We start from the raw sequence: 144,179 nt of genomic DNA, 5'->3' as shown, positions 1-144,179 counted from the left end.
ATAACGTCACTAAGTGTAAACAGAGTGATAATAACCCCGTAATTAAGCCTAGTTTACACGACGACACTGGGTTGCGCTATTCGTTGCGTGGAATGAGTTGCACGCAGATGGTTTCATATTTGACTGTAGACACGGCGAAACCAGTATACACTTTAGTTTCGTCGCTTTGTGGGTTCCTGAGTCGAGTCTCAAATGAAAGTTTTGGCAGCGAAAAGTCGCATGAGTTGTGATGGAGTTAAAGCTTGTTGCGTGGAAACTTGACTGAATGAAGAGAAGACGTCAGCTTGGTTGTTCAGCATCCTTGCTGAAATAATTTATAACGGTAGATCCAAGAAGTTCTTTTACTGGTCTTAGAATGTCACCAGAACCGTTACCGTTTCTTCTGAATAGAGTTAATTATGCGATAAGGAATAAAGATTTTGTAATACATGAAGCACTGTCGCCAGAATTGAAATTACATATCACATTGCATGCATTAAAATCGAGGACACTCGGCACGCTGTAAGATGTGGTTTTAGTTGGTGGTGACGCTTTTTCATTAACACCAACATTTATTAACAGTAATAATTATTAACATTAACAGCATTAATTATTCGAAGCAGGCCGCATTATGAAGAGAATGGTTTGCAAATCACTCTCTTGAATATATATCTGTACAGTGGCAATATTTCAAAATTCTAACATACGTTGTGAATGGGGAGCACTGCAGCAACGTTGATGAATAAAGAATGCAGCTTCTTGAATTTGTACAGCCTCCCCTCATGTCAACAATATTCCTTAACAAAGATTTGGCGAACTCGAACGATGGGATTTTAGTCTTGTAGACGAGGGCATTGCCACAGCTAGGATTACACTTATTTGTATTTTTCTTAATTCAGTTGTATATGTGCTCCTAACCCAATAAATTTTGCCCTGCAGCTCAGATATTGTCAAACCATCTATGTCATGATCGCATATGACGGTCTCAGCGGCAGCAATACGTTGCTAATTTTTGTAATTAGCGTCACTGAAATCCCACAAACACCTATGCAAAGCATAGGAAGCATAGATATATAAAAAGCGTACGTTATTCTCCGCTCCCCATTTCATATTTCAATTTATCTACACTCTACCAATACACATAACCTCAAAGAACATGCAACTAGTGTTGCCAAAGTTGGAACACGCCGAAAGTGTTTACTTTCACCAACGAGTTGCGCAGACGCGCGGCGCCCATGCTCAGTGGCCGACAGCGCAGTTGCATGCAACCTAGTGTCGTCGTGTAAACTAGGCTTTAGAGAAAGCTCGAAGGAGAATATTGGGTTTGGCGGCCGTTGTTATACCGCTCCAGCACTGTATTTCTTTAAGAACTATGCAAACTGCTCCGAGATCAGTTGCAAATTGAATAACAGCATCGTGTCGCTCATCCCATTTCGTCTGACAATGTGTCTGCAGCGAGTGTTTTAGGTGACTTCAATGTTGCGAATCGCTTGCTAGATACTGTAAAGAACGATAGTACCAAATGAGTTTCTCACACTTGTAACTTCACAACTGCGAGAAACAGCGAAGTTGAGCTGATGACTTCCACACGGTGTTACTTGCACGTTGATAGTTTCTTTTTTATTGTAGCGCCGGCCGAAGTAGCTGAGCGGTTCTAGGCGCTACAGTCTGGAACCGCGCGACCGCTGCGGTCGCAGGTTCGAATCCTACCTTGGGCATGGATGCGTGTGATGTCCTTAGGTTAGTTAGGTTTAAGTAGTTCTAAGTTCTAGGGGACTGATGACCTCAGAACTTAAGTCCCATAGTGTTCAGAGCCATTTTTTTTTATTGTAGCCACAGTTCCTTTCAGTTCTGACATATTAACTGAGCAACCATCACAGCCTATACCCACACAGTTCCCAGTGACAGAGAAAGGCTTTCCATTCTCCTTAGAATCGTAGTACCTAATACTTCATTAGTAACGCTGTGCTCTATATCTTGACTCTCTTGAGGTTCATTGTCAATGTTTCCACAAAACTCAAAAATCTTTCGTGTAATTTGCCGTCACCTTCAACATGTCTTGTAGCTAAACACAGTTGGGCGATGTGCACAATGTCCCTAGTCTTATCAGTATGCGATTAGCAGGGGGCGATTCCCCCCCCCCCCCCCTCACCACTGCATCAGACCATCCCCTCCTCTGGTTTTAGTTTATGCATCCCGACCTGGAGTAAAACTTAACATATAATATAAATTTGTGGAGCCAAACACTGAAAGTTTTTAATAAGTATTACTATTAATGCTATTAATATATTTCAGTTTTCTATCGTCAGAATAAGTACAGATTTTCACAAATGTGCCTCTACTTTTTGAATTCCCTTCGTATACCTGTATGTAGATGATTTTGTAAATAAGCTTTACCTATAATGCACTTTTAAAGATATAACAAGGGATGGCTTTTCTGATAGTGCATATGCGTGAATAGTGAGTTTCGGCATTAACATCTATTTATAAATAGTTGTTTAACCATGCGTAACGCCATAGTCCAAGCTAGTAACATGTATAATTCTACTAACCCCTAAGACATCCCCCCCCCCCCCCCCCACTGGTAAAAGCACAAATCGCACCCAGAAGATTATAATGTAGTAACGAGAATCTTTGATTTCCTCCAGTACTCTCACTCTTTCACAGCATGAAATAAGTTCGTTACACATTGTTTTACTTATGTAAGTGGCGTTCGCTGTAATGGTCTCAAGGTGATCTATAGTTGCAAGTTTTCAATGTCAGTTCTAAATCTTAGAAGAGCTCTAAAATTCCCCTCGTTACTCACTATACTTTCACGATCATTTTCGTTTTCTAATAGGCTTCCATCATCGCTATGCCATCGCAGACAAATATTTTGCTTTCCATGAAATATGATTGTTTTTATTACAGGTACAAGACGGTTTCTGTTTTTCCTGCTGTTTTTCATTCTCTGTCTTGAGAACTGATTTATGACCTGAAGTTCGCGGTTGTCTCGTGTCGCCAAAATTAATTTTGCATCTGTTGCCGCTTCAACGTGGTACTTGAGCAGAGAGTGGGACTCAAGGGCACCATCTTTACCACAAAAGTTTGGCAAATTTTGTTAGTGGTTCAGTCACAAGTTTCTTGGCGATAACGGATTTCTTTCCTCCAACCATTTTATTGTCATAAAAATTGAACAGTTAATGCAAAGAAGTCCCTTTTTAACTTGTGAGAACACCAGCCATGGATACTGTTCAGAGTGATTATCGTGCATTTATCTGCGTTTAACCTGTCCCCTCTCGTTGCGCTCGGAAGTAGGAAAGATATAACCTTTTTCAGATTTCCTTGGAGCTGTGAGAAGCTTGTGTTTTATATCATCACTAATATTTCCTGACGCTAATATATCCAAATAATTACCAATATCCGTGGGATTAAAGGAATCAGTCGATGAATTTTGTTGTGGAAGTTTCGACGAAGTGCTGGGCTGTGCCCATGGGCGTACCCAGTGAGGGGCCGCAGTTTTTCACTAAACTACTGTTTTATTTCATAAGAAATGCTGATGTTTTCTCGGATTGTACAAGTGCATTCTTGTATTTAAAATGTTTATTAAAAGCAGTTTTTCACTGGTTTATTGATTTATTTAATAAGAAGTGCTGTATGTTGTCTCGAGTCCTTGTTTCCTGATACTAGTATGACCTGCCCCCCCCCCCCCCCCCCCCAGGTTCAGATATTGGGTGCGCCCTTGGCTCTGCCTGTACGTGGTGCCCCGAATCTTCAGATATTTCTACTTTTCTTATTAAATATTGACCCATTTTGTTATACTGTTACGACATAGGTAAATTAGATGCCAACACTAATACATGTAGCACTAAAACACACATGGCCACACTCCGCGTATTTCTAATATCACTAAGGACAACACTGACTGAAGTCTGTGGTAACAGCCAATAATCGCAGTTGTTCACTTTTTATCACTTCCAAGTTATCGCGACAATTGTAGCTTTCTAACTGACTACCAGGCAGCGACTCTCGTTCCCTTATACATTTGGTTCGGGTCTTTCGAGAACATTCGCTGCCAGAATGTTCGCTTCCAGATTTTTATGGAGTGTGAAAAAATATCTACTGTGAAAGCGACAAGCTAATATGTACTTTACGACATTTGATATAAGGGCGAGTTTCCAATGATGACGTCATCCGGCAATTTATATGTCTGGAACTTATGTAATCGATTCCGTTCCCTTCTAGTACATTCGATCGAGGGCCTATGCGTTTTTAGGAATCTTCTCGAAAGTCACTAATTTCGAAGATATATGCATCAATAGTTTCCCATACCTAACTCATATTACGAGTTGACTATGGTAAACTATTGTTACATTATTAGTAATACTATGAATTACTATTACTAATACTTCACAATCAACATATCACTCTCACTCGTGACTAATCTTCACACTTGCACCTGCCACAACTAGGACTTTTCACTTATTCATTCTTTCAGTCTTAATATTTCAGCTTCTCGGCAAAGCAGTGGAGCGGACGCGAAGGAAATTGTGAATTACTTAATATCCGATTTTAAGAATACTATTCGATGAAAAAATTTGATTCTTCCGCATCTTATAACTAATATCTTTCAAAGATAAAGGTCTGAATTTATTTTCGTTATTCGTCATAGTTACTGTGCTGCACGAAATTGAGAACATGGCTGCACGAAATTTTTAAGAACTTGCAGAGGTAAAATCACATTGCGTAGACTTTCCGTATAGTTCATATGAGGCCATACACTATTGCTTATGAAATGTAACCAATATATCTTAATTGTATTTAAAGTTGAGATCTGAATGATATCTCTTTTCATTCTTGAGATATTGGTTGTTATATCCGCGGACGCGTCGCTAGCGGCGCGTCCGAAATCTTCCTGCGCTTCGGGACTCAAGTGTTCGTAAAAATCGTCCTATCTTATAAACAGTTCCAGATACCGAAACGACGATTTTTGGAACTGACAGCACGCAGAAAGGACTATTTTAACATATGATTAACACTCGATACGTTTTTGAAAATGCGTGAGCAGAGCGAAAACAAGACTCCCTATAAATTACACCATGAGATTCTGTCCAAATTTTCATAGCGAAACAAAGGGAGAGAAACGGGGTAACAAAGTAACCAGTATGAGTACTAGTTGAAAGTAATCAGGGTAATTAACGAAAACTTAATTAATAAGCTGAGGAAAAATTGAAATATTTCAAAAATGGTTCAAATGGCTCTGAGCACTATGGGACTTAACAAAAAAAATGGTTCAAATGGCTCTGAGCACTATGGGACTCAACTGCTGTGGTCATTAGTCCCCTAGAACTTAGAACTACTTAAACCTAACTAACCTAAGGACATAACACACATCCATGCCTGAGGCAGGATTCGAACCTGGGACTTAACAGCTGAGGTCATCAGTCTCCTAGAACTTAGAACTATTTAAACCTACCTAAACTAAGGACATCACACACACCCATGCCCGAGGCAGGATTCTAACTTGCGTCCATAGCACTCACGCGGTTCTGGACTGAGCGCCTAGAACCGCTAGACCACCGCGGCTGGCCTGAAAGATTTCACGAAAAGCTGCTGCCAAGCTATGTAAATGAGATGTCAAAAATTTCATCTGTTCAAGACCTAGCTATTTTGCTCATAAAAAGATACATTGGTGCCGTATTTAAATGTCAAAGAGAATTCCTTCGAATCAAGTTCATTAGGAAGACAAACGAGGAGTCAGTAAGGTCATGCTTTCTGAATAAAACTTGAAATTAACAAATGAAAGAAATGAGTCAATTATTTTATGAAACGATTTGTCAACGAGGTATAAGTAGGTCAGAAAAACGTTCTATGTGCCTTTGAATGATGCTTGAAATCATGAACAGAAAATGAAGTGGACCAAACGTTTCCCTGATATTTTTTATTTCATACTTTTAGACAAATCATTACACAAAAAGTTTGAATTAGTTTTCAAAAATTTTGCATTCTCTACTTTTACAGACTATTTATTAGGTACAACTTTGCTTTCGCTGTTTTGTTTCAAATGACTCTAAGCACTATGGGACTTAACATCTAAGGTCATCAGTCCCCTACAATTATAACTAATTAAACTTAACTAACATAAGGACATCACACACATCCATGATCGAGGCAGGATTCGAACATGCGACCGTAGAAGCCGCGCGGTTCTGGACTGAAGCGTCTAGAACCGCTCGGGCACAGCGGCCGGCTCCACCGTTTTGCAGTAGACAGCAGTAACGGCAAGTGGGGTTCGGGTGGTTGGCGATAGGTGTAATACAATAAGCTTAGACATTTGTAAACATAATGCCATAAAAATATTAGTCGATTTGTGATTGCATCATAAGGTTATTCTCGATTAAGTACGTCAACTTACGTACCCATTTCTCGCCATTTGCGAGAAGTTTTAATTTTCTGCTTGAACATGAAGAAATCTGCGGCTGTGGCTCTTTAAATGATGTCGAAGATCGGCATGGCGGTGGAAGACAGGCCGTTTTCGTAGTTACTGAAACAAGCGAAGACAGTCACAGGACATCATTATCGAAAGCAATTGATGTGTTCGAGCTCAGTACTGAAACGGATCACAATACAGCGATAGACACGTAAAAGTGACTTTGCAGCAGGTCAGTGTTCGACCCCACATCGCAAAGCCCGTCAAAATATACATGGAAACGTTGAACTGAGAAGTCCTATCCCTCCCGCCGTATTCTCAATACGTTGCTGTCTCTGACTACCACCTCTTTTGATCAGTGGCATACAGTCTGGCTGGCCAGCACTTCCGATCATATGAACAAATGCCAAATTGGTTCGATTCATGGATTCCCACAAAAGGTGCCCAGTTCTTACGCGACGAGATTTGTATGCTATCCGAAAGATGGGAGAATGTAGTGGCCAGCGATGGGAAATAGTATGAAGCATAATTTTTTTGTAAGTTTTCCCCAATAAAGCCCTGAACCGAAAAAAAACCGGCGGAAGCAAAGTTGTAGACCTAGTAGATTACTTGAAACACTTGACATTAACATTGACTGCTGATGAATTACATTCGCAACATCAAATATCTGTGAAATTTCATGGTTCACTGTAATTTATTATGATTTAAATGTGTGTGATATTCTGGGATAGGTATGAAGATAGAGGTCTTTGACAAGATCTTAAAATATACTTAGCGATGCAGTTTAAACAGTTTACATAAAACTTAGTATACAGAACTATAACTGAGTCAGTAAAAATATAAAAATGTCCTGGAATCGTACCAAGGACCTTTTCGTGACACGTAATCACGAACTGTAATGCTAACACTACACCACACCCAGCTGTTATTTCCTGTTATCTGGCTGTGTACTGATGTCTGTATTTAGCGTTTTTAGCCATGTAGTAGCCATTCTTCCGCTTTTATTGGCTGTTAAAAGTTCTTGATCATGTAAAAAACATTAGTATTTAATTTATTGATGAGATAGTCGAATGCTCCTCTGCTCACTCACGTGTATTCGAAGATTTTGTCTTGTGATCTTCGTAGTTGATGATATTTATGAAATTCTCCATGGAGATTCATTCCTCACTTCGTAAATTTCTTGCACAGCATTCCTTTTCGCTTTATTTTCTCAAGTAAACGTAATTTTGTAGCCTTTCTCTCCAGTTACAGTATTCTACAGGTTAAGGACGCCGTTTTATAGAAACAGTTGGTTGACTGTATGCAGCCATCTTGTAGCGCGACATGGTCGATCGCACGCAGGACACCCAAGTTTTTCGCTCTATGCTGTTGCTTATCTCTGGAGTGTCGTGTATCCAGACGTCGATAGTTGTCAGTCTCTTCTGTCGCTCGCGTAGGACACGGCCTAAGGCATTCAGCCTGATCAGCTTGCCTCCAAATATGTCTCCAACGATTGTCTGGTTGAAGGCATATGCGACACTTATCAGTGAAGAGAATATGATGCCCATCCTGAGCGGTCCATTCGGCATGTTGTGGGGCCCATCCGTACTGCACTGCATGGTGTCGTGCTTGCAAAGATGGACCTCGCCATGGACGTCGGGACTGCACACAGTTTGAGTCGTAATACGACGTCCTGTGGCTGCACAAACATGGTGGTGTTGCTGTCAGGCTTCCTCTAAGCCATAATCCGTAGGTAATGGTCATCCACTGCAGCAGTAGCCCTTGGGTGGCCTGAGCGAGGCATGTCATCGACAGTTCCTGTCTCTCTGTATCTCCTCCCTGTCTGAACAACATCGCTTTGGTTCCCTCCGAGACACCTGGACACTTCCCTTGTTGAGAGCCCTTCCTGGCACAAAGTAACAATGTGGACACGATCGAACCACAGTACTGACCGTCTAGGAATGGTTGAATTACAGACAACACGAGCCGTGTACATCCTTCCTGGTCGAATGACTGAGACTGACTGGCTGTCGGACCGCCTCCGTCTAATAGGCGCTGCTCATACGTGATTGTTTACGTCTTAGGGTGGGTTTAGTGACATATCTGAAGAGTCAAAAGGACTGTGTTGGTTCAAATGGCTCTGAGCACTATGGGACTTAACATCTGAGATCATCAGTCCCCTAGAACTTAGAACGACTTAAACCTAACTAACCTAAGAACATTACACATATCCATGCCCGAAGCAGGATTCGAACCTGCAACTATAGCGGTCGTGCAGTTCCAGACTGAAGTGCCTAGAACCGTTCGGCCACACCGGCCGGCAAAGGGACTGTCTCTGTGATACAATATCCACAGTCAAGCTCTATCTTCAGGAGTTCTGGGAACCAGAGTGATGCAAAACTTTTTTTTGATGTGTGTATTATCATTATCAATTTTTTTTTTCAGACCAGAAAAGCCGATAAAGTAAAAGCTACAAGGACTGTAGTGAAACAAGAAACAGGAATTGTGAAGCAGATGTACAAACACACAAATCAAGAACAAGGAAAACTTAGCAAGTAACCCTAAAGAATTAGCAAATTATGTGAATATCGACCTTAGCAGCATTGCAACAAAGTTACAGAAAGATTTCCCAAAAAGTGTTATCAATCATCACAGAAACATATAGCTAACTTAATGGTATTGCTTCCAGCTACTGCAGAGGAAGTATGGAATGTTGTAAGGCAATTAAAGAACAAAAACTCAGCAGGTTTAGATGAAATGCGTGTGCTGAAAAAATGTATAAATGGTATCAAAGGTCCAATAACAGAAATCATAAAGAATTTTTGAAACTGATTGTTCCCTTACTATCTGAAGCATGCAAAATTTTACCAGTTCACAAGAAAGGTGATGTAGAAAATATTGAGAACTACAGACCAATAGCCCTTTTGTCATTCTTTTCCAAAGTGATAGAGATAATAATGAAAAATAGTCTTATGAGGTATCCAAGCAAATTCAACCTCCTCTCCAATGACCAGTACTGTTTCAGGCCTGTCAGAGGCACAGAATCCACAATAGCAAAATTCAAAAAAGAGTTTTAGAAGCACTAGATGAGAATAACTATGTAACTAGCCTAGACCTGTCTAAGGCATTTGATACAGCTGACCACCAGAAACTGTTGCATACATTAAAGTCACTGAGTAAGGGGAAAGATTAACAATTGGCTTCGTTCATATCTAAAAAAACACAGTACACTCAATAGAGACAAAACGTTATTTTATTTCATTGGGAGTTCCATTGATTCTGATACCAATGGACTTGCAAGGAAAAACAATGAGTCAGTATTTTTACAATGTCAACAACACAGCAGTACACAATATGGTTAATTCATGACAAAACTCATTGTAACAACATGGGACACTAGAAGAAGTAAAAAATGTGACATACATAAGAATTAACACTTATATATACACATTCAGATTAAAAATAACGAAGTATTTGAACAACAATATAACATTACAGCAATGAATAGTTTCATTTATGCTTACATTGCATGGCTATCTCGATTGTATAATCAAAACTTGATCCTATGTACTAAAAATTTTACTGAATGAATAGAATGACTTTTGTATTAGGTTTCCTTCAGTCTGCTCCTGATCTTTGGTGTTTCAGGAGCAAGACTTTTGATGACACTGGGTAGAGTTTTCTAAATTTTGATGCCTGTATAGTTTACTCTTTTCTGTACAAAGGTATACTTCGACTGGTTACTATGAAAGTCCGCTTTCGACCTTGTTTTGTGACCATGATATTCACTATTCGTTTTGAAGAGAGAGTGGTTTTTATTAATGAAACATACAAGGGAGCATATGTACTGAGATATCATTGTAAACACCTGTAGTTTCCTAAACAGATTCCTAAATGAGTGCCTTGGTTGCACACCACTCATGATATGTATAGCTCTCTTCAGAACATTAAAAACTTTTTTGCCAAGGGCTGGTTGCCCCAAAAGAAAATTCTATAAGCCAAAAGTGCATGGAAATATCGGAAATAAGAAGCTCTTATGGCCTCCTTGTGTGTAGTTGATGCAATTATGATTAAGGCAAATGTTGCAGAATGTAGCCTTTTTTGTAGATCTAGGATATGGTTGGACGAATTTAGCTTGAAGTCTATGTACACTCCCAGGAACTTTGCTGAATTGACTTGCTTTATTTATTGTCCATTACATTCTATATTTATATCCTATTGTTCTTTATGTACCATGTGAACTGTACATAATTAGTTTTTTGATATTTAGAGAGAGGCCATTACAGTTAATCCATTTCAGAAAGTCCTCAAATGTATTGTTCACAGATGTTTCCCAGATGTCCCCTGTTGCTTTGTCAACTAGAACAGAAGTATCATTAGCGAATAGGGTGAACTTGCTCACTGACGTGGTGCATTGTGGGAGTTCATTTATAAATATAAGAAACAGTAAGGGTCCCAGTACCGAGCCATGAGGCACTCCAGTGTTGACTGTGCCCCACTTGGATAAAACTGGGATTCCACTACTGTCAGTATTTATTTCCCTTAGTTTCCTATATGTAAGGTAGGATTTAATCCATGTTCCTATTATTCCACTTAGCCCATACTAGTCTGCCTTATTTAGCAAAATTTCATGGTTGACACAGTCAAAACCTTTGGATAGGTCACATAGGATTCCAAATGGTAGCAGCTCTCTGTTAAGAGATTCGAGAATTTCATTGGTGAAAGAGAAAATAGCATCATCTATTGATAGGCCTTGTCACTGATTGAGAATGTTATGGTGGTTCAAGTGATTAACAATTCTCCTGTATACCAATTTCTCGAGGATCTTTGAAAAACTTGTTATCAGGGATATTGGGCGGTAGTTTGTTACATCAGTTTTTTCAGGTTTCTTGAAAAGTGGTTTCACATAGGCATATTTTAATGTAAACGGTACAATACCTTGTTTTAGGGATTTATTTAAAAATGCGACACAAGACTGCATTTATATAGCCATGACAATGCTTGATTATCTTAGATGAAATATTATCAGCCCCACAAGGGCTTTTTGCCTTCATCTCTCTGATTGTCTTATTGATCTCACTAATTGTTATGGGGGTTATCTGCATCTGGCAAATTCCGACATGTTTACAGTGGATCTATGTACATTGAGAAACATATATCAGATACATAATATATCAATATTGGACTCGCTAAAGGAAGTGTATGGGCCTGGTATAGATTCAGATATATATAAATGATTACTCACACCATATAAGCCGTGGAGAGACGGTATTGTTTGCTGATGACACAAACATATTAATCACCAGTAAGACATCAGCACAAATGCTCGAAAATTCTACTGAAGTTCTGCGGGATGTTGACAGATGGTCACAGGAAAACGAAGTAACCCTCAACAGAAAGAAAACAGTACGACATGTTTTAGAATGAATAGGAAGCAGAATCCCTTAAATTTAAAACTAGATAACATATACAACTAAATTCTTAGGGTTGCAAATTGACAGCTGAATGAAGTGGAAAGAACATGCTATGAAACTCTCGAAAAAGATATACACAACATGTTATGCACTTAGAGTCCTTGCATCTTCATTCAGTGATGAGTGTATGAGAGCTATATACTTCAGTTATATTCATTCAGTCATCAGTTATGGTATAATTTTCTGGGGAAACATTGCTCAGAATTACAAAATCATACTTAAAATGCAAAAGAGAGCAGTAAGAATTATAGCGAAAAGCAGTAAGTGGACCCACTGCAGAGAACTATTCTAACTGTTCCTTATGAATTTATATTCTACACTATAGTATATATCAAGAAAAATATATAAAATTATATTACATATAGTAGTTTTTACAGCTATAGTATAAGAACAAGTCACTGTCTTCACATAGCAAAAATAAACATAAGACTCAAAACAGTGTCTTGTAGGATGGTGTAAAATTATATTATAAACTGCTGCAGAAAATAAAAAAGAAAAAACATGTAATCCTTTAGAAGTAAACTGTCTTAGCAGTAACATTGTTTTTACATTATATGTGAATCCCGTAGTTAAAATGATTGTAAATAACTTTTGTCTCCCAATGTTTAATTACATGTAATTAAAAACTGTATAAATTTATGAATGTACACAAACTGACAATGTCCACACATTTTAAATGTCTACAGATGGCTAAATAAATAAATAAATTTGTGCGTACTTGTCACGTCATTGGTCAAAGCAAACAAGTTGTATTCTATTCTTCAACATTCCCCTCTCTTGCACTTACAGTCTTGGCCGGCCCCGTGAGATAATAAACGCAGTGTCTTCGTTACCACAAACATTCTGTCATAGCTTATTCTCTTCTTAGAAGACTTCTTGGTGTTGAATACAATTCGAGTGTCATCTATGTCATCTTCCACACTTTCCATATTGTCGTCTTGCCAATACACATACAGAATAAAAGAAACACGCGGGAATGACAATCATCATTTTTCCCTACACTATAAGTGACATCAGTCCAATGAAAATAATAAACCTGACATAAACATACACAAACTCGATGATTGGTCAGAAACCGTAGTACACATGCACTGGTGTTGTTGTGCTCTTGGAATTAGGCCCTACTTATATATTAGTTATATCGCCACTAAGTTGCCTTAAATGAAACTTTGAGATCTTCAGATGCCATCAATGTTTTACTTAATCATGCTTTGGCTACGTAGTTTTTATTTCAAAGATCGAGTACATTCATAGCCTCTGCAGTATTGTGTTCTGATTGTCGCGCTGTTAATGCACAGTATGAAAATGGCAGAGGCTGCTTCCGTACTGGAACACGGTTAAAAAGTGCCGAGAAATAGGTTGTTCTTAGTGTTTTTCATAAAGTTACAGAGATCATTGTCTTTGATGCACAGATATATATAGTATGTGAAGTGGAATCGGTAGCGTAACAGATTGGTAATCAAATGCAGTTCATGGTTCACTGGTTCATAACTCACCTGAATCTTTTGTTTTTCTCGTTCAATCTGAGATATATACATCTTGTAATTGTAAAATTAACCACTGTTTATGAATAATACACGTCTTCCTGTTTCTAATTAAATATTGCACGCGAAATTACTGTTTTCATTTCAAATACAAATTCTCAGTTATCGATATTTTATGAAAGACAGTTAATAAAAGTTGCTTAAATTAAGAAAACATAACAATTTAATTTTTCAGGCAAAAATTTAAAACCAAATACTGTTTATTTGTCCACCGTTTTATACCACAGATATATGTATGTAAGTATCGTAGAAACATGAAAATCAATTACCTTTGTAGCATCGAGTACACTTTGCAAATGCTGCATTTTTACATTTGCCACTGTAACATTAAAATATGACCCCAACAGAACTGATCTGAAGCCAAGTTACGGTATTTGGAACGAGAAGTAACAAAACTATTAAGCTGCCAGACGTACTGGAACTAACGCACGCAGCTTTTTCACGTGTCACTGCCGAACGCCGGCGGGATATAGAACGGCTCGTCATAAAAGAAGAGGAGAAAATGTGGCGCCTGATTGGCTTCGTGGGTTCTGTTGTTGACAGGCTCATTATCTGCGTAGCAAGTGACACTTCCAGAACTGAAATGAATTTCTCAGATTCGGATAAGGAAGGAGCTAAGAGATTACCAGACGAATGACCGTAATTAATACCTTCAGTGACTTCCACTATTCAACAGCATGGTTAAATCCCTGCTGTATGATTTCGAATTACACACAGCTCGCTCAGAAAAATTATTCTATGTTTAACTTAGAAATTTTCATAGCTCTTGTCTGTAATTAGAATACTATGTCACGTGAGAACAAGAGTATTTTAAGCTTTCCATCTGGTCACCAAAGAAGTGTGCGGTAGGTCTGGAGTTTTTCCGAATATTATTTCATTCTCTTTAAAAATTAAATGACACTCGAAGCTACATTGTTTCTTTGCTTCTCTCTTTTTACATCTGAAGTGCAACTGCTCATACAATTGCAGGTTAGTTGGAACGCTGGCTGGCCAGTGCTGTCCTAGTTTAATGATCCGGAAAAGCTGTTGACTATTTGCATGTAACACAGAATAAAACATATCCTATAATCGTACTTCAATGTACTGGTCACAGCTTAGCTTCCACTCCACGTGAAACGAAATCCAATGAGATCCAAGCAAACGCAGAAGAATACATGGTGTAATGCTTACATCGGGTTTATTCTTATAATGAACAAGTATAGCATTATTTCCGTTCATAGGTAATTTTCAGATCATTACTACACAACGACTATCAGTGTTCTTGCCATATACCACTGAGGCGTATCCTACATCTCTTCAACTATGCACTGCCACTCCCAATTCGCTTTCGACAAAAATCTGACACATCTATCATTTTCTCCCTTGCCTCTTCAAATGATGCAACATTGTACGAGAGACAACAAGCAAGCACAGTAGAAATTTGCTAGCAGGACAGTGAACTCGGCGCATGTGCCAAGACAAAACTAATCCAACACGCTACTTAACTCCCAGACTTAATCCTTTCGAACCTAACAGGACATATATGTCCCACAAGAAGTCCCAAGTAGACTATTGGGATGAAGGCGTCCCAATTTAACAATGAATTTCACGTTACAGTCTTTTAAACTTCCCTCCTTATGTCTGAACTGTTGGAAGCACTTGTGAAACTGTCATGGTGGCATAGTTGTGAGTAAATCACATGTTTGTGGTGATATTTGCGTCGTTTCTTGAAGAAAATCATTGAAATAGAGCTAAGAAAACGTGAGTGTCATATATAAGTATTATCTACACCCTTTTATGTTGTTTTGATTTATAATTCGCATGATTGTGAAAGTTTATCGTATGAAAAAAAAATCCAGGATTAGTGTTTTTGCGACTTGGGATGTATATGTCCCAGTAGTTATTTTTCTTGGGACATCATTGTCCCACCGGTTCTCAACATAAAGGAAACGCACTCTAATAGTTTTTATATTTTTTATTATTTCAGAAACACTGTGATGTAGGACTTAACCAAGAATGGCTTCCGATATGGATAAACGTATCTTGCAGTGGCTTGATGAAGACAATTTGACTGTGTTGATGATCCTAATTTCTCTTGCAGTTCTAAATCACATGATAGCAGTGCTTCTAACACGAGTGATTCTGATGAAGTGACCGAGACAACAATGAAGTTTCGTAAGTCGGAGGTTCAACTAACAATGTAGTGTTGTGGTCAAAGGTAGATGCAATGTTCAGACCTCGAAAGAGTATGCCAAACATGGTAATTCCAGTTGCATTAGCAAAATTGGATAGGAGTGCTTCAGGACTAGATGTCTTTAGAAAATATTTCCTCCCAGTCTTTTTCTATTTATCTCTCAGTGTACAAATCAGAGACTAAAAATGATAAAGAAAACCACAGTTCAGAGCACAGATCCTGGATAAATTAGGTTGGTACTTGGTGTTATGCTTGTAATGTGTTACAATACAGTGCCCTCATTTTCGGACTATTGGTCACACAATACTTCAACGGGAAATGTTGCTATAAAAAGAGCAATTTCGAGAGATAGGTGCAAAGGGTTACTTTCTAAACTGTACTTCAAATTTCCTGAGAAACCAGACACAGCTGGTAAGCTTTACTACCTAGAGCCAATAGTCGCTTGTCTGAAAAACACTTTTCAGAAAGCGAGGTCGAAAAGTACAGCACAGGGCATTGATGAGTCTATGGTAAAGTTCAAAGGAAGATCAGCCTTGAACCAATACCTTCCTATCAAGCCAGTGGAGCGCAGGATAAAGATATGGATGAGGAGTGCTTCTGTAACAGGCTACACATATGACTTCAATATATATTGTGGAAAGGATCCAAATAATCAGGATCGCACATTGGGTGAGCGTGTAGTTCTGCAGCTCTCAAAAACAATTAGAGACATTAATGTAATGTTGTCATTTGATAGATTTCTTACATCAATTCGTTTGATGGATACCTTGTCGTTTGCAGCTGTTGGTACATGTATGGCTAACAGGAAAAATGAGACAAAGTCAACAAAGAAACTTGCTGGGGGGGAATGTGAGTTCCTTTGCAATTCGTCTGGTACGTTGGTGGTGGTGTAAATAGCAGGACACCAAAGAAGTAATGTTGGTCACTAACTGTCATTCTAATTATGTATGTACATTGAACAGAAAAGCAAAAGATGGATCTAAATTGGTTGTAGACTGTCCAGTGGCACTGAAAACTTATAACGACTATATTGGTGGCGTGGACTTGGCTGATCGGATGAGTACACTGTAAGATTTAGACAGAAAATTTGATAAACGGTGGAAGAAAGTGTTCTACAAACTGTTGTTAACTAGTGTTGTAAATGCCTGGATTTTACAAAAGGAAATTCAACACAAGACAGTGCCACTAAAACATTTTCTAGTCAACCTAGCAGAGCAGATGATTGGCAAGGGACAAAAGACTGCCAATGTACAGCGGAAATCCTCAACTGGGCGCCCTTCTAAGAGAACAAGAGTTATGCGGAATGTGGGGCTACACCGCCCTGAAGAAGGACCTACAAGTAGAAGGTGTGTTTTGTGTTCCAGCAAGAGCAAAATCTATATGCAAAATGTGCCAGCATCCATTATGCAAAAAGTGCTTTGCAACATTTCATACGTAATTATAATAAATCAGACATGTGTAATTCTTTGATAGTGAATGTGTTCTACAAATTGTTACAAACTAGTGTAATAAAAAACTGATTGTATACATCTTGTTTTCTATATATATTTTAGTAACCGCTATTGCTGTTGGGACTATGTTTGTCCCACTCGGCAGGCCTAGTGGGACACCTGTTTCCCGCTCAATATGGGTACTGAGACACCAGTGTCCCAAGGCCTAATTGCAGGAAGTGAGTTCAGAATTGACAAAAATGTATTCTTAATATTATCAAGACTAATAAAACACTATGTGGTCAAAAGAAGAATTTTCTATGTAAAATTTAAAAAATCCATCTCGAAAGGGTTAACATACAAGGTACTTACTTCAATTTTTTTATTTATGCATCTAGTTCCATAGGACCAAATTGAGAAGCAAATCTCAAAGGTCATGGAATGCATCAGTACATGTAATTATAGTATAAAAGTAATAACAGATATAATAAAATGTTTATGAACCCAAAAAAGCCAAGCCATAATTTTAATAAATGCAGTCAACAATATAACATAAGAATTCGCTTAATTTTTCAAGGAACTGCTCAACAGAACTCTTCAGTTTCGATTTGAAATGGCATGAATTACTGCTAAGATATTTGAATTCTTGCAGTAGCTTATTGAAAGAGGATGCAGCAGTATACTGCACACCATTTTTCACAAGAGTTAAAGAAGTGCGATCCAAATGCAGACCAATCTGCTGAGTATTAACTAAGTGAAAGCTGCTAATTCTTCAGAATAAGCTGATATTGTTAACAAGAAATGACAGTAAAGAATACATATATTGAGAGACCAATGTCAAAATACCCAGGCTAGTGAACAGGGGTCGACAAGAGGTTTGCAAACTTACACAACTTATTGCCTGAACTGCCTGTTTCTGAGCCAAAAATATCCTTTTAGAATGGGAAGAGTTACCCCAAAATATAATATCATATGACGTAGGTGCATAAAAATAAGCAAAATAGACTAATTTTCGTCTTGAATGATCACTTACTTCAGATGCTGTTAGAATAGTAAATATGTCAGCATTAACTCTTTAAACAAGATCCTGAGTGTGGGCTTTGCATGAAGGTTTACTATCTATCTGAACACCTAGAGATTTGAACTGTTCAGTTTCACTAATCCTATGCCCATTCTGTGAAACTGAAACGTTGGGTTTTGTTGAATGTGTGTTAGAAACTGTAAAAATTGAATCTTACAGTGATTTGGCACTGGTTTATTTTCTACAAGCCATGAACTTATGTCATGAATTGCACTATTTGAAACCGAGCCAATGTTGCTCATAACATCCTTTACTACCAAGCTAATGTCATCAGCAAACAGAAGTACTTTAGAATTACCCATAATACTAGAGGGCATGTCATTTATATAAATAAGGAACAGGAGTGGCCCCTACACTGAACCCTGGGGCACCATCCATTTGACCCTACCCCGCTCAGGCCCTACATCACAGCCATTCTCAACACTGTGAATAATGAATTTGCTGTCTGTTGTTAAAGTAACAGGTGAACCAATTGTGAGCTACTCCCTGTATTCCATAATTATCCAACTTCTGGAGCATTATCTTGTGACCAACACAATCAAATGCCTTATTTAAATAAAAAAATATGCCAAGCGCTCGAAACCTTTCATTTTATGCATCCATTACCTCCAGAGAAAAGAGAATATAGCCTCATCAGTTAGTAAACGACTTCTAAAGCCGAACTGTACACTTGATCGCAAATTATGTGATCAATTGTGCTTATATATACAGCCTTTTCAATACCTTTAGCAAACACTGATGGCATAGAAAAAGGTCTAAAATTGTCTACATTATCCTTTTCTCCCTTTTTACGAAGCAGCTTTACTACTGAGCACTTTAATCGTTCAGGAAACTGACCATTCTTAAAGGAAAAATTACAAATATAGCTAAGTACAGGGCTAACATGGGCAGCACAGTACTTAAATTATTCTGCTAGGCACTCCCATCATACGCACGAGAGTCCTTAGTCTTCAATGATTTAATTATTGACTCAATCTCCCGATTGTCAGATCACAGAGGAGTATTTCAGGCATCAATCACAGAAGGGCATTTTACAAATATTTTATTTAACTCACCAGCAATGCTTAGAAAATGTTGATTAAACACTGCATATGTATCTGACTTACCAGTAACAGAAATATTTTTACTACAAACTGACTTTATCATGTGCTACTGAGCAGGCACTTCCTTCACAACTGACCATATGGTTTCAATTTTAACCCAGGAATTACCTATTCTATTTGCATACCACATACTCTTTGCCTTCCTAATAACATTTTTAAGCACCTTAAAATACTGTTTGTAAGGGGCCACTGTATCTTGGTTGTGACTACTTCTGACTTTTTGTTATAATTCACACTTCGTTCTACATGATACCCTTATCCCACTAGTCAGCCACCAATGGCGCCTTTTACTGCTAGTATGCCGTTTAGAACATTCTAATTGAAAGCAACTCTCAAAGAGCATGAGAACTGTGTTAGCATTTTATTTGTCATGTATGTTATCAGCACTAAAAACATCCTGCCGTTCTAGTTCCTTAATGTACTTTAAAAAACTCTCTATTGCCGTTGGATAAGCTTTCCTATATATTTTGTAATCATATGTGACATTTGCTTGAGTAAAAAAGCCTTTTAGTGATAAAATTTGTGCATGATAGTCTGAAAAGCCATTCATGCTTTTACTGTCTATGGCTGTGCTACTGTTCACCTGCACCATAGCTGAAAAAAGACATTCTGCATCAGATCATATGAGTCTAGAAGATCTACCAACATCCTTTTTCTTAATCATATACAAAATTAATGTTGAAGTCACCACATATAACGAGTTTTTGGTACTTCATATAAAGTAAACCAAATGTTATATTTGTCGCTTTGTACACCAAAATAATATACCTGAAAGATTATGAATATAAATTGATTACTAATATAAATACCAAAGTCTACACTATAATAGTAAAATTAATATAAGAAAAGAGAACTCAGATAAGGTAATATTTACATAGAAGAAAAGAAAATGAATTGTCTCATACTAGGTTACTGTTTACACTTTATATACGAAAATCTACATTACGGTCATATACAAAATAAACCAAGCACTATAGTATAGGAAATCTGTATATAATTCGAAGGAATGAATAATTCTTGGGATGTGCTCACTCTGTGAAAGCTACGAGATTGAGTAACAGCACCATCCCTTGTCTTGGAAGGTACCTGTTAGTTTCACGTGCACTCATTGTATCAATATGGAAGCGATGGAAAGGGTAAGTCGAAGCAGTAGACATGCTCTTAATATTTGTTCTCTCACAAAAAAAGGATTGAATTCTGAGAATTAATGACAAAATAATGAACTAAAAACATTTGCATACTGAATGAAAAGATGTGAATGATACGTTGGTTAGCCTTCCAGCAACAACGTACCTAGTTGATGGGAATGTTGCGTGAACACATCTTAGAAATGATAGTGAATGTCCCCGTTGGAGGAGAATGAGCAGATGATTTTGAATTTTTCTTATAGTTCTTCTTATTTTCCCAATGTTTCTTCATTTTCTCCTGAAGGCGTTCTTTCTTTATTTGGCCCACTTTGGTTGGTATGATTTTGGTTCCATCTCTGGAATAAATATCCACTTATCAATTTTGCTTCTGAATGTATCCCCATCAGATGTGTTTGTTACATCATTTTTTTGCTTGTGTCAAATTCTTCTTAACTTCATTTACCTAAGATATTGATCCTTTAAGGGATGTCACATAGTCCAATAGATGTTTAGTTAGTCTGTTTCCAGGTAATCTGTCTAGGTGACCATAGAACTTCATTTGTCTGTCTCTGATGTTAGTTTCCATACTTTTTCTGTTGTCTCACTGGTTTGCTGTCTGTATCTGTCTTGTGTGCATCGTGGTCCCGGAATTTTTCTAATAATCTTTCCCTCTGCTTTCTTAATTTCTTGTAAATCTAGTTTTCGATTCAGTGAGAGGGTTTCACTTGCAGATGTTTCACTTGCATGCATTCAATGAGAGTGTTTCACTTCCAGTTTGATTGCTGTGTTGTAGTGTTTGATTTTAGTGTCTTTTGACAGGCATTTTTTGTAATACATATTTGAAACAAGTCTGGACTCTGTCTTGATTTTCTGAAGTCTGTTAGTTTTGTGCTATTTTTTCAAGTTCTGATGGTTCAATAATTTCATGGAAGTACTTAACGTGTTTGACTCTGTTGATTTCACTATAATATGTATTAAGTTTCGGAATATCTAACTTGGAACACATGAATTCAGTCTTCTCAAACGAGAGTTGTAGGCCAACCTTTTCTGCACATTGTTTGAGGGTCTTGATTTGTTTTACTGCCGTTTCTTCACTATCAATTAGAATCAGTAAGTCATCTGCAAACAGTAAGTATGGAACATTCAATTTTCCTTGACCTCTTCCTAGTTCAGTTCGCTTCCAAAAGTTTTATTTTCTTTGTTCCATTTCCTATTCTTTAATTACTTTGTTAATATTGTTTTGAATAATAGTCGTGAGATTTTCTTAGACGATTTGAGTGATCTCTTTTAAGGAATTAGGGCATGGTTCTTCAGTAGTTCAGCTACTATTCCATCTTCTCCCAAAGGCTTATTATTTTTGAGCTTTATAGTGTGCCTACAAATTTCTTCTTGAGTAGGCGGAAGTGACATTTCATTCATGTGTTCTGGTTGCAATCTGGAGAATCTCGTACTTGGTTGTGAGCAACTTAGAAGTTGTGAGGAATATCTGCCTAATTCTTGACAATTTTCTTTTTTAGTTAGTGCCAGTTTTCCATTTTGTTTCCTGAAGTGGATCGTTGGATTAGATTTGCGAACATTTTGTAAAAGTCATGTGTTTTGTGGTTCCTAAAGGCTTAGTCGTTCATAAAGATACTTTCTTCTAGTTTGTCTAAGTATTTTAGAGCTATTTGTTTTCTGACTCCAAAAAATTTCTCTTGTGTGCTTTCTGATTTCTTTCAATTCTAGTTTAAAAATCTCATTGTGTCTCTTCTACTGCATTATCACAATTCGAATTCCATCATCGGTGCTTCGATTTTTTCTTTAATGGGATCAGTTCTCTTGCTTCCCGTATTTTTTTGTTTGGAAATCTTTCCAGTTGTTTGTAGGTTGTTTTTCCGGTACATCTGTAATTTCTGATTCTTGATTTTTTTTCAAAACAAATTTGGGAATTAGTGGTGTTTTCTTTCTGGTGTGAATTTAATTTTGACTCTGGTAAGACACTGATTACAATTTATATTTGCCACTCTGCGGACTTGAATGCCATGTTTCTGTTTTTGGAAATCATAGGAGATCGCAACATGGTCTATTTGAAACACACCTAGCTCAAGGATTGGGGATCGTCACGTTTTTTGTTTCTTAGGTTTCTTTCGGAGTGATGTTGACACGATTTTTAGATTGTTTAGTTGCCACAACGCAATAAGCCTGACGTCCTTCTTGTTCATGATTTTGTGTGCATGGTAATTGCCGATTGCTTTTTATATTTTCTCTCGTTGCCAAAGAATTTTTACATCCTCCTTCAGAATTTTGCACATTTCAGTTTCAAGTTTTTCCCAAAACGTTTCTGTCTTCTCTTGTTCTTTTTTCTTGTCAGTTTTGTTATTAGGTGCGTGAAAATTAGTAATTTTATATGTTTTGTTGGTGTGCTTAATTCATATGGTCATTAGTCTGTTGCTGATTTGATTTACATCTGTAACAGAGTCAAGGATGTCCTTATTCACAATAAATGCGAAGGCTAATAATGCACTCCTTTGAATATTTTCTTGTCTGTTTTGCCTTTAGAGATATGGTGGTTGTTGTTTCCGAATCGTCGACCTAGCCTCATGATATGCAAGGACCTGAATTTTCTGTCTGTTGAATTATATTGTAAGATTTGGTGACTTGCCAGTCTGAATAAATGTTTGGATGTTGAAAGTGCCAGTATATGCGTCAGATTTTCGTGGAAATTTACCAGAGAACCCCAACTTTCTCTGTCGTACTAGCCCAAGCTCCCCAGAATCCTATTGCTTGGTTGTCGCCACAGTGCAAGTGAATTGGCCACTGGGGGTAACGTATTATTCAGCTTGTAATTAGGTTCCAGCTAATACTGCTTGAATAGAACTAAGGATTGTTAGTTCCTGGAGCTCAGTGTTCAGCCGCACCTCACATTTTGAACATACGCTGGCCAGAGTACCAGTAGTTACCACAAAGACGTGTCCGGACTTCTAAATATGCTTTATCTTCTTTATAAAGCTTACCTCTTCCGCCGGTTCAACAGTTCCGATGGTCTGCATCTCTGCTTTCACTACCGTTGAAGTCTTCGCCGTTATCCTGGCAAGGAACCCTTATAAGGTCAGGTGAACCAAAGTTTTTTAACGAGGTATTCCTCCTCCTTTTTCGACCGGGCTTGGGACCAGTTTAGGCAGAGGTGTGAATGTTGCGTGAGAATATAAAGAAGTTACAGTATATGAAATGTAATGAAGTCGAGGTCCTGTACTATCAAAGTATAAAAATAAGGTGTTGGACCATACATTGAAGAATGCAAGTAACAGATATAAACACCGTATATAAGTGTTCAGGACACAATTCCACTTGATCACGGCTTATCTGAATGTCCTCCCACGAATATTTCTTTTGACATAACCTACGGGTCGAAGTAGTTACAATATACATATTATAGTACATAGGAGCTGTATCCCGGAGAGTATAAATGAAGTGTAATCATTATAGATACTTTCAAGCAAATGACATTGATAAACTTGTTGCGTATTTATGTTTGCTTGTAGTGGATACGTAACAGTGAAGAAACGCTGGAATTAAACGAAGTGATGGTAGTAGTCCATGCATATCATCAGACATGCAGTTCGTCGCCTTCTACCAAGTTATCGATCCGAGGCTGAACTGCCGTAGTTACACCGATGTTACTGCAAGGCACCTGCGAAACGAACCAACGCCACCTGTTCCTAGGTGGCGTTGAACGAACGCCGTTTAACTTTGTGCCCGCAAAGATTACGGGTGGCAGTTACAGTTCTGTGGCAGTTACAACTCAGTAATTCAACCGTGCCCTTTTCGGTCATGATGTCTTATAAACTGAATTTTTGAATTTTTGTAAAGTTCGTGTAGATTAATTTAACATAAATAAAGCTGACACGTGCAGGGGATGAATAAGATGTAAACTTGGTCACAAGTAAAGGGATTTGATCCCCAGCCAGGCCAAAAAGTACCGTGGTTTGAGTCGTATTTTCATGTGAAATTTGATTATTTATGATATTTATGTTTGTAAAAGGTGCCATTACTGTATACTGCCGTCCAGAAATCATGGACAACGCCAGTGTACAAGAAGGGGGCGTTTTGTCAATCGATCTTATTTTGATTTATGCATAAAGAAAATGTTTTTTTTTTTAATTGTTGGAACACTATGCAGGACAAAGATGCAATATAAACATGACCACAGTGAAAGTAGATAAATACGAAAAAAAGACCAGTCCAGTGTTTCTTTAGGCCGATATCAAATTTTTCACTCTTCTGTCTTTTCCCGTCCGTGATTCTGTATGGTCGTGTGACTTGAGTGAGCCCTGTGTGTCTGTGCTAAATTTTTTACCATGTATCTTCTGGAAAAGGAGGCAGTTGCTTTCATTTCTAAAATATTCCTCCTGGAAACTATACATTAAAGCACAAGAACGTGCAGTCTTCTAGAAAAACGGCGACCTCAGTTGTGACTGTATTTTTTTGCGTTCTTTATCAGGGCGATGGACGATGTTTCCTTGTCTTCAAGAAAGAAGAGGTTAATATCATTGTGTTAATAGGAGAAGTAATATTCTAGTCAATTAGACTGTTTCAGTGATAATCGCAGTGAGGGACTGTGGAGTTGTGAACTTAGATGCGTAAATTTTTACTGGTCAAAATATCAGTCGGCCATACGCCCCGAAATAATCCACGTTATTCTCACTTCTCTTACGTCGCCAGTGCTCAAGTAACTACTTTACTTCCCAACCATATATTACACAGGATGAGGACTAGAACAAAAGGAATATTCTACACACAACATACAATCAATAGTGCAATAAGGCAAAGAAATCAAAGTCCTCCAGTTTTTCCAGAGACAGTGTACACGTTCCCCACATTATGTACTTTAATGAATTTTCATTAGATTTTCGATGTTATATCTGTCTCCCAGATTCATCTATTTCCTGGATGAGTATGTGTTTTCATTTTCTACTTCCTACACAGTGCTTACCGGTTCCCGTTGGATCACCGAAGCTAAGCACTGTCAGGCTCGGCTAGCACTTGGATGGGTGACCATCCGGTCTGCCTAGCGCTGTTGGCAAGCGGGATGCACTCAGCCCTTGTGAGGCAAACTGAGGAGCTACTTGATGGAGAAGAAGCGGCTCCAATCCCTTAAACAGACATATGGCCGGGAAAACTGTGTGCAGACCATATGCTTCCATATCGGCGTACAGTGACTCCTGTGGGTTGAGGATGACACGGCGACCAGTCGGTACCGTTTGGCCTTCCAAGCTCTGAGTTTAGTTCAGTTTAATTTTACACAGTGCTTAAGTCAACGCAAAAAATCATTTGTCTGCTTTGGTAGACATTCCCACTAGTGTCAAAATACTTTGTGTCAGCTTCTGCAAAAGTGGTGTTGAATTTGGTAGACTTTGTTGATAGGTCTGCATGCTTCTTTGACAAACCTGAGGATAGGAAATAACGAATTTGACAAACAAGTCTGAAGCACTGAATGTGGCTGCAGTGACCACAGAGTTAATAACCATGTTTTATAGGGTACGAGCCACCAGCAGTTGAAATGGTACCTGTGTTTGTTGACTGTTGATGAATAGAAGAACCGTGATTCTTCAGATTCTCCCGACGTATTGGTTGCTCGAACAGTCCACGGGTATACTTCCGGTTCATAGTGTCCAACGGGTACCATATTTCGACGATCAGATATGTCGCCATCGTCAGGTGCGCTGACAAACTGAGCTCCTGAGGGCGGGCGCCCGATTTAAATCCTCTCCTCCCGCGGGCCGCTCTCTTCGCCGTCCGCGCCCGTGCGCCGGCGTTCGCGAAGGCTTGGGTGTCGGAATCTGTCATAGCGTCGATGTGCTTGCTACGTCAGCCCTGGTCGCCAGTTCGTACTTCTTGCTGAGAGTCTTCTTAATTATATTCAACACCAGGTCGCAAGCCTTGCTGAGATTGTAGCCGCAATCTCGGTTGATAAGATCTTCCCTGGTGCGAATTTCGATAGCCTCCCTTATAACGCTGTCCCAGTATTTAGAGGTCTGAGCCAGGATCTTGGTACGCTCATAATCCATCTCGTGTTTCTCGGACAAACAGTGCTCTGCTACCGCCGACTTATTTGGATATTTCAGTCGAGTGTGCCTTTGATGTTCTCGGCAACGATCTTCGATGGTGCGTACTGTCTGTCCGATGTAAGTCTTCCCACACTCACAGGGAATTTAGTATATGCCGGCCTTCCTGAAACCGAGGTCATCTTTCACACTTCCCAGTAATGCCCGTGTTTTATTGGGCGAGCAAAAGACGGTTTTAACTCGGTGTTTCTTTAACATATGACCGAATTTCCCCGATAGTGCGTCATTGTACGGAATAAAGGCAGTGGCCACCTCTCCTTCTGTGACTTCATCCGTCTCCACAGGTTGTGCTGTGGTGGTGGGACGGAGAGTGCGTCTAATCTGCCATTCCGAGTACCCATTTCTTCGGAACACGGTTTTGAGGTGTTCCAGTTCCTGGGGCAGATTCTCTGCGTCTGAGATGCTGTGCACCCTGTGCACTAGTGTTTTCAGTACTCCATTCCTCTGAGAAGTCTGGTGGCAGCTGTGTGCATGCAGGTACTGGTCAGTGTGCGTTTTCTTCCTGTACACACCGTGGCTCAGGCTACCATCAGCTCTTCTTTTGACCGTGATGTCCAGGAATGGTAATCTTCCTTCTGCTTCGGTCTCCATAGTGAATTTGATGTTTGGATGTATGGAGTTTAGGTGTGTAAGGAAATCCAGGAGCGTGTCCCTACCATGGGGCCAGATGACAAACGTGGCCTCGACATAACGGAAGAAACAAGTAGGTTTCCAATTGGATGACGCCAAGGCTTCCTCCTCGAAGTACTCCATGTACAAATTCGCGACCACTGACGAGAGTGGGCTGCCCGTTGCGACTCCATCCGTTTGCTTGTAGTGTTCCCCATTATACAGAAAATATGTTGAGGTCAGGACATGCCTAAAGTGTTCGGCGGTCTTCTCGTCAAATTTCTGCCCAATAAGCTCAACTGACTCTTGTAGAGGCACCCTGGTGAATAATGAAATCACGTCGAAGCTCACTAGGATATCAGTGTCTTTCAGTCTGAAGTTGTCAAGACGTTTAACGAAATCCATGGAATTATGTATATGGTGAGGGCATTTACCTACATAGGGGCTAAGTAATTAGGTGCCCTAATGTTGCTGACAATCGGGCACAAATGTACCCCCTCTTTGTGGAACTTAGGGAATCCATAAAGTCTCGGTGGTACAGGTCCTTGAGGTGACAATTGCTTGGCGTCAACCTCTGGTAGATCCGCTTCCTTGAGTAGAGCCCTGGTCTTGTTCTCCACCTTCTTCGTGGGTTCAGCATTGATCTTCCTATAGGAGTCGTCATCTAGCATGCGCCGCATCTTCTCAATGTAGTCCTTACGGGAACGAACAGCAGTGGTATTGCCTTTGTCAGAAGGTAAGATAACAATCTCAGAGCACTCTCATACGTCCAGAATGGCCGCCCTCTCTCTACTGGTAATGTTAGTCTTTGTAGGTTTAGTTCTGGTCAGAGCCCGGCAGGTTTCCCGACGCACTTCTTCTGCTGCTTCAGGTGGTAATCACGCTGCAACCTGTTCCACTGCACTGACAGATCTCCACAACCGGCATGAACCTAGGGGTGGGAGCAAAGTTGAGTCCCTTTTCCAGAACCGAAACCGCCTCATGAGACAGCTGCATGTCTGTGAGATTGATGATCGGCTTGCATGGTGCCTCCAGCGATGGTTTATCCGAGAGACATGAGAATTTTGAAATCTGACGTCCAATGGCCTTGTTATGTGCAGAATCGGCTGTCGTCCAGGTAAACACCATCCACCCAGACCCAGGTTCACGAATTAAACTGATTGGCCAGTTTAAGATGAAGTTCAAATAGTTCATGGGAAATGTATTCAAGGCTGTGGCGAGTAAATTGTACCCTCTCACGTACCAAGGCAAGGCTGGCCCGTCTCTTAATTCTTTTGGCTGCTGCAAAATCGTGTGATGCGTGACCTTAGCAAAGTTCCGCACAATCTGATTGGTACGACATCTCTTCAGGAATGAAAGAGCACCAAGCAAACGGCATCTTTGGTGGCGCAGCTTGCCGAGTTTCTTCATGCTGCGATACATCTCCTCCCCGTAAAGGTATACTATGTGATTCTTCAGTTTCTCCCGGTGTATTTGTTGTTCAAACAGTCCACGGGTATACTGCCGGTTCACAGTGTCCAACGGGCGCAATATTTCGGCGATCAGACATGTCGCCATCGTCAGGTGCGATGACGAACTGAGCTCCTGAGGGTGGGAGGCCGATTTAAATTGACGCCCACCTCTTCGCGACCGCCGGTGCGCGGGCGCGGACGACGAAGAGAGCGGCACGCGGGGGGAGGGAGTGGCCACTGCCTTTATTCCGTACAATGGCGCACTATCGGGGAAAATAGGCCGTATGTTAAAGAAACACCGAGTTAAAACCGTCGTTTGCCCGTCCAATAAAACACGGGCGTTACTGGGAAGTGTGAAAGATGACCTCGGTTTCAGGAAGACCGGCATATACCAAATTCCCTGTGAGTGTGGGAAGACTTATATTGGACAAACAGTACGCACCATCGAAGATCGTTGCCGAGAACATTAAAGGCACACACGACTGAAATATCCAAATAAGTCAGTGGTAGCAGAGCACTGTTGGTCCGAGAAACACGAGATGGATTATGAGCGTACCAAGTTCCTGGCTCAGACCTATAAATATTGGGACAGCGTGATAAGGGAGGCTATCGAAATTCGCACCGAGATTGCGGCTACAATCTCTGCATGGCTTGGGACCCAGCATTGAATGTAATTAAGAAGACTCTCAGCAAGAAGTACGAACTGGCGACCGGAGCAGAAGTAGCAAGCACATCGACGCTATGACAGATTCTGACGCCCAAGCCTTTGCGCCCACTGGTGTGCGGGCGCGGACGGCGAAGAGAGCGGCCCGTGGCGAGAGGGGATTAAAATTAGCTGCCCGCCCTCAGGAGCTCAGTTCATCAGCGCACCTGACGATGGCAGCATGTCTGATCGCCGGAATATTATGCCCATTGGACACTATATACCGGCAGTATACCCGTGGACTGTTCAAGCTATAGAAGAACTGTTTGACTGTGACCATAATCACAAAGCATTCGTGGGCACTGTCAAGTTCTACCATCTCAGAGACTATTTAAATTGAATATATCATACATGACCAATCATGACGCAGCATAAATGCAGTCACTTTTCTTACAATGTGAGGCATAAACTTTAGTGCATTAGCATCATGTGAGCTGCAAAATCAGAAATAGCACAGTAGTGGAACTTAGATTGCATGCAATGAGCTCTTGTGTTAGTGTCATATTACTTGTGGTATAAACAAAAATTAATGAATATGGGTAGGGACTGCACTTGTGTACAGATGCTGGTGGAATTGGCCACTGTCCATAAAGAGCTGGATGCGCATCGACCACGGTCAACAGGCTTCAGGCCACTGTCCTAGATTGTGGTGGCACAGGAGCCCTTAGACAAATGCTTTGGCGTCACAGGAGCCTATTGTGTTTCAGCGGATCCCTGATGCCCCAATGTCTCCCAATTCACACATCCCGGCTCGTTGACACTTACCTGATGGTCACTGGCAAACAGTGGTGGGTTGCAAATCACTAGGCCAATGGCAAAAGTATGTATTATGCATAATATCACAAAGAAAACTGGAGGAACAACATAGCTCGCAACAGTTTACAGATTATCAACAATAATCTCTACAATATCTTCGTTTCTAACAGGAAGATTGGTGATGGCTTGAATGGTGTTGTGCAGTACCTTTTCTAGCAGACTTCACAGTCCGTGGACAGATGTGACAGCCTGCTGTCTGCTAAATTTTGGTGTGTGGACTAGAGAGCATAATGCAAGCCACTAGCCTGGTGCAGTGCAGTGCTGGTTACCTAGGTCATGCTCCCTAGGGCTCTCTATATGACTGGAGGTGGCACCTTGTCAAAACAGGAGTGGGGCAAGCAAGGATAGATGATGGTGATTCCAGCCTAACAGTATCTGTCACTGACTACAGCCCACATCACAAATGCCTTCACACCAGCTGTTGACCCGATGTGTGTCATTCAGTCTCATCTACAACTGTCCGCTGCCTCTGCTAGTCACTGGTCTATGGGCCACAATGAGGACCATTGCTGCTGTGGTCTGAACTGACACTACATGGCTGGGTCCTCATGCAGGCTGATACCAAGGGGATGTCTACCAAGGGGGCCCTCGGTTCACAGTCCATGCCTAGGTGCCTCCTGCACATGATGTACTGCCGGACACTGACACTGCACTCTTCACCAAGTTTCCTGGTTTGGGACACTGTGTCCCACATCCTTACATTGTCAAATAATGCTATGGGCCACACCTGCTAGTATCTGTCACTGCTGGTTGGTGTGTCCAGTGCCAAACCGGTCATGTTGTATCAGCACCAGATGCAGCCTCATTGGGATACAGTTACAGCCCAAGGCCACCTCAGCACTGTGCTTTGTTGAGTGTAGCAGCTACACCAGTGCCACATGCTGCTGCTTGTTTCCTGGGTCAGGCATTGCCCCCAGGTTCAACAACATCCATAGGAGATGTATGATTCCTACTTTGTAAAAATGTTGTTGATAACCTGCTCTTATGATTCCATGACAGCCAAGAAACTGGTTAGATTAGATTAGATTAGATTAACTTTCATTCCAATCGATCCGTAGTGTGGAGGTCCTCCAGGATCTGGAACATGTCGGAAAAACAACAATACACGACAAATATTTACAACTAAAACAAATAAACTAATGTACCATTCCACAGGCCCCAAGTGAAATGATCATCAGTATTTGATGAACACTATATGAAAGTGTCACTTTACAAATACTAATGCACTGAATTTAAAATTAAAAAGTTTATTTATTTATTTATAAGGTAATAAACATGTAATACAACTACTATAATACTTATTTACAATGAACATTTTACTGCACTAAAATGGTGCAGAAGTTAGATTGTACTTACACACACACACACACACACACACACACACACACACACACACACACATGTACATATTTACAATGAACACATTACTGCACTGAAATTGTGCAGAATATATATATTGTGTATATACACAAATCAGTTGGTTTTACAGAGGAATTCATCAATGGAGTAGAAGGAGTTGGCCACAAATAAACCCTTCAGGCTTCTCTTAAAGTGAATTTCATTGGTTGTTAAGCTTTTTATGGCTGCTGGCAAGTTATTGAAAATGTGTGTTCCTGAATAATGCACATCTTTTTATACAATACTAAGTGACTTTAAATCCTCGTGAAGATTATTCTTATTTCTAGTATTGACTCCATGAATTGAGCTGTTGTTTTGAAAAAGTGATATATTTTTAATGACAAATTTAATTAAGGAATAAATATATTGGGAAGCAGTAGTTAGTATCCTTAGTTCCCTAAATAGGCAGTTTCCCTAGTTTCCTAAACAGTTCTTCACACCTGCCACTCTGCCAACCATCTTGAGATAACTTCTTGATGTTTTATGGTGCCAATAATGCTTGGACCAACCTGACATCATAATAACTGGTCAGAAGTGACTAGTGACATCAAACAACGACATAGATCCACATTCCACTCCATCAGTCCAGAACGGTGATTGGAAATAAACTGTCATTTCTGGTTGTGCTTCCTTCAAGTATTGCACATGTCAGGTCAATCAGAAGTGTGAACTGTGTTTAAACTGAAATTCATAAAGGTTGATGCAGCAGCAGACGTGAGGGTGTTCAATGGTAATACAAGAGGTACTTATACTAGTATGCAGCGTGTCCAGCATATGCAATGTATTTTACTGGGTCATTGTCCTTCCTGTTTTCAGTCATCACCTGTAATTTGTCTTAAGTGTAGATGGTGTGGCTGGCTGTACATTGACAACAATGCCCCCCATCACTGCGATTTGTAAATCAAAAAATAATTTTAATTGATGTATACAAATGACCAAATTATGTTTAACATGAGATGCAATGACATGTACTGTGAGGACTTCAGAAAGGCATGAATATTTGAATCACAAAGGAACAACTTGGTACAAATGTATAGAAGGCAGAATAGTTGTAGGTATTATTGGAAGCAGTTAAATGGTATGTCACAGAAACAAGATGAATCTATCAAAAGTTTTATGGGTAGAATAAGAAAACTCACTGAACATTAATACCTATGAATCAAAGGCCAATGAGAACACAAATAGTGCCCATCTGCAAGAAGCAGAGTTGAGTGCATTAAAACTCATTTTTACAGGGATTAACACTTGATGTATCAAGGAAAGTATGCATGGAATTTCTGAAGGACTTAATTGGTGCCATAGGTACAACAACACCTTTAGATGAGAGAGAAGTGCTAAGTCGAGATTGTAATAGGAGAAGTATTTTTTCTACTGAGGTCCATTGTGGATGTTCGGGCCACACATGGTGAGATTGTCTTCAGCCACAATGTAGGAAATATGAGAAAGTTGGACATCAATAATGGGACTGTGGACGAAGTTAAGGGCATAAACATATGGGCAGTTTGGTAATAACCAGCCATCAAATGGCAATGGGAGCTCGAAGGCTGCCGAACAGTGCTCCCAGTGATTTTTAATGCAACAGAAACCTATGAAGAAGTAGAGCTCTGCTTGATTGGCGTAACAGGTGGAAGGGAAAATTGTAATGTGTTGTGGCAAGTTTGCGCCTCATAGGAAAGAGATGTTTAAAAACTTCACAATATATGTTACATGAAGCTGGGGGAGATGTACATCCACAAGATTCAGCGATATTAAGTTTTCAGGTGTGGCAATAAATTTCTCGGAATGTATATAAGTTTTGCCTCATACAGGAGACAGTAACAACCTGTTCTTGGGGTTATATTTCCTTTATCAGCATAACCCCAAAATACACCTTGGACAACATGTAGAAAAACTTGGTGGGACTTTGTTCCATATGGGATAAAACTGTTGTGAGTGAAACACTGTCGCAAGTTTCAGCTTCCTATAAGGATAAAACAATTACACTATGTGCAAAAACACCGAGGATCAATTACTGTGGCACATTACCACAAGGCAGGGTGAAACTTCTATGGGTGAAGGTTTCTACCTGTAAACATGTTGTGTGTAGCTGAACCAGTGGGAGAAAATGATGAGTTAAGATAAAGCATGGTTTTTGTGTACATGAGTATTGAACATGTATGTGAGATGGACAGTGAGTGAATGGTGCCTGTCAGTAATGATAATTTTGGGACTGAAGAAATGGATTTGTATACAGGGTTGTTGGTTGACAATTTAGATGTTCTAAACAAAGATAATTCACTTAGGACAAATTCAAACTCTAGCCATAAGCAACCCATGAGTGTAATTGAGTTAGTTGAGAATGTGAATCATTTAAAATTAATGGAGAAAGTAGCAATGGAAGAGTTGTTATCAGAGCTTGGGGACGTGTTTCATCCTCGTAGATCTTTACCACTGACCCTATTGACGTAACACAGAATCTGGACTGGGACTGAATCACAGGAGTATCATAAGCTATATTCGGTGTCCAATCTCATACACCCGGTGAAGAAGGAAATCGTTAACCAACAATTGCATGATGGCAATTGTACCACTAGTGGGGTGTACTGATGGTGGTTTGTGCCAAGAAAGAGCTTGGGCAGAATGAAGAAAAATCAGTTTTGCTCTGACTACAGATAGTTCAATAACTATATGATTAAGGATGTATACACAGTCCTGAACATAATGGAAACCCTGCACTATTTGGGGCAGTGCAGGTATTTTTCCACAACGGATCTACAGAGCAGCTATCATCAGCTAGAGGTAGCGTAGGACGACTGGCCAAAGTCAGTATTTAAGGTTTCTCGGAGTCACTACTAGTATTGGCAAATGCCATTTCGATTGAAGAATCCACTGGCCACATTTCAACAGTTGTTGGACAGAGTGTTGAGAGGATGAATACCAAAGCAGTGTATGATGCATTTGGATGATATCACTGTGCTAGCGGATACATGAAAGAGCATGTGAGACATTTGAGGGAGGTACTGAAGAGTTTACGCATAGAACATCTAACTCTTAATTTTAAAAAGTGTCACTCTGCACTGTAGTTATTAAATTATGTGGGACATGCAATTAGCCATAATGGGGTACAGATAGGTTCTAGATTGGCGATCACCACACAAAGCTATCCAATGCCTTGGACAGGGACTTAATTGCTGTTGTTTTTAGAGTTAGTAAATTATTATGGAAAATCTACCCTGGGATTTACAGAAATAGCATGACCTCTCAGACAATTATTGACAAAACTTGTGAAGTTCTATTGGAAGTGTGAATGTGCATTATCGCAAGCTGAAAGAATTACAGTCAACTACTGCAGTATTGGTGCTTCTGAACTACAAAAATGAGTTTATATTATTGTGTGGTTTTAGTATTCATGCACTGAGATGTGTTAGGTCAAGAAGAGGGGAGAAGGAACATCTTGTTCATCCATGCGTCATGACAACTGAACAAAGTGTAGAGGAACTATTCTACCACAGAGGACACATACGTGACATGAAATACTTCCACTATTTGTATGGTAAAAAGTTTAAGGGAGTAACAGATTACACAGCATTGAAATGGTTATTGGGATTAAATAATCCATCTAATAGGCTAATGTATTGAGTGCTGAAACTGAACAAATCTGATTTCAAAATAGTCCACCTGGTAGAAATCATGGAACTGAAGATGGCCTAAGGAGGAAAATTGGTGTATTATGGACTGTAGGTTGTACCATTATGGAATGGTAAAAAGTGTAACCTATCATGTGACAGTATCATGTTGCTATTTTTCAACACAATAATGCTTGTCCCTTTGTTGCACATATCTCTATGAACCGTCTGCATAATAGTGAGGTACTTCCATGGCCAACAAGATCCCCCTATAGAATACATTAGGGACCATCTCTGACATCATCCCCACCCCAGAGCCAGTATCCAGGACACCAACACGTGTTACAACGGTTGCGGGCCACCTTGCCTCAGGTGAGGAAACAATGGCTTTATGGCACTCTTCCCCACCAAATCAGTGCGTGCATACCAGTCACAGTGGTTGTGATGTCATATTGATAAGTGGGCTCATACTGTCAAGTTATTTGCAGATGTGACTCATTTTGTAATAACTGCAATTACTTTGTGTTTCCTTCTGACCTGTGAAAATTAATTTTGTTCTTCTTACCCTTCTGGGTGCATCACTTTCTTTGTCACACAGTGTATATTGTAAGCCCCACAGAACCATATGCCAATTTTAAGATTCTTAAAAATAATGTAATTATATGGCCATTGATCAAATACTTTAGTACTAAAGTACTAGTTAATCTGCAACTACACTTACAAGCAATTTTTGGCTGTAATAAAACCCAGTAAGTATTAGATGAGAAATTCTTTTCATTATTAAGAAGTTGTTAAATGTATTCTTTGGAAAATGTACAGGATGTCCATGGAGGAACGGCCAGTATTCAGAGATATGACCTTTATATTACATATGCCCTATTCTGAACAGTTTCCTAGATAGAACACAACAATTAATGTACATTTGTTTTTGGATTAGTGGTGTGCATGTGTCTTACCCATTCAACCTCCTGGACATTTTGTTCTAGCCAAACCTACCTTGTTGAAGCAGCACATCTACACTAATGAAGGGTATGCTGGTATGATATATGTTTATGGAATGGCAGTGCTCCTGCTGCTGTTGAACAATACCATTGATGCTTCCAGACATGTCAAATTCCTGATTGTAGAGTCTTCACCATAGTTTTCAGCACATTGCATAAAACAGTTATTTTCCAAGTTCTCTTTTTTCCTTCTGAACATGTAGTTCAATAACCTGTGCGGGGAGAGCAAAATGTTGCTGGATTGGTGCATTGTAGTCCTACTACCCGCACATCGACTTTCTGTACATATTAATGTCCCATGAACAAGTGTGTGCCAACCAATGAATCCTTTGTAAAACACATTTTAACTTTTACTTTGAAGTGTAGTATGTGAGAAAACCTGACAATGTATCAAGTAATAAAGAAACCATTCGGAACAGGATATGTACTCATATGATGTTTTTTGCTTTAAATTATCATTGCTGTCATATCCATGAATGCTGATGATAATGCAAGAGTACCTTACTAGCCGCTCCTATAGTTTATAAAAATATTGGGACTCAAGGAAGTCAATTCAGCTGGAACTCTAAATGTCCGTATTAAATAGGTTTTGACTTTGCCAGTATATAGATAGCTGATAAGTGTTTTGTATAACATTAAGTAAATTTTTTGTCTGAAATATTAGAGGAAGACAGCAGCTAGTGCATGAAGAGCTACTGTTTTCATGTATAGAATCTAGAAATCTTTCCTATGGTTTCTAATGAGACTAGATTAGCACATCTCATGATCTGTTACAGTGGTTGCTTCCTACAGTTAATGCATAACTTGAATCATATCACATCACTGAATGCTCTCCTTGATGATGGTATTTAAAATATGACACACGAATAAAGGACAGAACGACACGACTTGCCTTTGGGAGTCCATTGTACCTAAGCACAAGACTGTGTTGATGCACTACATTAATTAATTCACAGGTGATTTCCATGACATCCTCAAATTTATTTTAAATGAGTCACAGTCATCTTTTTGTGTAAAAGGCAAAATTTGAGATGGACTATTTTGACAGACATTGCCAACAGACCATGGGAACAGGGTGCAGGGGAGGGCAGTGAGGACATGGAGCATGGAGTGGGGGGGGGGGGGAGAGAAGGCAGTTAGCCATGGTCAGTAAGCGAGATAAATGATGAAGTCAGTCAGTCAGTCAGTCTCTCTCTCTCTCTCTCTCTCTCTCTCTCTCTCTCTCTCTCTCTCTCTCTCTCTCTCTCTTTATGCAGTATGAATAGAAATCACCAATGCCAATGTTATATGACATCTGATGGCTGGATGGAATAATTGCCCCAAAGTAACATCACTGTCAAAGCAAATACATAATCCAAAATGAATTTTTCACTCTGCAGCAGAGCTTTCACTTCCTGGCAAATTAAAACTGTGTGTTGGACCCCGACTTGAACTCAGGACCTCTGCAAGGTAACAAGTTGAATTTTGACTGTGGCAAAAAGTTTTAATCTGCCAGGAAGTTTCAGAACTACACTGATGAGCCAAACTATTAGGAACATTGCCCAACACGAGATTGCAAGCTGTGGCATTTCAGGCATGTGACACAGTAAGGGAAGTGTATAAGTAGAGTAGAGATGAATGGGGATTTATTCTAGCTGAGACATGGGACACAAAGGGAAAAATTCGCTGACATAAATGACTTTGACAAAGGGCACATTGTTTTCACCTGGCACTTGGGAAGTAGCATCTCAAAATCATTGAAGCTGGTGGCTCTTTGCATGCTACCCTTGTGAGCATCTATGGAACATGGTTGACGGTGAAACTAGATTCAGGCAAAACGTGTTGGTGTTGGACGTCCATGCCTCATCACAGAATGTGGAGATCAGAGGCCTGTCCACTCTGTATTGCAGGACAACCAGTGATCTGACGACAGGATACAATGTTAGCACAGTCACAATTGTTTTCCAGAACAGTATCAGAATACTGTTGAACACAAAGCTCCACAATAGATGACCTCTGCATGTTCTCATATTGACCCAACAAGGCAATGATTGTTTCATCAATATTGGAACATGAATCAGTGGATAAATGTCACTTGGACGGATGAATCACAGTTAGTATTGCACAAGATCCTTGGTCTTGTTTGGTTATGCTCTCATCCAGGAAGATGGATGCAGTAAACATGCACTGCATCATGGAGACAAGGTGATGGGAGCAGTAAGGGGGGCCATTCAGCTTGGGCTTTCATGTGACCTGTGGTAGTAATTGAAAGCATTACAGCAGCTGTGGACTATATGGACATTATTGTTAACCAGCTGCATCCCTTCATAGAATGAGATTTCCACTCTGCAGCAGAGTGTTTGCTGATATGAAACTTCCTGGCAGATTAAAACTCCTCGCAGGAGAGCTTCTGTAAAGTTTGTAAGGCACGAGATGAGGTACTTCAAATGGCTCTGAGCACTATGGGACTTAACATCTGAGGTCAACAGTCCCCTAGAACTTAGAACTACTTAAACCTAACTAACCTAAGGACATCACACACATCCATGCCCGAGGCAGGATTCGAACCTGCGACCGTAGCAGTCACGGGGTTCCAGACTGAAGCGCCTAGAACCGCACGGCCACACCGGCCAGTGGAGACGAGGTACTGGCAGATGTAAAGCTGTGAGGAGGGGGGTGAGTTGTGCTTGGGTAGCTCAGTTGGTAGAGCACTTGCCCGCGAAAGGCAAAGGTCCTGAGTTCGAGTCTCGGTCCGGCACACAGTTTTAATCTGCCAGGAAGTTTCATATGCATCCCTTCATGCTTGATATCTTCCAGCAGGATACCTGTCCACATATCACATTGCAAGAGTACTGCTGCAGCAGTTTGACAAGCACAATAGTGAAACTCATGTTGATGTCATGGCTACCAAATTTGCTTGATCTGAACCCAGTGGAACACATGTGTGACACAATGGGGTGCCAGCTCCACATCCACAAACCACTGGCTTGTAATTTGTGGGAATTGTGACTTGTGCTTATAAATCTACCACACCCCTCAGAAATCTACCAATGAATTTTAGAATCAATGCCACACAAAATAGCTGCTACACTGTGTTCCATAGGTGTTAAGTAGGTGGTGATAACATTTTGGCTCATCAATTATGTTGTTGCTGTTGGTGTTGTAAGCATCAGTCTAAACACAGGTCTGATGAGCTCTCCACATTAGCCTATTCTGTGCAATTCTCTTTATCTCTGGGTAATACTGCAACCTACGACTATGTTGACCCGCTTTCTGCCGCCAAGACGTAGCCTTCCTCTACCATATGCACCCCTTCAAAAAACCTTCATCTACTGCCCCTCGATACCTCAGAACCATCCACCTATCCCCTCCTTAAGTCAAGTAGTGCAATAAAGCTCTTTTCACTCCAAATCAATTCAGTTCTTCTTCACTAATTGCTTAATCTAGTCATCTAATTTTTGGCATTCTTCTATAATATCACATTTCAAAAGCTTATATTCTTTTCTGATCTTTACTTGTGTTAATATTTTACTTCCCTACATGGTTATACACCAAAAATATACTTTCAGGAAAAAAAAGACTTCTTAGCTCTTAAATTTATATCAGAATTTAGTATACTTTTCTTTTTCATCAGTTTGCAAAACCAAAAGCTTACATACAAATTTCAGTATGAATTGCACAAATCTTTGCACTTGGTTGAGTTCCTAGCACATCCTCTCTTTTACCTAACACTAGATCATGTTCATATTCTTTCCTGTGCTGTCATTTTTCTTCAAATCTTTACTTGGAATGTCCTCAATGTATCACTTCATTTAATTTTATCCTTTTCCACACTTTTCTTAACTTTGCTATTTTATGACTACAGACTTAAATGTAAAATCAGGATGCTTGTAACCATTGGTTTATTTTGGCCTTCATCAAGATGGACCGTGGAAAAGATGACCTAATTTGCAACCAACAAGAGAAACGAAATCTCTGCTTTATAGTTTGTGTTGATTGTTGGCAACATTAATTCTGAGGAGTTGCAGGTGGTTTTGCGATGTTTGGTCTCTCACGTTGCTACAACGCACACAAATGGAGAAAAACAGTAATATACACAAATGGTAATACAGTGGAATTCTGAATTACATTGTTCGAATGTTTTGGCTTACTGTGGAGTTTGACAAAAGTTCTCTTACATTACTGTAAAAACAGAAAAAAAACTCCAAATTCTTTAGATAATACTTTAATATTACAGAATTTTCTCCTACAATGTGAACTGAATTATATTTAAAAATAATCAAACTGTTAAACAAAAAAGAAACAGTGAAGTTAACAGAACATTTAGTTGTGCATCCAGTACTACTATCGCAGTCATCTTATAGTAACCATTAAAGATATACAGATATATACATTTATCACTAATATCTCATTAGTAATTACAATAAAGTCCAGTAATAACGAAGTGTACAATGACTGTGTTAAGTAACAACTGCAACATTATATACACTTAATTACAATTAACAAAAGTCTTAACTATCTGTCTGTTTTCTTTCATTACACCATATCAGTGGTGTATAGGTACATCACAGTTGTGCTATCAAAAGGACCTCAAACACGTTTTCACATATCAAAAACAAAATAAATATTCCAAAATAATGACTGCAAAATAATCTACACTCTTACACTATAAATTCAATGTATAATGAGTAACAAATAAAGTAATCATCTAAACAATGTATTCTGCAGTGTAATAAAATAGAAAACAAACATTAATATCACAGAGATGAGATTATCATTAAGGCCGGGACTAGAGTAAAGTTTAAACTTGAAGAATCACTTGCAGAAGAAACCAGCTTTCATATACAAAAGAGCAGCAAACAAAGTTCATGTTTATATTAACGATGAAATTTTAAAGAATTTCTGAAAGGGGACAAAAAGAAGAGTTGGCAAGAGCATGCAGAAGGATAGCTGCAAAATTAAGATCTATGTTAAGTCAGAACCTTAAGGTAAACATCAGAGGATGTAACAATCTTCAGAATTTCTGCAAAATAGGTGGCAATAATTGCTGTTTTATTAGTATTGCTCTATTGTAAAAGTAAATAAACTTTGTAGGATTAGTTACATGTCAACTGAACACACAGATGAGTTGACAATAAATTTCGGGTTATCTTGACAAAGGTAGAATTATCTTAGAAAAATCCTGGACTGAAATACAGTACTTTTTGAAGATATAAGGGGAAATTGCCAATAAGGGCCAAATACCTTATGTAAATTTTCCATGGATTTGCCGTCACTTCTGATCCTCCACATGAATACTCTAATGATAACCCTCTCTAATGATAACTCTATCAATAAAATGTGTTAATTCTTTGCATGTTGCTATGACAAGCACATGTCTCTACTAGCAGTTCTGCTATAGCACCCTCTTCATACCAGCTCAGTGACAAACATAAAAATCTTATAAGCAGAATTGTTACATCACCTGTTGACAAACCAAAACAGAGCAATACCTCTAGTTTTTTTAAAAAAAAAAAAAAAAAAGCCTCAGTGTGTACTAGAGGTGTCTGTAACTTCCTGTTATTTTCTCTGTGACATACGAAATAACCCCCAAAAAGTTCTTTGCTGTACTCAGTTTATATAATAGGAGCAAATACATTTGATTGCCTCTGAATTTTCTTTAAGAGCACAAAATGAGCTGACCCTATGTTATGGCTTATGGAAATGTCTGAAAACTATATGCAACAAACAGTCAATAAGTAACACTGAACCTCTGATAAAGGATAGATACAATGCAGCAGTGTGATGCATTAAATGAGGCTAATTTGAGTATACAGAAGTACATTATAATTTCACAATATGGGACAGTCCTTGTACATTTTGGCACAATATAGAGCTGTATGAAACCAGCCCTTACACTGAAGAACACAATGACATTACTTCATGCTACTGGCCAATTGTTTTGTTAGCAAACTACCATCAGAAAAATGTGGTTTGGTGAAGTGGTGGAAGTCGTTCTGTAGAGAATTAGCCACATCTGAGGCTAGAAGATGAAACACTGTGTTCACAACATATGGAAGGGAATACATTGCGAGTGAAAGGAATGAAACCAAAAACCCTGTATGTGTAAGAATTGCTAACAAAAGTATGAAGGAAAGTAAGAAGGAAGTAATAAGTCTTGACTGAACAATTATGTTTGGAGATTAGGGTAAGCCATATACAATCTATTCTGAATCTGCAACTGGCTTACAACAATTAATGTTGGCTACCTGAAAATAAGATTACCAATGGCTCCAAAATTTCTTACCATTGACGGTAACTACTGCACAAACTATTAGATGAATAATGAACAAAATGTTTGCATGACACAAACAAAATTATTTTGAGATATTCTAGGAAAATCTGAATCTTATTTGTGTAGAATCCCGCACTGGTTAGAATGGCAGACTCTCATATGTTAAATCCACTGGCCGAAACCCATTTACAGGCAGGTGAAGAAACGGACAACATGCCACACTGCATAATCATCAGAGCATAACAACAACAAAAGAAATCTCTTTTACATATTATAGTAAAATTGTAACTGTTAGTACATTCAGGGTTTCACAGCACCTGTGAATTGCCTGCACAACTAAGAATTAAAAATGGAGGCTAAAAAACTGTAGTAAAATCATATATGGACAGTTCTACAAATCACCAAACACTGGTGCATTATTTTGATGATTCTATTTTTTTAAAATTGCATAGTTATTTTTGTAATGTTTAAAAATCATTTGCAGTTTACTCATGGTTGCGTTTAGAGAAGAAATTTTGGTATCAAAAATTTGGATACAGATGACCATGCTGTCTATAGTGGAATATTCTTGCTGGAAGATTTTTTTTTAAGTTAGTATTGGTAGCTTTAAATAGTACATCAACCACAAGGGGACAAACTGAAACATGTCAACAAATCATTAATTGAGTAACTAACACTAATATGGACATTGCAATTTCTCAGCAAAATTGGGCGTGTGTTACCATAATCAGAAATTCTGTTGTTAATAACTCAAAAGGCAACATTCCTTATTAAACATGATCACTTTACGATCACTACAGATCCAATACAGAGCATCCAGTCCAATAAAACTCAACATTTAAGCAAATACAAAATTGGCATTGTTTGGAATATAAAACACAGCAAGAATCATCTTCCTTTTTGTGATATCTGTAATGGCAGAAGTATAAGCTACTGTTTTTTTCACCATTTCATGCGAAACCTGTTTCTATAAATTGGAACAATGAGTCACCAACAAAAACGAAAAACAAAATACAAGCAGTATGGTTACTTTAAATACAATTTGGTTATTAATAATGATAAATAGGACTGTGTAATTAAAGAGCATAAGCTGATAATGGATCAGACTCACAGAAATTGAGGAACACTCAGGACAGTGTTCATTAACATATTCAGACCTTCGAGTTACAAAAAAAATGCATACAGCCAAAGAGTGTAGTCTGTTAACATGAGGGTACATGGATGACTGTTCATAAAATCAGCTACCTGAATACCACCTGATCTTCAGGAAATCACAAACCAAAATCTGTTCTCTAGAATGTGCTAGGCTCTTAGCACTCTCCTCCTGGTTACTTACAGTAATTTGTACTACTACTGAGTCCGTCAATGTTTCTTCCATCTCCCTTCATTATTCATCTGAACATGCACATTCTTTCTGTTCTTGCCATTGCCTTCTTTATCACTTTCTTCTTCTAGTCTCTTGTATGTTAACTTCATTCTCAGCATTCACATAGATTTAATTGTCAATCTGAAAATAATGTGCTGATCTCCATTGTTTAATTTCTGTTGTATGGTAACTCTTCTGATGCTGCATTACATTCTACCAGTTGTCATTTTTTATTTCCTCTTTTTGGTTCCAAATGTTTAAGACTGTACACAATTTCCATCTTTCTCTACACTAATACACATTGTGTCACTAATTAACATTTTTCATTTATAAATTGACAGTTACATTAAAAACAAAAGTGTGACTGATGTTTGAGGTTGGTGGGAGATGATGTTATTGTAAAACAAAAATCACCACAGGTAGTTTAAAGGTTATGGATGTATATTTTGGAGAGAGAGAGAGAGAGAGAGAGAGAGAGAGAGAGAGAGAGAGAGAGAGAGAGAATGAGGGGAAAGCTGATATCTGCAAACTTCTTATTAAAGGTTCTGGTGTTATTCTACTCATTTGCAAGTATACATTAGATTGAAGGAAAGTTCAAATTGTATGCTTGACAGGCAAACTGCACTGTCCCATACACTTACTCTAAGCTTCAACTCAATACCACCATCTCTCTTTCCTTTGAGACTTTCTAGACTCTCATATGATTTTGTGTGACTAGTGCCTCAGGGAGAAAGGATACAGAGGATACAATGAGGAGTTAGGCACCTCCACAACCTTAGGGTTTTTACTGTTCATGACGTATATGCTTTGTTAACAGCCATCGCATAACAACCCTGAGACCATGGAAAAAAAATTTGAATATATCTTGGTACAAGTACTGGCATGGTCCATAATTTTGACTGATCACGTAATTGAACAGTTTGGTTCTTCAAATGTCAACAGACATTAAAAAGACAAACTAAAACTCTTAAATCGGTGAAAATGATGGGTTAACACTATTTCTAACATAAAAATAACAGAAAAAATTAATGTCAATGTACTCACAGCCAAGTGCATTAATTGTTGCCTATGCATTTATGTAGTCCTCTTTTAAAAAAGATTCTTTACAACTGGTATAGGAACATATTACTCAATATAAACAAATTACGCAAAATTTTTACAGTCATTATGAGAGAAAACTTTAAATTGTAATTCAACATCTGGAAAGTAGACACAAACTTCATAACCACATCTGCCATAGGTACATATGTATTCTCTTTAAATAGAACCCTATTTTGGTCATACTAAAAGAGACTGTGATTACTCGTCTCCGGCACCCTGTTCTGGGTGGTATTACTTGTTTCCTGCTTATAATGCTTGTCTGGTACAACATAGCAAAATTTCAAGAAAGTATTTTTAAGTCCATGTTCTTATTCTTATTCTTACATGACAAACATCTATATTATCCACTGCAATGGGAAACAATCAACAGAGTGAAGATTTCAGGGGCTTCGAATTTTTCACAAACATCTCTCCATTTGAATCTACACAAAACAATGCCTCAAAGCAAAACTAAAGTGAATCAGATGGCAGCAACAAGTGTTTTATGGTAAACAAATCAGCAGTATATGATGAAGCTGAGTGGAATTTCTTTCCTGATGATAAGAACTGAGGATGAAAGATTACATAGGAGATTCTGTCAACTTTAATTTTTGATCAAAGTTTTCACATTGAACAGGGGTTTCAGTTGATTATTGCTATAAAGTAATTTTGAAGATGACTAACTAATACATATATATTGTAAGGAAAGATCTGACAGAATGTAAATAATACATAATAATAAATAATTACATGGGTAGCGCAGAGTATTTCTGTTGAAGACAACTGTCTACAGCAGGTTATGCAAAACTGCTCACCAAGAGGCAGTACATATGGTTGGTAACATGATGGGTTGCTGTGTCAACATGCTATTCAATAAGTAGCTTGAATCCTATAATTTCAACACTGTGGAGAAAACTGTATCATTATATTCATGCTTATCTTACACACTTTGCTTTTCAGTTCCGTAATTGATGAATAAATATGTTTAACTATTCTGTGAGGTTGATTAATGTACAGGCACAGTATCATTTTTCTAGCTTGCTGTCTGTTTCAGCTTGGAGTAAGAGAAGATATTTAGCCTTGTCTCTGCATTTAAGCAGTTGTTCCTTCTGCACTTCACACATGATTGGAATAGGAGGGAAGCCTTTGTGTGGTAGCATGCTAAGTATCCTTTACCTTAAACTTTACAGTCTTTGCAGAATATGTATGTATTGTCGATCTCTTAGATACCATCAGCTATGGTATTTAAATTCCCCAATTTTTAATGGCCTTGGGCATTAGTAAGTGTTTTCTGGGATATATGTTAGAATTTTTAATTACTGATTTTGTCCCTGGTAAGGGGTTCCAGATATATAGAATACACCACACAAATATAGCTTGAAACTATGTCATATCAATCATGCAAGTTCTACCAAATGCTGATGCTGAAGAGCACATTGTCAACATTTCCTCCCTGACAGATGTAATGAGGCTTGGTGTCAAAATAAATGTTCCATACAGAGTAGAAATGATGAAAAATTCACTGACATATCTTTGAAGGTATGGTGTTGGTTGTGCAATGGAAGGATAAATGAGATGTACATTTATTGTCAAAGGGTATAAGGCATCATTCAGAGGAAACGGTTAAAGCATGATGCAATTCTACTAAAGTCATTTCAAATAACATACATAATTCACACAAGAAAGAGGAGGAGGCCTGGAACACTGGACGGCGCTGAAAATAGCTGAAATTATCAGCAAATTAAGAAAGAGGCAAAGGACAAAATCAGATGAAATACAGGGAGATGACATCTGAGATCAACATCTGAAATATAATGTGCTTCAGTATGCAACAGGAAAGTGGACATGGAACCTACTTATGAGCACAACAAATTCAGTTTTTGCAGAGTTTATAACACAAAAGAAACATACACTTAGATAAAAAAAAAAAGAACACAAGTCATTTGTATGAATTGAAAAAAAATTCTTATACAACAAACAAAATTTGGTCCTCAAAGGTCCATGTCAAGACAGCAATCTCTCTTTCAAAGAAAAAGGCACTGTTCACAGAGAATACATCTCAAAAGGGAAAATTATTTTTAGGGTATACAAACAAGTTAAATCAGCACATTTGAATTTTGTAAGCAAGGCTTTGTATCACAGAATCAGGTGACTGCTGTCCATTACACAATACTTTTTCCAGCAAAAAAGCCATTGTTGGTAACTGAATTTTGGCTCACCCACATTATCTCTAGGTTTAACTTCTGCTAACTATAGCAACTTGTGAAGTCAAAGCTAAATTTTAATGTGAAATTTTATATCTATTTCTTTTTCAAGTTTTAGTTACTGACAAAGTGGATCATACAGTAAGCAAATAGAGGATGTATATACAAACATTTAGAACTGTTTGATTAAGATGCTGATATATGAGCAAAGGAGCGGAATATGTTGAAAATGAAAACCGTGTGCCAGACAGACATGCCTCCAGATACTTGTCTTCCACAGGCAACACAGCCATCTGAGCAAGCAATTTGTAATTACTCGAAGTTCCAAACTTTCTGTGCCTCTACCTCATTTTTACAAACCCCAACATGAGTGTGTTGCATACTGGTTTCCCAAGTTGAAAACCTTGTTTGAAGTGCTATTTCTTAAACAAAATTTTCACTCTTTAGTATATGTGCAGGAACATTTAGGTGGGGTTTGCAGAAATGTGGAGAATATACTGGCTGAATGAAGCTTTCACCCTGTCTATGAGCCATGTTTGGATAATAGATCTGTATTTTGAGTTCTGATTTGGTGCTCAATTTTAATCTGCCAAAATTGTTATTTTATTCTTATTCAACTATTTCACACAGATACGGCAAAATACTACAAACATACTGCATGGCTTAGTACATTTACACTGAGATAAACTTTAACCCTGTTTATGTAATAAAACCAATAATATATTGACTCAGTTTGACACACTGTCAAGAAATGTAACTTAATTGAAGCAATAAAAACTATTTATCAAGTTAGATAAAAAATTAAATGACTTCTTAATATATAACTACAATGTAAAAGAAAGATAGGAATTGTTATTAACAGATTGTCAGGTACTCAGAACATATAAATGAGACTAATTTTGACAGAAACCATTTTACTGAATTTCTAGAAATGGAAGACAAACATACATTTTTCTAAATGTACACTGACATCAGTCTATGGCTTATCTTTAAAAATTATGACTGATAAAAATGTACTGCTTGCAAGAGGATGCACTTCCAAGAGCTGCAGAATGTTATGCAGTGCAACAAGGCAGTTCTGCTCAAATTACAGTCATTTTATTAAATTGAAATGTGTGTCACTAATTAGACACATTAAATATCTCACTTTGTACACAGGTCTCCTACATACATTAATTTATCAACTGGTAACCGTATGAATTTGTTTTTAATTAATAAGTGTAAAAAACATATGCAGCGCTACAATAGAATAAAGAACTAAAATAATTGTTCAGTATAAATAGTAGCGTAGAGGCAAGTAAATAAAAGACAGACTAAAGAGAAATTGTGAGAGAATTGCTTTTGATAGTTGTAACAAACTGATTAAATAAGGATTCACCAAAAATTTTCAAATAAACAGATTCAAATAAGAAATAACTATAATTTGTTATTAATATTTCACGCATAAAAATTCAAAGAATATGCTACAACTACTAAACAATTTGCAGAAGTAACTTAATGACTGATGGCCCACTAATCAATAGTGATATAATAAAAAACTTTGATATATACTTATTACAAAGATACTGATATTACATTTAACAACAATTAAAAAATTAAGGCAAGGCATGGAAAAAATGGAAGCTGACAAGAAATGTGATTTCATGTTCTAGATTCTGTTGACACTAAGCACAGTTAAAACTTAACTTATGCCCAGGTTTTATTATACTTCACCAACAAAACCAACTTACTGGGTCAATGAAAGGGAAAGCATGCCATATGAGTAGAATACATGAACATCACAGAGACATAAATGGAAGAAATGCTCAGCAAGGAGGAGAGGAACAATAGTACATTACACCACAAACATCTACTGGAGGAAATAGAACAACAAATGTTGAATCATTCTGGAGAAGATAAGCAGTAATTTCTTCTCTTGCCTGAAGTGAAGAACTATTTATAACCATACTGTAAAAGAAGGCTATTCTCCATGAAGCAGTTAACTAGTATCTCCAACCTTATCTGGCTTTCACATTATAATTAGTGGGCATGACAAAAAATATGCTAGGGAATAAGATTTATTACAACTGGTTGACTGAATGTTTCCAAGAACTACTCTATTTGAACTACAACACTGACAGGAAAGCATACAAACACAAAGAAGAACAACAATCAGAACAAAGAAATTTTTGTAAGTTCATGGCTTACAAAAATCAAAATTAAATATTTAAGTAAAACATTCACCTTTATCAGTTCCACTACCAGTCACACTGGTATTCAGAAAATATAATATGTTGCAGATACCCTAATTTTACCTTCTGATGAATCACCTAGAAAAAACTATATGTGATTACTTTTAAGCGGCATTTTTATGCCATGCTATATCATGGATGAATTGAGAATGCTCAATAATTGTATCACACTGTGACAATTCCTTTACAGCAATACCTCACACCTGTACAGATATGATAGGGAGAAATTCAACACAACTTAAAAACTTTCTTAGATATTGGTTCTTTTACAGACAGACAGACATTCCTAACATCTAAGTCATGCTTTTTGTAGAATTTATTTCATGCTGAAACAGAACCAACAGTACTCATATCCAAACTAACAAAACTAGCAACTATATTCCAGAACAGCAGGAACTCTGTGGATTACACATAAAAACTGCAAACTTTGCAGAGATCCACTTACCCTAAAAACAATCACATTGTCTCCATCACATTCCACAAAATCCTGAAAGTGACACACAAATATCCATCATGTGGAAAACCACCAATATATGCACCATGTTTAGCAAAATGCATAGTGTTAAATTTAAAGATCTTTTCATCAAACACCATTCATGTCTTTCATTTAGCTAACAATGAACACATTCGAACACAATGTCCCATTAGCTGTATAGTAAACAAATTATTTGTTGTTTTCTCCATTTTCTGAGCACTTTATGTACAACTGCTGGCAGTGGAATTAGCACACATAGCCCTTGGATGTATTTACAATAAAACAATAATTTGTGCATAGCTGCTTTTTAAGACTCTATACGGATGAAACAATGCTGCTGTGAAAGCATGTCTCGAGACAAAATAAACACAATTTTCCATTACTGGACAGCAGTCAACACATTAAATACACATTTGTAATATATTTGTACAAAAGCAAAAATCCACAAATAGCAAGCACAAAATGACAACAGTTCACTTTCAAATGAGTTGTGTAAAATATAGCTGTAAATATCCTCCTGCAGGGGAGTGCAAGCAGTTCTAGACACACAGTCTAATGTACTATGTACAGAAGTTACTGTTTCCCTGTTTCTGTGAACCACTGGCTGCTGTCAGCAAGTGTCATCATCTTCACATACATCAAGGAAAACATCAAATGCTTCACGGTTGCAATTGCCATCGGAATTGAAGACGTATTTATGGAACGTGCCATCCAAGCACACAGCTGAAACATTTAGTAGTGAGCATCATTAACATCACAAAACAGCAAATAAACACTAAAGCTCTGATTAATACTGCATACAATTGCAAGAAAAAAAAGTTTGTTCTGTCTGTTTAACTTTTTACATCTACTAAACAGCCCGGACTGTGTTTAAGGAATGTGTGTCAGTTATCAAATTCTTCCCCTGAGCTTCAAATATTCTAGTATGTTCAACATTTTATGAAGTTCAAAAGCAATCATTACACTTCCAGTTAAAAGGGTCATTCTTAAAACACAATCACAGAAAAAAGACTGAGCAATACAGGGAAACTACTTGATGAGCGTGTAAGCCTACAAAGCACATCATGGGAGAAAAAGTGGCTAGCATTTGCAGTAATACATTTGTAAGAAGCCAGTACCAGTCTTCTCCCACGTCACTAGTTTCGGCGCCATGGTCAGAAAAGGCATTTTCAAAGTTAAAACATATCTTGTTATGTCATTCGAGTGTGCTATTAAAAATAAATGTTGCTGGAAGGGGGCTGGAGTGGCAGGATGGGGGAGACATGAGAGGCTGGTTGTGTGTAGGAGGATCCAGCCATGAAAAGGGAACTGTGGGGAGGGGGGACCAGAAATAGAGCTTGAATAGTGACCATTCTCAAGTGGCATTACAAAATATATCCTACAATAAAACTGGTTTTTTTTCAGTTTTGGTTTATATTCAGTTTATTTGTTTCGACCAAGAATACATCAAACACTTGTGCTGAGAGATGTTAAGAGAATCTTCTATTAGTAACCACAAGATACTTAGTATAATAGCTTTCTACAACTGTTTCATTTAGATTAATATTAGCCACATAATGTACGAACTTAGCAGTATGTTTAGAACATTGCTCTAAAACTATGGTAACAACTCTGTTGTAAGCACACTGGACAAAAACTTAGTCATCATCAGGTGACATCACGTAAAAATCATGTGACTCTTAACACTGCTCCTAGTCTTGATAATGGCCTCAGTTCAAAGAGGGTAGTATTTCTTCAGGTACACCTTGTCAAGCCAAGCCCATTGGTGATTAAGATCTCATAGGCCTATCAAACTGTGTGGGTACTATGTGCTGCATTTGACCTGCTTTTCTAATTAATCCCAGACATTTGCTACAGGATTTAGCAGGGTGTGATGGGGTGCCAGAGTATTCATCGAACTAGGGACATGTGCACACAGCTCTGTGATGATGGCTGCTGTCATCTTGCAAGGTAAGATTATTCACAGCATATTCATCACAAAGATGTAGAATATTGAAATAAATATCCTGGTTCATGTTCACAGTAATCTGATTGAATGAATGGCCCACTTTATGGTATGACAGCCACAGTTTCCATGCCGTTTTGTCAATTAAGAATGTGCAGCTTTGTGCGCTCCTGCAAGTGGCAGCCTATTGCAAGGTAGCCAACTCTGTATGTCTACCGAATCCAGTTCCCATCACAATGTTCACTCAGAAACTGGTCAAGACAGACACGCATTCACTGAGGTGTTGATTCCTGTCAGGTTTGAAACCAAGGTGTGACACTCTTCTCTGGTCCCTGTCGGTTATGATCTTTTTACGACCACTGCTGAGTGAGCAGGTACACCATTCCTCACAGGAATGTTGGAAAGTACACCTTGATTCACCAGCAAATTGGGCACCTCCATTTATGGTGTAATTATGTTCAAATACTATTACTGTTTTTGCCATGCTATCACATATCAAAATCAACCCGTCTTACTGTGCTGATCGCACACAACTGACTAGCACATTCGTCTCACTTCACAGCAATGACTTACGTCTGGAGTGAACAGTCACAGACTATCTAGGACCAGTTCTAAATCATCCACAGTTCCCAAAAGAGACCAGGGTGCTTTTTTTAAAGTGAGAGGGAGACTAATATTTTGTCCAGTGAGCTGACTATGAAAATGTTCCGCAAAATTAAAACACTAAAGTCACTTACAATACTTGCTAGGTGAATAGTGAACACTATGCTTGTTTTATATTGTAAATAGGAACTAAGTACGAGGTATGTTCAGAAAGTACATGTAGTCATGTACTAGATCTTCTTCTTTTAAGAAAAAGTGTGTCTAACACAAAATTACAGGATGTTGATACACTTGTCGACTATTTTTTCACAAGATCACTGTCCTCTCCTATGCATGTCCTGAGTCGTGGCACAAACATCTTTATGCCCTCCTCAAAGTACTCTCCCACCTGCTCCTATCCCACTTCAGAGCCTCTTTCTGCACCTGCTCATTGGTTGAAAATTTAGCTCCACTTGTGTGCGCCTTAAGGGAGGAGAAAAGATAATGATTTGATGGCAGCAAGTTACAGAAATAAGGCAGGTTGTTCAAAGCTTTAGTGCTCCGTACAAGATTATTCAACATCTGCGATGCAGGAGCGCAACTGTACGGCACACCACAGAAATCTCAAGACGCTAGCACCGCAGAGGCCTCTACTCTCGGATGTGCACGCAGCCTCTCTGTAGCGCACTCTACCGGCTGGCCGATGGCTTACAGAGTCAGGCACAGCCAGCCTCATGCTCAGTCGTACATTGACATTCAGTCTATGCGCCTCAGACTAGTAGTGCAGCCACTCCGTGGCAAGTGTTTCCCTGCACCAGTATTCTTGAAGCAATAAAGGGTTGTGTTTGTTGTTATCTGTGTGTTCTTTCAGTTAAAACACACTGGCAATGAGTAGGGTTGTTTTTCTCACAATTTGTTGTATGGCTGCTTTTTGCATTTTGTTGTGACATTTTTCTTGTTGTGACATGGAAGCTCTGCTTAAAATGTTGGGGCAACAACAGACCAAACTCCGTACGGTCACACGACAGGCTGTGCCGCCATTGCCCTCCCGTCTTTGTCTCCAGCTATGTTTACTCCTCTGCTTCCATCGTATGATGAGGCAATGGAAGATTGGGAAGCGCACGAACAACACTTACAGTAACAATTCCACACCTTCCACATTACGGATGATAGGTATGTTGTGCATTGTTTTTGTAATGGATTTCTCCCATCTTGTATCAGGTATTGCGGCAGTTGCCGCATTTCAAGTACCTTCTTCATTTTCTTTTGACAATTTATGCTTATTTTTATGTTCCTACAATTGCCACCACATGCGCATCATGGCTGCTAGTGTTAAATTCTACCAATGCAAGAAACAGGCCCATCAGTCTAATCGTGCATGGGACACAGCTCTCCACAGCTTTAGTCACAATTGCCGTATTCTCATGTCCAAGTCAAAAGAGTTGTACGTCGGATGTCATGATGTCATGGTTCGTGAAGTCATCATCAGCTCCACCCCATTTAAGGAAGTCTGATAATGGGCACCCTTCCCTTGACCAGGTGTTGTCATCCATTGCCCAGTCGTATGAGGTCTTGCATTCTGCTAGTCGATAGCTGTAAGCATGGTGTGTTGTCACTGTGGTGCAGGGTGGTCTGGCTGCATCCATGCACCACCTAAACTGTATTCCAGCTGCTGCCTCCTGATAGCATTGTGATGGTGGGTGGTGGTGATGATAATAATGATGATTTGTGGGGCACTGAACATCAAGGTCATCAATACCGTACAAGTTCCCAATCTTTCCATTTCTAGTCTCACCACTTCCAGAATGATGATGAGGACAACACAAACACCCAGTCCTCAGGCGGAGAAAATCCCCAACTCTAGTCTTCTGCTACCAAGTCCACACAAAACTGGACTGACTGCTTGTCTCTCATCTATGGTTCCCAGTCCACTCCTCTAGATCATATCCCACACTCCTTGCTATCATTGTGAAACCCTCTGGCAAACCGTGATTTTGTGGTGATTTTAAAGTCATCGTGAATTCGTGGTCCATGATTGACATATACCTACTGCCAAATTCGGAAGAGCAGGGGATTAGTTCTTCTCCAAACTCAACCTTTACAAATCATACCACTAGTCACCATTGGATGAGGAGTCAAACTGTATCAAGGTTCTTAATACACCTTTCAGCCTGTATCAATACCAATGGTCAATGTTTGACATGGCAAGTGCCCCCGCAATTTTTCAACACTATCTGGAACAGGTCATATCCACTATTCCACCCTGTTTCAACTTCTTGGACGACACTGCCATTACCAGACATAATATGAGCGACCACCTGCACAATCTCTGGGCTCTTTTTGAAAATCTTTAGGCTGTGGGTCTGCATTGCAATCTACGGAAGTCTAAAGTTCTCCAACCCTCTCTTGAGTATCTGCGCCACACCATATCACAGCAGGGTGTCCAGCCCTTGGTGAATCTGGTCAAGGCCATTATGGACCTGTCACATCCCTTGTTGTTGTACAAAACTGCCAATTACCATTGGTGTCAATTGTTGCATACCTTCTCTACCTCCTCCTCCACAAGGGTTCTTCCTTTGCTTGGTCTCCAGCATGCAACTAGGCCTTTTCCATGCTGGTTAGGTTAGGTTAGGAAGGAGCACCCCAGGTTGGAACCATGTCTAGCTACTTTTGATCCTAACAAACCACTAGTTTTGGGTATGGAAACCTCACAGTCCTTGCCAATAGGAATGCAGACAACTCAGAGCAGCCACTAGCTTTTGTATCCAAAACTCTCAGTCCAGCACAAGCTCACTACTCGCAGGTTGAGGAGGCGGCTCTGGCCATTGGGTATGCACTCATCAAATTTCACACATTCTTGTATGGCACCAAATTTGAACTCATTACAGACCACAAGCCTTTTGTTTCATTATTCAGTCCATCTGTCTGGATCCCCAATAAAGTAGCCCACAGGTTGCAGCAGTGGGCCTCATTCCTCTCCAAATAGCACTGCAACATCAATTTTTGCCCTATGGGGCACCATGCCAACTTAGGCATCTTATTCAGACTGCCCCCGTCGGTCCGGACCACGAATTTGATCGAGAGGAGCGCATGTTTTGTCATTTGGGTGTTGCCTCTCACCAAGTGATCACTAGCACCCAGGTCACCAAGGCCGCAACACCTGACCCTGCCCTGAAGCAGGTTATCCACCTCACCCAGAAGGTTTGGTTGCATTGTCCTCTGGGCCACACATCTGGTCTGCTTCATTACTAATTTGTCTTGCATCATCATCTCTCAGTCTTTGAGGGGCTCCTCCTCTTCTCCATGGATGACACAGCTCCCAGGGTGATCACTCTCAGGAGTTTGTGGTGGAAGGTCTTAAAGCTGTGGCATGAGGGCACTGGAGTGTTTCCTATTGACTCACACATATGTGTACAGGCCAGGCATTGACTGGGAGCTGGAGTATTTAGTTACTGTGAGTCCCCAGTGTGCTAGTCAATGGTTTACAAGGCTTCATTTTCCCCGCACCCTCCATCAACCAAGCCCTGGAAATGCGCTCATGTGGATTTTGCAAGTATATTTCTGACTGTGTTCTGGCTGATTGTCATTGACATGTTCTCCATACATGGTTCAATGTTCTTCACTAGTACTATATTTACTATTCTGTCTCTTTCTTATTTTTTCTGTTGAAGATCTCATGGCTACTCCCATTTCGATAATGGACTTCAGTTCCTGTCCCATGCATATCATGATTTCTGCATGCAATCAGGCATTCACCATTTTCACTACCCTCCCTTCCACCTCCAATCTAACAGGGAAGCTGACTGCATGGTTCACACCTTCAAGACCAGATGAAGAAGTACCTGCAGGACTTTACTGCTGAGGAGGCATTACTGTTTTTTCTGATGACCTACTGGACGACTGCTATTGGTTCCCGTACCCCTGCCGAGGTTTTCCACAGGTGCCAACTGTGGACGCTGCTCCATCTCCTCCATCTGGATTCTTGCCCATCATTGTGTTCATCTGTGCCACACTTTCCGACAGGTAGGGCAGTCTGGGCTCGTGGTTTTGGTCGGCACCCCTGCTGGTTACTGGCGACCTCTGCGTCCAGGTGGGCACCCACCCACCCATTCCTGCCACACCACCGCCTTCACCAGTGTGTTGGTTGCTGGTTGGTGTCTATTCAATAGCGTTCGAGCCTCAGTTTCCACCTGTGTGAGTTCCATCCGATGAGCCTTCAACAACACAGCCACTGTCAGCAGCTCCAGTGCCCCTCCAGCTGGTAGACACGCCTCCTGCCAGTTCGATGTATCTTGTGGTGGAGTCACTTCCAACTCCCTGTCACCACTGGATGCGGCTATGAATCCTGGCTCGGAATGCCTGTTACCAGTCCCGTCAGCTCATACTCCCACAGGGGGGCATCTGGGCATTCCTCGAGTCCAGTTGCACCCATATTCCAAGTTCTCTACTGACTGGGAATTGCTATTCCATCTCGCCTGTGGGGCCTTCATGGACACGGGTACCATCTCCAATCGTGGCCATCCATTCCTTGCCCAGGAATAAGCAAATGCCCCACCCCCAAGTGGGGGAGGAGCGCAATGACCCATGTCAGATTCCACACCAGTGATTTGGTCACACAGCTGTACAGCATGCCACAGAAATTGCAAGATGCTAGCCCTGGCAGAGCCCTTTACTCTCAGATGTGCATGCAGCCTCTCCACAGTGCACTCTACCGGCCGACTGACAGCTTACACTGTGAGTCCAAGCCAGCTTCACTCTCAGTCGTATGCTGAAATCCAGCCTAAGTATGTCAGACCAGTAAAGCACCCACTTCATGGCACAGTAATCACAAGGTAAAGAAACACACACTGTTACCTTGCAGTGCAAGCACAAAACACAGTGCAAGAATAAAAAGTGATCATGAAAAGTGAAATGAAATGAAAAAAGTGGCTTACCATGAAATACTTTCATGGTAAGCCACAACTTGCTGCCAACAACATTAATTTTACCTACAATGAGAACAACAAAGGTGTGAGAGTTCCAACAGAGAAGTTGATAGGAAATGCAAACAAATGGTGGAAATTGAAACCTGAGTAGGTCAATGTGTGCAAATTGTGGAAGGATGGACAGAATGTCAACTGGGGTTGTATTCAAGTACCTAACGCAAAGCAAAAGAAGTAGAATGTGCACAACAAATATTTCACTGATGATATATTAGAAATTTTTTTTTGGCGTTATAACTAATACAAAGAAAACTATTCCTGCAAAACCTTCACAGTTTTTGTCACACAAGACAGGACTCAAGGACAGCAAAGAAACCCAGAGAAAACTGTTGCACCAATGGGATTTGATTTTAAAAGGTGGATGATTTATTTTTCATACACACCACAATGAATAAATGTTGAAAAGTACAGTGTCTGACAAGTAGTGTCAAAAAAACAGTGCCATGCAATTTTTGACTGCTATCAATGTAGAATTTCATTCTGTGGTCATTTTTCCTTCATGAATATTACAGGAATGAACATAAAAAATTAAAAGTATATAGTGACAAGGAAAGCCAAACTTCTGGGATTAATTAAGGAACACAAACCTTCTCATCTTTACTACACTGACAATATTCTGCAAGAAAATGGTTCCCTACCTACTTCCGTTAAGCCATCTAGACTTGAATCCTACAAAATTTGTCTGGAATCTCGTAAAGAATGAGAACCACACCCTTAATACATCAAGCATATCATTCTCTAACTCAAATAAACAAAAGCTCATGCTTTTGCTCCTAATAAACAAATGTTGTTTGTGCCTGGTGCAATCCTTTCAATGTCACATTAATGCAGTGAATTGCATCTCAATTTTGCTGCTTTTATATTCAAGAAGCTTTTCACCTGGGAGAACTGCCTTCCAGGCCTTTCCAACAGAATAAAATCTGAAGTGGTTGCCTACATTCTAATCTGTGACCTTGGCATTATCGGCCAAATATTCTAACCAGTAGACCACAAAACAGCCAAAACAGTTTGTGATGACTACTGGAGGAAAGATTCCCTGACAGATGGGAAACTGAATAAAATCAGTCAGTACAGTTTCAAATAGAGTTGGCAGCTAACATGAGAAATACTATATGTCTTAGGTATCCTGGCCTGAGCTGCCGAATTTGGCGGTCAAGTGCGTATGAGTTGTGCTTGCTTGTGTGAGAGAATGATGTGTATTTCTCTATTTTTCTTTTGTTGTTGAAGGCTGTGGCCAAAAGCTTTGCATAAGTGTCAACTGTGCCGGACTGCAACTTAACATATTTTCTTTATGGTAAATAGCAATCTGCCTGTTCCTACATTGTTTATATGTTTTTTCCTGTTCTTTTTCCAAATAGATATTTCATTAAGTGATATGTAAAGAGGTGTACCATGTGACAGCACTCCACTTGCACGAGTACTTCAGTTTATATTATTGCTACCACCGTGTCTGCTTCTCGGGTGTAAATGCGACAGTGGTACCACATGACCAACTAACCACGTTTGGTTTGCTGAGTTATAATTTGTTCTGAATTTTCAATAAAGTTGTAAAGTCTGGTGAAACACACAAACATTCAAACAACACCTGTTGAAGAAACTGTAATAACATAACAATACCAGCACTTGTGAACATGTTTTACAATTTACAGGACTATTGCCCTACAGAGACTATACATCATTTAACAACTTTTGCACATTTCCATATGGTGGTACTTACCAACAACAGATGTACGTGATCCAAAGGCACAGATACAGGCACATTCAGGGGGTACTGTGAAATTGGCGAGTGCCCACTGTGATTCCACGTAGTTACCGAGGAAGCCCATTTTGGAGAAACTGCCCATTAAAATAAGCAACACTTATATGAGTATTTTTTTCAGTTGGATACAAATTGTTTCTCTTATAAAACATTGTAATTCAGAAAGAATCATACTTAATAATGTTGTACATCAACTCTTTATTACATGACAACTTTTGGTTTACTCTACCATACCCTTGCAACAGTTCGCAGAAACTGGCTCAGGAAAACTAAATTTAACTACATAAATTTTTTACCAATCGCACTCCTAATTTAAACAATGGAAAATCCAAGATGGAATGTAACAATATCATGAAAAGAGAAGTTGCCACTCACCACATAGCGGAGATGCTGAGTTGCAGGTAGGCACAACAAAAAGACTGTCACAAATAAATAATGTTTTTGGCCAGTAATGCCTTTGCCAAAAATACTCACTCACACACACACACACACACACACACACACACACACACACACACACCTGCAGAGTGGTTTCAGTTGCCTGAGACTGCAGTTATATATGTGAGTTGTGTTTGCATGAGTATGAGTGTCTGTGCATGTGTGTACCCCTATTTCAGTGATATTGTAATGTCCTGGGTGGTCCCTTTGTCTGGTTGAGGCTCATTAACTATATCTTTATGATATGGAACAAGAGCCAATACACCACATTCTTCACCAAAGCCTCAGTAATTTGTCTCTTGCACTATCTGAAGTTTCTCTTGAAAGGTTCCCAGATGTAGGATTGGATCATATTGTCCAAACTTCAAAAACAAGGCAGCTGCTCAGTAACTAAGGTCACACTATGGCTACCTGTCGTGGCTCACCAGTTTACACACTGGCTCACTAGAAAAAAGGATGGCACTGAGAGGTGAAGCTGTAATGTCATCGCTTGGGACATTGACACCTAGAACCCTGCCAGAGAAGTGAGCTGGCAGGCCCCGCATGCACAGTGCAGGAAAGGTAGACTCTCAATGAATGTGCACGGGCAATGTGCCCAACTCAGATGTCGGAGAACTCAATTAGGAATTTTTCTTGCCTTCTGTTGGCAGTGTGTCTTTAAAATCAAAAGTATCTGAGTGCAAACAATGCTGGGTTCTGTAATAGATGATCTAGGTCTAAGAAGACCAGAAATAAATGTGATCCCATGTCTGTGTGGAAAGCTATACATAGGCCAGGCACATTGCTCTTTTAAAGACAAATGCAAGCAACACAGATGTCACAGAAGACTAGGTAAACTAGAAAAATCTTCTGTATTAATACAGGACATGGCATTAATACAGAGAGAAAGAGCCTTGCCCACCTCCATGTACTGGGACCACATCATTAAAGAAGCACTCAAAATATTTACAGGTAGCAAGATGAAAAAATGGTAGATATCGAAATAGACGACAGAGGGATAGAGAAACAATTAAAATCGCTCAAAAGAGGTAAGGCTGCTGGACCTGATGGGATACCAGTTCGATTTTACACAGAGTACGCGAAGGAACTTGCCCCCCTTCTTGCAGCAGTGTACCGTAGGTCTCTAGAAGAGCGTAGCGTTCCAAAGGATTGGAAAAGGGCACAGGTCATCCCCATTTTCAAGAAGGGACGTCGAACAGATGTGCAAAACTATAGACCTATATCCCTAACGTCGATCAAAAAAAAAAATGGGTCAAATGGATCTGAGCACTATGGGACTTAACATCTATGGTCATCAGTCCCCTAGAACTTAGAACTACTTAAACCTAACTAACCTAAGGACATCACACAACATCCAGCCATCACGAGGCAGAGAAAATCCCTGACCCCGCCGGGAATCGAACCCGGGAACCCAAGCGTGGGAAGCGAGAACGCTACCGCACGACCACGAGATGCGAGCTCTAACGTCGATCAGTTGTAGAATTTTGGAATATGTATTATATTCGAATATAATGACTTTTCTGGAGACTAGAAATCTACTCTGTAGGAATCAGCATGGGTTTCGAAAGGGATGATCGTGTGAAACCCAGCTCGCGCTATTCGCCCACGAGACTCAGAGGGCCATAGACACAGGTTCACAGGCAGATGCTGTGTTTCTTGACTTCCGCAAGGTGTTCGATACAGTTCCGCACAGTCGTTTAAAGAACAAAGTAAGAGCACATGGACTATCAGATCAATTGTGTGATTGGATTGAAGAGTTCCTAGATAACAGAACGCAGCATGTCAGTCTCAATGGAGAGAAGTCTTCCGAAGTAAGAGTGATTTCAGGTGTGCCGCAGGGGAGTGTCATAGGACCGTTGCTATTCACAATATACATAAATGTCCTTGTGGATGACATAGGAAGTTCACTGAGGCTTTTTGCAGATTATGCTGTGGTGTATCGAGTGGTTGTAACAATGGAAAATTGTACTGAAATGCAGGAGGATCTGCAGCGAATTGATGCATGGTGCAGGGAATGGCAATTTAATCTCAATGTAGACAAGTGTAATGTTCTGCGAGTACATAGAAAGATAGATCCCTTATCATTTAGCTACAAAATAGCAGGTCAGCAACTGGAAGCAGTTAATTCCATAAATTATCTGGGAGTACGCATTAGGAGTGATTTAAAATGGAATGATCATATTAAGTTGATCGTCGGTAAAGCAGATGCCAGACTGAGATTCATTGGAAGAATCCTAAGGAAATGCAATCCGAAAACAAAGGAAGTAGGTTACAGTACGCTTGTTCGCCCACTGCTTGAATACAGCTCAGCAGTGTGGGATCCGTACCAGATAGGGGTTGATAGAAGAGATAGAGAAGATCCAACAGAGAGCAGCACGCTTCATTACAGGATCATTTAGTAATCGCGAAAGCATTACGGAGATGATGGATAAACTCCAGTGGAAGACTCTGCAGGAGAGACGCTCAGTAGCTTGGTAAGGGCTTTTGTTAAAGTTTCGGGAACATACCTTTACCGAAGAGTCAAGCAGTATATTGCTACCTCCCACGTATATCTCACGAAGAGACCATGAGGATAAAATCAGAGAGATTAGGGCCCACACAGAAGCATACTGACAATACTTCTTTCCACGAACAATACGAGACTGGAATAGAAGGGAGAACCCATAGAGGTACTCGGGGTACCCTCCCCCACACACCGTCAGGTGGCTTGCGGAGTATGGATGTAGATGCAACAGGCACAGATTTTCAACTCAGAAAAGCATGTAAAAATACACTCCTGGAAATGGAAAAAAGAACACATTGACACCGGTGTGCCAGACCAATGGCGCTAGCTGCGCAGCATTTGTGCACCGCCGCCGTCAGTGTCAGCCAGTTTGCCGTGGCATACGGAGCTCCATCGCAGTCTTTAACACTGGTAGCATGCCGCGACAGCGTGGACGTGAACCGTATGTGCAGTTGACGGACTTTGAGCGAGGGCGTATAGTGGGCATGCGGGAGGCCGGGTGGAGGTACCGCCGAATTGCTCAACACTTGGGACGTGAGGTCTCCACAGTACATCGATGTTGTCGCCAGTGGTCGGCGGAAGGTGCACGTGCCCGTCGTCCTGGGACCGGACAGCAGCGACGCACGGATGCACGCCAAGACCGTAGGATCCTACGCAGTGCCGTAGGGGACCGCACCGCCACTTCCCAGCAAATTAGGGACACTGTTGCTCCTGGGGTATCGGCGAGGACCATTCGCAACCGTCTCCATGAAACTGGGCTACGGTCCCGCACACCGTTAGGCCGTCTTCCGCTCACGCCCCAACATCGTGCAGCCCGCCTCCAGTGGTGTCGCGACAGGCGTGAATGGAGGGACGAATGGAGACGTGTCGTCTTCAGTGATGAGAGTCGCTTCTGCCTTGGTGCCAATGATGGTCGTATGCGTGTTTGGCGCCGTGCAGGTGAGCGCCACAATCAGGACTGCATACGACCGAGGCACACAGGGCCAACACCCGGCATCATGGTGTGGGGAGCGATCTCCAACACTGGCCGTACACCTCTGCTGATCGTCGAGGGGACACTGAATAGTGCACGGTACATCCAAACCGTCATCGAACCCATCGTTCTACCATTCCTAGACCGGCAAGGGAACTAGCTGTTCCAACAGGACAATGCACGTCCGCATATATCCCGTGCCACCCAACGTGCTCTAGAAGGTGTAAGTCAATTACCCTGGCCAGCAAGATCTCCGGATCTGTCCCTCATTGAGCATGTTTGGGACTGGATGAAGCGTCGTCTCACGCGGTCTGCACGTCCAGCACGAACGCTGGTCCAACTGAGGCGCCAGGTGGAAATAGCATGGCAAGCCGTTCCACAGGACTACATCCAACATCTCTACGATCGTCTCCATGGGAGAATAGCAGCCTGCATTGCTGCGAAAGGTGGATATACACTGTACTAGTGCCGACATTGTGCATGCTCTGTTGCCTGTGTCTATGTGCCTGTGGTTCTGTCAGTGTGATCATGTGATGTATCTGACCCCAGGAATGTGTCAATAAAGTTTCCCCTTCGTGGGACAATGAATTCACGGTGTTCTTATTTCAATTTCCAGGAGTGTATATTCAGTGAGATAACACTGATGGGAAATCGAAGCCAGGACATCTAAGCCAAGCATCAACACCTCACCTGTGTGAATAGCTAGGGTCAATGGCTTACAGCTGTATCTTCCCATGCCACACATCGGAGATCCATGACTCAATTCTCAGACAGGGGATCTGAATGTTAATGTCTTCTATGATGATATTATAGTTTCATCTCTTGGTGCCTACACTTTTCAAGCAAAACAGTGAATAAATTGGTGAGCAACAACTGCTAGTCACAGTTGCACCTGAAGAAAACTGGGTCCTGCCTCTTGGAAATATTATATAGTTTCTTCTGTGATATATCTGCACATGCACCTGATTCTGTCCATTCTCAGGACTTCTTGAACTATATTTTATCAAGCCCTGAAATGAAAAATATCATTCTGAAAATAGTATTCCACCATGCATCCATTCTATGTAATATCCTGGTCCATGCTTATGCCACATCAAATCCCAACTCCTTGGCATATGGATCAAGTGCATGTGGAAGTTTCGCATATTTATGGAATTCTCCTCTTCTTCTTAAAATCTGCAAATACACGTGGTTTCTTTCTTCAGCTCAGAAAGCAAACTTTAAGTTAATTTTTTGAAATGTTCAGCTTCTGAGACTTCCTTCGAAAAAATTATTTATACCTACATTCAGGTTGTCTGCCCAGCAAACATTTCCAAGAAAACAAGACCAGCCAACCGTTTTGCAACATCACTGTGACATCAAATCAAATGGCCCATAGTTAGAAAGTAGATTAGAAATAGGATAACAGCACTTTACTGCAAGTGGACTGCTGTCGAAATGTGAGTAACTGTACATCTCTTTCACTACCTCACGATGCTTTACATTGACACTATGGTGAATAAATGCTGTGTATGAGGCAGTACTTGCAAACATCAGGCTGCAAAAAAGACACCATAGCCATGATAATGTGCTTTTGTGTGTGTCTGTGGGGGGCAGGGGCAATGATTGAGTGTGTGAATGTGTGTACTTTCTATCACAAAAAGAACCAGAGCTCGAAAGGTAGTGAAGACTGTTTTCTGCTGCTGTGAATGGAACATAAAATGGAGACAAATAATACCAGTGCAGCATGTACTTGCAACTGCCCACCATGCTTAGGCTTGGAGAGTCCAGATGTAAATGTCAATTTAGCTACCACTTTGGCAACAAACTTCCAGCTCAAGATAGCAAGCTATTCCAACATCCCAATGCATTGGTATCGGCTCTCTTATGTCAGGAGTTTTCATTTATTGTAATTACTCATTGTTGTCAAATATATCAAACTACGAACCAACACTTCCTTAAGGGAAATTGACCAAAAATGCCAATTTTTGATTTATTTTTTATTTGTTAGTACAACTCATGGACAATAAGTTCCCAAAGTTTCAATGTTGAAATTGCATCCGAAGTGCCTGAAAATTAATTAAAAGTGTGATGCGGCCTCCCTGCCACGCCCAACTTTTGAAGTAGCAGTTCACTACCAGCTCAGCGAACAACAATGCTGGGTAGTACTTTCAACCAAATGTGTGTGGAATATCTAAAATGCCGTGACACATACTCTTTGGTTTTATAGATCATCTTTGGCCGATCCTGCACTTCTCAAAAAGTGTGTGTGTGGTAAAACTCAACATCCAAAAGTGTCTAAATTCACTCATATGGAAACGATGCCCTAAAAACACATTTGCATCTGCTCCAGTTGTCAGAATTACAACTTATGGTGCACTTATTGTAGTTAATGATGGAACGTTGGGAGGATGAAGGCATTAGAAAGAGAGGGCTTCAAGATAGGAAATTTTACTCAAGACATCCTGAGAAAAATAGATTTGCAACACGCCTCTGCAGCTGAAAAGTCAGTTGAAGACCTGGTAAAGGAAAGAAGACAGACGACAAGAAACCAAAAGAGAAGCATTGAAGGGAAAGATGACCCAGAGTACAAATGTGGTGCCTTCTGAGGAAGTGACATAAGGAAAAAAGTTGGGTTGAACTTTAAAAAATGAACTTTTCAGGAAATGCAATTTAAAGTTTATGTACCTTTTCCTCAGATTCTATGAATGCTAGAATTATGAAATTTTGTACACATATTTCTGCAAACCTAATAAGCACTGTCTCAAGAATTTTGAAATTCTGATTCCAAGCTGAGATATGGGGCAAAGTGATTGGAATTTGCATGAATTTAAAATTGTACTTGTGGAATTATAATTAAAAAATTATGAAAATTCGAGGATTTTATATGTACATGTGTTACTTTCATGTAAAGGGTGGTACAAAATTTCATTGCCATATCTCCAAAACTGTGGATTTGGTGCATTTTTGAAATAGTGTGTGTTTTTCATCAACGTCCCCCCTTAAAGACAACGTCTCAAGTGAAAGCAAATAAAATAGACAACAATATGAAAAAGGTAATGCTCTACAAAGTTTGTATCAACTGAATTGCGGGACTTCCTCTTGGTGTACAGTTCAAATCCACATATGTTGTAAAAATAAACACACATACGTATGTATGTATGTATGTTACACATCTCCTAAACCACTGGATAAATTTCAACCATATTTGGTACACATATCCCTCACTGTCAGGCAACAATCACTGTGAGGTAAGAAACACCTACACACCATAGTTCAGAAGATATAACATCATAAACAATGAGACATGTGAAAAACTGTCACAGCATGCATGACACAAAATTATATCATGGTAGCACACACAATTCAAGAGAGAGAATGTAAGGACCACTGAGATGTGTGAATAACTGTTGATTGTGCATGACATTTAAATTTATTATTTCTTTGCTACTAACTCTATTCGCAAAACTTTTGCAGACATTACCCACATACACCATTACATATATGTACACCATTATATCATTGTATGCCACGCAGTTCAAGACATATGACATCTTAAACACTAAGATCCATGAAAAAAATGCCACATCAGACATGAAGTTCTAATACATTTATTTTTTATTACTAGGATACTCCCGCAGTCGAGTCAACTTAAGGAAATCACTGACACCTGGCAGTACTTCTGACAGCTTTCAACTGCTAAGTGCAAATACCTGTAGAGATGTTTACAAAATCGCTTTATAGAAATGCAAAGTAGCTGCGCCTAGCACACAGAAGTTGTCCAGAATATCACACTGAAAACAAAGCTCATTTCTCGTTTTTGTTCTAAATTGGCAAAATGAATACTTGGGCAATGCTCGTTTTTTAGCTAGTTTGCACATAAAAATAAATTAATTTTAATTATGGGTACTAATGAGGGAAACTCCCCTCAGATTTAGTGGTAAGAGGGCCCAGTGAACAGCCTGCCAAAAAACTGAATACAGATCAAGCATGGAAACTGGATGAAGGTATACTGAACTGTAAGTGGGGGGGTGGGGGGGGGCGGGGGGGGGGGAGGGGGGGGGGGGGAAGGAGCAGCAAAATAGAAACAGTGAACTATCCAAGAATAAGAAGAGCAATATAGAGCAGCCGGGAAGAGAAATGGCATTGTGACCTGCAATGTGCCTCTTTTTTTTTTGCTGTACACTTTATTCAAATTTGTCTCTGTCTCTCAAGGTGTATTGCCCCTTTGCAACAGTGATGTTTACGGTAGGGTCCTATAATGACAGTTGATTTTACACAACTACTCTATTAGCAACAGAAAGGAAGTAGCTTTTGAATGGGAACTGCAAATGTTTGATGATAAGGCGAAAAAGTCAACCGAATCCTCTACTGGAAAATACTTCTGGTGTGTCATACACAGAATTAGTGACAGTGCATGCATCATATGATAGGAATCTCTTGCCGATGTACTTAATTTGTAAGACTGGTAAGTGAGTGAGATATGTCTCCTTGCCCGATATAGGTGTTCGTATGAATGCGAATGTGATGACTCCCAAGGAAATGATGAAAACATAATAGTTTGTCACATAAGCTGCAACAAATGAATGCAACAGTTTCACACTCTCACAGTTTCTCTGTGCTCTCTCAAAACATATTTTTTATGTTTTTGAAGTTGTGTTCTGTTTTGAAAGTCTTGACTGTTGGTTTCCTTTGCCGTAACATAGTTCACATCTGTTTATTTGTTGTTTTCATTACTGTGAGACATCTATGTGGTATCTTGCCTGCTCTCACTATTCATCACACTTACTTGCGACGGTAACGTATTCTTACCGCAACTCATGTTCTATAACCAATGTGTAGTATGACAACTGTCAAGACTACAGAAAGATAACAAACATTTCAATGATCAGATGGATAGTTCGTAAATAAATAGTATGAGGGAGTTTTGAACATGGCTCGCATAGCTGACAGTCCAAAACCATCACCACTTACCCACGACACCATTGCTGTTTCAGGCTGCTCTTTATTGCACTTCTTGTTCTTGGACTGTTCACTGTTTCTATTTTGCGCCCCCCCCCCCCCTTTTTCACAGTTCAGTACACGGTCTTCCCCTTTTCATGTGTGATCTGCATTCAGTTTTTGATGCGCTATCCACTGGGCCAACTTACCACGAAATCTGAGGGGGTGCAATGGGGAGTTTCCCTTGTAAAATGAACTTAATGTTACGATTATGGAAATTCCGAGATGAGAATAATGAAAACAGAGGGCAGGAAAACTTGCATCTCTAGGTGAATGATGGGTTGTATAGAGATACTTTCAAAAAGTCAGAAAATTACACTAGCTTTTGGCCTTCCTCTGGTTAGCCAGTACATCGCACGCGCACGCGCGCGCGCACACGCGCACACACGCACGCACACACACACACACACACACACGTGTGTGTGCGTTTGCGCTAGCACACATACGCGAGTGTGCACATCTTGAGTGGTCTCAGATAGCAGTTGTATTCGTGTGTGTGTGTGTGTGTGTGTGTGTGTGTGTGTGTGTGTGTGTGTGTGAGAGAGAGAGAGAGAGAGAGAGAGAGAGAGAGAGAGAGAGAGAGAGAGAGAGAATGAGTGTACTACTGCTGGAAAAAGAGCTATTATTTGAATGTTAGTGTGAACACTGTTATGTATCACTGTATTCAACGTATCAATCCGCTATACGTAAATGGTTGACTTGACTTTCCCTTTTTCATTCTAGTTTTTATCATTAGAAATGCACTAAGCTTTGCTAAATTTACAAAGAGGAGTGCAGTTGTGACCACAGTGACTCAGTGAATCTGTCAGTTGGAGTGCTGCTGCATTCAGTTTGCGTGAATAAATTAAGTTATTTAGGAAAAAAAAAAAAAAAAAAAGACTTGGGTCAAGACGTTTTACCAAGCAAAATTCTCACAACACAATAAGAATATGAAAAAAATTTAAAGAATCGCCACAGGACTTCTGCAACAAACTTACATAATATTCAAATATGACTAACAATCTGCACCACTTCCGATTCAAGCATGTAAGTAACTAAGCACTTATGTAATGTTTTCCTGCTCCAAATTTAATTTATCACTTTGCAAGGATCATGTTATTGTGATGTGTACACTGCTTATAATTAACATTTTCTGAACTGTACTTTCATTTGTGGGTTTAAGAAAAGAAAAAACTGAAAAGTTAATGGGATTTTATGACCTGTGCCTATGGCCATCATACTTTTGTACATCAGATATTGCCTGCCTTTGTTTTTTTTATATAGTTTAAGCACAAAACTATTTATTTTTATTTACTACCTCTTTTTTCCATTAAGAATTTACACACAGTAGAAAATAACTATACATAATCTCCTATTTGATGATTATACAGAGCAACAATTTGCAGTGAATGTCAGGTGCTTGAAAATATTATTATTTTCATTATTTTCTCTCCCTATCTTAAACAAAAGAAGAAAAATGAAAACTATGATGGTTAGATTCATGTGTCCTTCCCAAAGTTCCAATTATAGAATTACCAGAAATTTGTGACACGAGATTAGAAAATTAAGAATCTTCAAATGGATATCATTTAGTTTAATGCAAAATTATTCCTAGTACTGGTACTGTTCTCTATAAACCCATCACACTCCATCCCATGCCATCAGGTAATGACACTAATTTAGAATAAAGTATTGTAATCAATAATACTGTCCACCACTAAAACTCATGCTATAACTGACACAAGAAAAAGAACTTGGGAGGACATTGAACAGCAGGTGGAAAGAAGAGAAAACGTTCTTACGTTGAGCGCCGGTTGAGATGGGTGTCCTTCAAGGCAAATATATGGATCGTTCCTTTGTCGCTTGAACAACACAGAAATTCTGAATCACGGCTAAAGTTGATGCTGCAACAAGTAATTCAAGTAAGCTATATGATGAAAGTTACATGGCAGAGCACATAAAACAAATGCAATACACTAAAAACATAAGTCATGTTTGTCAATCTGTCAATGGAAAAAAAGTCAGATTCATTAGCAATTAGGTTTTCATTAACCAGATCAATATTAACAAAATCATAGTGCTTAATTTTGTTTTCATAACAGACAAATACATGCAATTCATATTTTTTTTTTTGTGTTACTCAAACCTGATTTTTTAGTGCCTTTACTAATACTTTATGTGATCGACAAATTTTTACCCCTGATCACGTCTCATCAGATACGCAGTATTCAGAATCGAATAAAGCTCAGTGTGAAAAACATTAAACTCACTGGGGAGACAGATTCTGAGGACATACTCAGGTTAACAAATTAAACAATGGGGCTGAAAAAGGATACAGCCCAGGAAATAAATATATGGGTCTCTTCCCCTAAAATGTGGCATTCAAGTCTGAATAGTAATGCATACCCTATTGAAATAATGTAATTGTATTAATGACTGCCACAATATTGTACCTGTAGATAAACAATAACACAATTACATGACTAAATATCAATAATTTGTGCTTCTCTGAGTCTTGTTTGATACTCTTAAGTAATGTGTTACTAAAAGAAAGTGCAAGCACTGCCACCACCACTGCCACCATAATGTGAATTATATCAAATATGAACTGGGAAAAATTATCACACACCAGAGAGTAAAAACAGAAACAATATGAGGCATGTCAAGAAAGTGTTGCTCTTCAGTTGTTGCATGCTACAGAACACTAATCCCCTAAAAAGTAGTCTCCTTACTAATGCACTAAATTCTTCCAGTGCTCCCGCCTTTGTTGAATCACCTCCAGAACACACCTTCTGAAATGGTGGTCACCCACACTGTTGCATTCTTCTCTTGACTCAAATCATATTCATTACTGGGGCATTTTCAGTTTAGGAAAAGAGTCAAAAGTCATATGGAATCATATCAATGCATAGTGAGCCTGACTAACCAAAAGAATGTTGTGTCTGGCTAGGAAAGTCTGAATCAGAAATGCAGAATGGGGGGACACATTATCGTGATGGTACTGCTAAGTTCTTACTGCTCACAGATACAGTTGTTTGCAGTGCAAAGCACCATGAAGGCAATGAAGTACCTACTGGCAGTATTGCTTTGGGGCAGTTTGGCCTTGTGGCATGTACTTGTGATGCATCACCCACGAGAGACGAATAAAATGGTCAACATAACCTCTACACTGCTGTGGACATGCCGTGCTTTTCTTTGTCATGGGGATTTCAAATGTTTCCACATGAAGACTGAAACTTGGTTTCTGGGTTGTACCCATAAACATATGTCTAATTGCCTATGAACATGGAGTTCAGAAAGTTGGGGGTTATTGCTTGCATTGTCCAGCATGTTCTGTGCAATTTACAAATTGCATTGCTTCTGCTCTCTTACCAGCAGTCTCAGTATGAATTTCACGTATCCTCATCTCGTGCATAATTTTTCGGTCAAAACTGAGTATACTGATCCGATGCTTAGTCTCATCTGATTCACAAGTTCTCTTACTGTTATATGATTTTCTACCATGATCAAAGTCTGTACTTATGCAATCACCAATCATTTACGCTTGTTGAGTGCATGCCTGAAGACAGTTTACTGTCTACAAATGTGCAGCCACCATTGATGTGGTTGTACCACTTCTTTACCAGTGGTCTGCTCAAGGCATCATCCATGAAACCTTGCAAATATTTTCTACTTAGGCATCACCAAACATTGCGCAAAATTTGATGCAGTATCCTGCTCAGTTTTTTCCATCATTTTACTGCTGCTCAATTTTTTCCATCATTTTACAAGTTACTGGAATCAGATGAATGCTCACTATACGTTCTCATTCATATGCTGGTTGTCAGTTGCTAATGCTTTCCATCAACAGAAATAAATTCGCAACTGTGCACGAATGTCTCCCACCACATCTCCACTCAAGAAAGTCTCCTCCCTTCGATTTATGAAGGAAACAAGAAGCTTCAACATTTTTTTGAATACATCTGGTACAGGAGATGGAAAAAGCCAACCTATGTATTCAATAATATCATTAAACTTTATACTACTTAGACAATACATACAGAAAAACTTACGTAACACAAAATATTCCTTACCAATACAGGGTTGCCGGATCAGAACCACGCCGCAGTTCCACTGCAAGAGTTCGACGCACAGTGTCCCACACACGAATGAGCGTGCCCTTCTCTGATGCAGTGGCAATTAATGTACCTTGTTGATTAAGTGCCAAGCACGCTAATGCACCACGGTGTGCATTGACTGTAACAGGTGCACTTGAGCTGCCTGCTTCAGTACTTGCCAGATCCTAAAAGGAATGTCCAAAGTAACAAACAACCATGTACTACTAGATGCATCTTCATCATTATATTGGCTTTGACAACAAATTGTCAACCAAAACCACTTTACTGTATTACGAAGACACCTAACTGATGGTAAAAATATGATAGGAAATCCCTATCAAATTTACTAATTTGTATAAAAGAGCAGATGAATTATTGTTGCTGCAACAATGGGAATTCCATTTCATTACTATACACAAAGTAAGTCAAATTAAAAACTTATAGAAATGCATTATAATGGACCGATGGACTCTAGTAGAAACAGTTTAGGATAAATCATTAATGAATGAAACAACACGTTTACTGTCATGAGTTACAATGTATTTATTTCCACAACAGGTTTCAGAGGTAATCTCCATCATCATGTGGATTTGTGTGGATTACTATGGAATTTATATGTTGTGTTACGACTTTGAAGTAACCTGTGGCACTGTCTCCAGTGGTCACACGGTCCTCTCCCTGTTGTGGACCACCACATACACCATGACACTTCGTAGATAAGCCTGATGATGGAGGTTTAAATCTCTGGAACGCATTGTGGAAAGAAGTAGTGCCTAGTAATGGTGAACTTGATATTTCCTTTGACAGTCAAGGTAAAGGTGAACCAAAAATGTTCGCATTTAAAACAAGTAATTAATGTGTGAAATATGTGATAACTGAGGGGTATTATAGGTATCACACTAATAATGTTGTTGTTCTTATTAGTGGTAAAATATTAATTTACTGCTGTAAAGCACATGCAGCAATATACAAAGTATATTGATTGGGCAGCTGCAAATATCTTCAAGCTTCTTGAATCCACTAACCCCTATCCTTCATCAACTAAAATCCACAGAAATAAATACTGAGATATAGATGTTTCTAAGCCACGTATGTATGCTTCCTCTACAAGGTAGTTTCCATAAAACAGCTTCAGATTTTTGTTTCTGAAAGTATTTGTATGGAGTGTAGCCATGTATGGAAGTGAAACATGGACGATAAATAGTTTAGACAAGAAGAGAATAGAAGCTTTTGAAATGTGGTGCTACAGAAGAAAGCTAAATATTAGATAGGTAGATCACATAACTAATGAGGAGGTGTTTAATAGGATTGGGAAGAGGAGAAGCTTGTGGCACAACTTGACTAGAATAAGGGATCGGTTGGTGGGACATGTTCTGAGGCAACAAGGGATCACCAATTTAGTACTGGAGGGCAGCGTTGAGGGTAAAAATTGTAGAGGGAGACCAAGAGATGAATACACCAAACAGATTCAGAAGGATGTAGGTTGCAGTAGATACTGGGACATGAAGAAGCTTACACAGGATAGAGTAGCATGGAGTCTCAGGACTGAAGACCACAACAACAACAACAACAACAACATCATTTCTATACCCCATCTTACAGACTGAACTCCTTCCTCTCCAATAACTGTTGTATTCTGAACACCATCTTAATAGTATTTCCAACATAATGTCTAGTAACTGCTGCCTCGGAATAATATCACCTATCAAGACCACTGAAATATGTGGCAAAGATCCTTCTCTGTCATAGCCAAAAGAGTGAGTCTTAACAATGTTTTACGTGGAATGTCACCAGAAACATCCTACAGAACTCAGATTGCAAATAAACCCGAAACACAGTTGTCAACTTACTTTGTAGAAACCACTCTTTCTCCAAAGTTTCAGCACCACACACTCCAAATACAACACTACTACATCACAGTAGACCATTCTTTTCTACTCACCACATTGATAGACTCCTTCTACACACTCTTTCACATGCAGTGAAATGCAGTGATATACAGTCTCAAAATATATCCCCTCTGCTAAATGCCTGGCACCACCTACACGTCATGCCCCAATGATTCGACTGCAGAAGTCCAGCATGACTTCCAATTCCTGCCCAATTCCCAGACTAACTTTGGAACTTTTCTGCTGAATCCTTCATTTCCCCCACCATCAATATATAAGTGTTCTGCATTCAGAATAAATGAAGGAGCGAGTTTCTGACAGAGCTGAAACTGTGAAGGGAAGTCATGAATTGTATCTGGATAATAAGAGCAGGCAAGGATCCACGTTTGATCCTGAGGCCAGGAGACTATGGAAATCTGTTGGAAAGTTTCAGGAAAACATACATTTAACCGTCCCAAATGGTCCACTGTAGCTCCCACTGAATGGATTTCTGTCCTAACTGATGGAATCCTCCAGCCCACTGTCACAGCATGTCTTTCTACATTAAACATACTAACCACTAAATTGTCCCTCCACTGTTACTACCCCAACACAACCAGGCTCCAATTTGTGCCAGCTGTTGATGCAACATGCTCATACTTGAACATCTGCTAAGCTATTGCTTTTCCCCAAATTGCTTCATCATTTACAAATGTGACATTATATCCTTCCTCTTTGATATGACAATATAAAACACAAACCCACAGCATGGCCATGGGCACTTGTATGGCAACCTCATATCCCAATTCAATGAGCAAGGTTTCAGAGTGGGAAGACACTGGACATAAATTTGGGGAGACAGTGATTCAAATCCCTGGCCAGTCATCCAAATTTATGTTGTCGATCATTTTCTTAAATTCAAGCACCAAGGAAGTTCCTTTTAAAAGACATGATCAATTTCTTTCCCCATTCTTTCTGAATCAGTGTTTCTGCTCAGTATGCAATTACCATCAGATCACCGACAGGATATTAAACCTTAATCTTCCTTCCATGAGCCAGTATATTTATGGACCCCATAGACGAATACTCTTTGTTAACATATGTTCTTAAATTCCCCATTTGTCTCAGATTCACAGGTAGTATCCTCAAGATCAGAACCCACGATAGGTATGTCCCATCAAATAGGGTGATTTCAGATGGATCTGAGGTAATTTTCACAGTAACTTGCATAGGTTAAGTTAGATTGCATTGTTTGTTACAGAAGTGGTGTGGCAAACACATAATGAACAAAATATCCTAGAACCAGAGAAATTCTGTGTGTACCTATATTTTCCTGAGAAAGACAAACAAAATGACAGAAATTACTCAGTGTATTTGGATGATTCCAGGCACACGTGTTTTTAATCTCTATCCAAAGTATGTGGGAGGAATTTGGACATAAACAGACTTTTTTTTTTAATTCTACATTCTTTCTATTTGATTTTTGTTATTTATAACACATTTTAAGGGTATCCAGCATTATGAATAAGTGATAAGGATTGAGATAATGAACGTTATTTAACTGTCACTTTGTTCACTTCCACATAAGCTGTTAACATTTTCACTTAGGCAAACAGAGAGATCATCTGCTTCTTGAGGAATAAATGTGACCATTCCTCCTCTAGTAAACAGAAAATTTCTTCTCTGTTCTGCCTTTCACCAAATATCTAATACCCAATCTAGTGAATGGAAATCTCCAGTGTGCAGCCTTCAAGATACCTTGCTTCAACATTCCTTCTTCTTCTTACTAATTTAGTACCGGCTGCCCTGCCAATTTTTTTGAAAGTATTTCAAATAGCATACTTTTCTACATGGTAATTTGTGACATAGAGTATCATGAATCATAATTACACCATACTTTAGCAGCTTTCTTGCTTTTACACATTCTTGTACTTTCGGAAATCACCCCTCATGGTAGACAATATTGTAAAAATCATCCTTATTTCATAACTTTACAGAAAAACTTGGCACACTTTTACAGCAACCGTCTCAACGCGATAGGCTACCGATTTCATTGACCACTACAATAATAACACCTTTCTGCCACTTGTAACAACAGAAAATTTCAGCTTGATGATACTATGTGAACTTTCAACAATTAGACTGTTTATCAGATATTTATGTAGGTAAACATTTGACCAAAACAAAAGTCACAGAACATGGAAAATACAGTCTCATCCTTGAAATAATAGGCGTGTGAAAGTGAAAATTAGTGGCAACTAGTTGCTATGCAATGAGAAAGAGCAAATAACCATACTTTCCGAAATCCACTTCCCCCCCCCCCCCCCCCTCTCCCCAAGCATCTGAAATCATCCTGTTTGTTGGTACCATTTTTATTCTTTCACAACCTCAATTTCTTTACCTACATCCATTTCAGTGTGTGATCTTTAGTTCAATAATCCATCTCCTTGTTAGTCTACTTCCACCTATCTGATGCCTCCATAAAACATAAGTGCATATTAAGATCACCATCAACAAATATTCCATTTTGATCCCTACAATCCTTTCCATGCCAGAAGACTCTCCCATACATCCTTTCCACCTGTTGTCAGAAAAACTGCGGTGCTGAGAAAGCTGTCTTCCATTACACTGAAGTCTTATCCTTTGGAGTAGACTAACCAATCATGCGCCAGAGCTTCAACTGCCTTCCACCATGCCCCAAAATCTTTTCCACTTCTCCCAAAGTGCTGTTTCACCATCCACACAACCTACAAAATATCCTAGTCCAATCTGGCTCCCACAGCCACAAATTGCCCTGTGCAGCCATTCAGCATATTGTAGTACAGTCCTGTCACTGATATGTCCTATTCTATCATAAAGAAAAGCCATCCATGAACACAGGCACTTTTTATAGCAACACTACAGCTGGCCTTTTTTGAGGCTTGACTCCCAATCAGCCATCCACCCTCATGAACAAATGTTGCCAAACTGTGGCCTTAAGCATGTTTCACCACCTAGTAGTACAACAAGCTGATCTGGTTGCCTGCTATCCAGCAAAATCTCCCATGTCTCAATTTCCATAAGCTACAGTACCCATCATGCACTTACCTCTCCTTGTCTTCACCTGCCTTCTCCTGTCGCCCCTCCCCAACAAAAAGGCATCCTAATTTGTCACTGTTCCCTTGCTCAGTCTGGTTTGGGTTTCTAGGTCTGCGAACCCTGAATCACTTTCTCAGCAGTTTTCTCCCTCTCCATATATCCTGTATCCCCCCCCCCCCCCCCCAACCCTGCCAAGTCGTCCACACCTTTGTACACCTGCCTTCCCCTGAAACACACAGTGTAACATTGAGAGACCCCTGCCTTCACTCGAGTCAGCTTTCTCTAGCACTGTATTTATGTAGTCCTGCCCCCTTTGTCCACCCCCTCTCCCCTCTCCCAAGTTACAACATAAATCCTTCTAAACAGTCCAGCCTGTATGGCAGTATATTTAACAACAATCCAATAAAAAAATGTATTAATTATAAGAGTATGTTTCTGTCCTCTGTCATGCAATGTTTATTTTTTCGTTTGGCAAAATAGTTCCCAAATATATAATGAAGCCACTTTGCAAATTTAAGGACACTTAATCCAGCATGACAGATATTAGATCTGAAATATAACAGGCCAAAATGGGAACTTAGGCCTTGTTCTGCATATTAAAAATTATTAGCACACAAATCGCTTTTCAGTCAGAGGAATGAAGGGACTACTCATTCAAGTTTGTGATTTTATAGCCATTTTTCAGATTTCCAGTTGATTGCCAATGTGATAAAAGTAATCTCCATGTTCATATATAGGAAGCGATAATAATCTCAAACAGGGGTATCACGGTTAATAGTCTAAGATACTAACTGGTCATCTGTATTACACTCCCCTGACAATGCAATACAGACTGGTGACAATTAACAGAGAAATAAATTGCACACTACAGGGCCATTCCCAGTTTAATATTATGTAATGCTGTTAATTCCTGATGTAGTCAGGAAGGACATAAGTGAACTAATATTTTATAAAAAGTTAAAAGAATTCTTAATAAAATCTTAAGAATGCAAGCACTGAATGTTGAGTGATGGCAAATTTCAGTTGATTACACAGCATCTTCAGATCTGAAATAAAAATAGAAAATTGCACTAAAGTGAGGTACAAGAAGGGAGTAGAAAATCCCTAATGATACAGACAAGAAGACAAATACATGCCAATTATAAACACTTGTATTGTGCCTACTCATAAGATGAGATTAAGGTGTGGTGTCTGCATCACAGTGGACACTCCTGCATCTCAGTAAGCTAACAGCATATGCCACCACCATAAAATATTACATACACTAGATCTAGGAAATAAATAGAAGACATCAATACAAAATGAAACACACAACAGCATGTGTGGCCACATTCTGCTAGACCATCTAGCATTGCTGTACTTGATGCTTTGGTTAACAAGTTACTCATGCAACAATTTTGTATGCAAAATACTGTATTGCCAACTCATACGCTGGATTTGTACTTTACATATTTTTTGCTTGATTTATGGTTCTGTGTGCTTTATAGCATACTGATGCCTTCTATTTATTTCTTAGGTCTTGTATATCTTATGTTTTATCTCAATGATGTATACCTTTATTTTACTGAGAAACGGCTCTAAAATTAGCATCTACTGTGATGCAGATCTTGCTCCTTGTGTCTTAGTCTTATTTTATGAGCAGACAAAATATAATGTTTTTAATTAGTATGTATTTGTCATCTTGTCTTCATTATTATGGATTTCATAACTCCTTTTGCCTTTTGTACAATTTTCTTCTAATATCCCAGATCTGAAGATGGCAGTATAATCAGCTGAAACTAGCCATCACTCAATGTTATTTACTTGTGATCTCAACTATTACAACATTTTATTACAAAATCTTTTTAACTTACTTTATATTCTGTAAAGGGACATCTGAAAGTGCCAGACTAAAATCTGGGGATAACTGAAAAGCAAATCATTCTTTGCACAACATAAACCATTCCCAACAAGTTTTCTCTGTAGCATACCTCTTCATAATGTAAAACTACACTGAAGAAACCAATGTTTCGGCCAGTTACAGTGACCAAAACACTTGTTTCTCCAATATAGTTTTTTACATTATGATATGGTATGAAATTCAGACATGTTTTAAGTCAACTACCTGAGTCTGCAGAAGTCTGAGCACTTACATTCCTAACAAACTGAAGCTAACAAAAAATAAACATGATATAGCTACTAATGTCAGTCAACATTCTACACATGACAACAACAATTCTGCGGAAAAGACCTATAACATATTTTATTTCTACTAACCACCAGTTGGACACTGCCAAGCTTGTGACCTGGGAAGGCAAGCAGTTGTCGTTCACTCGTAGCCATCGGACTCATCTCACATATACCACGTTCATTGTCCCTGGTCTCTAGAGTGAGTAGGCGTCGAGCAGGTTGCGGGAAGGTGAATACATGTATTTGATTACAGGTAGCAACCGCCATCCTGTAACAACACATTTTATGCACTCGTGGTAGCAAAGATAAACAAGGTTACTAATGTCACTTACTGTCCTGTGGTATCAGAAAAATATTTTCTCCTTTCATTTCCTGAATGACAATACAAACTGTTATGAGATATTTACAAATTAACTGGGGCTAAACTGGAGCAATAAAAAAAGTGATAATGTACATGCAATAAGAGACCAGTAATGTCCAGAAAAACTGAAAACATACACATCTGTTTGAACATTCCTGAGAAATTAAAATGCAAAAAGATGTAGGCTGTCTCTCATTATACGAAGACCATAAGCCTATGTGGCACGGAAGTGCAAGAATGATATCTTTTAAGAAGTAATTTAGATTACCTCATCTGCCCGCAAACAAAAAATGAAATGAAAGGTAAAAATATCAACAATTACTTTCCACATCTTCCAGCTAATGAAGAGTGTTGCACTAAATTACATCCTTTTTTTCAAATTGTATATGTACAAAAGGCGAGCATTTCCACAAAACCTTTTCACACGGAAAATACAGTATTATCTACAGAGTTATGATGTTTTTCTCAATCTCATAAAGTTTAAAAAATAGTGAATATGAGGAAATTATCACCTGTCTCTCCGCAAACGAACAGCAAGCACCCTAGCAGGAAACGTAAGTTCCATTATGAACTTCTTGGAGGCGTCGTCATAAACGAGAACGGTGTTCTCGGCAAACTTAGGTCGTGGACCCCCGGCGACAATAGCTAACAGGTTTGTCCGATGAAGCATTTCGCAGGAACAAACACTCCCGACAAGATCCAGATCTACAATTCAGTTTAAACTGTTACTAAAATTTGTAAAAAAATTCGCTTCTGTGGTTATAATAAAAACGTGTATACATACCCAGGTGAGCTTTTTCTACTAAGGGCTCTACATTGTAAATACGCAATCCTGTTTCCATACAACAGGTGAAACATCCTGAAAAACAAACATGTGTCATTCTAATTTTAACCAATCTCGCGCAATCCACGCGTGTTGTGTTTCTGTTACTACAAAATTAATTTGAAGATAAGAAATCATTTCTGCTCAAGGCAAAAAAATGCACGGTAATGCAAGTCCTTGTCACATTATAAACAAACCTTGATCCTGATTGAATCGCAAACTTATGACCCCTCTTCCAGCTGCCATTACTTCAGGAGCCTTCATTTGTGCTTAGAAACGAATTTCTAATCTTTTCCACGTTCGTGCATTATCGTAGAGCTATGGCAAAATCGCTTTGCGAAAGGACAACAAATTACTGTTATCATGTGCAGAACAATGGCAGGAACACCACGCAGTAAACAGCTGATTGCTGTCATGGAAAAACTTTGCGCTTATACACAGTTAATAACGGTATCAATGAAATTTCAGAGCTAAGATATTTTTATTTAAATGTTCCCTGAAAGAAATAAACAAGTCGTGTATATCGACAAAATAAAGCATTTGTTCAACCCGACGAATAATACAAACGGGAAGTGATTGCTGTTTTGACTACTACTACGTTGCCATGGTGACATGTAATAAACGCCCCAGAGCGAACTAAAACATAACGAAGTATTGTGATACTGATTAGAAATGCGGTTGACGTATAGGATCCTTTGGAGAAATGTATGTCATTAATACTGTTACACATTTTTATCGGTAGGTAACGAGAGGCCGAAATCTTACGGGGCGGCGTAGCTGCACTTTGTTTTCCAAGCACAAGGCAGTGTGAGCGATCAGACTGCATTTTGGATATTAATTCGCTCGTGATAAATATTCTGCGTGGTATCGTCTTTTTGATTATCCTATTAAAAGGATAACTGTCTCCTGCTGTGATAATAACTTCTTATAAACAGACTTCAAGCACATATTTTAGCAGAATGTGTGTCTCAATGGCCAATCCAATGGATACATTAATTTCGTAGTGACCAGCAGCTCGACCAGAAAATAACAAACAGCTGATTGTCTTTCGTTAACTCTTAGCATTTTGTTTGAAGTGTTAACTTCTGACCTAGCAACATTGTATTGGGTAAATTTTGAGTGTATTAAAAGTGTTTATTAACAAGCTGTATGTCCCTTCATTCTGGATCATCACAATACTCTTTAAACTCTACAAGGGTGACACGATTAGAAACACGGGAAAGTGACGGATCAACTTGGAAACGGCAACGTTAAGGAGGAGGACGCGAACGAGGCATAGCGAACACTACACCTCGCTGTAGCAGGAACTTCCACCGTCCAGCAATCTCCGAGTCATGCGTTTCCTGAACGAGATAGGACTGTACATCAAATTGAATTGCTGGCGTTCTTGACATCTAGACCAGAACCCTGGTTCACGCAAGCTATAAGAATTTTCTGCCAACATGGTGTTCACGATTATACGGCTCAATTTCACTGCGCCATAGCAGATATAAATGATTCACAGATTGTAAACGCGGAGGAGATTTTACACACATATAGTTATGTGACATTCAAAAACTGCCCAATCAAGCAGTTCGCCCCTACGCTGGAATATTGTTTACAGAGGTTATTAATGGACGAGTACTTGGGAAGCAAGTCACTCAAACAACTCTTGCTACAACTTCGTTCACTGGCAGGTTCAGCTCTGTTGCCTGAGAGGCCACTCAGAATGCTTTGGTTAAAAAGTCTTAAGGGAATGATACCAGCTACAGACAACCTGAGAGCTGTTTACACGACGAAAAATGGGCTGACCACCCTGTAGTTTGGTCCCTTTACTTCCAACCTATCCAACCACCCAGAATTGACTCTAACAGTGTTGTCAGAAGCCGTTGCAGCTTGTTTAAAAATCAGCACTGTGGCTAGAACTGATATGGCTAGCAGGCCCAACTCAGACACTTAAGGGGCAGTTACACAAACTGGGCCTGGACCAGGCACTCTTTTGTAAGCACTGACGAATTCCCCAGAATAGCTGGCAGAGAGCGTTCAGGCTCTTGGTGCACAAGTCACTGCACTACAGATCGGGCAACATTTGGAGGACAAGAAAACAAATAGAGGGCATCAACACCTGACAAAGCAGTATAAAACAGGACAAATAAGGGAGGGTTTACTGGTGCTGGTTTCACCTACGTTTTGGAGATGGGGCGCACAAGGTCAAGGCCCCTTGCAAATACTCAAACCCTTTCGACAGCATGTAATGAGCACTATAGGCCATCACGCTCCTTTTTCAAGTCGTGTCTCGCCCACTTTCCTGCCGTGACTGTCATGGTAAGTATGTTAGGGGTTCTCAGCGCTAGTGTACAGAATAATGGGACAATAGCCTTTTTTTCCACACAGCAAAATACGGGTTACAACAGCATACATTTGAGCCTGTGCCTAACACTGAGTTAATAAACACACAGCATCATTGCATTACCTTCACACCTGCCTGCAAGAATCTCAAATTCGAGAAATTATAATTTTATTTCCGTGATATGACCAGTGGTTGTAGTGTGCATGGTAAGAATCCTCAAAGAATTGGTTTTAAAAATTCATCCAGAATCACAACAGTTCTCTTTGTTGGACACCTATTAACGAACAGAGTTTTTTTGTGGACACAAGTTCAGACTTAAGTATCTAACAACGAGGCATTTCAAACCAAGCAGTATGATGGCTCCTCTGCGTTTTACAGTGGTGACCAATTCAGTCATCAAGGCATATGGCAAGAGGGCCATGAAATTAGACACAAGCTAGACAAACAATTAGATGGATTTTTTTGTATTGAATGTTCGTGACTCCATTTTGGGGGCAGATTTCTCACACCATTTCATATTGGCTGTGGACATCAACCATGGATCGCTGTAGACAGTTGTAGTGATCACAACTGTAGAGTATGGAGGAAATTTGAATTACACTTTGGACGAGTTACCTGGCAGTGCATCAATGACAAGCAAAGAGAAAAGTCTAACACAACACTATGCACTTCACCCACACCGCACCAGGTCCACCGATGGCAGCCAAACCCCAAGAGTTCACACTAGAAAATTTAGTGGTGGCAAAGAATAACGCAGACAAGCAAATTCAGGAAGGAGTGACGAGGTCATCTAAGATTCTCTGTTGCATATGGTACAAAAATGCAATCGCACTTGACAGCCATAAGCATTTTTTTCTCTGCTTCAACCTGATATTCAGAAGAATTGGAGAATAGTCAACAGAGAGTTGTACACTGCTGTCTGGCACTTTAGACACTCACTTGAAGCGAAACATCTCTCCATTCACAATAATGGCGGTCCTCTAACAGCACTCTTTCCAAAAGGAACCTCCAAAGGGTCTCCTAGACACTGTAGACATGCAGAGTTCATGTCACAGTTTACAATGGATGTGCATCACATTAATGGGAGGCGAAATCTGGTTGCAAACTACATCTTTGTGGTGTTAAAAATCTTGTAATATGCTTTGAGTCTTTGTCGCCAAACACATTCAGAGTTTAGCCTTTGACATGTTTCATAATCTGTCTCATCTGGAAGCGCATACAATGGTGCATTTACTGACAGAGAAAGTGCTTTGTGTGTGGGATATCTACATGGATATTCTGCAAATCACTCTTAACTACCTGACAAAGGATTCATAGGACCACTTTCATACTTATTCTCCATTATTCTAATCTTGAACAGTGCACATAAAATAAGAACACATATATCTTGCAGTGCAAACCCTGATTTTATTATTATGTTCTTTCTCCCTATTTAGGTCGGCGTCAGTAAAATATTTTCTCATTCGGAAGAGAAAGTTAATGACTGAAATTTCGTGAGAAGGACTGCCAGAATGAGAAAAACTTTTGCTTTAATAATGTCTGTCCCAAATCATGCATCATGTCCATGACAGTTTTCCCTATTTCTCAATAATACGAAATGTGCTGCCCTTCTCTCAACTTTCTCGATGTACTCGGTTAACCCTCTTTGGTAAGGATCTCACATTGCACAACAGTGCTCCAAAAGAGTACGGACAAGCATAGTGTAGGTAGCCTATTCAGTAGATCTGTTGCATCCTCTGAGTGTACTGCTAATAAAACGCAGTCTTTCGTTTGCCTACCCCACAACATTTTTTTTGTTCTATCCAGTGTAGGTTGTTCATAATTATGACTCCTAGGTATATGGTTGAATTTACAGCCTTTAGGTTTGGTTGGTGTATCTTGTAACTGAAGTTTAACAGATTCATTTCAGCACTCATGTGGATAGTCTCACACTTTTCATTATTTAGGATCAATTGCCAATTTTAGCATCACACAGATGTCTTTTTTAAGTCGTTTTGCAGTTTGTTTTGATATCCTGAAGATCTTACTAGGTGGATAAGGTAGCATCATCTGCAAACAACCTAAGACTGCTGCACAGATTGTGTCCTAGATCTTTGATAGAGACAAGGAACAGCAGAGGACCTATAACACCGACCTGAGGGGACACCAGAAAACACTTCTGTTTCATGCAGAGAATGGGAAACCAGAACACAGTTTGATATTTTATTTTAGTATAGAAGCTTATCTCGGCTTTACTGCCCTGACATTGTAGATGGACATATGTCAACTTTGAGTAAACCATTATTGCTGTCTATAGCTGGTAGTAATATTAAGGTAATTAAATTTTGCTGTTTCACATATATTGTGATACATTTTTTGCTACCTGACAGTTGTAGACATTTAATTTGTACAGCTAGTTGTTTATTCAAAACTATCTGTCAAACTTGAATCTCTACAACTGTCAGATAGTAAGAAAATATTACAAATTATTTCAGTTTATTATATACAGATTCCAACGCAGCATCAGTGATGTGTTTCTGTCCAGCACAATCTCTTTGCCAGTTTTTGTGCCGGCCGGAGTGGCCGTGCGGTTCTAGGCGCTACAGTCTGAAGCCTCGGGCATGGATGTGTGTGATGTCATTAGGTTAGTTAGGTTTAATTAGTTCTAAGTTCTAGGCGACTGATGACCTCAGAAGTTAAGTCGCATAGTGCTCAGAGCCATTTGAACCAGTTTTTGATTTCAATAAAACCCCATGTCATGTCGATTTTTAACTCTCTACGTACATAATACCATGAAAGAGTGCATTTTGAAATGTTAACAGACTTTTGGGTCATCCTGAACTTTACTGAAGAAAATGCCATCCATTGTAGGCTGTAATGTAAACGTTCTTCATTTAAATCATGTGATTAGCTAATTTCGACCAGAAGTCAATTTAAATCACAGTGGTGCCACATATTACATATTGTGATTATCAGATTCTTTTACTTAGACATACAAAACCAGATGCCATATTCCATAATTACAGTAGAACTGAACTCACATTAAATACATACATCACATGTCACATGTTGGTAACTGTGCTCTAAGTACTTAAAAAAAGTGCTAACATGTGAAATGTGAGACTGTAATGTTTATGATGTGTATTTGGTCGTAATGTGATTATGGTATATTACGTTTGGGTCTGTATGTGTAAAGTAAAAGATTCTGGTAACTACAGTACGTAATACATGATGTTACACATATGATTGAAAATAACTTGTAGACAAAATTAGCTAATTGCACGATTTAAATAAAGATGAAATTGCTATCATTAGCAGAAGAAATGCCGATTATTGGTTTAATCCCTAGAGTTAGTTTATATTTCCAGAATTATTTTCTATTAAGAAGATGAAGGCAGCTGCCATGACTATCATTGAGTTCTACAAGGGAGCGTGTTGAGCGACCTACCATGAGAAATGTGTCTGAAATTCACAATCTACCACAAGTGCAACCTATTTTCAAAGTCACTGCTTCTTCTACAAAAAAAGACTGCCATGCAGAATGCTTGTCAGTTTATTTGTAAGTGATGTAACAGTGACAAAACAAGATGACAGGAATGGAGTATTGCTGACGAAAACCCACAGGGAAAAAGATCTCCAAGAGAGTTCTCCTAATGGAAGGCAATCTAATATGAAATTAGGGTCAGGAGGGAAGGGTGTCTACTAATCATCAGCCGGGAAATTATGCCAAAAGGAAGAAAGAATTAAGGTTTGATGACCCTGCCTCTGACGATGATACCATTTTTGATAAAGATGGGGGAAGAAATTGGCCACGTCCGTTCGTGGGGACCTCACCACCGATAGCAAGATAAATAGGCTCTTCGGTTAGTAGATGAACTCCTGTGAGAAGGTTGCCTTTGGTATTTTCATTTCGCCGTGAACAACTGTCCAGTGTACATGTATTCAGGATGTATCTCCATGTTGTAATAAATCATAGTATAAGAGCCCAAACTTACATCCAGCATTTCACTGCAAGCATTTCCTCCAGGAAATCCCACAGTGGTGACCCCACAATGGACAACAGCAGCTACTACAACTTAATCAGCGTATTTCTCCAGTTTGTCTTTCTATGACAATGGAGCAATCTCTCAAATGATACCAGTGCAAACAACAGGTATTAAAAGGTGACTGTCATGATGTTTCATGTGATGTTTTTCACTGCACAAATCAACCTACGTTATATGTGAAACGCTAAAGTGAAATTCTTACATATTGTGCTATAGATTACAACAATGATCCCTCTGCGCATTAACAATCTGCAACAGCTTTTAATCTCCATGGTGACTTTGGTAATGCGTTTAATCTGTCTTACCGACAACAAGACAATGTTCCACAGACTATTTACGCACTATGCAACAATGAATCGTCCGATTTTACTGGTCCACCCATGTTAGCAAGTTTTAGAGAAAACTTCAGTTTATTAATTATACGTTCCCCAATAGTACTGTCATCTTAGAAGGCTACTTTAACAATTCAACAATCGATTGCGATAATTACAGTTTTGTGAATGATGGCTGTGATACAGCATACTGTGGAACAATAATAAATGCATTTTCTGAAAACTGTCTGAAACAGATAGTTCAGAAGCCCATTCATGGTAAAAATATTTTAGAACTAATGGCAACAAATAGACCTGACCTCTTTCAGTAAGCCTACATTGAAACAGGTATCAATGGTCATGAGACAGTTGTAGCAACAATGATTAACAAATTACATAAGGCAGTTCAAATAAGCAGAAAAATTTACATGTTCACTAAACTAGACAAAGAGACAGTTTTGTCTTATATCAAGAAAGGACTTGAAAAATTTAACTGTTCACAGAAGGAAGTAGAAATATTCATGATGTGAGTGATCTTCCGTGGCATACACTTACTGCAAAGAAATTTCTAAAGAAGCACAGACTGCTGCCTACTAGGTACACTACAAAGCACAGAGATATAGATAGAAGGAAAGGGAAAAAGGAACATTACGGTTTACTACTCCTTGACATCAGTGTCATTAGAGAGGGAGCACAACATCAGTTTTTTCTTCAAGGATGGGGAAGGAAATTGGCAATGCCCTTTCAAAGGAGCCATCCTGGTGTTTCCCTAGAGCGATGTAGCAAACTCATGGAAAATGTAAATTGGGATGGCCAGACGTTGAATTGAACCATCGTCATTCTAAATGAGAGTCCATTGTGCTGACTACTGCACCATCTCAATAGGTCAGCATAAAGAGAGATGCTGAATGTCACATGTCTGCGCCAAATGAATACGCCATTGCGAATAAGGACTATCATCGGCTGTAGACTAGAATGATGACAATGAAAATGTGTGCCAGACCAGGACTCGAATCCGGATTTCCAGCTTATTGTGTGTGGTCGCCTTATCATTTGGCAATCCGTACACAACTCATAACCAGATCCAAAATTCCATATATCGTCATCCATGAGTCTACAACTTGTACTCGTACATCTATTATGTATATTCCTGCACAGGTCAGGAGTTACACTGGAATGTCGCTTGCCTGGTTATTCTGTTTACGATGCAAAGTTCATTTGGACATGCATGGGTTCTAATGGTTGGCAGTCATTGAGGAGATGTAGATGGTGGATGTGTATAGTACCTGGTGAAGGTATTTCCAGTTTGGTGTCCTTTGATATCGGTGGTGGATGTAGTGGCGCACTACTGGTGATCCTATGTACAGATTCTCTGCTGTTAGTTTGCTGGAGACAAATTCAGGAAGAGATGAAAGTGTTAGAGGATATCCATACCAGAGATTGATTCACGAACATTCACGACAAAAATTGCAATGAAATTTTACTGCAGAGGTTGCTGTCATTAGATCTAATATATTTCTGCCATGAGTGGGCTTCTGAACTATCTGCTCCAGACAGTTTTCAGAAAATGCATTTATTATTGTTCCACAATAAGCTTTGTCACAGCCGTCATTCTCAAAACTGTAATTATCGCAATCGATTGTTCGATTGTTAAAGTAGCCTTCTAAGATGACACTAATATTGGGGAACTTAGAATTAGTGAACTGAAGTTTCCTCTAAAATTTTCATTTATATTTTTTGGAGAGACAGGAATTTATAGAAGGCTGTAGTCATGTGCACTTTTGATACTGACAACGAGTCTTGTTTGTATAATCTTAGATGCATTATCAGTTTCGATCTCAGTAGATTTGAGTTTCTTGTCCGCTATGACAAATACACCATCTCGATTTCTCATTATCATGTCCTTTCGATATACACTTAAATATTCCCATAAAATCTCCCAGCCATTATTTCAAATTTTTGACTGTCAAAGTGAATAACTTTTTAAGAGCGCTTCAAACTGCGGTACATTACTACAAATGTTATAAAAGTTGACCAATAGGATTTTCACACTTCAACCTGAAGGAAACAACTGATACTTCTGGTTCTTCTACAGCTATAGTTATCTGAGCTGGTGAAAAGTAATCGAGCTAAGTGACATATTTATCAAGACAATACACTCACATCCAAGAGAAGAGTGGTTCAGATACCCATATGGACATCCACACATATGTTTTCCGTCATTACCTATAAAAAATCAGTACTAAGCCACAAATTTAAATGTACCTAAAAATCTTAATGTTAATCCATCTTCAACATATTACTAAAAAATATTCTTCATTATTTGGAATAATGTCAATATCTTTAATATCTATTTGATAGTATCTATTTGATAAATGAATGAACATCGCAATTTGTTATATTATGAATATAACCTGGAATAAATTTAGGGTTTTCTAATTCAGATTGCAGTATTCATGAGCAATTCCTCGGTATTTTCGTGTTAAGTGGCAGTGATCTCTTACTTTCTTTTCACCAAAAGTAAGTTCTTTTCAAAAGTAAAACAAATTTTTGAATTTTAAAAATTGATTACATCTTCTCAAGTCATAATCATTGGAATATTTCGACCATATGTTTTAGGAATTTATCTAGATTCTTCTTTTAACATTTCAACGAATTTTTGCTGCATGTTTACCTGTGTATGTAACAGTATTTTTATAATTACATATAGAATATTTAACATAATAACAGGATGAAAATGGTAATAGATTTTGACATTTGTTAATATAAGATTTTTCAGGATTTGTCTGACAAGTGTTAAAATCTTTTAACAAACATTCGAAATCTGCATAAATTATGAAAGGTACCCTTAATGAATGATTATAATTATGAATTTCAGTTTTTTTTCCCTTTACAGGCATATCTATATTTACTTCTTTGCTTCTTTATGTTCTATACAATCACTTTCATGAATGTCTGATTTTTCTTGTGAATAAAATTTTTTTAAAAATCTATTACAAAGATAAATTTGATGACCACTTTTAGTTGCTTGTGAACTAATAATCTAGATAGATTCTTTATCCAACAATAATGTGATTACTTTTGTCTCGAATTAAAAGAAGACCAGCATGTTTTTCTTATTTATATTGTTCATGGTAAAGAGGATGTACAATTTTTCAACTACTTCATTGCTGTCATATGCATAAAGATTAGATGAAGTATTTCATTTGTTCAGTTTTTGAAATGTCTGTTAACTGAACTGGAAAATTAATTATCTTCTTTTCAAAAATTTCATCTAATTCTAATGCAATATTTTTATATTTACTGACTGTTTCTGCATCACGATCCACACGATATAATGCTGATTTGACTGAATAAAGAAAACAGTTTTGATTTGCATTTTACATTAATTACAGCTTTTTATCTTTAATTACTTTTGGTAAATCGATACAAGAAGAATCAAAAATTGGATTATGTTTATTAACATTTGATTCTAACCTAATTATATAAAATTAGGACCCATTTTTCCTTTGCATTTCTTCCACTTTAGTTAATGGTTTATACATTGGTTTTTGATAACAATATTCTAAATGTGTTGTTCTTAATGAAACTTGATTATTTGTTTTAAAATTAAATTCTTGTCTTTTAAAATTACAATAAAATTTTATATTAAGTTTAATTGCTCTTCTTTGTATTAAAATTTTCTATAATAGAAAATTATTTCTTCTTTAATTTGATTTAAAAATTTTTGCCATTCAACAACATTAAGACTATTATTAATTCTATAAGTTTCTAATTTTGATTTAAAAGCAGAAAATTTTCTATAAATTCGATTGGGTGAACTGAAAAATCCATATCATCTAGAAAATTGGTAATTTTTCTGATAATTAAATGCTTAATTTAACTATTACAAGCTTCTGAAAATAATCCTCATTATCGTTATTGTTAATTTTGTTCTCAGATTTATTGATAAGACTGATTAATTGTTGTTTATTAAGATTAGTATAATTTGAAAAATTTTGTTTTACAAATTTTACCATCACTTACTGATTTCCACCCAAATTGGTATCGTTATTAATTTTACCTTCTGATTTTTTGATAAAATCAATTAGTTGTCCTTGCTAAGTTTAGATTAGTTTTTAATTATTATCGTTTTGCAGGTTTGATGAAGTTCTTTTACACATTTGTTATTCCATTCTTTATGGTAATCATTATTATTAATACTGTCAACAGAAATTACAATAAGGTCGATAAATTTTTGTTTATAAAGTTTGGCTAAATTTTTTAAATTCTCTGTCTTAGCGATTGATTGAAGTTCTTTTATAGATATATATTTTAGTTCTTTCTTCTTCATTTCCTTATTTTTATTTTTCTCTTATTAAAATAATCGATAAATTTCATCAGGTCTTGTCTGCTTACATTTGAATAACCATTTTCTTTAAAATAATTTTCTTTATCGTTTTCCTTTATTATAATTTTCTAAGGTTTTAAATAGGTCAGCTTTATTTTACATTTATTTTAGGTTATACTTATATATAGGATGAAATTTGAATTTTATTTTTATTAAAATGTTTACAGTTAAAGTGTAACTTTGACATTTTTAATTTAAATTTCAATGGATTATATAGGGTTTGATGGTTCTTAGTTATAAAGAAAAAATATATTATAATTGTAAATAATGAAATGAGTAAATGAGAATTCTATTTTTTTCGTGAAAGGTAAATGAATTTTGATGGTTCTTATTTATAAAGAATAACATTTATTAGATACATAAATTTTTAAATTGGAAGATGAGAATTTGATTTTTCCTCTATAGGTAAATGAATTTTGATGGTTCTTGTTGACAATATTTGATATACTCCAGTCTTCCGCAAACCAAGATCATTTTTGTCACTACCCATTAATGTCTAAATTTTATTGGGCAGGCAAGAGACAATTCTTATATGGTGCTTTTTCAGTGTGCACCCGACTTTTTCTACAACGTGGCAGTATATAGAATAAAGGCTGTGTCTACCTCTTCCTCCATGATTTCTTTCGTCTGCAAAGGTAGTGGTGGGGTAAAGAGCATGTTTAATCTCCAATTCAGAGTATATGTTTTTTGGAACACATGCAAACGGAAATCCACCTGCTTTTTCAGTTGTGTGCATGACACTTTCGTCATCTGGTCCTGTGAAAGAGACAGAATCCTTGCTCCCACCTACATCTGAACTGCATATATCCCAACATCAACCTGCAGCGCTGGTGACTGTGTGGAGAAGTACATATGTCATGAATATTGTGATTGCCATGGAAGAGGAAGTTATGTTAGAGTGTCCCAAAGTGAAGACAAAAGCAGTACCTGTCATGGGAGAAGGCGAGGAACATTGCATATGTAGTATAGTTTCGATGGACCATGAAACAAGGTCGAAGATTAGCAGATCATAGCAAATGGTCTAAGTGGATAACTTAAACAATGAAGAAAGGGCTTCGATTATTGAATCATCTATTGCATATCATGACATAGATTAACGTTCACTGAGACGATTAAACATGAAATTAAGTTGAAACCAGAGGTGCAAGATAAAGTGATAAATTTCCGACCTTTCTGACGACCAGACGTTCAAAAGAAAGCCCTCCAAAACGAGATAAGTGCGATGTTAATTGAAGAGATTATTATGATGAGTGCAAGTGAGTGGAACTCCCCATTATTGATGATTCCAAAGAAGATGAACGCTTCCAGGGAGCGAAAGTGGAGAATAGTTGTGGACTACTGTGTTAGCGCTTTATTTCTGCTACCCCATGTTGAAGAGATTGTAGAGAGCTTAGGAAAAGTCAAGTACTTCACCATTTTGGACTGTGCAAAGGGTTGCCACCAGATACTACTGTTGAAGGAGAATAATGGAGGGAAAACAGCTTTTTCTACTCCAAAAGGACATCATAAATACAAAAGATTACTGATGGGAATAATAGATAGTGAAGACTGTTGCACACAATACTAAATGTGCTTCAGGGACACTAGATGTTTCTATATTTAGAAGATGTGGTTGTGTGTTCATAGCTACACTAGAATAGCATGATGACAGACTTTGCGAAGCATCTGAGAGGTCCCAATTGCAAATGCAAGATGACAAGTGTGAGTTTCTGTAGAAAAAAGTGATTTACATAGGTCACATAATTAACACAGAAGGATTAAAACCCAGCCATAGAAGGTGAGCACAATCAGAAAGTATCCAAGACCCACTACAAAGAAGCAGCACCAGGCGCTGGTTAGCACACTGGACTCACATATGTGAGGTCGACGGTTCTGGCCATCCTGGTTTAGATTTTCCATGATTTTCCTAAGTCTCTTCAGCAAATGCCAGGATGGTACTTCTGAAAGGGCAGGGCCAACTTCTTTCCTTCTCCTCCCATAATCTGATGGGACTGATGACCTCACTGTTTGGTCCCCTCCCCCAAAACAACCAACCAACCAAGAAGCAGGTACAGATCTTTCTAGGAATCATGTCATTTTATTGCCGTTTTATCAAGGAATTCAGTCAGACAGCGAAGCTGTTAAACGAATTACTGAAGAAAGAAGCAAACTGCAGGTGATCAACTCAGCAGGAAGCAGCTTTCCAGAAATTAAAAGGAGAAAATAGTAATCCTCTCGATCTTACAGTATCCTGAGTTTATGAAGTTCGTGATTATAATGGTCACTAGCAAGCAGTCAGTCAGTGCCTTACTGAGTTAATGAAGATTAGAATAAGATTTATGGCCAGTTCAGACTGGCCATCATGTCACATCATGTCATGTCACATACTGTCAAAATATTCTGCAATGCATTTCAAATGATGGCATCCACATGTCATCTCATCACATTACATCACTTCACAGCACTATCAAAATATCTTGGGAAGAATGTTTTGATGGCTGACATCATCTGTCTGTTGTTGATCACGTGATGTCCAAGCTCATTTTCTCCCAATATATGACTATTCTGATATCTCAATGTATCGTTTTGGTACACTTAGTGATTAATATATGTTTTTGTTGTTAGTTATTTGTTTGATTTGTTGTAAATTGTTTTGGTTTGTTATACCCTTTGATAAAATTTGTAATTTTATAATAAATAACGAAAGATTAATTGAAGCAGTGACGTAGCAGTCTGACTTACACAATATGCCTCTATTAAATTACTTGTCACTTACTACATTTATTAAGTGTACCATCTTTAATATTTTACAATGAAATAGATTCCAGTATGACTGCAACTTGAAGTGACAAATGTACTGTGGGTTAGTAAGTGGAATTTATTTGTGTTGTCAGGTATGAGTAATGTTTCTTTACAAACAAAAGCTCAGGAGTACTGCCGCAGTTAAATTGTTGCACCACTGAAAAGATAAGTGAAATAGATGTTAACATCAACTGTGTTGAGAAATGGCTGAAATCGTTAAAACTGCAAAAAATTCCAGGGAGCGATGAAATCCCTACCCAATTATCAGCTGAGTTATCCCCTCTGTCAACTACAATCTCTTGGACAAAAACCTATGCTTAGTAATTTGAAGAAAGCGCAGGTCACATCTGTTACAATGAGGATAGTCAAAGTTATCCGCACAACCTCCATCCAATTTCCTGGACATCCATTTATTACAGACTCTTGGAACATATTCTGCTTTAAAGATAACGAGACATCCTGAACAGAACAACCTCCTCCATCCCAACCAGCATCTATATCGAATACATATATCATGTGAAACCCATCTCGCACTCTTCTCACATGACATCTAGAAAACTATGGATCAAGGCAGTTGGGAAGATGCCTTATTTCTCAATTTCGAAAAAAAGGTTTGACTCAGTACCACACTTACGCTCATTATCAAAAGTATGAGCATAGGGGTAACAGACGACATTTATGACTGGATTGAGGACGTTTTGATAGGGATGACACAGCGTGCAATCTTGGATGTAGGGTCATCAACAGATTTAGAAGTAACTTTAGGTGCATTTAAGGGAAGTGCATTCATGTTGTGTATTAATGTTTGTGCAGACGATATTAATAGCAACCTCACACCTTCTAAAGGTGATGCAGTTATCTACAACGAAATACATTCTGAACAAAGCTTCGTAAATATTCAGTCAGAGCTTGATAAAACTTCAAGGAAGTGCAAACATTGGGAGCTTGCTTTAAATATTGAGGGAAGTAAAATTGTGCACTTCATAAAACAACATAGTATCCTATGAATGTAATATCAATGAGTTAAAGTTGGAATCTGTTAACTCATACAAATGCCTGAGTGTTACACTTAGTAGGGACATGAAATGGAATCACATAGGCTCAGTTGTGGGTAAAGTTGGTGGCAGACTTCAGTTTATTGATAGTATACTGGGAAAATATAATCTGTCAGCAAACGAGATTGCTTACAAATCACTTGTTCCCATTCTAGAATATTGCTGAAGAGCTTGGTAGCAATACCAAATAGGACTAGCAGGGGCTGTTGAATGTATATAGAGAAGGAAAGGGCGAATGGTCACAGGTTTGTTTGAGCCACAGCAATGTGTCACAGAGATGCGGAAGAGATGCGGAAGAAGCTGAACTGGCAAGTACTTTCAGATAAATTCCAACTATCCCAAGAAAACCTATTTACAAAATTTCAAAGACCTACCTTAAAATGGGACATACTACAACCCCCTAAATATCACTCCTAAAGAGATTCTGAAGACGAAACTAGATTAATTACAGGACACACAACAGGCCTTCAAATAATTATTTTCCATGCTCCATATGTGACTGGAACTGAAAAAAGGCCTAATAATTGGCACAGCGGGATGTTCCCCTGTGCCATGTACTTCTCAGTGGTTTGCAGAGTGTAGATGTAAATGTTGATGTAGATGCTAAGGCCACTATTTATTTCAAATGGCAACATTCACAGAGGCCATCAATGTACTGTCACATCACATTACATCATGTCACTGACAAGGTCTCTCAGGAAGAAAGTTTTGATAATTCCATAGTTCAATGATATAGACAATGAAGTAGTGCGTTTAGTAGCAGTCTCATTTGCATATTGCCATGTATTATCCCAAAAAGTAAGTTTAAACAATGTGAATTGTAATTTATTAAACTTGTTTAGAAACGCTTCTTTTCAGAGCTGTAGGTTACATTACAGTATACATTACATTTTGCACCGATGCGAGGTAGTTGTGTACATCTTTTAATGTGCTAGAAACTGAGTTTTCTTATCAATCCACAACTCCTTTTTCATTCATTAGTCGCATAATTTAACTTGAAGCATTTAGACACTGTGTTTTTCAATCTCAATGTGTCTATCAAAATGCAATAGAAGCACTATTGCTTAACATAAATCTTATTATAAACTGTGTTGGGGAGAGTTATTTTACATGAAGTGACAACAGACTTCAATATAGCTGTCAAATAGGTGTGCCATGAACATATAAATTGAAATGTGCACTTAATATTAGAGTACATCATTTTGTTTACAAGTTAAAAACTTTAATGATGCATGTAATTGTTTCAAAAAGTAAGTGAATCATCCGATTGGGTGCAGTGTATCATGTTTGGTATGGACTTCTCAAATTCTACAGCAAAACCTTGAAAATGCTAATCACTGCAAAGTCAGAGAGTGGGTTATGTATTCCTTCTTAATATAAGTGGCAACTCCTCTTCACATCTCAATGTAGTTTGTGGTTCCTGAATACCTATAAATTCTATTGTTAAGTTCTTACTCAACATGGGCAAAACGAGATGGAACAAAACTGCTCAACCATACTTAATAACTAGACTAATGTGCTGCAGCTATGTTGCATTACCTCGCTGCTAATCAGCCAGGCAGCTGTATTACAAGCTGAAATTGCATGTAATCCATCAGATTGCCTGGGATACCCAAGCAACCAGTGATCAGCGGCCGTTTTCTGCGATGAGTCTACTCATGTGCGATCTACAAATCGATCGATCACCCATGCTATGGATCACTGCAATCCGTCACTCATGTGTGGCTCTTAGGGGTCCTACACACCCACCCACTATTGAAAAATTGGATGTGTGTAGATGTTTTGACTGACAGACTGGTGAATTTCACTTGTCGAAATATTGGGTGGGTAGGACCACCCGAAAGCCAACACCCCCCCCCCCCCTCCCCACGCTCCACCCAACAAATTGTGCCATCTGCAGTGGTTCTGTGCAAGCTCCCTAACAAAAGTTCGTCTTTTGTCGCTGTGCATGAGATTAACTGCTGTTCTAATATACTTTACACTATGCAAAGGTGGACAACACAGAGTTCCTGGAAAAACTTAAAGGCTGAAGACGCATGATGTGAGGTGTTAAGGAATATACACTGATCAGCCAGAACATTGTGACCACCTCCCTAATAACCAGTTTGTCCAACTCTGGCGTGGTCAACAGCGGCGATACGTCGTGGCATGAAAGCAATGAGGTTCAAAAAATGGCTCTGAGCACTATGGGACTTAACATCTGTGGTCATCAGTCCCCTAGAACTTAGAACTACTTAAACCTAACTAACCTAAGGACATCACACACATCCATGCTCGAGGCAGGATTCGAACCTGCGACCGTAGCAGTCTCGCGGTTCCGGACTGAGCGCCTTAACCGCGAGACCACCACGGCCGGCAGAAGCAATGAGGCCTCAGTAAGTTGCTAAAGGGAGTTGCTCCACATCTGCACACAAGTCACCTAACTCCCGTAAATTCCGGGGAGGGGGTCGATAAGGCCTGATGCCACATTCAACCACATCCCACATATGTTTGATCGGATACAGACCTGGTGGGGTGTGGACCAGTGCATCAATTGGAAGTCACAACTGTGTTCCTTTAACCACACCATCACACTCCTGTCCTCGATACATAATGCGTTGTCTTGCTGAAAAATACCACTGCCATTGGGAAATATGATCGTCATGATGGTGTGTACAGGAACTGCTACCAGTGTACAATACTCCTTGTCTATCATTGCGCCTTGCATGAGCTCCACTAGGCTCATGTATATCCACATGAACGTTCGCAGGTCATAATGGGGTAACTGCCAGCTCTTCTCTGTCTTGTAGTATAGATGTCAAGGAGCTGTTCACCTGGAAGACGAAGGATTGCGCCCTCCCAACAGCATGATGAAAGAGATATCAGGATTCATCAGACCATGCAACACTCTGCCATGTGCCAATGTCCAGTGCCGATGGTCCCGCGCCCATTTCAGTCATAGTTGCTGATGTCAAGATGTTAACATTGGCACATGTATAGGTCATTGGCTGTGGAGGCCCATCGTTAGGAGTCTTCAGTGCACTGTGTGTTCAGACACACTTATACTCTGTTCAGCATTAAAGTCTGATGTTAGTTCTGCCACAGTTCAACAACTGTCCTGTTTTACCAGTCTGCCCAGCCTACGATGTCCTACATCTGTAATAAGGGATGGCAGTCCAACCATACAACGTCTGGACGTGGTTCCACCTTGGTTTCGCTATGTAACGAAGACACAATCCTCAAACACACAACAAGTCGTGCAGTTTCCCAAACGGTCATGCTGAACCTCTGGGCTATCACATTTTGCTCTCGGTCAGATTCAGACAGATCGTGCGCCTTCACCATTCTACACATGGGCAGCACACTCACTGATACTACACGCTCCATGTGTGTGTCTAACGAGCAGTCATCCCACCCCAGATAATGCTGCTATCGCCTGGATGTCTTTATATCGATAGAAGGTCAATGGTCATAGTGTTCTGGCTGATCAGTGTAGTTGTAAGAAATGAAGAATTTTTTCTTTTTTTAACGAATCAAGTTTCACAGTGTTTCAGGGAGAGCTTAAGGGAACAATTGACAGGAATGGGGGAAAGAAATACAGTAGAAGCTTTGAGGAATGAAATAGTGAAGGCAGCAGAGTATCAAATAGGTAAAAAGACGAGGGCAAGTAGAAATCCTTGAGTAACAGAAGAGATACTGGATTTAATTGATGAAAGGAGAAAACACAAAAATGCAGAGACAGACAAACGTCTCAAAAATGAGATCGACAGGAAGTGCAAAATTGCTAAGCAGGGATGGCTAGAGGACAAATGTAAGGATGTAGAGACTTATCTTACGAGGGGTAAGATAGATACTGCCTACACGAAAATTAAAGAGACCCTTGGCGAAAAGAGAACCACTTGCATGAATATCAAGAACTCAGATGGAAACCCAGTTCTAAGCAAAGAAGGGAAAAGTGGAAGGAATATATAGAGGGTCTATACAGGGGCGATGTTATTGAGGACAATATCATGAACATGGAAGAGGATGTAGATGAATATGAAATGGGAGATATGATACTGCGTGAAGACCTTGACAGAGCACTGAAAGTGCTAAGATAAAAGAAGGCCTTGGGAGTAGACAACATTCCATTAGAACTACTGACAGCCTTGGGAGAGCCAGTCCTGACAAAACTCTACCATCTGGTGAGCAAGATGTAAGAAACAGGCGAAATACCCTCAGACTTCAAGAAGAATATAATAATTCCAATCCCAAAGAAAGTAGGTGTTGACAGATGTGAAAATTACCTAACTACCAGTTTAATAAGTCACAGCTGCAAAATACTAGCCCGAATTCTTTACAGACGAATGGAAAAACTGATAGAAGCCGAACTCGGGGAAAATCAGTTTGGATTACATAGAAATATTGGAACACGTGAGGCAATACTGACCCTACGACTTATCTTATAAAATAGATTGAGGAAAGACGAACCTACATTTCTAGCATTTGTAGACTTAGAGAAAGCTTTTGACAATGTTGACTGGAATACTCTCTTTCAAATGCTGAAGGTGGAAGGGGCAAAATACAGGGAGAGAAAATCTATTTACAATTTGTGCAGAAACCAGATGGCAGTTATAAGATTCGAGGGACATGAAAGGGAAGCAGTGGTTGGGAAGGGAGTGACACAGGGTTGTAGCCTATCCCCAATGTTATTTAATCTGTGTATTGAGCAAACAGTGAAGGAAACAAAAGAAAAATTCGGAGTAGGTATTAAAAGCCATGGAGAAGAAATAAAAAGTTTGAGGTTCACCGATGGCATTGTAATTCTGTCAGAGACAGCAAAGGACCTGGAACAACAATTGAATGGTCAATGTCTTGAAAGAAGGACGTAAGATGAACATCAACAAAAGCAAAACGAGGATAATGGAATGCAGTCAAATTAAATCGGGTGATATTGCCGGAATTAGATTAGGAAAAGAGACCCTTAAAGTAGTAAATGAGGTTTGCTATTTGGGGAACAAAATAACTGATGATGGTCGAAGTAGAGAGGATATAAAATGTAGACTGGCAATGGCAAGGAAAGGGTTTCTGAAGAAGAGAAATTTGTTAACATCGAGTGTAGATTTAAGTGTTAGGAAATTGTTTCTGAAAGTATTTGTATGGAGTGTAGCTATGTATGGAAGTAAAACATGGACAATAAATAGTTTAGACAAGAAGAGAATAGAAGCTTTCGAAATGTGGTGCTACAGAAGAATGCTGAAGATTAGATGGGTAGATCACATAACTAATGAGGAGGTACTGAATAGGATTGGGGAGAAGAGGAGTTTGTGGCACTACTTGACTAGAAGCAGGGATCGGTTGGTAGGACATGTTCTGAGACATCAAGGGATCACCAATTTAGTATTGGAGGGCAGCCTGTGAAAATTTGATTTAAAGTTAACATTAGTAGCTAGTCAACTGCAAATTTTTATGCATTAGTCATATTGTCCTCAATACCTTACCTTTCAAGATGTATAGGTTTTCTTTAAACATTGTATTTGGCTTTTAGTAGTTCAAGTACCTAATTTGTACTGGGGTACCTAGTGAAACTACATCAATATTGACCACTGATGCCTGCAACACTGTTTCACACACAATTCAGAGAGCTGACTAACAAAAAATAGGCATACTACAAATAATATTTAAACAAACAACTATGAGTGCCTGGTGGTTTCATCGCATTTCTTTATACACTCCTGGAAATTGAAATAAGAACACCGTGAATTCATCGTCCCAGAAAGGGGAAACTTTATTGACACATTCCTGGGGTCAGATACATCACATGATCACACTGACAGAACCACAGGCACATAGACACAGGCAACAGAGCATGCACAATGTCGGCACTAGTACAGTGTATATCCACCTTTCGCAGCAATGCAGGCTGCTATTCTCCCATGGAGACGATCGTAGATATGCTGGATGTAGTCCTGTGGAATGGCTTGCCATGTCATTTCCACCTGGCGCCTCAGTTGGACCAGCGTTCGTGCTGGACGTGCAGACCGCGTGAGACGACGCTTAATCCAGTCCCAAACATGCTCAATGGGGGACAGATCCGGAGATCTTGCTGGCCAGGGTAGTTGACTTATACCTTCTAGAGCACGTTGGGTGGCACGGGATTCATGCGGACGTGCATTGTCCTGTTGGAACAGCAAGTTCCCTTGCCGGTCTAGGAATGGTAGAACGATGGGTTCGATGACGGTTTGGATGTACCGTGCACTATTCAGTGTCCCCTCGACGATCACCAGAGGTGTACGGCCATTGTAGGAGATCGCTCCCCACACCATGATGCCGGGTATTGGCCCTGTGTGCCTCGGTCGTATGCAGTCCTGATTGTGGCGCTCACCTGCACGGCGCCAAACACGCATACGACCATCATTGGCACCAAGGCAGAAGCGACTCTCATCGCTGAAGACGACACGTCTCCATTCGTCCCTCCATTCACGCCTGTCGCGACACCACTGGAGGCGGGCTGCACGATGTTGGGGCGTGAGAGGAAGACGGCCTAACGGTGTGCGGGACCGTAGCCCAGCTTCATGGAGACGGTTACGAATGGTCCTCGCCGATACCCCAGGAGCAACAGTGTCCCTAATTTGCTGGGAAGTGGCGGTGCAGTCCCCTACGGCACTGCGTAGGATCCTACGGTCTTGGCGTGCATCTGTGCGTCGCTGCGGTCCGGTCCCAGGTCGACGGGCACGTGCACCTTCCGCCGACCACTGGCGATAACATCGATGTACTGTGGAGACCTCACGCCCCACGTGTTGAGCAATTCGGCGGTACGTCCACCCAGCCTCCCACATGCCCACTATACGCCCTCGCTCAAAGTCTGTCAACTGCACATACGGTTCCCGTCCACGCTGTCGCGCCATGCTACCAGTGTTATAGACTGCGATGGAACTCCGTATGCCACGGCAAACTGGCTGACATTGACGGCGGCGGTGCACAAATGCTGCGCAGCTAGCGCCATTCGACGGTCAACACCGCGGTTCCTGGTGTGTCCGCTGTGCCGTGCGTGTGATCATTGCTTGTACAGCCCTCTCGCAGTGTCCGGAGCAAGTATGGTGGGTCTAACACACCGGTGTCAATGTGTTCTTTTTTCCATTTCCAGGAGTGTATAACACTAACAATACCTGACTACTTACAAGTAAATTCTACCTACTCATCAATCTGATTCTACCTACAGTACTTTTTTCACTTCAAATTGCGGCTATGTTGAAATCCATTTCATTGAAAAATATTAAATATGCTACTGGTATCAATAAAAATCCGCTTTGTAAATGTAGTAGAGGGCAAGTAATTTCAGTTCAGACCTCTGTCTCACTGCTTCAATTATTCTATCTTCATTTATTCTAAATTTTAACAAAACAAATAACAAAGCGAAACAATTTAGCTAATAACAAACGACACACAGCTGAGATCAACCACGCAAAACCCCCCAAAAACGAAATATAGAGATCTACCTGTGGCTGTGTATTGGGAGGAATTGAATTTGTAGGTCACATGATCAGCAAGAAACAAATTGAAATCAGTCATCAAAACTTTCCTCCATAGAAACCTTGATGGTGCTGTGACGTGACGTGATAGGACAGGTCAACAGTGCAGCTGTCGCCACTTGAAAAGTATTGCAGAGTGTTTTTCTGGGATGTGACGTAATGTTATGTGACAGCCAGTCTGAATTAGCCTTCAAACACTTTTCAGAAATCTATTGTCTTGATCCCTGGCATTCAGGAATTCATGTGAGAAAAATGCGAGTTGGTTTTCATATGGTATAGGTTACTGAAATCTATGCTGGTTGGCATGGAGGACGTCGTTCTGTTCGAGATACCTCATTATGTTTGAGATCAAAATGTGTTCTAAGATTCTACAACAAATAGATATGAAGGATGTTGGACAGTAATTTTGTGGATCACTTCTGCTACTCTTCTTGTAGACAAGTGTGAGCTGTGGTTTCTTCTAGTTACTGAGCATGTTTTTTCCCCGAGGATATCTGATAGGTTATAGTTAACAGAACAGAAAATTAGGTGTCGAATCTGATGGGAATTCTATCGGACCCCTTGACTTTGTTCAGTTTTAAAGTCTTTACTGTTTCTGAACGCCACTGACAGCAATATCTATTTCACTCATCTTTGCAATGGTACGAGAATTGAGTTGAGGCAACACTATTGGGTTCTCTTTTGTAATGAACATTTGCAAACAGAGTTAAGCATTTCTGAATATGGTTTGTTACTCACAATTTCAGTTTCAGCCTCGTCCATGTGTGACTAACAGCCTTTACATATACCCAGGATTTCTTTGTGTTTCTTGAAAGATCATTTGACAATATTGAGCTAAGGCAGTCACTGAAGGCTTCACTCATTTCTCTCTTGAAAACCAAATGCATTTCTTTCAGCATCTCTTTATTGTAGCCCTATATTTTGTTTTATACCTATTAGCATTAATCTCTGTTCCTTTAGAAGTTTATTTACAGTAATTATGTACCATGGAGGATCTCTCCCGTTATGAACTGTCCTACTGTTTATGTACATATCTGTCCAGTGCATGGCCAACTATTTTTTTTTAAACTCGAGCCATGGTTTCTCTGTATGCGCCTGCCCTGAGCTAAAGGTGTCAAGTTCCTCACTGAGATATGGCACTATTGTTTCTGTCTAGTTTACTTACAATGTAATTGTTTCTGCTTGGTTTGGTTGTGATTCATGTTTCGGTATTCATTGCTGCTATAGCTGCATCATGGTCAGTGATACCAGTTAAGATGTGGACTTCCTCGCAGAGGTCAGTTCTGTTCATTGCCATTAGATCTAATAAATTTCCATCTTGGTGGAGTTCTGATCTATCTACTCTAGGTAAGGTGATAACATTTCACAGGGTGTCTTGTCACGTCCACCACTAATAAAACTACGACTATGTGTTTTCGTAAAAAAAATGGTTTGATAGTATTCAACAACACCAAAATGCATGATTCATTCATTCTTATATAACTGCGAAAATTATTGCCTGTCAGTTGCTCAAGGAACAGAACTAGAAAGAATTTCTTTCCTTACATTAGCCACTTCTTTGTCTACAGTTTTCTATTGGGTTTTTTGCCTTGTTACCCCTGAAACAGTAAAGGCGAACCCCTATCTTTGTTTCTGTGTAAAATCAAGGATGTCTTGAAACATTCTCTCAATACACTTTAGATGAAGAGAACAGGGCTGCGCTGTAATTGGCGACTAAAGTCGGTGGGTACATGTGTGGGCTGCCAGAAAATTGGTCGGTCTGGTTGCCCAATAAACTGGTGCATGTGTAAAGCTAGGCTCACACATGCAACAAAAGTGTTGCCACAGTTAGTGACAGACTGCAGTATCATGGGTGAACTCCTAATTATTAGTGGCGCAACTTAAGATATGCAACTTTTTTCATGCCCCTAAAAGTTCACCTTGGTTGTATTCTGTTGCGTCATTTTCCTGTCACCACTGCTCTATGGCGGCAGAATTGCGAAACACAAGGCCTCTGTCGCAATTATAGTGTCGTAATGGCTACTGTACTCCATTCGATTTCTGTGTGTTTTAATTTTATTTCTGAAAAAAAGTAAAAACAATGGGTGGCAGGCACACTTTCACAGTTACTAGAAATACTAGAACAGCAACCTATGTATTATTTTTTGTTGCAATGTGTGTGTGTGTGTGTGTGTGTGTGTGTGTGTGTGTGTGTGTGTGTGTGTGTGTGTGTGTGTGTGTGTGTGCGTGTGTGTGTTTGTAAACCAATGACATATCCCACAAAGGATTAAGTAAATTTAATATATGTAAACAAATATGCAAGCCATATGAACTTTGTAATGTGTGAGACAAAGCATTGTATAAATTATTGATTATAAGCAAGAAAATGGTTCTAGAGTGTGATAAGACAGCTGTTAAACTAAAAATTAGTTATTCAAAATGCCTATATCAAGAATACAATAAGATTCCAAGAACCTGGATTAGTGGCTTCTCTGTTGGTTAGTTTGCCGTTCCAGACAGGATTTTCGTAGGTGTTATTTCTTTTATAAATGTGTTTGTTTCCCTTGATTTATCCCTGTGCTAAGTCTTTTTTCGGATTTAACATTTAGATTTCGTCTTAATTCTTGTTGCAGCTCTAAGGCCATAACCAGCACTATGACATTCGTACCCACCAATATGATTTCAATTGACACCACACTGAAAGGCGTGGAGCTATGTAGAATTTGTGGCATCCTTTGTCAACTGTTGCTCATGATGCCATTAGAGCAAGCCACACATTTGATGTGTGTGTGAACCAGGCTTAATTCAATGTGCACAGTGTTTCAAAAAGAATTTACTGGTTTTAAGACTTTGTAAAATTTATTACATTCAAATTACAGTTGTAAGCAATACATGATATGAAAAAGCAACTGAAACAGTTTTTCTTGCAAGTGTTTAGTGTGAATCCCCTTCATGGCACATCGAGTCGGTAGGCAAGTTTCTCGCAAGCCATTGTCATTGTGTCTGAAGTAATCGTTACAGCAATGTTTCTAAAGATGTGTAAATCAGATGGTAAAGGAGGGACATGCAGATAATCTTTTAAGACCTCTGTAAGATAAAAGTCCTATCAGATCATGTGTAAACTTGGATATCATGTGAAACAAGCTCTGTCATCCAGCGCCTTGCAGATGTTGGGTACAATGTCGTTTAACCGATTGAGTACTGAGTTAGTCGGTAAGGTGTTGCCCCATCTTGATGCCAGATAAACTTTTGTTGTTCAACTTCATCAATGGAGGAAAGAGCCCTGGTTCTAGCGCATCAATGCGAGAAACATCAGTTACAGTTGCTTCACCAAAAAGGAAAAGTCATAAACCTTCCGACGGGATATATGGAAAAAAATCCAAGTTAGGGTAGTCTCGTAAGGACTGTATCATCTCGTGGGGATTTGCTGATCCCCAGATGCGCACATTATGTGTGTCCACGTTTCGACTTAGGTGAAATGTTAATTCATGACGTAGACGACATGATCCAGAAAAACCATCAGCATAATTCAACAACATTTAATTGGCAAAGTCAGCATATAAACCTCAATCTGTAGGCTTTCTAGCTTTTAACAACTGTAAACGATAAGATGTAGTTGTAGGCGTCTCCTTAGAAATCTCAACACAGACTTCACTAGAATTACTAATCCCCAACTAGCTTTCTGACCCCCATTCCTTGGGGCTACTCATGAAAGATTTTCACTCTTTCGACATGCTCTCCAGTCACTCTTTCTGATTCCATACTCTACCCTTTGTGCACAAGTATAGAGACAAATTTGTTTGAGTTACTCTTTCATTTGATGTATTATTTAAATTGTCAGTTGAGTGTGATAAATGCTACAAAACTTTAAAACCCGTATATTCAATTTGAAACACCCTATACTTTCGATGCAACTAAAATGTAACTGCAATGCAACTGCAGTATTCCATCACAGGCAAGCCTCAAGCTGTGGTGCCACACTCGATGTGTGTGTGAAACAGTTGTACAATCTCGGGCTCCACTGGTTAACTTCGAGCACACGTTGTACGATGCCATTTAATTTCCTGGTTAGCTATTCCCAGAACAGCGTTCTCCTCCAGTTAAGTTGGCAACAACATAAGAACACACTGGGTATTTTGTGTGCATCGCTTCATATTTAATGTAGTCGTCGTTTGCAGAAAGAGTGTGTAACGTGAGCGATAAGTATTCCAGATCGCAAAATCGTTCGTTTGAGGACATTTTGAGGCTGGTAGATACTGTAGATGAGTTTAAGAGAGAAGTAGGAAACACGAAAACTTCTGGGGTCTCATTCTATGAAAGCATTAGTGCAAAACATTTAACTAAGTTTGTAGGGTACTTGTATATATGACAGTATAACGTTCTACTGTAAAACTTCACATAGATCGACAGAGCAGCTTGAAGAGACACACGATTTTTTCCCCAAGAAAGAAACACGAAAATACCATGCTTAGAAAAGGTAGCAGATCCCACAGATCAGTGACACACATATGTGAAACGTAAGTTCCATCTTGTGTACGATGAAATTTAAGATTTGATAAAGTAGTCAATAGAAGGACGCCACAGTCCAAGCAGGACATAATGTAAAAGCAACTGTGAAATGCTGTCTACTTTGTAAAATGGTCTTTTCAGAGTTTCCAACTGTGACAAGACAGAAGTCATTGTGATTGATTTGACTGACAATCTTGAGAGGTGTTAAAACTTCCTGGCAGATTAAAACTGTGTGCCGGATCGAGACTCGAACTCGAGACCTTTGCCTTTTGTGTGCAAGTGCTCTACCAACTGAGCTACCCAAGCAAGACGCATGCCCAGCCCTCACAGCATTAATTCCGCTAGTACCTCGTCTCCTACCTTCCAAACCTCACAGAAGCTCTCCTGCGAAACCTTGCAGAACAAGCACTTCTGGAAGAAAGGATGTTGCTGAGACATAGCTTAACCACAGCCTGGGGTATATTTCTAGAATGAAATGTTCACTCTACAGCGGAGTGTGCGCTGATATGAAACTTCCTGGCAGATGAAAACTGTGTGCAGGAGAGCTTCTGTGAGGTTTGGAAGGTAGGAGACAATATACTGGCGGAATTAAAGCTGTGAGGATGGGGCGTGAGTCGTGCTCAGGTAGCTCATTTGCCAGAACACCTGCCTGCAAAAGGCAAAGGTCTTGAGTTCGAGTCTCGGTTCGGTACACAGTTTTAATCTGCCAGGAAGTTTCATATCAGCGCATACTCCGCTGTAAAGCGAATATCATTCTAGAAACATCCCCCAGTCTGTGGTTAAGCCATGTTTTGGCAATATCCTTTCTTCTCGGAGTGCTGGTTCTGCAAGGTTTTGCAGGGGAACTTGTGTGAGGTTTGGAAGGTAGGAGACGAGGTATTGGCGGAATTAAAGCTGTGAGGACTGGGCATGAGTCTTTCTTGGGAAGCTAAGTTGGTAGAGAATTTGCCCGCGAAAGTCAAAGGTCCCGAGTTCGAGTCTGGGTGCGGCACACTGTTATAAACTGCCAGCAAGTTTCATACCAGCGCCCCACGCTGTAAAGTGAAAATTTCATTCTTGAGAGGTGTTACTCGCTAGCGTGGTATTGTATTTATGTCTTAGAATGATTAATTCATTACAACAGAGAGAGGTTCTTCCAGAAAGTACCTTTGCTGCATGACTGAACATTTTGCATCTATTATCAGTTATTAGGAATGCATAAATCTTGTTTCTACAATGTGATTATCAATAATTATTTTGCACATACATATGAAAAATCAGGTTCCAACTTTTACAATAAACAAACAAAATATTTTTTGTAATCCTTTTTTGTAATCTAAAGGTGGCAGGGGTAAAATACAGGGAGCGAAAGGCTATTTACAATTTGTACAGAAACCGGATGGCAGTCATAAGAGTCGAGGGGCATGAAAGGGAAGCAGTGGTTGGGAAAGGAGTGAGACAGGGTTGTAGCCTGTCCCCGATGTTATTCAATCTGTATATTGAGCAAGCAGTAAAGGAAACAAAAGAAAAATTTGGAGTGGGGATTAAAATTCATGGAGAAGAAGTAAAAACTTTGATGTTCGCCGATGACATTGTAATTCTCTCAGAGACGGCAAAGGACTTGGAAGAGCAGTTGAACAGAATGGACAGTGTCTTGAAAGGAGGATATAAGATGACAATCAACAAAAGCAAAACGAGGATAATGGAATGCAGTCAAATTAAATTGGGTGATGCTGAGGGAATTAGATTAGGAAATGAGACACTTAAAGTAGTAAAGGAGTTTTGCTATTTAGGAAGTAAAATAACTGATGATGGTCGAAATAGAGAGGATATAAAATGTAGACTGGCAATGGCAAGGAAAGGGTTTCTGAAGAAGAGGAAGTTGTTAACATCGAATATAGATTTATGTATCAGGATGTCGTTTCTGAAAGTATTTGTATGGAGTGTAGCCATGTATGGTAGGAAACATGGACGATAACTAGTTTGGACAAGAAGAGGATAGAAGCTTTCGAAATGTGGTGCTACAGAAGAATGCTGAAGATAAGGTGGATGGATCACGTAACTAATGAGGAGGTATTGAATAGGATTGGGGAGAAGAGAAGTATGTGGCACAACTTGACTAGAAGAAGGGATCGGTTGGTAGGACATGTTTTGAGACATCAAGGGATCACAAATTTAGCATTGGAGGGCAGCGTGGAGGGTAAAAATCTTAGAGGGAGACCAAGAGGTGAATACACTAAGCAGATTCAGAAGAATGTAGGTTGCAGTAGGTACTGGGAGATGAAGAAGCTTTCACAGGATAGAGTAGCATGGAGAGCTGCATCAAACCAGTCTCAGGACTGAAGACAACAACAACAATCCTGGAGTAGAACTGTACATATGACACATACCTAACCTGGAAGCTGTTACCATATCCCACCATAAATGTTTGAGGAACAGTAACTAATTTGTACATAATTTAAGCTTTTGCTATCATCTTTAGTAGCTTATCTTCCTTTTATTGTCATCTCACCTTAAAGCTGTCAGTTTTCTTTCCAGAATAAAAATACCTGTTCTCAAATTTGGAAGAATTATCAGAATTGTAGATGGTGCTGCTTCAGTAGTAGCATGACAAGAACCAGAGGAAGGAGGAAGAACTGTATTGATTTAAAAAGAGAGAGCATAAAGTTCAATATTAAGATCAGAAAATACAAATTAAACAAATGATTTCAGAATAAAAGTATATTCACCGGTTAAGCGTTATTCCAAATTCGTACAGCGCGTTACTCCCGCTATTCCGGGAATAGAGGCTGTGCAGCTGCAATGTACTGCAGGATGCCAGTAGCAGTGGCGACACTTTTGTTGCGTGTGTGAACCTTGCTTAAGGGCTTTTAATCACCTCGTCAAGTGTGCCCAGTGAGTCCATCCACGGTCGATTTTCGGCCGTGATCCATCTTGCCTATCCGTTGAGGTCCAGTGTGAATCGATCTCGTCTTGCTTCAGTCACGGTGCTTCAGTAATATCTCTGACAGGAAGAGTAGTACCTTTGGTACGTGTAATATCGGGTTGTTCCTTTGCATCCTGCAAGAGACACGTGAACATGGTAAGTTTGGAAAGTGTTCAGCCGCTATGGTATCTGTAAACTAATTATCAATCTTTATAATATGCAGTGTTACGAATAGCTGTTAGGAGTATATTAAAACTTACCCGCGTAATGTGAACTGTATTTCGGTCCTGAAGATTATATTTTAGTGTGTGATAATGGATGTTGAGAAATGATGAATTCAGCGAACGGGCGGACTGAATGTAATTGTGCGGAGTGTTCGCAACTGATAAATTTTAGTACGTGTAGCTAATTTTTTCTTGGTGCATAGAAGATTGATATTTTTTTCCTCTCTTTCCAGTCTACACACAAGAAGAAGACGAGGAAGCTGAGAGGTCATGTGAGTCACGGACATGGACGAATAGGTAATTTCTTGTCGCATATTTTTGATCATTGGCTAGCATTTTAGGTGGTGTTGATTGGAGTGATGTATTACAGTCAGGTAATGTGTATCGTACCAATTCAGTGACTTGTCATTGGTTTCGGCTGGAGAGTCGCATTTGTTTTACGTTTTTTAAAGTAAACAATATGTAGGCAGATGAAAGCGTTTAAAATTCTCGCTTTGTAATTTATCCTTAAATGTTTTGCAAGTTTGTTTGAAATAATTTTCCAAGTAATGGTTGAGTAGCCAGATGTCTCATAGTTATAGTTGAGTCGTGATTACGATGGGATTGCTTTAAACATCCCATGTCAACAGCGTGTGTGTAAGGTTGCCTGAACGTTACGCTGCAGTGGCTTGTGAAGTAATATTATTACCACCTCCAGTATTAGTGTTACATACACATAATCAGTTGGGCAGTTTTGATTTGAGTGTTAGTTATTGCTTTAATTGCCCCTTCCTGCTCACACCAAAGTTAGCCCTGTGTATTTTAGACGTTTGATGAATGTTGGTAGGGCAGCTTAACTATTAGAATTTCGATTTTGTTATTAGTGTTGTCTAGTGCTTATGTGAATGGAAAAATAGTTTGCCAGACTGTGATACAAAGATGTATCACTGCTTTTCATTTTCCATCATATCTTTGAGATTCATCTGCTATGGTAGTGGATCCTCAGATTTGTTCCGTATGTCATGCTTTAATGTATTTTGTGGTTTCTGCTAGTTTCATGGACCTCTGAAAGCCAGTCACAAAGTACTGTATTCGGTCAACGGCTTTGACTTATGTAAGGGTCTTGAAGTGTGTGATGTCATGACAGTGCGGGAGTATTTGTGTGTTTGTAGATGTCTTGTTGTGGTTGGTGGTGTCTGCTGGTGGGTTGGTTTCATTTGGGTGTCGGTGCTTGAAGTGTGCATTTGTCGGTTGTGACTGTTATAGAAGTATGGAAATTAGTTTCATTGAGTTGCGAATTGTTTCCTTTGAGTTTATTGTAGTGTTGTTTGATGTTATTGGTTTGCTGTTTGTTGGGCAGTAAGTCGTTTAATTAAATTTGTGGCTTATTTTGTTAGGTATAGATGACTTCTAATAGTGTGCGTCTGCGGGCTGAAATGGGGGACGACATGTTGTCAGTCGTTAAGTTTCTGCAACTTTTTGGGCTTGTGGCTGAGATAGTGAAATGCGGCATATGCAAGCGGAATATACGAGTTGGGGGTTTGTTTTGCTTTCTGTGTGTGTGTGTGTGTGTGTGTGTGTGTGTTTTTTGTGAGCTGGTGTGGACCTATACAAATCAAGGGAAGTGCCCAATTGCAATTTTTGTTGTTCCTTGTTTTGTGGTATCAATAGTTGCGGTGTGATTGTAATTTTGAGTAGGCCCTAGTTGGTTTTTATTTTGTGGTATCGACAATTGTAGTTGAGCTATGTAGGTGAAGGGAAGTGACACAATTCCTGTTGATATTGTAATTGTAACGGAATTTCAGAAGTTTTTGGTGTTTTTGTGTCATCACGGATTGCGGTGTCTGTGTTTATATTTAGTTTGTCCCCACCCAAACAAAAGAAGAATTTCCGTCACTGGTCCCATTAGTTTGATGGCATTTTTAGTGCGTGATAGGCTTGTTGATTTTACATGTATTTTCATGTTTGTTGTTTATGTAATGACATCATAGTCCCCATATTGGAGACGTTTAGAATGGTTGTTTCCACCATATTGATGTCGTGGGTCAAAACAGACGGGTGGAATCAGACGCTTACGTAATCTCCTGTATTCACAGCAATAGATTACTTGTTTTTACTGTAGTGTTAAAATTGCTTCTGGTAGAACTGCTAAGTTTGTCATAGTTTTCATGCATGTGCTCTTATGGTTTTTGATTCTTTGACGGGGTCATATACAGGGTGTTCTCAAAGTGGTCAGGATGATTTTCTGTGGTAATTTGGCTGTCACTTGTAATTATTAGTTTGTAGTGAGTTGGCTCAAACAGATACTGCTCATCACATTTTTCATGTGGTGACCAGTGTCATTAGAAAGTTTTGGTTTGTTTCCCACTATAAAGAAAATTTAATGTGATTCAATGGCCCCCAAATTGCTTTATAGTTTCCATGGTAACCAGTGTCTATAAACAGGGACAGTAAAACATGATAAATAAGTCACTCCATCAGTGACTGTCGGTGCTGATCTCGCTATTTAGTGCCCTAAGCCACCAATAAGAAGTTCCCTGATGCATGCTTGCTGCTGCAGCCATACAGCAGTGCTGCTAAGTCACTTCTGGAGTACTGCTTATTCTTAGTGTTTTATTGTTCCTGTCCATACTTAATAAAATTTTGCACTAGACTAATTTGGAGCTGTCCTTTTGAATTGGGCATATAAAAATTCCCTTAATCGTTTTGTTTGTAATTGGGAAACACTTTCATTTGACTCAGGTCGTTGCATGAGATCTGCTTAGTTGTATTTGGGCTATCACCAGTGAAATACTGCAAAAACGAAATTTGCCAAAGTGTCCGGTTTGAAAAGGCTTTTCGCTCTCTTGTAAGGTTTTTATTGCTGTGTCCCATTAATGTTAATTGAAATACTGTAGTTTGAACGCTGTGTACTATAGTACACTGATATTGATTCGTTAACCATTGGTAATTATTTTGTAAGGTGTAGTCAATCTGTTGTTAGTATAGTCAGTGAGCCTCTTAATGATGAATTTCAGCAGAAGATACAACTTACTGTAGTTTGTGGCTTAGTGCTCAAAATTCGTTACTGATGTGGTAGTTGTGAATGGTAAGGCGGGTTAGCCCTACTGGTCTTATCTTTATTGGGTGTCTGTTTCTTGAAATAACATTTCTGGGAATATTTGTTCTTACTCAAGTGTTACATTTTATCATCTTGGGTTGAAAGTTCCTGTTCTCTTTTCCCACATTTGCAGATTTGAGTTTTTAAAGTCCGTCTTGAAAAAAGCCACTATATTTACTCGAATCTAGGACACACTTTTTCCAGTTTTTGTAATCCTAAAAGCCCCCTGCAGCTAAGAATAGTGCAAAGTTAGCGGTAGTTCTGGAAAATGTTGATAGGTGCTGCCAAAACTAACTTCTGCCATGGAATATATGTAGTGCTATAAAGGCATGCTTTGCAAGCACAAAGATACTGGTACCAAAGCTTCTGTGTCAGTAAATAGATTTAAAAAAAGTGGAAGATGAGGTTTTTGTATGCCCTGAGTTTTGTTCGACCACTGCATTTTCATAAATTATCTAATGAAGTAAATACAAATTCCATATTGTTCATCTTAGAGTGTAGCAGTCTTTCAATGTACTACGAAAATCTGACTAGCAAGACTGTTTGGGATGTTAGTCAATATGGCCAACTGTTCTGAATGTTTTCCTACCTGTGACGAGAGATGGTTGCTGATAGGAACTTTCATGAATTGTGAATCACATGCAGTAGTCTCTTCAACATAAGAGTAATACGATTGTAAACATTTTGTCATGTATTCCTTCGTTTCCTGCTATTTCATTTAAATCCTCTGCCTAATTACGGAACTAGTGAGACAACAGCAAATGCGGAGGAATATAAATGTCATGTTTATATTCATTCTTATGCTGAATAGTGATAGTCAGAAATGAAGCATGGCAACTGACTAGATTTTTAAGATGACTCTAATTTCTGTGCAAAATATAATGTACTAAAGTTGCGTCTGCAAAGATTTTCAAACAAAAATTTTTGCAAAACGTTTGTTGTATCATGCGCAGTCCATTATTTGGTTCTTGTTGATCATTATCAAAGAAAGCAGTAGTGACAACAAACGGCATTCTCTTGCCATTGTTTTGCTAATGAGACGATTCCTCTATTTTTTAAAATTGTAAGTGATGGTAGTGTGCACAAAAGCAAGCCATGCCATAAGTGGTGACAGGTCATAAACACTCATTATCAGAATGCGACAATGCATGACACAGTACAATAATGCATTTTGAGCTTAGTAACGTAAACACCTAGAACAAAGAGAATGGCATTTCAGATCAAAGAAAAATAAGCAATGAATTCAAACCAGAAAAGGAAGTGTACCCATATAAATATGGATGGAGAGCCGACACATAGCAATGACTACTGGTAAAGCTTAAATGCTAAGCTTACCACACAAACCAAACTACTGTAGCTGTTGTCATTTGTTCGACCTAAATTCTCTCATATTACAATGGACCAACTTTGTTTTGGTTTGGAGGTCTAAAATGTTTTTCTCCCCTTGAATTTAGTCTCAAATTTCAGGTGCGGCATAGTTTAGGGAAATTTTCTCTCGATTTAGTCTCATTTTTCAGGTGCGGCTTAGAGTAAATACGGTAGTTCAGTTGTGAGTTGGAGCCAACTAATGGCTGGATGAAAGCTGGCTGTAATGAGTGGTGTAATCCTTGCAAGAACTTTGTGGCATATTTTCAAAAGTCAAGATTTCAGAAATGGTTGTTAGGCATGGACCTCAGAGCACAGTTGAAATTTTATGGAATATTGTTTTGTGAGAGCATTTTACACAGGATGTTCCATTACGCCACAACATAATTGCATACATCTGACATCAAAAAATTTATGAAGCACTCTTTCCCATTGATTCTGCCTTGTCATCCAGCTAGTGGTTCATTGTTTTCACTTCCCAGTGTAAACTAAACAAACAGTTACCATTTGCACCATGCTGTGGAAAAGGTACACTTTTAAGGCAAAATGTTATTGGTCACTGTTGAATTTACTTTTTTTGTCATATAACTTTGTGGGCAAGCTGGAAGAAAAATGTGTATCTGCTTGCTGAAGTTTGCTTTACCTAATGTAATGGTTGGTGGTAATTTCAGTATACTTTTAACTGTTCAAAGTCCATTCTTGTGGCTCAATGATTGTTGTTACAATTTTTAAAATTAGAAAAATAAGAGGGTTGGAACTTTCATAGTGGCGACTATTTACAGCTCGTACAAAATATACGTGTTTCAAAGTTCCACTGACTTTCAAAGTAGTCACAAGAATTGTGTAAAACCCTGTTGCTGGTGATGAGGAAGTCCTAAGATACTCTAAGCAGTGCCAGTTGTGATTACTGTTAGAGTGGTGTGGCATACTGCATGACGAATTTTGTAGCAGTTCTGAAGCGAATGCTCTGAAGTTTAATACAGTTTAGAAATAAAAGTTGAACTCGTGAGGGCTTAAGTCAGGTGAGTGCAGTAGGTGGTGGTCAGATCCTGCAAAAAGTGTCATCACTTCTGTCTCTGGTGGTAGGTTGAGTTCTAAAACTGAACAGCATAGAGATAGAAGTGATGACACTTTCTGCAGGACCTGACCATCAGTTTGCAGGACAATACTCAAGCACATACAGTGCAAGCTGTTCCTGATTTGACTGATGGGGCTGTTAAGTGCTATACCATCTACAGCGCTCCCCTGACTTAAGCCCTCAAGAGATCAACTCGATTTCCAAACTGAAGGAAACACATCACAGCATTCACTTCAGAACTGCTACAAATTCATCGGGCAATAGACAGTGCCGCTCGAACAGTCAACACAACTGGTGCTGCTAAGAGTATCCTATGACTTCATTACTGGCAGTGGGGTTATACACAATGCTGTGGCAATGGGGTTGTACACAATGCTGGTGACTACTTTGGTCAGCAAATCTTTGAAACACGTCTATTTTGTACGAGTTGTAAATATTAAAGTTCCAACCCTTGTATATTCTTTCTGAGGGTTGTGGGCTTGATCACCTATAGTTGTATGTGGATGATATAATTTTTAATCCTTATTTACAGGAAAGCACAGGAAACATCCTGGTGGAAGAGGTAATGCTGGTGGTATGCATCACCATCGCATCAATTTTGACAAGTATCACCCTGGCTACTTCGGTAAGGTGAGGTTTCTGACTTTCTACACACTTATTTCCGATTGATCTGGAATGATGATTAAACAACCGGCGAACTGAGTTTAATGATGAGGTTCCGCTTCTGACCAGATGTTTAGAACTCGAAGGATTGTAGCATTTACTTGCATGCAGCATTTCGCCTATGTTCCTTTAATAATCCAGTGTGTGCTGAAAAATTTTGTTTAAACATTATTTTAATAACTGTTGACACTTCTTGAGTATTTGCTTCCATATTTTACCTCTTTGGAATGTTGGCTTCCTTGTTACACATGGCTAGATAGTGGAAATAAATTTGGCTCTTTCTTTCTGTTTTTTGTATATAAAATGTTTGAAAGTGAGGTTTAAATTTTCATAATGTGTTGGTGTTTTTATTGAAACTTCATGGACTACTTCAGTACATACTGTCACTCAAGAGCTGCACAGGGAGTTTTGTATTTTAATAATTGTATTTAATACTTTATTAAAATGGAAAATTACTTCTGTTCCGTAGCTGTTTCCATTATGTGTTTCATAATAGATCCGTTGCTTCAAGCTAATACTTCTATCACATAAGATTCTCTTCTTGTCAAATGCCCATTTTCTTTTTATAAGAATTCACTATGAAATCAAATGACATTGAAATATACTTGTGGAAATAGGATAATAGGGTCTGTGTTACATTATTAGTAAGAGGACTTACACAAATGAAGATGAAGAAATGGTTGTTACTGGATGAAATGTGCAATAGACCTTAACGGAACATGGAGCCAATGACATGTAGTATGAGCTTCTGAAATACATTTCATTTAGGAGGAAAAACTGATAGCACTCATCAGTTATCCTGCCTTCGGGAATCTCACAACTGGTGCATGTTCTCACTGTGCAACGTTTTGAGTGATGCCACATGGATCAGTAAGTTTTATTGTCCCTTTTAGCACAACAGTATTATTGGTATCTGATGCTGGGTTTGCAGTGTATTTTTGGCCAGAAGGTTGTCAGAAAATCTGATAGAATTAGGCTCTTGTCATAGAAAATGAGTTTCAAACAAATTATAGCAGCATAATAATTGAATATGCTGAATGAAATAATTGAGAATATATAGTTACTGTGAAAACCTGGGCTGGGAATGTTTGCAAACAATATCTATAAAAGAAAACTACTTGTTAGGTGAGAAAAGGCAACAACTTACCTATATCTATGGCATATACACATAATTATGTAGCTGCCACTCTTTCTAATGAAAATTCTTATTTAAAGTGTGAAAGAAAAATAATGGTAGTAGAAATTAGGGCCCGAGGAAATGTAAAGTTATTACATTTAAGTATGCTGTCAAAGAAAATGCCCTCAAGTAGGAAAAGTCTTGATTTTACTTAAAAAGGAAGTCTAGTGAGACTACTTAACCTCTTCTCAGTAATATAATTTACATTCACTGAAATACAGGGTTATTCTAAACGATGTAGCAATTTTCAGAACTTCATATTTATTAAAGTACAAATCGAAAATGAACGAGCTTTATACCAATGGAAAGAGGAAGTTTCAAAGTTTTTTCATAATGTTTGATCAGTTCAATAATTTGCAATTAATTAGTTTATAATTGATTGTAAATGTTCAATGTGGCCACTGTTGGCTCCATGGCAAACATCAACATAGAAGCCAAACATGTCCTAGATGTGCGCAAGCGTATCTGCTGTTACTGAGTGCACGGCAGCAGTAATTCGGTTCCACGGATCGTTCAGAGTGGTTGGTAGACTGGACGTAAACAGCTTCCTTCACATAAGCACATAAAAATAGTGAGATCAGAAAATCTTGGTGGACAGAAGTGCAGAGCAGGGTCCTCAAAACCTGTAACTGATCTAGTGCTGAGGAAGGGAGTCGTTCAAAAAGCCCGTGTACAACATGTTACCAATGGGGTGTAGCTCCATCCTGTTTGAAAAAAGTCCTGGGAATCTTCCATAACTTCAGGGAACAGCCATTCTTCCAACATGTCCAGGTATGTGATTCCTGTTAGTTCTTTCCGCAAGGGAAAATGATCCCTAAAACTTTGTACAGGATATGGCACAGAACAAGCTGATTTTCGCTGAGTCTTTCTTGTTGCTATGGTGAATGTGGATCTTCCAAACCTCGTATGCCAACATTGTGTATTGACCTTTTCCACAAAGGTGGAACAGTGCTTCATCGCTAAAAATTACATGCTGTAGAAATGCTTAATCCTCCATCTTTTTTAGCACATAACCACAAAATGTGAGATGCTTCTTTGTCACTGAGGTTGAGAGGCTACACAAGTTAAAACAGAGCTGGTACAGCGAACGCCATCTCAGAACTTTCCATACAGCTGGTTTGGGTATTTAAAGCTATTGACTGGCACTATTGGTAGACTTACTGAGATGGTGCACAAAACTTCCTTGAATCCATCGGGCATCATCCTCTGACGACAGTCGGCCTGTGCTTTTTCCTCTGGTCACACTGACTGTTTAAATTGCTTATACAAAAGGCTAATGCTTTTGTGAATTGGTGGTTGAATACTGAATTTTATATGAAATGCCTGCTGCACTGCAATTTGTGACTCAATTTTCGTGAATGAGTTTTTCCAGAAAACCTTATGCTCCACAGTCGATGTCTCACTCACAGCTGACGGTGAAATGGAATGACGGCTTTATTGCTGCGCAAACTTTACCACACGCTTCACAAACCATAACCACTTTCCTGCTGCTGCCCACCAAAACTTTGAAAGTTCCTCTTTTCATTAGTGTAAAGAACACTTATTTTGGATTTGTTTGAATACATAGAAATTTTTGAAAATTGGTTCATCATTTAGAATAACCCTGATTATTGCTACAGCATTATCAGGATATTGCCACAGGTTCTGGAAATCGGGTAATATCAGAGAATTTCAAACACATCAGGGAATTAATCAGAAATTGAAAAATAAAATGCTGGAAAATATCTCATTAGATGAAATGGTTTGTTTACTGAAATGTCATGCATCATTGCTGGCTTGGTGTAGCTGAGTTCGTGTGTCACTTCCCTGCTCCCTCGATTCTGTTACTTCTCCCCTTCCTACCACTCCCCTCAGTTTGCAGTCAGTGCAGCCACCACTTCTTGCCACTAGACTAACAGCTAGTGATGAGACGGAGGAAGGCATGAGGTGTGGTTTATTTGGCTCTGATTCCGAGAGACTATAGGCACAGCATCCAGAGATGATGGTAATGTGTGTGTGTGTGTGCGCGCACTTTCATTTTGACTTGCTATGGATGAAAATTTGGTTGTGTGATTCTTTTCTACATGCCTGTCTATGGCTCAGCAATCATCTTTACGGTGAGTTGCTAACTATCCTCATTATTATTGATTCTCAGAGTATTTGAAAAGTTATCTGTTGCACGGAGTGATCATTTTGGTCTCATTTGATCAACATGCTGTCTGTGGCTCATGAATAGCTGGCCAAATGAGTGGATTTCCACAGTGGGCCAAAACAATATACCTTTTCTGCAGGTATCTGTAATGTACTGAGCCTGTCTATCTGAAGCACATTCGGTTTCTACTAATGTGCAGAGCCTGCCCATCGGATCTAGTCCCACTGATCTGCTGCCCGGAGGTTCGGTCTGTTTGTGCGCGCCGAAGTGCAGCATATTTTCATGGTTTATCCATGGACCCAGGACTGCGATGCTCCTGAATGGGCCAGAGACCATGGTCAAGGGAGTTCAGGAATTGACTCTCACTGCAAGTGAATGGCACAGTGTAGAATTTTATTTGTTCTAGTACATTTTGGCACTTCAAAAGTAGTTTAAATGTTAAACTATGGACGATGATAAGAAAATTGTCACTGGTGGTTTGTATGCTGTGTACTCACATTTCTCAAAAGAAAAATCACACAATACCTGTAAAATAGTAGATAAAACACAGTGGGTAATAACTCACAATAACAAACATAGTAGAACCAACTTTTTATTGGTCACCTACAGTCTTAGTTTACACAATTCTTCCCCTCCTTACACACGTTCTTTCAAGAGGCCTACTTTTTCTGAGGTTATTTCTGAAATCAGTGAAGGTATTTTAAATCTTGTCTTGTAACTCCAAGGAAAGGCATATTTTTGACATAGAATGTTTAATTTTATTGAAATAAAATATCAGTGGCCTTAATGAAACACACACACTATTTGGCTTGCTTTCTTCATCTAAGAACAGTTCATTACAAACTTGATAGTTTTGCTTGCATCAGGAAATGTCATCTGCTTGCAAGTTTTTAGATATTTTCTCATTTGCATTAAGTTTTTTTTGTACTGTAGCTGCAAAGGCAGATTCTCATCTTACATCTTAACTTACCCTTGAGATCTCAAAATTTGTAAGGAAAAAATGCTACAACTTTTCTGGAAATCGGGGAAATATCAGGGAATTTCACTTGTGAAATCTTGGGGACAACAGATTGTTATATGCAAAGGACCATTCACTTGGTTGTGATGGGATGTATCATGTCCTTGAACTGTAGACAGAGCTGTAATACATCTGTCTGCAACCGATGTTATTAAAAAGGTTTTGTAAATTGGGTGAAAATCAGTGTGGGTTTAGGCCTCTTAGAGGTTGTCAGGACCATATCTTTAGCTTATGGCAAATAATGAAGTGTTGTGAGTGGAACAGGGAATTGTATCTCTGCTTTATAGATCTAGAAAAGGTGTATGACTGTGTTCCTAGGAGGAAGTTATTGTCAGTTCTAAGAGATTATGGAATACGAGGCAAACTTTTGCAAGCAATTAAAGGTCTTTACATGGATAGTCAGGCAGCAGTTAGTGTTGATGGTAAATTGAGTTCATGGTTCAGAGTAGTTTCAGGGGTAAGACAAGGCTGCTACCTGTCTCCACTGGTGTTCATATTATTTATGGATCATATGTTGAAAACAATAGACTGGCTGGGTGAGATTAAGATATGTGAACACAAAATAAGCAGTCTTGCATATGCGGATGACTTAGTTGTGATGGCAGATTCCATTGAAAGTTTGCAAAATATTTCAGGGCTAGATCAGAAATGTAAGGACCATGGTATGAAGATTAGCATCTCCAAAGCAAAAGTAATGTCAGTGGGAAAGAAATATAAACAGATTGAGTGCCAAATAAGAGGAACAAAGTTAGAACAGGTGTACAGTTTCAAGTACTTAGGATGCATATTCTCACAGGATGGCAACATAGTGAAAGAACTGGAAGTGAGGTGTAGCAAAGCTAATGCAGTGAGCGCTCAGCTATGATCTACTGTCTTCTGCAAGAAGGAAGTCACTACCAAGACTAAGGTATCTGTGCACTGTTCAATCTTTTGACCAACTTTGTATGGGAGTGAAAGCTGGGTGGATTCAGGTTACCTTATCAACAAGGTTGAGGTTACAGATATGAAAGTAGCTAGGATGATTGCAGGTACTAGTAGATGGGAACAATGGTAGGAGGGTGTCCACAATGAGGAAATCAAAGAAAAACTGGGAATGAACTCTATAGATGTAGCAGTCAGGATGAAAAAGCACTTAGATGGTGGGGTCATGTTACATGCATGGGAGAAGCAAGGTTACCCAAGAGACTAATGGGTTTGGCAGTAGTGGGTAGGAGGAGTTGGGACAGACTAAGGAGAAGGTACCTGGATTTGGTTAAGAATGATTTTGAAGTAAGGTTTAACATCAGAAGAGGCACCAATGTCAGCACTGAATAGGGGATCATGGGGGAATTTTATAAGGGGGCTATGCTCCAGACTGAATGCTGAAAGGCATAATCAGTCTTAAATGATGTAATTTCCACTTAATGACTTAATTGTTTTAATGTTCTCACATCAGTTTGTTAAAATAGTTGCACTCAACATTATTATAACATTGGAATAGTATTGTATTTTTCAAATTATGCTGTATATTTTTTGGTTGTAGAGTGTGGTTTCAATGCTCATTTTCTTTCAGCTTGGTATGCGCAACTACCACTTAAGACGCAATACGAAGTGGTGTCCCACAATCAACCTTGACAAATTATGGACCCTTGTCACGGAACAGACAAGGCAAAAGTATAAGAACAATACTGAGGGGAAAGCACCAGTAATTGATGTTGTGAAAGCTGTAAGTAGAAAATTTAAATAATTATTGCTATGGTTGGTGTAAGTTTGCCTTTGTCTGTATAGCATTTGTAAACAGGATTAGTGTGAAACATGACACCATACTCCACTCAAATACTGAGAGATGCTACATGAGGGGCTGTCAAACTTTCTGTAAGCTTTCTGAAGGTCATTGCATGTGTTCAGCACCGCATCAAAATGCACAATGTCTGCTCTTGACAGTGTAATTTATGGTTGGATACATAAAAGTAAAAATTGTGCGAGAGGTTTGCCATGTTCGCAGACAACACAAGTGGTGTATCTTAAGAAGGTGGAACCACTTGATTGATCTATTACCAGTATGAAGAGATTCTTCAAAAAAAAATCAGGTGTTTCATTCACTGAACAGTTCATATGAAAGTTGCCATTGTACATTGGTTTGGCACATGACATTCAGAATGAATACTGAAGTTTCCGTCAGTCAGGTGACACAATGGCATTGAATAACACAAGATATTGTGAAATGAAAGTGTTCAGATTTTGATTGTATAAGTGTGTTTTGAATGAATTGTATGCTAGAGGCACTACATTTGGAACATTTATACAACTTTGTTCTGGATGTTTATTGAAATGAAGCCTACCGAGTTATACAATGTATATGTGTTGGGGATGTTTCAGTTGCTAATATCTTAATAATAGCTGTGGCAGTTTACATTACTGTTAATTGTCAATATTATTTCTTGCCTTGAAGTAGATGGAAGCAATGTATTACCTCAACTGCTGATTATGGATATTTGTGGCTTTTTCAGTTTAGATATGAATTTTAAAGTGTTAGCTGTTGTCTAGGGACTGTTCATAGTTCTGATACAGTCAATTGGTGTCAGTGTGTGGTCTGCAGTTTTTCAAAAAAATATTATTGGTGCTAACTGGACATTTTAATTAAAATTTTGTGTGTGAATTATGTGCATATCAGTAGGCAAGTACTGCTTTAAAGTATTAAAAGTAATATCAGAAGTTTAGGTTTAAAGACTGCAGAATGTGCAAAATTATTTCTGAATTTTCTTTCAAAAATAATTTAGGATAAAACAGATTTGTCCAGTCTTTTGTATTACATGTTTCTATAAGTTGAGCAAGTTTTTCTGAAAATTTATAGCTCTCATGATGCACTTACTGTGTTGCAGGGTTACTACAAAGTATTGGGTAAGGGTCGCCTACCGAAACAGCCTGTGATCGTGAAAGCCAAATTCTTCTCCAAACAGGCTGAGGATAAAATAAAAGAAATCGGTGGCTGTTGTGTTCTTACTGCGTAATGCAGATGTGGTGTAAGAAAGTTTTTTCTTAATAAATATATCAACCATCTCCGGTACTGGTGTTTTTTTGATTATGCTCCCATCTCCTGATGAATATATTCAACAGAAACCAATTTTAGAATATTTGCTGTCTAATATTAGCCCTTTTGCAGTGATAATTAGGTCATTGGTATTAATATATTTGCAACAATTTTTCCAATAATTATGAGTACCATGTTTGTTTGGCTTGACATAGTGAAAAATTGATTAATAGTATATAGTTACTGAAGCCCATATAGGTACTCAGCCTTCAGAGCTGACGTAGAGTTAAGCTAGAATTTGTCACCTGTCCTTGTTACTCTTCTGATATAAACAGTAAGTTTAATTCATAGTAAAATTTCCTATATTACAAAATGTAAAATCAATAAGGGAATTGTTTGTAAGGGCTTTACTGGAAGTTGTCTTCTGTGCCGTACATATAGTCAGTCTGCAGGCCACGAGTGGCCTACCAGGACCATGTGACTGCCGTGGAGGATGCGAATAGGAGGGGCGTGGGGTCAGCACACTGCTCTCCCGGTCATCATAATGGTAATCTTGACCGAAGCCGCTACTATTCAGTTGAGTAGCTACTCAGTTGGCATCATGAGGCTGAGTGCACCCCGATAAATGGCAACAGCGCATGGTGGCCTGGATGGTCACCCATCAAAGTGCTGACCACCCCCGGCAGTGCTCAACTTCAGTGATCTCACGGGAACTGGTGTACCCACTGCAGGAAGGCCGTTGCCGTGATGCACATACATATAAGCAAATATATTGCCCAATATCAGTTTCTAGTTACATGAAATTTTATTCATTACATGCTGTAAAATTTTTGTATTGAAGAATGAACATTGCAGCTAATATTTCAGGAATTAGAGATTATATAGATTATGGCAATATAAATGGAGAACGATTACCAAAATTGTGCAACATGATAGAAAACAGTTCATGTGCACACTTGACTGTAAGAGGCATATAATTTCCTCATTTTTGGGTGGCTTCTATAGTTAAGGGGAGTTCCAATATTGCAACATGGTACAAAAATCATTCAGTTTTTAATATTACAGATTAATTCAGAATTTTGTGCTTAAAATGGTCCAAAATGTTATTGTAATGACAGGGTTGCCATAGGTTCTGTAAATCAGGAACTTAAAATGGAAAAACTCGTTTTTGTCTCAGTAGGTGAAATGGTTTGTTTACTGAGGTGAGATGTCGTACATAGTTGCTGGCTGGGCGTAGCTGAGCATGTGTGCTGCTTCCCTACTCCGATTACTAGTGCCTCTTCTCTTTCGTACCACTCCCATCATCTTGCAGTCAGTGCTGCCACCACTTTTTGCTGCTAGCCTGGCAGCAGCTGATGGGGGGGGGGGGGGGGGGAGGCATTAAGTAATTTGTTTGGGTCTGATTTTCCAAGACTAGACACTGTTTGTGTAAAAAAGATTCAAAGACTTACCAAGTGGGAAAGTGCCGGCAGACAGGCACATGAACAAAACGCACACACGCACACACACACACACACACACACACACACACACACACACACACAGGTGTCAACCATCGGTTGCGAAAGCTAGTAATTCTGTGTGTGTGTTTTGTTCATGTGCCTGTCTGCTGGCACTTTCCCGCTTGGTAAGTCTTGGAATCTTTGTTTTTAATATTTTTCCCATGTGGAAGTTTCTTTCTATTTTTTATATTCAGATTGTGAATGTGAATCTGGATTATTTCTGTTTATTCCCCCAAACCACCTTCCACTTTAAGAGGTGACTTACTTGGAATTTGCACCCACTCTTCTTTACTCGATAGCCGGCTGCTGGAATCCCTTGACTTCTACTCTGCTGAATAATGCTAGGCACAGGAATTTTTACTTTCTTCTTATGAAATAAGTAGACATACAAACTTTGCTTTTTGTCAATTAATGATGTATTTGACTTTAATACACAATAAAACTCACTTTCAACATAAATATATAACTTCCGGTAAGTCCCTTGTACAGTCGAACATCAGAAATAAATTCAGTTTCTGTTAAAAGAAAGTTGGCTTTGATACAAGAACTTTTAACATTAATAAAAAGTCAGTCTTGCCTATAGTGAGGTTACATCAAGAAATTTCAAGAGTTGTTTTTAAACTGTCTTTGTTATAACAATAGTCAATGCCCCAATAAGCAGAGCTGCAGCTAAACTCCATGGTTCTTCCTTACACTCTCACTAAATCATATGTGGATTTTGCCAGACAGGTACTTGTCGTTGCCGTTTATTTGCCGTGTCTACTTTTTCCTGTGACTGATTTTAAACCTGCACACACAAACATGACGCGCAGTAGGTAGGATTCTACCATCCCACGCTCAGATTGTGCGGTTGGGATGGTAGAAGGCTGAATGGTTCTAGAATTTACACAGAAATTCTCGAATCACTAGATATCCTCCACCCCACCCCTTCACATCGAACACACAATATTTTATACATAATTGTTATACAAATCACTTATTATGACATATTAACAGTATACATTTCTTACATATGATTATATACATATCTTTCCTTTCAATAACAATTCTCTCTTATTGTTTCTCTATTTCTTTATTTTACTTTATTAAGACATGAGCATTTACTCATGGGTTTAGCCAGCTTTATTAATATTTAGGAATTGTGAGGACTTATTCTTTTCTTTATTCCCTTTTTTCCCCTCAGTCGTAAACTTCACGTGTTTGACACATGAGTAGTCTATTTTCTGTTCAGATGTTTCGTTCTCCTCCTAGTATGTACTAATTTCATTATTTGTAGCTTGGAGGAACTCTGGGCAAAATGAAAGGCCGGCTGCGGTGGCCGTGCAGTTCTGGTGCTGCAGTCCGGAACCACGGGCTGCCATGGTCGCAGGTTCGAATCCTGCCTTGGGCATGGGTGTGTGTGATGTCCTTAGGTTAGTTAGGTTTAAGTAGTTCTAAGTTCTAGGGGACTTATGACCTAAGATGTTGAGTCCCATAGTGCTCAGATCCAACTTCGAAATGAGTGTTCTTTTGACACTCATTTATTTCCACGAAACATAATGCTAGTCATTCATAGAATTCACACTTCCCAGAATAATCCCTATAAAATTTGTGACTTGTCGCGATATTGTCTCCTTCTCGAAGGATCGGTACCTATTCCTTGTGTGGGTTTGTTTAGAAGTGTATATTTGTGTGTATGTGGATGTATGTTAGTGTTTCGTCTGGTGTTTTGCCTTTCTTATCTGAAGATAAGATAAAGGTTTCAAGTAAACATGGAAATAAGGAGAGGCTTCAGCAATAGAAGTATGTGAATATGAAAAGAGGGAAAGCATAGACAGTTTCTCAAATGAGAAGTAAGAAAAGCAAAAATAGATGTGGATGCTAGAATTGAAGAAGAGAAAGATGGCCCCAAAGACAGGAAGCCCTTCTAAGCCCTCTTTCCTAGGCTCCCTACCCCTCACGTACCCGAGTGAGATGCTGGAGGTGGTCTGGTGTTCAATCGCACCTACAGAATGGACTTGTCCCACTTTCACCCTTTGAGGTCCCCAAAGGAAATCCTAGGGACCTTATGGAAATTGCAAATGATGAAAAATCGGGCACACTTGTTTGTGAGGGTTGTGTGAAAGGTGTGTTTTGTGTTAATCTTGATTTATCTGTTCTTGTAAATCATGCTTTTAGCTACAATACCCACCCCCTTTCAAAATTTATACAAACACTCCCACGTATATCGCATCTCATAAAAGGTATGAAATAATCAGTACAAAGTAGATCTCGACACTACAGTACAACAGTTGTTCAGCTAATCACATATATTTTCCACAAATATAATACTCTATTCAGTTTTTCATCTAGATATCACTTTTTTCTGTGATTTTATTAAGTTGTTCTCTATTCTAGTCATATGGTTTTCTAAGCAATAAGATTAGATAATAGTTCTAGATTTTAAAGAAATTCAGTGCTGGGAAACTATTTTGGAAGAAACACCGAAGGCATCTCGGGATCCGGCGGTCGTTACTCTGCCCATTAACTCGGAATGTTAACGTCCTTAGGGAAATACAATTTTAATCATTTACGTATTTCCCCTTCTCTCATCCAGTTGTGGGATCTACTAACAATGTCTTAGGATGGATCATAGTTTGTACCCGGTATGGTCCGTCATTTTTGGACAAACTTGAGTGTCTTTCTTCAGTTGAGCTGTGAAGATGTCTTGCAAGAACCAGGTCATCGACTTGGTACTGAGGTTCCACAGCCTTTTCGTTATGATTACTTTTTGTAGTGCCTTTTCAATTAAATTCTTAGAAGCTGTTTCCTGATTTACTTCGTAATTTACACTAGGTTGTTCAGGCCAATTAAAACAATTAGAGGTTATTCTATAAAAGGTTTGCCCATAACTTCTAAAGGTGTCAGCCCAGTCGATAAAAGGGGTTCATTTAGGATGAGTTCAAAGACTTTAATTTTCTTTGTACATGGAGTATGTTTTCATGCCAGTAAGTGTGGCATAATTTTCCAATTTCCTTCCTTACTCTTTTTACTTTCTAGTAAGTTCCACAAGTTCTAATCAAACTTGCTGTTTTATGACCTAGTTTCTTGAAATAATAAAACTTATCCATATGGGATATATTTTTTGATTCTGAAGTGTGTGAACATACCACACAAGTTCGTCTTCCATTACCTTCGGGGTACAGAAGTGCCAACGCTCTGTTACGCTGTCTCTCCAAATCAAGTTATGATCTACAATTTCCCATTTTCCTAATTGATTAGGGGTAATGAATTCTGGATGCACATAGAAAATTTCTGTGAAATAAGGATCATGATGCATATTTCCTGTTCTTTGAGCCATTTGCTTTACAATGATGTTCGGATATTCCTCCAACATAAAATTAATGGCAAAAATAATGCCGGGCCCTTCCATATGTTTCAGTTCTTCCATTCCTATGGGTAGCCTCGACAAAGCATCAGGTACAATATTTTCTGAACCTATTACATATTGTATTCCTATAGGAAAAGCATCTATTCCATCAACCTACTGTGTAGTAATAGACTAATCATCAGAAAGGATAAAGCTTGTAATCTGTGTAAATATTAATTTCTGATCCCCATACTAGTGTTTGAAACTTTTGAATACTCCACACAATTGCAAATTGTTCCTTTTCGGTAGCTGTGTAATTTAGTTAGTGCTTATTTAGGCTACAGCTAGCAAAGGCTGTGGTTCTGTGTTCTACATTACTTGGATCCCTTTCTCCTTGGAAAAGTTACAGCAACACTGTAATCAGGTGCATCTGTTGAAAATGTGAACGGTTCGCTCATGGATGATGTAATATGGGCGATTCAACAAGTGCTCTTTAAACATTTTCAAATGCATCATTTGCACCTTGATCGCAAGTCCAAGGTACTCCCTTTGTTAATAAACTTACAATTCTCAGGTCATTTTACTCTTGCCGTTGTACATACTGTTGACAGTATCTGGCCATACTTATAAATCCTTTTAATTGTCTCATATTTCTGGGGTGCGGCCATTCTTTGATAGCTTTTATGCATTCAGCGTCCAGTCTAATTCCCTCTTACCGCTATAATAGGACCTAAAGTTCTTGGCGGGTGAAAAACATTTAAGACAGCTTCACTGTAATACCTTTTTCTTTTAATTTTTTCAGTCTTCCACAAAGTTAGACGATAGTCCTTCTAAATAGCTGTGAAGATATCGTCTACATATGTCAGATCCTTCAATGAGTGTCCCTATTGCTTGATCTAACACACTTAGATATGGACACAGAGATGTTAAATCCAAATGGCAATACATTGAAGTAAGATTTTCCTTCAAACAAAAAGGCTGTATACTTTTGGATTCTGGATGTAATTTTATGTGCCAATATCCTGTGCTGAAGTCCATTGTACTAAAGAATCTTGCCTTTTTGAACATAGGTAACAATTCGTCAATATTAGTCACTTTCTGTATGTTGATTTAATGTATGAGCATATAAGACTAATGTAGCTTTGTTCACCACGACCAGATGATTATTCATTACACTGGAACTCTGTTCTATAATATTATCAATCATTCTGTTAATCTCATCCCGAACTGCTTCCTTCAAACTCACTGGTATTGGATACAGTTTGCAAAAGAATGCCATCTTTGATTATTAAGTTACTGATATAGTCGCTGATGTTACCTGAACAATTGGGAAACATCACTTCATACTCCATTAAAATTTTATACAAATCTCTTGATTGTTTAATATTAAGGATCCATTAACTAGTCTTGTATATGAGTTTGATGTGTTAATTGTAGACACTGACACTCAATTGTTCCTCAATGTGCCTATTTGTTACAAGCATCTACTGTCCCCTCTACCATAACAAAGATGATTGTCATTTTAAGACGACTTCAAAACTCTAACAACCAATCTAAGCCAAACAGTACATCTCTGTTAATATTCTCTACTATTAATAGTGTTTGATGAAACAATGTATGTCCAATACTATAGTTCACTTTTGCAACTTCTCTTACTGTACTGATGTACTTTTGCAAAGTTCTAATGTTTGACTTAAAAGTGAATCTGGGTTACAGTATTTAGATTTATTCCCCCAAACCACCTTCCACTTTATGAAGTGACTTACTTGGAATTTGCAGCCACTTTTCTTTACTGGATAGCTGGCTGCTGGAAACCCTTTAAACTTCTGTCGAATAATGCTAGGTATAGGAATTTTTAGACTCTTCCTACTTCTGAAATAAGTAAACATACAACTTTGCTTTTTGTCAATTAGCAATATATTTGACTCTCATACACAATAAAACTCACTTTCAACATAAATATATAACTTCTGGTAAGTCCCTCAGTCAAATGTCAAACAAATTACAGTTAAAAGAAAGTTGACTTTGGTACAATAACTTTTCTTAACATAAGTCAGAAAATAAGTATTGCCTATTGCAAGATTACATCAAGAAATTTCAAGAGTTCTTTTTCAACTGTCTTTGTTATAACAACTATGGTCAGTGACCCAATAACCACAGAGCTGCATATAAACTCAGTGGTTCTTCTTTACACACTCGCTAAAGCAATTATGGATTGTCCAACAGGTACTTGTCGGTGCTGTTCGTCCACCGTGTCTACTTTCTTCCTGCAACTGATTTTAAACTTGCACACACACAAACCTCTGACAAGCAGTAGGTAGGATTCTACCATTCACACTCATATCCAGAATTTTGTGTGTTCGAGACAGTAGAAGGCTGAGTAGTTCCAGAATTTACACAGAAATTCTCGAATTACTACACATGCTCTCATTTTCTGACAAAAGTTATGGCTGAAAATTTAGTTGAGTGGGATTCTTTCCTACATGCCTGTCTGTGGCTCAGCAATCATCTTTGAGTTGCTACCTATCCTCATTACTGATGCTCAGAGTAAACAAGTTACCTGTTACATGATTGATCACTGATCTCATTTCATTGGCTTGTGAAGAACTGCCCATATGAGTGGATTTTTGTGACGGGCCAAAACCGCAGGCTGTTTTGGTGTGTATTTGGAATGAATTGGGCCTGCCGATCTGAAGCCTGACAGGCCCTGTCTGATCTAGTCTCACTGACCTGCCCAGGGGCAGAGTATGTACGTGTGGCATAATGCAGTGGATTTTCATGGTTTATCCTTTAACTCGGGCCTGTGGTGCTCCTCAGCAGGCCACAGGCCATGGGTGATTGTCAGGAATTGCAACTGTCTCACCAAGTACATTGTACAGTGTGTCATTTTATAGATGTTTTATTTGTTCTTGTTCATTTTCGCACTTCAAAAGTAGTTTATATGTTAGAAATATGGACAATAAAAAGAAAGAAATTTAGTCGCTTTCGGTTTGTACACTATGCGCTTGTATATTTCTTGAAAGAAAAATCACAGAATACATGTAAAATAATATATACCACAGTGGGTAATAAGCAACAATATTTTATTGGTGGTCACGTAGTGTTGGTTTACACAATTCTTCCCCACCTTATACATTTCTTTCAGGAGACCTGCTTTTTCTGAGGTTATTCCTGGAATCAGTGAAGATATTTTAAATGTCTTGTGACTGCAAGGAAATGCATATTTTTGTCACCAAATGTGCTTTGTTTTATTGAAATAAAATATCAGTTGTCTTAATGGAACACACATACCATTTGGCTTGCTTTCTCCATATAAAATTAGTTCATTACACAGGATGTTGATGTTAGTACTCCTTGTTTGCACTATTCTTGTACCTTAGCTGCAAAGGCAAGATCGTTAACTAACTTTTGAGATCTTAAAAATTTGTCAGGGAGATATGTTAAAACTTTTCTGGGTATCAGGTAATTTCACTTGGGAAAACTTTGGCAACCCTGAATTAGAAATAGCTTTTTATTTTTCAAAATTGTATGTAGACTGTGGAATGTTTCCTAACTTGGTATGTTTGTATTCAAATCTGTGCATATATGAAAGCATTAGATAGGGAATCATGGAGAATTTATATGTAATTGAGATTGTGTTTCTTTTGAAATTCTTGGGAATTAAGTCTTACCTAGTAAAAGCAGGGCAATCATGGGTAATTTTAAGAATTCCATGTAGCCTTGAAACTGAATTTTATTGAGTTTTATAAATAAAAAGTGACTGCTACGTCTGTGGCTTGTCATTATTTTAAGTTTTTTTGACACTATCTTCCTAGTAACACTTGGAATTCGCAGGGAGTTTTTTCCAAGTCTGGAAAATTTCCCCAACTAAAAAGATTTGGTACAGATGTAGTTACTGTTCCTAGTTTCACACACTTTTACAGTAATTCATGGTCATCCTAACAGTATCAAGTGGACCAGTGAGCAAAACATCTAGCACAGATGTAGGTGGTAGCGTAGACTGTTTGCCTGTGCTTGAAGAATCATTTCATTTAAAGTTGTGAAAAGTAGATTTGTATGCATGACGTAATGTGTGTGAACTCCCAGTCCGTTGGGAATATCTTCCTTCTGAGGGCATATGTTTATTAGAGAAGTGCACACTGCTAATTTGGTGCAGGTTTTTTAAATATTTTCAGCACTGGTTTCATGCTCCTGGTTCATTGGTCTGAATATTTACCACCTCATAACTCGTGGTGTACTTAAAAATATGTAATAAATTGGGCTGTTTGTAGTTCTCCATTCCCAAGGAGAACACACTGACAGACGTGTATTTCATAGTTTGATGGATACATCTTTGTTAAACTTGAGACCATTGGTATCTGAAATCCAGAAATTATATTATGCATTTCATTAGATTTGTTGTATTTAAATTCAGAAAGTATACTGACATCCATATTGGACAATCAGAAATCTGCAAACCAGACACACATTCTTTCAAGCCACCAATGATACTGTGGACCATGTGACAGGGATTCTATTGGGCCCTAAAATGAAAAGCACTACCCTGTTGCAAATCGGCATACTGTTTATAAGGAGTCCCCAAGATGGCCACTACTGGGTTAAGCCCTATATTGACTGTTACGATATCGAACGTCACTTTGTGTCTGATGCACATGCACATGTGCTGCATTAGAGTGCATTTTTTGGTTTATTAGTATGGTTGTTGATAAGAAGAAATGGTGTGGATTTAGATCCACTTCAGTGGTATTCAGAAACTTTTTCCTTTGAATTAAAAGCTTTGTTCTAAACTTTGTGTTCAGTTATAAAAATCGATGTACATCTATACTTCAGAAACCACTGTGAAGCGGACATTAGAGGTTATGTTTCATTGCACCATTTATTAGGATTTCTTCCCATTCCGTTCACTTATGAAGTGCAGGAAGATTGATTGATTGCCCCTGTGTGTGCTGTAATTAATCTAACATAGTCCTTATTGTCCCTAATGGAGTGATACATGAGGGATAGTATAGTATATTCGTAGTCATTTGAAGCCTGTTCTTGAAACTTTCATGGGATAGTTGGAGTGTGTACCAGCAGTTTCTTCAGCATCTCAGGGACACACTCCATGACAGACTAACATGTGACCATGTGTGCTGTCATCTGTGCACTCTCAATGTCGCTCTTTATTTGGTACAGGTCTCTCACACTTCTGCAGTGTACTAGGATAGATCACACCAGTGATTGTAAGAAATTCCCTTTCGAGACTGATATTGTTTCCCTATACTCTGTTCATCATAAGAATAAACCTGATGTAAACAAACACAATCGTGATGATTGGTCAGCAGCCATAGCTTTCGTACACTGGTGGTGTTCTGCTCTGGAAGTAGGTCCAATTTATGTATCAGATATTCTATTGTTGTCACTGTAAATGAAACGTCAAGATATTCTAATGAATATAGCCATCAAAGTTTTTGTTAACCATACTTTAGATATGCAATTTTTTGTTTCAAAAATTGTGTATGGTAAGTCTCTGTAAGGGCTGTGCGTACTGATTCTCACTGTTTTAACTGTAATCTCAGCATAATTGGTAGCATTGTTGTTTGATAGAGTGGTGCGGTGGGCAACAGTTCAAAACTTGTGATCAACAATTTTTTTCTGTTCTATTGGGATCAATATGTGGCAATCAACTTCTTAATCATCATTTGGAAGGTAGGAGACGAGGTACTGGCAGAAGTAAACTTAATCATTTGGATGGTAGGAGACGAGGTACTGGCAGAAGTAAAGCTGTGAGTACCAGGCGTGAGTCGTGCTTCGGTAGCTCAGTTGGTAGAGCACTTGCCTGCAAAAGGCAAAGGTCCCGAGTTTGAGTCTCGGTCGGGCACACAGTTTTAATCTGCCAGGAAGTTTCATATCAGCGCACACTCCGCTGCAGAGTGAAAATCTCATTCTGGAAACATCCCCCAGGCTGTGGCTAAGCCATGTCTCCGCTATATCCTTTCTTTCAGGAGTGCTAGTTCTGCAAGGTTCGCAGAAGAGCTTCTGTAAAGTTTGGAAGGTAGGAGACGAGGTACAGGCAGAAGTAAAGCTGTGAGTACCGGGCGTGAGTCGTACTTCGGTAGCTCAGTTGGCAGAGCACTTGCCCGCGAAAGGCAAAGGTCCCGAGTTCGAGTCTTGGTCGGGCACACAGTTTTAATCTGCCAGGAAGTTTCAAAAATGAAATACTTCTTGAATATGTAAAGTGTTTTATAGGATACAAGTGATCTCTCACTAGCCAGAGTAATAAGCATTTTAGATATGTGGAAAACAATTTTCACGGTGTCAAGCACACTGTACAAATGCTGTATTTTTCAGTTGTCACTGTACCGCTGTTATCTGAACCCCATAGAATTGATCTGGAGCCAAGTTAAGGGATTTGTTACGAGAAATAACAAGACATTTAAGCTGCCAAACTTACTGGAACTAATGCATGAAGATTTGTGATACCTCACTGCTGAACAATGGTGAGGTGCAGAACAGTACGTCATAAGAGGAGGAGGAAATGAGACTTTTTGGTGGCTTGGGATCCTGGTGTTCGCCTTGATATCAACATAGCAATACTGAAATGAACTGCTTTCCTCAGTCCGAATATGAAGTTCAGAGATTACCGGACGACTGTAATACCTCCAGTGCTTTCAATATTTAACTACATGGTGAAATCCCAGCAGTGCATTTTATGTCGCACACAACTCGTGCAGAAAAATTGTCCTTGTTAGTCAGGAATTTTCATCACTCTTGTAACTACGTTAGCTAAGATTGAGCATGTTATGTTTTGCATCAGATCACTTTAAGAAGCATATCGCCTGAGCTGTACCAGTATTTCCTTCTGTTGAAAAATTAAATGATATTAAAGGCTATGTTCCATGTTTGTCTCTTTCTGTGTCTTTAATACAACAGTTCAATTTACTGCAGGTTAGTTGGACCACGTGGCTGGTCAGTGCTGTCAAAGTTAAATGCGCCAGTAACACTCCCGTATTATCACCGCGTTGATGTACGCGTTACGCACTGCATAAAACATATCCTCATCATCATACTTGACTGTACCCCAGACAGTTTGGCTTCTGATCCACGTGAAACAACCTCCAATGAGGTTCCAGCAGACACGGAAGAAAACATAGTGTAATGTTTACATGAGGTTTATTCTTGTGGTGATGAACGGAGAATTATTTGCTTTATCTCCATTGGAGTCTTTTGATTGTTCAATTCATATCCCTACCAAAGTTACTCGGGTATCTATGTGAGTTGGTGGGATGCAGCTGTGACTTGTTATTATAGCCATAGGATCCCAAGCTTTTTCGTTTTATGAAGCGCATCATTTTATATTTCTTAACATTTAACACATTCCAGGCGCTGCTCACTGAAACTACTAGGACATTGTGATTTCCGTAAGTCGCCACTGTTGGAAACTCTGAGTGTGGCTTCCTCTTGGTAGTTGAAGATGCAGCCCATCATTTCCAAGCAGTTCCAGTTTGTCGTTTGCTCTTGTACTGTGTTGGAGAACCACTAAATGGCTATACCTGCTTCCACAAAGTGCTGTCTGTCTTGAAAAACACATTACAGGCATGATAGATGGAGTGCAGCTTTCACTGCTGCAGTGTGGTTGTTGTCTTGATTGCCGAAGTTTCTCAGACTGGGGAAAGGGATTCTGAGGATGCTTGAAGAATCTGGACCAGAAGTTGATATGATAGTTTTGAAATTGGTGACTGTATGTTTCTAAAACAGCTGGTAAATGTAAATACCAGCTAGTGTACATAAGTAGCATAATTATGTACTGTAACTTTTTACTGACTTTATTTTGAAGCGAATGAGTGTCCTGAAAATGGAAAAAAGATGTCAGATGAGCTAATGTGAAGTGCCCATTCAGTGAGGAATGGTGGAATTCTGGAAGCAACTGTTGCCTGGGTAAATGATGTTCGATCCTAGTTACCTGTTCTAAGAGATGTAAGTAATGTTTCGACATCTTTGGCTGCTGAAAGCACCAAGTTTGACTGTTGGGGAATGTTTATTGACAAGAATGTGATAAACAAAATCCGAAACTGCTCTGCTGGAGTGATTATTTCTAAATTGCAGAGGAATAGCAAAATAACCCCTAGGTCACCTGGGCTGACCAGTCTGCTGTGGAGCTACATGTGATGTATCATTTTTTGGCTATAATTATTCACATGTGCCTTGTTCCCAAACCAAATATCAGAATATTAAGAGCAATGAGCTAATGTTAGATTCATTTACTTGGACTGGTTTTACGCAAGTGTAAGGTTATCTGAAATATAATTTCATGAGGACACACACGCTGTTGGCACAGTAATCAGGAATATAGAGGGAGGGGGGAGGGCTGGCACAGGAACTCAAACAAAATAAACTAAGAGGTCAAGTGATATTCAAGAACAGATTCTGTGCTAGCACTTAAGTGGAAAGACTACTTTCTGCAAAATGCAGCAAAACAAGTAGTCACAGACATAAAATCCGAAGCCGGAATGGTAGAAATGCTGAAGCCTGAGTTTGTACTTAATCATAAATAAAACTGGTGTTGACCATGGAGATCAGTTGGGACTTATTACTTGGAGTGACGAACTATGAAATGATGGAAGGTGGTGTTGTATCATGTTAGACATGCGTGGTCAATTCATACATTCTCTAAAAGCAATTTAGATGCCTCTCTTGCAAACAACCCAACTTGTTTACATTTGTCCTGAACCTGGGAAAACAAATTCGCAAGAAAACAGGTGCAGATTTTATCAAAAAATGAGGAGCAGTGCTCTACAGCAAACAGTGCTAACTGCAAGGCAATTCTCCTGTCCCATAGTACACAAGCAAGAAGTATGCTTAAAGATACTGCATTGTGTATCCAGTACTGGCAAACAAGTACGTGTGTGGGGTCCACTTGCAAGTAAATTTCCCCAAGTTGCTTGCAGAAGCTACTTCTTCCACAAGTATCTTCTGCAAGAACTTGCCAGTTACTGGAAGTTCCTTGCGAACTTGTAGAAGTTTTCAGTGAAGGGGTTGAAAAGAATGGCACAGAGACATACAGATGAACCTAAACAATGTACCATGGCATCCCACGAACATATGTACTTGGCCACCCTCAGCCAAGAAAGTCATTACAAGTTGAGAGATTACTTAGTTTCACCAGAAGAGGAAGTAGAATGGCATTAGACCTAACATTTTAGCTGATTTTTTATCTTCATGTAAAAGTAAGTTTTTAATAAAAAATGTTTGCAAAAATCAAAGAATAATTAAAAGGTGATTGCTTTGTGATCTAGCTGGCAGCATCTTTAAATCCTGTTCTCAAATGCATTACATTTGTAATAAACACTGTAAAAGTCAAAGAACAGCTAAGAGCTATTTTGGTCACACATCTTGCAGCATTTTTGTATCCTGATTGTTATTGTGCAATAGACAAGATATTTTCGAAAATTGCATATGTTTTTGAAGGTTTTAATCTAGGCAAAGTCCACAGATTTTAATCCATTCAATAGTATTCCTGAAGATAAAGATGTACCACCTCTGTATTCGTTCCTTGACCCAAATGTTTCCCAGTACAACAAAAAACTAGTCCAATGACTAGTTCCCCCCTCCCCTTTCCCTTTCCCTTATACACTCTCATACCTCATTCATTCCGTCCTGTTTTTGTGTGTATTTGTTTGTGTGTTTTTATGTATTTGTCCAACCCCTACCCAACTCCTCATCAACCCCTTGTAGCACCCAGATCCTGCGTAGCTGATCTTTCCAACTTGTCACGTCCCCCAAAACTCCAATAAATCCAGAGCTGAAACATCCCATGCCATTAACCTTTCCACCAAAATCTGCAGCCTCACAGACTTTTCAGTCCTGTACACAGGTCTCATCTTTAGCCCCAAATTCAACCATGTTATACTTGTCAAAAACCTACTCTATTTCTCCTGATTCCCGCAGTGGAAACAATTCTTAGTCACCAATCCCTCCAACCAAAGCTCATCTAATATCAACATTGAGTCCTGTCTCTTTGAGTTCATACCACTATCCAACACGCTGGTCACCTTCCAGAAATTCCTTACCTCCAACTTGGCCTCACCACTCCACCCAAGTCCCTTCCTAATATCACCAATCTTGCAAAAGAAGAAAGGGCAATCTCAAAACAGATTACAGCACCTCTTTGTAAATTGAGTTACAGGTAGGCACAACGAAGACTGTTACACAATACACACACACGCTCATACTCCATTTGTCATAAGAGTGAACCTGATGTAAACAAACACGACGACTGGCTAGTAGCCGTGGCTCTCGTGTTGTTCCGCTCTTGGAAGTAGGTCCAACTTACGTTTTAGATATCTTATTACTGTATTGCTATAAATGAAACTTTAAAGCATTCGGATGTATTAACCCATCAACGTTTTTCTTAACCACACTTAAGCTATGTAATTTTTATTTGAACAATCGTGTAGTCTGTGAGCGCTACTTGTGTTCTGATTGTCTAGCTATTCATATGTACTGCGAAAAAGGATGACACTGTGTACTGCTTCATAGTGAACACCGTTATTGATTAGGAACAAGTTGTTCTTAATGTTTTTCACAAGAAACACCATGTAGTAAAGCGGAATATAATAGTTACACGCATACCGTAATTGGTAGTGTTGTCGTATGTCAATCGTGTGGGCGAATGGGCGGCTGTACAAATCTCGTTGGGATCTACTACTATTTTTGTTCTGTTTGAATACTTTTATCATTCAAATAATCAAATATATGCTAATTAAGTAGATGGGTAGATCACGTAACTAATGGGGAGGTACTGCCGGCCGTTGTGGCCGAGCGGTTGTAGGTGCTTCAGTCCGGAACCGAGCTGCTACTACGGTCACAGGTTCGAATCCTGCCTTGGGCATGGATGTGTGTGATGTACTTAGGAAGGTTAGGTTTCAGTACTTCTAAGTCTAGGGGACTGATGACCGATGACCTCAGATGTTAAGTCCCATAGTGCTCAGAGCCATTTGAACCATTCGAGGAGGTACTGAATAGAATTTGGGAGAAGGGAAATTTGTGTTATACCTGACCAAAAGAAGGGATCGATTGGTAGGACACATTCTGATACGTCAAGGATTCACCAATTAAGTACTGGAGGGAAGCTTGTGGGGTAAAAATCGCAGACGGAGAATACACTAAGTAGAGTCAAGAGGGGTGTAGGTTGCAGTAGTTAGTCGGAGATGAAAAGGCTTGCACAGGATAGAGTAGCACGGAGAGCTGCATCAAACCACTCTTTGGACTGAAGACCACAACAACAACTCAATCATTAAAAAAGAAAATGCACTGTCTTCTAGTTTCTTAAGTACTTGTCACATACAAAATTCTGGTTTTCATTTCAAATACACATTCTTAATTATCGATATTTTATAAGAGACAAAGATTTTGAAGTGAAGAAAACATTACACAATTAAATTTTTTTGGAGAAAAATCAAATATTCTATGAATATGCCCATTGTTTTATAGGGCATATGTCTCACATGAGCCAGGGTGATAAGCGTCGTAGAACCACGAAAAACAACTTTTGCGACGTCGAGCACACTGTACACGCTGCATTTTTACAGTTGACACCATAAACCTAGACCAGACGGGCGAAAAAAAAGTAGCACAAACGGACGGGCTAGGTCTGACAGGCCCACCGTTTTCTTTTGTGTTCCAGAATAAGTAAGACTAAAATTTTCAACAACAGTGCTGGTATACTTCTTTTATTGTTCAGTAAAATTTATATCTACCATACTTTTCTTTGAAAATAACGTATTTCTCCGAAAACCTGAAAGTAAAATTATTCAGTATTTAAAAACGTTCTTTAACATTTAAAACAGTTTTATTTTATTTTTGATAGTTCATGTCCTCACAAGTTATGAAATTAGGATTGTCAAGCCCGCTATTACAAAATATTATGCATTTTAGTGCATAGCATAATAAAAAAAAAGGTTTCTCTGCACAATCTTGTCATAACTTTAGAGAATGGGAGAGAGACAGCCACTTTCCACATCTTTTACAAAAATATTTTGTTTTATTGTCTTTGCATTTATAACAATGACTTTGCTTTCCTTCTGGAACAACTTCCTTGTCAATGGAAATCCCAGACAGACGTGCTGCCAGCTGTCGAATGTTGCTCGGGAGATTCTTCTGGTTAACTCTCTGTGCCATGTGTGGTTTTATGAGTTCCAAACCGAGATGCTTGAGAAATATCCTCCTTGAAATATCCAGTCCTGTGTTTGCTTTGTATATCACAAATGCATTTACACCAGCAACATTCAAAAGGGCACAAAATATGCACGATGGCCAGCATACTTGTTTGTCTTCCAACGTTATATACTGAACACATGGCATCAACCACGTCCACTCCACTCTTTGTTGAACTGTAGAATGTAATTATTTCTGGCTTCTTCATATTACCGGTTTCTTAATCGATTTTATTGTTTGTATGCATTAAAGACAGTAAAATTCCACATTTATTTTTCTTTAGCTCATATAACACCAATGTGAAATTGTCGCAAAATGCGAATATGGAGGAATGTATTTCCCTTTCCTTGTGAGGCAAGAATTCCAATGGAATTTCTCTTTTATTTTTGCGCAGTGTCCCAACAAGTGTAAGGTTACGGTCTGTGAGCAGTTTTCTTGCAAGGGTGCAGCTAGTGGACCGATTGTCAAGGGTAATATTCCTTCCTGTTCCCTTCACTGGTTCCACAAGCCTGAGCACAACATCGTCAGTTGCGTTACTCGCATGGAAGAAACCTGGAGGTTGTTGCCCTACATACGCTTCCAAGTTTTTTACATATTACGTTTTTGCATCTGCCAAGATAAATATTTTGATCGCATACTTTCTGGGTTTTGAAGGAATGCACACTCTGAAAGAAGAACGTCCACGAAAAGATAGTAACATCCAGTCCACTGTAAGATATTCACTTGGTTGTGAAATGCCTCGTGCAGTCTGCCCCCCCCCCCCCCCCCCCCCCCATCATAACACCACATACAGGGGCCATTTTATCAGTTTTTTTTTATGTTCCCCATATCAGAAGAAAATGAAATCTTCGCAGTGGCATACTCGGAGGGAAGATTTCTGTCCCTGTGCCACAAGTGTCCCAAAATTCTTCCATATTCATTTTGCCTCCGTGAAGAACGCCAGAAATGTACAAAAGTCCCAAAAATGCCTGTAGCTCCTCTTTTTTCAAGTTCCTTGAAGTATTTGGGTCACTTTTATGAAGTGATTTTACGTGATCTATGTAAGTATTTGTGCTCTCTATTATCAAATCGAGCAAATCGTCGTCAGCGAACAGCTTCCAGGCCTCGACAATGTTGTTAGAATTTCTAGCTTCCCCACTGACACCAGGCAAATGTATAATTATATTGTGTGATCTGCTACATATATTTTGGTTGGGAACTTGTTTCTGCCATTTAGTTCGTCCATCTCTCGACAAATAGTAAGGTGATGATTCACTGAAAGAGGGCCCAGAACCAACCACACTAGTTAATACAAAATCTCCAGATGTATTAGTGAGTGTACTCACGTTTCTCGCAGGAATAACGACGTTATCTTCGCTGTACAGCTCTTCGTCGCTCATTTCGCTTTCTGTGTTGTGATCACTTTCGGAAATAAAATCAGGATCTACATCTGAATCATCATTATCACTTTCTAATAACAGTTTTTCAATTTCTTCATCACTTAGAGAATGCTGCCAGGCCATTTTCGAGCATTTTTATTGCTCGCAGTCAGTATAACCAGAAGTGTGCATAAGCAGAAAAAGCTAACATAAACGAGCCGGGTCTCTCAGGCCCACAACATGCTTCCATCCACGTCAACAATCAACTGGCGTACAAAGAAAAGTGATGACACAAGCAGTGTCCTCTAGGAACATTAACTGAAAGCTACAATGGATGGCCGACTCGCAAGTAGTGTACACTTATGGATATTTTTAAAACTAGATCCGCTTTGGTCTGAGAGACCCACCTCGTCCGTTCTACGGTTAATACTGCAATCTGAACCCACTAGAATTGCTCTGGAACCAAGTTAAGGGATTTGTCGCGAAAAATAACAATACATTTAAGCTGCCAAACATACTGGAATTATTATACTGCACGAAGCTTTGCGACACACCACTGATGAACGATGGCACATGCAGAACAGCACGTCATAAAAGAGGACGAAGAAATGTAGACTTTTTGATAAGCTCAGAGATTACCAGAAGACTGACTGTAATACCTTCAGCAGCTTCAATATTTACATGGTGAAATCCCAGCAGTGTGCTTTTACGCCACACATAGCTCATGCAGAAAAATTATCCCTGTTGCTCTGGAATTTTCATCACTCCTGTTTTTGTTTTATTACAGTACTACGTTAGCTAAGACTTGAGAGCATGTTATGTTTTGCATCAGATCACCTAAGAACCGTACCGCCTGAGCTGTACCACTATTTCCTTATGTTGAAAAATTACATGATATTAAAGGCTATGTTGTTCTGTGTTCGTCTCTTTCGGTGTCCTTAATGCAACAGTTCACGTTACTGCAGATTAGTTGGACCAGGTGGCTGGCCAGTGCTGCCCAAGTTAAATGTGCAAGTAATGCTGTTGTCCTGTATTATCACCGCACAACTTGACAAGAAGAAGGGACCGGTTGGTAGCACATGTTCTGAGGCATCAAGAGATCACAAATTTATCACTGGAGGGCAGCGTGGAGGGTAAAAATCATAGAGGGAGGCCAAGAGATGAATACACTAAGCAGATTCAGAAGGATGTAGGTTGCAGTAAGTACTGGGAGATGAAGAAGCTTGCACAGGATAGAGTAGCATGGAGAGCTGCATCAAACCAGTCTCATGGCTGAAGTCCACCACAACAACAACCCTCTGAATTTGAAAAAAGAGTATTCCAGTCAAAATTATCAAAAGATTTCTCTAAGAGTACAAATCCTGAAAACTTAGGTTTGTCTTTCCTCAATCTATTTTCTAAGATAAGTCATAGGGTCAGTATTGCCTCACGTGTTCTAATATTTCTACGGAATCCAAACTGATCTTCCCCGAGGTCGGCTTCTACTAGTTTTTCCATTCGTCTGTAAAGAATCCGTGTTAGTATTTTTGCAGCTGTGGCTTATTAAACTGATAGTCCGCTAATTTTCACATCTGTCAACACCTGCTTTCTTTGGGATTGAGGATGTTTCACCTGTCTCATACATCTTGCTCACGAGATGGTAGAGTTTTGTTAGGCCTGGCTCTCCCAAGACTATCATTAGTTCTAATGGGATGTTGTCTACTCCCGGGGCCTTGTTTTGACTTAGGTCTTTCAGTGCTCTGTCAAACTCTTCACGCAGTATCATACCTCCCATTTCATCTTCATCTACATTCTCTTCCATTTCTATAATATTGTCCTCAAGAACATCGCCCTTGTAGAGACCCACTGTATACTCCTTCCACCTTTCTGCTTTCCCTTCTTTGCTTAGTACTGGGTTTCCATCTGAGCTCTTGATAATACAAGTCATTCTCTTTTATCGAAAGGTCTCTTTAATTTTCCTGTAGGCAGTATCTATCTTACCCCTAGTGAGATAAGCCTCTACATCCTTACATTTGTCCTTTGGCGCCGGCCGGGTTGGCCAAGCGGTTCTAGGCGCTACAGTCTGGAACCGTGCGACTGCTACGGTCACAGGATCGAATCTTGCCTCGGGCATGTATGTGTGTGATGTCCTTAGGTTAGTTTGAT

General features: G+C 39.1%; 3 protein-coding genes across 3 annotated transcripts; 2 read left to right on the top strand and 1 right to left on the bottom strand.

Moving 5' to 3' along the window:
• Positions 1–15,806: 15,806 nt before the first annotated feature.
• Positions 15,807–17,028, top strand: LOC126282350 (piggyBac transposable element-derived protein 3-like). Its single transcript, XM_049982007.1, has 3 exons — positions 15,807–16,447; positions 16,521–16,625; positions 16,692–17,028. Exons 1-3 carry the CDS (start codon positions 15,807–15,809, stop codon positions 17,026–17,028), a joined length of 1,083 nt encoding a protein of 360 aa, XP_049837964.1.
• A 24,447-nt stretch (positions 17,029–41,475) lies between these two features.
• LOC126281169 (WD repeat domain phosphoinositide-interacting protein 4-like) lies at positions 41,476–80,770 on the bottom strand. Its single transcript, XM_049979848.1, has 8 exons — positions 80,330–80,770; positions 80,094–80,168; positions 79,822–80,014; positions 79,036–79,216; positions 71,810–72,018; positions 69,539–69,640; positions 58,822–58,940; positions 41,476–50,318 (listed from the first exon to the last, which is right to left on the bottom strand). The coding sequence occupies exons 1-8, from the start codon at positions 80,394–80,396 to the stop codon at positions 50,206–50,208; spliced, it is 1,059 nt and encodes a 352-aa protein (XP_049835805.1). The 5' UTR covers positions 80,397–80,770; the 3' UTR covers positions 41,476–50,205.
• A 29,131-nt stretch (positions 80,771–109,901) lies between these two features.
• On the top strand, positions 109,902–123,687 carry LOC126281168 (60S ribosomal protein L27a). The gene is made up of 5 exons (XM_049979847.1): positions 109,902–110,062; positions 110,364–110,427; positions 116,185–116,282; positions 122,194–122,346; positions 123,503–123,687. Exons 1-5 carry the CDS (start codon positions 110,060–110,062, stop codon positions 123,629–123,631), a joined length of 447 nt encoding a protein of 148 aa, XP_049835804.1. The 5' UTR covers positions 109,902–110,059; the 3' UTR covers positions 123,632–123,687.
• The last annotated feature ends 20,492 nt before the right edge of the window (positions 123,688–144,179 follow it).

Source organism: Schistocerca gregaria, chromosome 7 (assembly GCF_023897955.1).
Source record: "Schistocerca gregaria isolate iqSchGreg1 chromosome 7, iqSchGreg1.2, whole genome shotgun sequence".
NCBI lineage: Eukaryota > Metazoa > Arthropoda > Insecta > Orthoptera > Acrididae > Schistocerca > Schistocerca gregaria.
This window is presented reverse-complemented; position numbering and strand designations above follow the sequence as displayed.

Bases quoted from the DNA above. Each gene is read 5' to 3' on its own strand.
- LOC126282350 (XM_049982007.1), top strand. From the start codon at position 15,807: ATGCTTGTAATGTGTTACAATACAGTGCCCTCATTTTCGGACTATTGG. The intron at 16,448-16,520 runs GTAAATAGCAGG...TACATTGAACAG, and splicing joins TCTGGTACGTTGGTGGTGGT to AAAAGCAAAAGATGGATCTA. The intron at 16,626-16,691 runs GTAAGATTTAGA...GTTGTTAACTAG, and splicing joins GCTGATCGGATGAGTACACT to TGTTGTAAATGCCTGGATTT.
- LOC126281169 (XM_049979848.1), bottom strand. From the start codon at position 80,396: ATGAAGGCTCCTGAAGTAATGGCAGCTGGAAGAGGGGTCATAAGTTTG. The intron at 80,169-80,329 runs GTTTGTTTATAA...TTTGTTTTTCAG, and splicing joins GCGATTCAATCAGGATCAAG to GATGTTTCACCTGTTGTATG. The intron at 72,019-79,035 runs GTTAGTAGAAAT...CATTCCTTTTAG, and splicing joins TTGGCAGTGTCCAACTGGTG to GATCTGGCAAGTACTGAAGC.
- LOC126281168 (XM_049979847.1), top strand. The intron at 116,283-122,193 runs GTGAGGTTTCTG...ATTTTCTTTCAG, and splicing joins ACCCTGGCTACTTCGGTAAG to CTTGGTATGCGCAACTACCA. The intron at 122,347-123,502 runs GTAAGTAGAAAA...ACTGTGTTGCAG, and splicing joins TAATTGATGTTGTGAAAGCT to GGTTACTACAAAGTATTGGG.